Source organism: Rana temporaria, chromosome 4, assembly GCF_905171775.1.
Source record: "Rana temporaria chromosome 4, aRanTem1.1, whole genome shotgun sequence".
Classification (NCBI taxonomy): Eukaryota; Metazoa; Chordata; class Amphibia; order Anura; family Ranidae; genus Rana; species Rana temporaria.
Genome location: NC_053492.1, coordinates 41,678,702 through 41,822,880, shown reverse-complemented (window position 1 = coordinate 41,822,880; position 144,179 = coordinate 41,678,702). Strand labels below are relative to the sequence as shown.

The 144,179-nt window shown below is 45.6% G+C and overlaps 1 protein-coding gene across 2 annotated transcripts; it reads right to left on the bottom strand.

Annotated features, from left to right (window-relative positions):
- Positions 1-69,253: 69,253 nt before the first annotated feature.
- Positions 69,254-136,331, bottom strand: SCARA3 (scavenger receptor class A member 3). 2 transcript variants are annotated; one of them, XM_040348329.1, is made up of 6 exons: positions 135,830-136,331; positions 117,478-117,552; positions 115,701-115,820; positions 106,833-106,931; positions 87,512-88,555; positions 69,254-69,994 (listed from the first exon to the last, which is right to left on the bottom strand). In XM_040348329.1, exons 1-6 carry the CDS (start codon positions 135,834-135,836, stop codon positions 69,543-69,545), a joined length of 1,797 nt encoding a protein of 598 aa, XP_040204263.1. In that variant the 5' UTR covers positions 135,837-136,331; the 3' UTR covers positions 69,254-69,542. The 2 variants fall into 2 exon arrangements, with proteins under 2 accessions (XP_040204263.1, XP_040204264.1); XM_040348330.1 differs by having other exon boundaries at positions 69,346-69,994; positions 117,478-117,534.
- Between the last annotated feature and the right edge of the window lie 7,848 nt (positions 136,332-144,179).

Here is a 144,179-nt window from a genome sequence, read left to right as displayed (position 1 = left end):
ATGCAGCCTCACCAGCGCCCATCAATGCAGCCTCACAAGCGCCCATCAATGCAGCCTCACCAGTGCCCATCAAATGCAGCCTCACCAGCGCCCATCAAATGCAGCCTCACCAGCGCTCATCAATGCAGCCTACCAGCGCCCATCAAATGCAACCTCACCAGCGCCCATCAATGCAGCCTACTAGTGCCCATCAATGAATGTTTGCTTGCTTCCATTAATTTGGGCCTCTTGGGTACCAACGGATCGGCGGCTGCCTGCTGATGCTGAGACTTAGTTGCAGAGAGAAGAGGGTAGGAACACCAGTGGCCGGCGCCCCAAGGCAGCAGTGCACCCTAGGTGGCTGCCTAGTTTGCCTAGTGGTAGCACTGGCCCTGGCTCTATTACTCTCATTGACACCTATGATGGGGCACTATTCCTTTCACTAACATCAATGATGGGGCACTATTCCTCCCACTGATACCAATGATGGGGCATTGTTACCAACGCCAGGATATTTTCTACTCCTACTTGCCACAGCAACCCCCTGTAAAGTCTGAAGGATAATAACTGGCCCTTTGTCTGGAAACTTGGATGTGGCAATCAATCATAGAGCCGACAGTCTCCAGAAAGCAGAGAGGAGGACAATGAACCACTGCTGGCTGACAGGTTTCCAAGGAGTACCTTCTTCCTCAGAGCCTAGGCTGAGATTCAGTTTTAACCTCTACAGGCATGGGCTGGCTTTCAACTATTGGTCTCATTTCTTTTCTTACTTACCTTCTCCTTCAGTTGTCCACTCCATTGTGAAGATTTCCTCCAATTATAGACTAGGACTGTTGTTGCTATACTGCAGTGAGATAAATAAGGTCAAACTATGAAGGCACTTTTCCGCAGTGTGCTAGTCAGGTTAACAATACATTTCAGAATTGCTATGTTTTAGTAAACTTCCAAACATTGACTATCTTTGCGTTGGTTGTGGAGACTATAAAATGTGTTGGTTGTGTAGAACAGTCATCTCCAAACTGCAGCTCTTTGCTTGCCTTTATCTGGCCCTGGAGGCATTATTCCTGCCACTGATACCAACTATAGGGCATATTTCCTGCCACTGACACCAACAATGGGGCACATTTCCTGCCACTGACACCAACAATGGGGCACTATTTCTTCCACTGACACCAATGATGGGGCACTGTGACAGACTCATCCGGGACATCCCCGGACCCTCTTATGTCTAAAATCATCCTATGTCCACTAGGGGCGTAGGATGACTGAGGAATGATATATTGCACTACCTGAGATGGGATTATTATGTCATTATTATCCACAATATATTCCAGGATATCTGTAAAGAACTATTTACTGTTTGGTGATTCTGAACTCAACAAGTTAATTGTAAGAGTGACTCTGGCCCCTGCCTAGCACCTACAGTGTCTCTACAGCTTCAGGAAGCTGGGGAGGTCGGCCCCTCTGCCCAGCAGCAGACCAAGCCCCGTAATGTTAAAAATCACCCAGCTGAAGCACGGGCAGCCAGACAGAGAGTCAATGACCTCTGCCCGACCCCTACTTGTGTCAACTACTCCTTGCAGCCAAGATTGGAGGTCATGCGGACAGACTATTTGAGTTCACTTTGTTCGACTAACGCACGTCCAGACCAGGTGGAGGTCTGGGACCTTGTTAGTCGACTTTTGATGGGGGAGAAATGTGACAGACTCATCTGGGACATCCCCGGACCCTCTTATGTCTAAAATCATCCTGTGTCCACTAGGGGCATAGGATGACTGAGGAATGATATATTGCACTACCTGAGATGGGATTATTATGTTATTATTATCCACAATATATTCCAGGATATCTGTAAAGAACTATTTACTGTTTGTTGATTCTGAACTCAACAAGTTAATTGTAAGAGTGACTCATTCATACTGTTGGGACACATACTGTTAGATGCTAATGCCATCACCTCCAGCCATCTGTCTGTTCTCTGTGCTAATTGAGCCAGCTATTGTGTGAAGATGTCCTGTGTTTACACTTATGATAATGTTTATTGTATAGCAGGTGAGCGAGGAGACGTGATGTCTACCTATGAGTCGCCTAGTCTGGGTAAATGATTAGTTAATTAGCTCATGTTCATTTATGTTCTGGTTACCTCCTTTTTAAACTGTATATAAGCTTGTATTCTTGGTTCTATTAAACACTCCATGTTCAGCAGACATACAAGTATCGTCTCGTTGTGTGCTTGAGAGCAGCTGGAATATCTGATATTTATATCCAGACTGATAGGAAGCAGTATATAACGGAAGCACTCAAGTGGAGTCTGGGACGTTCCGTTACAGGCACTATCCCTCCCACTCACACTAACAATGGGTCACTATTACTCCCATTGACATCAATGATGGGGCACTATTCCTCCCACTGACACCAACGATGCAACACTATTCTGCAAACTGACACCAATGATGGGGCACTATTCCTCCCATTGACACCAACGATTGGGCACTATTCCTCCAACTGACACCAATGACGGGGCACTATGCCTTCCACTGACACCAACGATGGGTCACTATTACTCCCATTGACACCAATGATGGGACACGATTCCTCCCACTGACACCAATGATGGGACACTATTCCGCCCACTGACACCAACGATGGGGCACTATTCCTCCCATTGACACCATTGATGGGACACTTTTCCTCCCACGGATACCAATGATGGGGCTCTATTTCTCCCACTGATACCAATGATGGGGCTTTATTCCTCCCATTGACCACAATCTGGCCCCCTTAAAGTCTGAAGGACGGTAAATTTGCCCTTTTTTTAGAAGGTTTGAAGACCTCTGGTGTAGAATATAAAATTGGAAAATTTAACTTTGAGATTCATGTGGCGTACATCCTATCCTATCAATGAGCAGTTTCACTTACATCCAGATATTGCTGCAATACAGCAGTCTACCCAGTGGCGGCTGGTGCTCCATTTTTTTGGGGGGGCGCAAACAAAACCCCAACCAACCCCCCCCCCCCCCCCAATGTCACTCACAGACAATGTGACCTGCATTTAGACAGAGGGATAGATTGGATAGGACAGATAAAGAGATGGATAGATAGATAATCAATCTATCTATCTATCTATCTGATTATCTATCTATCTAATTATCTGTCTGATTATCTATCTATCTATCTATCTGATTATCTATCTATCTAATTATCTGTCTGATTATCTATCTATCTATCTATCTATCTGACAGATAATAAGATAAATAGATAGATAGATAGATAGATAGATAGATAGATAGATAGATAGATAGATAGATAGATAGATAGATAGATAATCAGACAGATAATAAGATAGATAGATAATCAGACAGATAATAAGATAGATAGATAGATAGTCAGACAGATAATAAGATAGATAGATAATCAGACAGATAATAAGATAGATATATAGATAGACAGATAGACAGATAATTAGATAGATAGATAGACAGATAGACAGATAATTAGATAGATAGACAGTCAGACAGATAATTAGATAGATAGATAGATATTCAATCTATCTATCTGATTATCTATCTATCTGATTATCTATTTATCTAATTATCTGTCTGATTATCTATCTAATTATATGTCTGTCTATCTATCTATCTATCTATCTATCTATCTATCTATCTATCTATCTATCTATCTATCTATATATATATCTGTCTGATTATCTATCTAATTGTCTGACTATCTATCTATCTAATTATCTGTCAGATAGATAGATAGATAGTCAGACAGATAATTAGATAGATAGATAATCAGATAGATAGATTGAATATCTATCTATCTGATTATCTGTCTGACTATCTATATATCTATCTGACAGATAATTAGATAGATAGATAGATAGATAGATAGATAGATAGATAGATAGATAGTCAGACAATTAGATAGATAGATAATTAGATAGATATATAGATAATCAGACAGAGAGATAGATAATTAGATAGATAGATAGATAGATAGATAGATAGATGGATAGATAGATAATCAGATAGATAGATAGATAGATAGATAGATAGATAGTCAGACAATTAGATAGATAGATAATTAGATAGATATATAGATAATCAGACAGAGAGATAGATAATTAGATAGATAGATAGATAGATAGATAGATAGATAGATAGATAGATAGATAGATAGATAGATAGATAGATAGATAGACAGAAAGATAGATAATCAGATAGATAGATAGATAGATAGATAGACAGAAAGATAGATAATCAGATAGATAGATAGATAGATAGTCAGATAGATAGATACATAGATAGATAGATAGATAGATAGATAGATACATAGATAGATAGATAGATAGATAGATAGATAGACAGAAAGATAGATAATCAGATAGATAGATAGATAGATAGATAGATAGATAGATAGATAGATAGATAGATAGATAGATAGATAGATAGACAGAAAGATAGATAATCAGATAGATAGATAGATAGATAGATAGATAATCAGACAGATAATTAGATAGATAGATAGATAATCAGACAGATAATTAGATAGATAATCAGACAGATAATTAGATAGATAATCAGATAGATAGATAGATAGATAGATAGATAGATAGATATAAATAGATAGATAGATAGATAATCAGACAGATAATTAGATAGATAGATAGATAGATAGAGAGAGAGAGAGGGACAGAGAGAGAGAGAGACAGAGGGACAGAGAAAGAGAGACAGACAGACACAGACAGAGAGAAGGACAGAGAGAGAGAGATAAGAGACTTGTAAAGCATGGCTGTAGGTCGCAGAGCAGGGAGCCCTCCCTCACACACACAGGAGAAAATGTAATGAAGGCTTCAGCACAGATCGGGTGAAGCATGGCCCCCCCCCTCCACTCTCCACTCTCGAACACAAGCTGACAATACATCCAGCAAGGTGCTGCTCTTTGTGGATGGAGTGGACACTGGACAGACACTGGGTTAAAAGAATAAAGGGTTTTAATAAGAATATTTTACTTACCTCCATGTCCTGGAGCCAGAGAACTGAAACTGAAAGTGACACAGCCGCCCGCCCGGGAAAAGCACTGCTAATTTCCTAGCAGTGCAGAAGGAACCAATGTGAGGGGCTGGAGAGACACAGGAACGATGTGATTGGCTGGAGTGGCGTCCTGCACATAGCCACAGAGCTTAAAAAAAACTTGCAAATGAAACGTCTTGCTGCAGCATTGGCAGGACGTTTCAATGATGCCTATGCCTTAACATCGCACTGTTCCCGGCGCCCAGAGCCCGCGCCGAACACTTAAAGGACTTTTTTTTTTCTTAAAGGGCCAAAAAAAAAAAAAATTTTTTTCATTTTTTTTTTCATTTTTTTTTTTATTTTCTTTTGTTAGTGGCTTTGGGGTGGGGGGCGGCGCCCAGGCGCCCCCTATGGACGGGCCGCCACTGAGTCTACCCCACTCTTTTCTTTTTGTAATTTAGTAATCCTGGAACATGTCTTCTAGTAATCCTAGAACATGCCTGCTGATGATCCTGGAACACACCTGCTGGTAATGTTGGAACACAATGCTGGTTATGCTAGAATATTTCTGCTGATGATGATGGAATACTCTGCTGGTCATCCTGGAAAATATTGATTGTAATCCTGAAACAAACTGCTGTTGATGCTGGAACACACCGCTGTTGATCGTGGAACACGCAGCTGGTGATTCTGGAACACAATGTTGGTGATGCTGTAACACATTTCTGGTGATCCTGGAACACACTGCCGGAGATGTTTGAACAAACTGCTGGTGTTCCTAAAACACACCACAGGATCACAATGCCGGTGATGCTGTAACACACTGCTGGTGAAGGTGCAACACACTGCTGGTGATGCAGCAACTTACTTGTAGGTGGTCATGACCTTGCAGTAATACTTTCATGACCTGTCTGTCTCTTACCTGGTCTGTGTATCAGCCTCAGGGCTTGTACTCTCACACCTGCATGGTTACGTAATCTCTCAGTGTGGCTTCACCCTAGCCTCAACAGGAACCACTATTTAACACTGTGTTCTCCAAGCCTGCCTTGCCGTGCAATATTGTGTGTTTGGTTTCCTGTTTCCTGCTTGCCGTGTGCTGTACGTTTGTCTCTGTAACTGATCTTGGCGTGTCCTCGACTATCCCTGCCTGCTTGTGACCCTGACCTTTGGCGTGTTCTCGACTATCCCTGCCTGCTTGTGAGCCTGACCTTTGGCGTGTTCTCGACTATCCCTGCCTACTTGTGAGCCTGACCTTTGGCGTGTTCTCGACTATCCCTGCCTGCTTGTGAGCCTGACCTTTGGCATGTTCTCGACTATCCCTGCCTGCTTGTGACCCTGACATTTGGCGTGTTCTCTGTTTATCCTTGTCTGCTAGTCGCCCCGACCTTTGGCTTATCCCCTTACTTTCCCTTGTTGTCCTGGGCTGCTGCTCCCTCTCTATCCTCTCTACCGTGAGTGTGAGCTGGGAGACCCTGGGAGCCGCGACCTGGAGTCACTTGCAGCGCAGTCCATCCTCACCACTAGAGGCTCTGGTGAACACCTGCTGGCTCTTAGACTCCGCGCCCTGGGGAATCTTATGCTCTAGCTCCCTGTGGTATCCGTTTGTGCTCCAGTGGACCTGCCTTCCTGTATCACCCAGAATTCCATCCGCAGCAGTCAGCCGTAGGGTCCACTACCTTAGTGGTGCACTCCTGACAACAACGGTGTGCATCTGTCACCTGGCCTCAGGTAATCCTGGAAAACCCTCCCCACTTCCTTTCACAAGCAGACAGCTCAATGTAAAAAACAATAGCATTGCTAAGAATTTATTCACAGCCACGAATCAGATTCCATTCTGGTGCAGTGTAATATCAATATCTGGTGTGCCTGGTGGGCGGAGCGGGGATTCAGGTGCAGAGATTTCACCACCAAGGTCTGCAAGTGAAGCTGTAGAAGAAACTTGTGGATGATTTAACCTATGAACACCTGTAACGGAATGACCCGGGACATCCAGAGACTTTGTGAGGATGGGGGATACTCCTGTGTCAGCGTCACTGATAACTCTTGGGTCTGAGTCCACCCTGTGCCTTTTGGGCATGGGGTGGCAAGGGAATCATAATTCATGTATTACATGAGATAGGACATCAATAATAGTTCATATTGCAGGATCTTGAAAGATTGCAAGTTGTTGGCCCAACCAGTCAATAGTGACTCATTTCTAGTGACATGCTAATTGCATCAGGGCTTGGAAGACATTCCATTGTCCTTGTGTAAAGGTGTTGTAACGAACAGGTGTTAATCCCAGGTCTGCTCCCAGAACTCTAATTATGCATACTAAATACTGCTTACGTGTGATAACACTGTCTAGAGCCTAGCCTATTGATGCTCAGAGGTGTCAAGCTGTGTGCGGAGACGGAGTGGGTGAAGGTGTTTTGTTGTTATGCTGTTGGTTAAGGAATGTTTAGTAATTAGCCTTGGTGTATGATTAGGGGGGTGGAGATCTCATTGTTGCTTTAATGCCTGGTACTGTATAAAAAGCTGAAAAGAAACCATTAAAGTATCATTACATTTGGAACAAGCACAGAGCTGTGTCTCGTCTTGATTCTGGGCAAATGAAATGGGATCGGGTCCTGTCGGTTGGAGTGTCGATAAGCTGTCGTGACTGGGATGGAAGGTCGTAAACAGTGGTGACCGTTACAACACCTATCCAAACCTACAAACAGGACTTTTTTTTTTTTTTATAATTCTTTATTTTGTATATCTTTTTTTCTCTTTTCCTCTGTTCCTTCCACAGACATGAAACAATAGGTACAGCTTTTACAATCTCTACATCATTATAACATTCATTGAGATCTTCACCTTAACATCTCATAAACTCTATTTTACAGCCTTATAACATTCCTTGTAATCTTCACCTTAGCATCTCATATACTCTATATTTCCGCCTCCTATTACATTTCTAATCTCCTCTATACTGGCCCAGGTCCCCTATCCTTGGTGAACCCGCTATTTTCGTCTGCTATCCTCAAAGGGGTGTTCTAAGCCCGAGGAAATGTTAATCGTCCACCCAGAAATCCTCCCTCCCTCCCCACCCAAAAAAAAAAAAAAAAAAAAAAAACAAGAAAAAAAAAAAAAAAGAAGAAATGCATCTGTCCCCGGTCTCTCCCCCGTCTCTCCCCCCTCCCCCCCCCCTATAAGCTCCGCTCCCTATATTCAATGAATGGAGTCCAAGTCCTCCAATAGGTCTCCTCTCGTTCCTGTATTCCCATTGTGAGGTTTTCCATCATCTGTATCTCATTTATTCTGCTAAGCCATTGCAGTTTTGTTGGGGAGGCGGTACTCTTCCATAGGATAGGTATACACGCCTTTGCGGCTGTTATCAAGTGACGGATTAGAGATTGTTTATAGTTTTCCATTGATATGGGAATGTCGAGTAACAAGAACGCCGCAGGTCTGTCTCCTAAGTTTATCCCGGTAATTTCCCGGATTGTCTCCGAGACCATCCTCCAGAATTCTCTTATCACCAGACATTCCCAGAATATGTGTACCATGGTGCCCTCCTCTTTCTGACATCTCCAGCAAATTTTTGACGTAGTGGGAAAAAAACGATTTAGTATTGTTGGTGTCCTGTACCACCTTGTCATAACTTTATATCCCCCCTCCTGGTACCTAGATGCGATTGAGGCTTTATGTATAAATGCAAAGATCTTATTTTTCTGAGTATCTGAAAACTTAACGCCCAGATCCCTTTCCCATGCCTGTATGAAGACAAGCTCTCGTGGCGCCTTTGATTCGATCAATAAGGTATACATATATGATAGCATATGTCTCGATGGTTCTTTTTTTAAACAGATTTCCTCGAATTTGGACGGAGTCCCTATTTCTGCCTCGTGGGTCTTCAGAGATCCTAAAAACGTTCTCAACTGATTACGTCTCCATATGTCTAAGTCTTCCCCATATACCAGTTCTAAATCTTCGTTCTGCATTACGTGGTTCTCTCTCATGAAATGTATCAGCCTGCAGGCTCCCTTCCGTCTCAAGTTATTGAAATAGCGGTCTTTTAACCCTGGCCCAAAGCTCGGGTTTCCTAGGATAGGTGTCATAGGGCCGATACATTTCACCAGATTCGTATTCTTACACGCCCGCCTGGTAACTCTAAGTGTAGCCTTTATCATCGGATGTTTCTTTGCGCTCTGAGGTATCTTATTCTCCCCCAACCACGCCAGACCTTCTATAGGGATACTACTGGCTTCTTGTTCCAGTTTGACCCAGGGTTTGTCAGCCTGTTGTGTGCACCAATCCACTACTCGTGCTAGATGAGAGGCATCATAGTACCCCATTGGATCTGGGAGGCCCACTCCTCCTTTATCTTTGGGTAGAGTCAGTATATTTCTCCGGACTCTGGCCGGTTTTCCAGCCCAAATGAACTTCATAAACTTTGCTCGTATGTCTCTCAGGAATCCCATCGGCAATGTTATGGGAAGGGTCTGCAAAAGATAGATTAGCCTTGGCATCGTGTTCATTTTTATTATATTTATTCTGCCAAACCATGAGAATGTTTCTTTATCCCATTTTTGTAAATCTAGCTTTATTTGTTTTATCAGGGGTATAAAGTTTAATTCAAAGATCCTGCCCAATTTCCTCGGTATCTTCATCCCTAAATATTCCACATGGGAATCTGTCCATCTGAAAGAGAAACTACCGGCCAACTGATGCCGTAATCCACTGTTCACCTCAATTCCCATTGCTTCCGATTTGTTATAGTTGACTTTAAAATTGGAAATTTTTCCATATCTTTTTATCTCTGCTAATAAGCAGGGGAGCGATGTTATCGGGGACGTTAATGTGAACAGTAGATCATCAGCATACGCTGCCACCTTATAGTCGTCTTCCCCAACCCGTATACCCCTTATATCACTGTTTGCTCTAATAGTTCTTAAAAAGGGCTCCAGGGAAAGAATAAATATAATTGGGGATAGGGGGCATCCCTGTCGGGTTCCATTATGGATAGGGAAGGGATCTGATTTTTTCTCATTAATCCTCACTCTTGCCGATGGGCAGGAGTATAGGCTTGTGATCCAGTTCCGTAAGCCCTTCCCCAAACCAATATGTGATAGCATGACTTTTAGATATCCCCATTCCACCCTGTCAAAGGCTTTTTCCGCATCAGCGGATATCAAAACTACGGACTGGTGACGTTGTTGTGCTAAATATATTGTGCTTATTATCCTTTGGGTATTCTCTCTACCTTCTCTGCCCGGGGTGAAACCCACTTGATCTGGGTGTATCAGAGCGGGGATATACGGCAACAGTCTATCTGCCAGTATCTTCGCCAGGATTTTTAAATCGACATCTAGCAAGGATATTGGCCGATAACTTGAACACTCGGCGGGATCTTTCCCATCCTTGGGAATCACCACAATCTCGGCCATTAAGGTTTCCGCTGGCATCCTCTGTCCTTCGCGGATCGAATTAAAAGCCGCAACGAACCTAGGTGCCAGTTTTTCCGCAAAAATTTTGTAATACCGCAAGGTATAACCATCAGGACCCGGCGCCTTTCCCGCTTTTAATGCTCCTAAGGCTCCCAGAAATTCTTCAACTGTAATCGGGCCATCTATCTTTTCTGCTTCTTCTGTAGGTATCTTTGGCATCTTTGAAGACAATAGATATTCCTTGGCCCTTTCCTCCCTTTCTGCAGTATTAATTCTTCCACCCTGCCTCTCCAAATTATATAGGTTTAAATAATAGACTCTAAATGCTTCAGCTATTTGCTGTGTTGAGCTCACCAGTACATTCCCCTGCGTTCTAATTTTTTCGATCTGGTTGCGGGATCTCGTATCTCTGAGTGCGTTCGCCAGTAACCTGCTGGGTTTATTCCCGAATTCGTAAAAAGTTCTTTTACACCTACTCAATTTGGCTTTTGCTTTGTCCGTTAGCATAAGATTTAATTTTTCCCGCAAGCCCGCCAGGACTTTTAAGTAAGAATTAACCTTTCATTTCTGAAGGATTTCCATTCGGTATAAAATGTTGGTAAATCTCAGCACACAGTGGATAAACACTTATCCTGTCCTCACAATGTTTATTTTCTGGAAATAAAGAACACATAAAGAGTTATTGTTCCCAAGCAGTGAATCGGAAATATACGACCCAACAGATTTTCCATGTTTGGCTCTCTTAGTGTGTGGGTGCCATGATATGTCCCGCCAGCTGACGCAGCTTCAGAAACATGCTGAAAAAAAAACTCTTCTAGTTTGCAGTCTGAACAGGAAAAAAAGAGTCTAACAATAATGGAAATGTCTTTATAGGAAAATACAAGTCACCCTAAAAAATTCAAACTGACATACAGAATTAAAAGCAGACACCAAGAGGTATTCGTACTAATGGTAGCCAAAGCTGGAGAGCTGGTATGCAAATAGCCCATTACTCTTCAGCTGAAAGTTGATATTTTACAAATAACACCAGTCATGTGCTAGACCGCGCTTGGACCATAAAACAACGAGTGTGTATAATGAATACTACCACAAATTATATAAATGAATATTAATAAAGTGCTTAGTCCATAATAGTATAATATCTATGTACAATATTCCACAAATGAAGTTGACAGTTCATAAAAGAGTGAAGATAATAACACCAAAAATCACCACTTGGCGTTCTGTATCTCCATGTGCTCATATGAATCAATCCACACTCACCAAATAGCATTGACCTTCTTGTGATTTAACAAGAGAAGTCAGCCATGCTTTATGGTCCCTCAAGACCAGATCATACCACTGTATATATGCCTGGGGTGCGTGACCTCTTCTTGTTGACAAACGAATCAGTATTCCAATAGCTCAGATGGCAGGGACCAAAAAGTTAAACAGAGAGAAGAGGGATCCTCTCATAGTGTGTAAAACTGCTGATTTATTGGTAAAAAACAATCGCAAACAGAGGCTGATGCCAAAAATCATACAGAATGATGTGTTTCCGATCTACCCAGTCTCTTAGGAAACCACCAGTTTGTGTGCATTCCACCTGGACTGCAAATGAGACACCCGTAGTTCCCTGGACACGTTTCGTCATCATGTGAAAGTTGATATTTGCATATTAAGCACACCAGCTCAGGGGCTCTTGGTAAGTTCTGCAAGACAGGACAGGAATTGTTCTTTTTAAAATGGAACTCTGGGCAAATAAATTAGATACTGTATATTCTGTCAGTTTTGTGTACCAGTTCTCAAAAGGATATCAGGGAACTGGGGAAAGTGCAGAGAGGGGCAACCAAACTGATAAGAGGCATGGAGGAGCTCAGCTATGAGGAACGATTAGAGGAACTGAATTTATTCTCTCTTGAGAAGAGGAGAATAAGGGGGGGATATGATCAACATGTACAAATATAAAAGGGGTACATATAGTGAACTTGGTGTTTAGTTATTCACTTTACGGTCAACACTGAGGACAAGGGGGCACTCTTTACGTCTAGAGGAAAAGAGATTTCATCTCCAAATACGGAAAGGTTTCTTCACAGTAAGTGCTGTAAAAATGTGGAAAAGCCTCCCTCCAGACGTGGTTCTGGGCAGCTCAGTAGATTGCTCTAAGAAAGGCCTGGATTATTTCCTAAATGTACATAATATAACTGGGTACTGTACTAACATTTATAGGTAAAGTTTATCCGAGGAAAAGAAAATGATTACTTCATGGTGGATCATGAAGGAATATTTTCCCCTGCTGTAGCAAATTGGATCATGCTCTGCTGGGGTTTTCCGCCTTCCACTGTATCAACTGTGGGTATAGAATTGGGTATATGGGATTGTATGATATTATTTATATATATATATATATATATATATATATATATATATATATATATTTTTTTAATGGTTAAACTGGATGGACTTGTGTCTTTTTTCAACCTTACTAACTATGTAACTATGTACAAGAAGCAGTATGTCTCACCTGTTTTTGATTTCCTAAATCCGCCTTGTAACATAATTTTCTTGCCCATTGATCATGCCAATAGATTGATCTCTTATTTGTCTACTTCCTGTGACAGGCCAAGCTGTTCAGCAAAAGTGGCAGGTGACAATGCTGGGAAAAACCCTATAATACTGCTGGAGGCACTTATAAGAGTACAATGGTCACTTTTATTTATTTATTTATGCAGTTATAATATCTTTTTTCAAAATCTTTCAGAATGAATTATTACTACACATTACATGCAGCCAGAGAGATCAGAGGTCAACAAATTACTTTCAAAAGTCACTTGTAAACAATTAGCTAGATTCATAAAGATTTACGACGGCGTATCAGTAGATACGCCGTCGTAAGTCCGAATCCGCGCCGTCGTATCTTTAAGCGGTATGCTCAAATTGAGATACGCTTATCTGTTGCTAAGATACGACCGGCGTAAGTCTCCTACGCCGTCGTATCTTAGCTGCATATTTACGCTGTCCGCTAGGGGCGTTTACGTCGATTTACGCCGAGAATATGCAAATGATCAAGATACGCCTATTCACGAACGTACGCACGGCCGTCGCATGTAAGATACGCCGTTTATGTAAGGCGTTTTCAGGCGTAAAGATAAACCACCATAAAGTTGGCGCAGCCAATGTTAAGTATGGACGTCGGACAGCCGTCGAATTTCACGTTGTTTACGTCGTTTGCGTAAGCCGATTCAGAATAGGGCTGGGCGTAGGTTACGTTCACGTCGAAAGCAAGGCGTATTTGCGACGTGATACTGAGCATGCGCGTGCATGCGCCATACGATTGGCGCATGCTTCCTTCTTTATACGCTTCATTGACAATATTATCTTGTATGTTTTTATAAAGGGGAAGGGTGTCTTTGTGTTTAAATAAACAGGATTACGCTATGTCGGCATCTCTTTGTGTTTTTTTGACCTTGATTAGAGCACATCATAAACTTGCCTCTTAATATGATGATGGGGATCTAAACAAAAGGAATACGTCTCTTGAGGCTTGAGATTTTCAATGCTCTGGTGAGTGTAACCCCTTTTGGGGGAAGTGTGCCTCACGTGGTGAAGATTGAGAGTTTAGTGTAAGGTGCACATGCTGACAACTATCTAGGATCACCCACTGCGATTTAGAGCTGATCTCACTTATTAATAAAAGACTTTACTGTGTAGTTGACCACAGACTGATGTAATAATTGGACTAATTTTCTTATGCTCTCATCTTTTATATGTATGTATATATATATATATATATATACCATTGTACCAGGCTGCACTTTCAGGGGGGCGGCAAATTGCTACCCGCCCGCCATCCCATTCCGTCAGCTCCGCTCTCCACTCCACTGTGGGGCTAATTGCCGCCCCACCGCTCCTCCCGTTCCGCTCTCCACTCCACTGTGGGGCTAATTACATGAATAGAGCCATAACAGGTCCTTTTTATACTCCTATACACATAAACAACCATAACAGGTCCTCTTTATACTCCTATATACATGTATATAGCCATGATAGGTCCACTTTAGTTATCATGATATAAAATAACGGATATGGGGGGATTTTGGTGGGCGTAATTTTTTGGGGGGGCAGTATTTCATTCTTGGTACCAGGCAGCACAATGTCTTGGGCCGGCACTGCCTTCTAGTGAGTGCAATACTGCTCAAATAAATGTGTTGCTAATATTGCTACACTTAGGCCCCGTACACACGAGGAGACATGTCCGATGAAAACGGTTCGTGGACCGTTTTCATCGGACATGTCTCCTGGGAGCTTTTGGTCTGATGTGTGTACACACTATCAGACCAAAATCCCCGCGGACAGAGAACACGATGACGTAGAAGACACCGACGTTCTCAAACACGGAAGTGCAATGCTTCCACGCATGCGTCGAATCAATTCAACGCATGTGCGGGATTTCGGGACGCTGGTTACACGTCATAACCAGCGGACATGTCCGATTAGGTGTACTAACCATCGGACATGTCCGACGGACATGTTTCCAGCGGACAAGTTTCCTAGCTTGCTAAGAAACTTTTGTCCGCTGGAAACCTGTCTGCTAGGCTGTACACACGGTCGGACATGTCCGCGGAAACTGGTCCGCGGACCAGTTTCAGCGGACATGTTCGACCGTGTGTACGCGTCCTTAGATTGGCGCTGCTTGCCTATTTCTTCTATTCCACAACATAACTGAGCCAGAACTTGCAGCAGACTTGCAGAATGTTTGCCAAGAAATTGATCAAAATATAGTCATGTGATGTGGATTTGCCGCAATTGTGCAACCAACTTGTGAAGCCTGGCAAGTCTAGCGATAGCTTAGCAAGTCATTTTCAAACTTGCAGCACAATTGCTTGCTATCTGGGATGGAAATTCCTCTTTAAATCCTATGACGCTGACTCGGCAGGGTTTGCTTTATTGCAGTTTGATAGAGAGGGGATTAGTGCGCTCAGCATTTGGATTAGTAAGTAGTAATTTGCAGTGTATAGTTACCAATGCTTTCAGGACCACAATTACTGTTTACAATAAATGCAGATGACTATTATTTAGAACTGTATGAAGCCACTACTTATAGGTCATACTTACAGTCAGTCCCTGTCCCTTCTTCATTGAAGGCATTTGCTTTCTCTCAGCTTTATGTGTGGTCTGACAATTACACCAAGTCTCCTCAGAGACCTGACACTGCATGTTCTCCTGCGACTCTCCATATTCTGCTCTTCATGGAAGGCTTAGCCTAAGTCAAGTTCACCGAGAGGACCCTGCATCCCCACCACAACCACACAGATATTGAAAGTATGCATTTATTTGATTTCTTCCCTTAACTCCACTTTTCTTGAGAAAAAAAAAAAGCATTTCCCTCTGGACATTGCAGGGATTTTAACAAACTTTGATGCAGATTCCTACATTTTGTTATTCTGAAGAAAATCTGTATGGGAGTGCTTTTATTATTATCAGTTAGCTGCTGCACCTGCAGGGCTTCAATGAGGAAAGTGGCCCGGGTCTGCCTCTCTGTAGATCCACTTTCCCTTTGAGAGTATCTCACCAAAAATGAAATTTGTGTTGCAGCGGATGCCCAAAATCAAATTTATATGTTAGTGTAGAACTCAGTAATCAGTAAGCCAATCACATAAGCCGGAAATTACATATGTGAGGGGCACTCTGTACACCATCTGTGTATAGAACGCCTCCAGGTTACCATATTGCATTTTACACAAAATTACAGAGCTGCAAATGGAAAAGCAAAGGTAATTTTTAATAACATCCAATTAAAACATGACTTTTGTCACAATTGTTATATGCAATATTACAATTTTTTGGTATTTACAATTTTTTTTTCCCCGTGAAAGTGAAGTTACCCTTGAAATAGAGGGCCAGATTCAGAAAGACTGGCGTATTTTTAGGCGGGTGTAGCGCATCTCATATACGCTATGCCGCCGTAACTTAGAGAGGCGAGTACCATATTCAGAAAGAATTTGCGCCCTAAATTACGGCGGTGTATCGTAAATGGGCCGGCGTAAGCCTGCCTAATTCAAATTATCAAGGCAGTGGGCGTGTTGTATTACAATGAGCCGTGACCCCATGCAAATTAGGGGCCGAACGAACGGCGCATGCGCCGTCCGTGGACGTATGCCAGTGCGCATGCTCAAAATCACGTCGGCTAGAATGCATAAAATATGTCGAACACTGCCTACGACGTAAACGTAACTTACGCACAGCCCTATTCACGTACGACTTACGTAAACTACGTAAATTTCGACGGGTGTTCCGACATCCATACGTTAACATGACTTACCCCTGCTTTATGAGGGGTTAAGTTACGCCGGTCGTACGCCTTACGTAAACAGCGTATAGTAATGCGCCGGGCGCAAGTACATTTGTGAATCAGCGTATCTTGCTCATTTGCATATTCAACGCGTAAATCAACGGAAGCGTCCCTAGCGGCCAGCGTAAATATGCACCTAAGATACGACGGCGTAGGAGACTTACGTCGGTCGTATTAAGCCAAAATTCAGGCGTAACTTGTTTTAAGAATACCGCGCATAGATACGACGGCGCATCTTTTAACTTACGCAGCGTATCAGTGGATACGCCGGCGTAAAACGTTCCTGAATCTGGCCCAGAATCTTCAAAAAAATAAATAAAGAATTGCTGAAGCATATATTAGTGTAAAGTTAAATCAAGTAAAATACAATAAAATGAAAAACACAATGAGAAATCACGCAAAGAAACAAACAAAACCAGTCCATATGGTGGTTGAAGTAATACTAATAATAAGTGTAAAGAAACGTGCAGAAAAGATTTTTTGTCCAGTGAGATAAACTTGTATTCACCGCCACCAACAGGTGAAATAGCCGCTCACCTCAGGGACTGACCATAAGGCCAAACAACGCTTAAAGATCCACAAGATGTCTCTTAGGCTCCACACTTGATGTCTTCACAGACTCAGCTGTACTGCTCAACGATCACAGTTCACGGTCCGCAAACAGCATCCCGGAAGTCACGTGACCAGTGATGCAACGCGTCGGGTGGAGCCTGTGACGTCACTTCCTGTGTCTACAGTGTGCAGAAATGCGGTGAAGAGGTGATCCGTTCCTTTTTTCTCTTTTTATCACGGATGTTAATGAATTGTAATGTAAGCAATTATTATTACATTTTTATTATATTACTGGCAATATTGCACTATGGAGTGTTTTTGTTCTTTTTGAGTGTTTGCAGACCGTGAACTGTGATCATTGAGCAGTACAGCTGAGTCTGTGAAGACATCAAGTGTGGAGCCTAACAGACATCTTGTGGATCTTTAAGTATTGTTTGGCCTTATGGTCCCTGAGGTGAGCGGCCATTTCATCTGTTGGTGGCGGTGAATGCAAGTTTATCTCACTGGACAAAATATATTTTCTGCATGTTTCTTTCATTGGACACATTATTATTATTTCAACCATGATATGAACTGATTTTGTTTGTTTCTTCACGTGTTTTTCATTTTATTGTATTTTACTCGATTTAACTTTACAATGATATATCCTTCAGCAATTTTTTTTTTAACTACTTGCTGCCCGCGCTATAGCCGAAAGATCTCGACCCCCTTACCACGTGATCAGCTGTCAGCCAATGACGGCTGATCACGTGATGTAAACAGAAGCTCGATAATCAGTATTTTTTTCCCCTCACGCCATCACTGTGAGGAAAAAAAAAGGCAATCACCGGCTTCTGTCATCGGTCCCTCACACAGAAAGCCGCAGCTGCATATTCTGTGACCATCAGTGTCAGCTGCCAGTGCCCACTGTGCCACCTACCAGTGCCACCTATCAGTAGCCACCAGTGCCAGCTACCAGTGACCAAATTGCTACCTACCAGTGCCGCCCACCAGTGCCACCCATCAATGCCCATCAGTGTCTCATAATCAGTGCCACAGATCAGTGCTGCCCATCAGTGTCACCTACCAGTGCCCATCAGTGCCCTTCAGTGCCACCTATCAGTACCCTTAAGTGTCACCCATCAGTGAAAATTGGTCTGGACAGGGGGGGGGAGGGTGCCCATGGGGGGAGGGTGCCCATTAAGCAAGTGGACAGAGCTTTATTTTGATGTTATTTAATTGCTGCTGTTTTTTTTTATTTTTATATATATTTTTTTCACTGTAGTTATTATTTAGATGCCATTTAAAGGTACCTAGCAGCGCATAAGTACATCATAAATAGAGACAATTAAATGAGTAAAATGTTAAGGTGGCCAAACACACTTTGATTTTATTATCCAATCGATGTGTAATTCGATGAAAACGATCGAATCTGGAACTAATTGAATAGCCATAATAGCCAATGATGGAAATTTCCGAGTGTGAACTTTTCTCCGTCTGCTTTACATGTTTATTTTGCTTACATGAATTTTTCTTGACTTTGCTAAAAAATGATTTCAAGGAATCTGAAAACCTCAAGCCCTTCTTCCATGCGCAGCGACTTGGAAAGTTTGTGGAGTGTGGGCGGCGGTGTTTTTCAGATTCTGTAGATCCGAGGCCTGGGCCAAGACAAATCTGCTGCTGGGATTCAGGTTGCAGTCCTGCAGGTGGGAGCACCTTTCCCAGAATGTTTTTTCCGACTCGTTTCCTCACCGCAACATCTGCCTTGTGACTCTAAAGGGTCACTCCAGCCATACAGCTCAGCGCGTAGATGAGACACACAGTCCCAACTGTTTTGCTGGTCCAAAGATTTCTTTAACCACTTCCATACCAGGCACTTACGCACCTTCCTGCCCAAGCCAATTTTCAGCTTTCAGCGCTGTCGCACTTTGAATGACAATTGCGCGGTCGTGCTACACTGTACCCAAATTTTTTTTTTATCATTTTGTTCCCACAAATAGAGCTTTCTTTTGGTGGTATTTGATCACCTCTGCAATTTTTAGTTTTTGCGCAACAACTAAAAAAATACAGAAAATTTTGAAAAAATATAGTTTTTATTTTTTTCTGTTAATTTTTTGGGTAAATAAGTACGTTTTCTACTTTGATTACGGGCACCGATGAGGTGGCACTGATGGGCACCGGTGAGGCGGCACTGTTGGACACAGATAGGCAGCACTGATGGGCACTGATAGGCAGCGCTGGTATGCGGCACTGATGGGCACTCATAGGCAGCACTGATGGGCACTCCTAGGCGGGACTTATGGGCACTCTTAGGCGGCACTGACGGGCACTCATAGGCGGCACTTATGGGTGGCACTGATGGGTACTTATGAGTGGCACAGATGGGCACTGATAGGTGGGCACTGGGCATGGATGGGCACTGTGGGGTGGCACTGATGGACACTGTGGGGTGGCACTGATGGACACTGAGGGGTGGCACTGATGGACACTGAGGGGTCCATGTTGCCAGTCAGTGCCCATCTATTCTCTTTTTTTTTTACTGCCCTTCACTGGTGGTCCAGTGTGGGCTTCCCTGGTGGTCCAGTGTGGGCATCCGAGGGAGGGCTGCACTGATAAACAATCAGCGCGAACCCCCCCTGTCAGGAGAGCCGCCGATCGTCTCTCCTCTACTCGCGTCTGTCAGATGCGAGTGAGGAAGAGCCATCAACGGTTCTTCCTGTTTACATTGTGATCAGCCGTGATTGGACACGGCTGATCACGTGGTAAAGAGCCTCCGCCGGAGGCTCTTTACTGAGATCGGAGATGCAGGGTGTCAGACTGACACCCCGCATCACCGATCGGCGCGCACCGGCACGAAATCCTGCAGGACGTCAATAGACGTCCAGTCAGGATTTCACAACCACTTCCTGGACGTCAATTGTCCATTGACCGGGCGGGAAGTGGTTAAGTGACCCACATGTTCTGGTGTTCTACCTGTCACTGCTGGATACAGCAGAACCCCTTTGAAATTTTCCACATTTTGTCATATTACAACCTAAAACGTAAATGTATTTTATGGCCCGGATTCACGTAGCACTTACGCTGACGTATCTCGAGATATGCCGCGTAAGTGCACATTTGCGCCTGACGCCTGTAAATAGGCTTCATCCGACCGATGTAAATTTCCTACGCCATCGTATCGTGGGCAAATATTTACGCTGGCCGCAAGGGCGCTCCCATTGATTTACGATTCGAATATGCAAATGAGTGAGATACGCCGATTCACGAACGTACTTGCGCCCGGCGCATTAATATACGCAGTTTACGTAAGTCGTACGTCCGGCGTAAAGTTAAGCCTCATAAAGCAGGTGTAAGTCAGCAGCATCAATGCAAATGGCTGCACCAGGGAACACAGCCGTAGTTTTTTACGTCATTTACGTAGTACGTGAATAGGGCTAGTCGTAGGTTACGTTCAAGTCATAGGCAGTGATTCGACGTAACTTAGGCAGTTGTTTCGAGGTGATTCTGAGCATGCGCACTGGGAAGCGTCCATGGGACATTTGTTATTCGTATCTTGATGGCGCTCGGCCCATCATTTACATTGGGTCATGCCTCATTAGCATGGCTCACGTCCACTGCCACTTACGACGAGTTACGCAGAGGGAACCCAGCGTAGATTAGGGAGCAAGTGCTTTGTGAATACTGTGCTCGCCGCTCTGCGTTACGTCGTCATAGCGTATATTCGATACGCTACGCCGGCATAACTATGCGCCAAGGTATGTGAATCCGGGCCTATTTCTATTTTATGTGATAGACTTAGGCCCCATACACACGAGAGGATTTATCCGCGGATACGGTCCAGCGGACCGTTTCCACGGATAAATCCTCTCGAGGATTTGCGCGGATTTTGATGCGATGGAGTGTACTCACCATCGAATCGAAATCCGCGCCGAAATCCTCTGGCGATGACGTGTCGCACCGTCGCCGCGATGATGACGCGGCGACGTGCGCGACGCAGTCATATAAGGAATTCCACGCATGCGTCGAATCATTACGACGCATGCGGGGGATCCCTTCGGACGGATGGATCCGGTGAGTCTGTACAGACCAGCGGATCAATCCGTTGGGATGGATTCCAGCGGATAGATTTGATAGCATGTCTTCAAATATTTATCTGCTGGAAATCCATCGCATGGGAGAAAAATCCGTGGAAACAGATCCGCTGGGTTGTACACACCATAGGATCTATCCGCTGAAACCCATTCGCTGGGATTTTTCAGCGGATGGATTCTATCGTGTGTATGGGGCCTAACACAAAGTGGCACATAATTGTGAAGTGGAAGGAAAATGATAAATGGTTTTCAATTTTTTTTTTACAACTAATATGTGAAAAGTGAGGCGTGCATTTGTTTTCAGCCCCCCTGAGCCAAAGACACACAGGACCCTTTTCCAATGCGGACCGCAGTCGCCTCAGAGCTTTGTGAACCGGCTCCAGTGAGAGCTGGCCACACTCTCCTGTCATATGAATTGGATGCAGTCAAACCCACATCCAATTTGCATCAATGTGAACCCAGCCTTAGGTCTGGACTTTGACTGGGCCATTCTAACACATGAATATGCTTTGATCTAAACCATTCCACTGTAGCTCTGGCTGTATGTTTAGGGTTGTTGTCCTGCTGGAAAGTGAATCTCTGCCTCAGTGTCAAGTCTTTTGCAGACTCTAACAGGTTTTCTTCTAAGATTGCCCTGTATTTGGCTCCATCCATCTTCCCATCACCTCTGACCAGCTTCACTGTCCCTGCTGAAGAAAAGCATTACCACAGCATGATGCTGCCACCACCATGTTTCACGGTGGGGATGGTGTGTTCAGGATGATGTGCAGTGTTAGTCCCGGAGCATGATGGGACTGTGACGTCATAAAAGGCCTATATAAATCTGTGCAAGCCGCGTACCCGGCATTACAGCGGGAGGAAGCGTTGTGTCAACATCAGAAGAAAAGAATAAGGCAGAAGACAGCAAAGAAGAGCGGGCTGCGCCGCCGCTAGTAATAGAGCTAAAAAGAAGATAGTGGAGGCCAGCCCCGAAGAAGGTACCGGAGAGCGAGCGGGAAAAGAACCGGGGAGCGCCGAAGCGAAGATGGAAGACCCCCCGGAGAGCGGAGAAGACCCCCGGAGCTGACTAATAAATTATTTTAAAACCCTGCGTTGTGTGTTTATTTTCTTTGACACTTTTCCTCCAGGTGAATGGGTAGGGGTATGATGTACCCCATATTCATTCACCTACGGTGGGGGGCCGGTATCTGGGGGGCCCCAGATTCCGATAAGCCCCCCGCCCGCAGACCCCGACAACCAACAGCCAGGGTTTTCGGTAAGAGGCCCTGTCCTTATCAACATGGAGACAGGGTGCTTTGGGTGGGGGGGCCGCAGGGTGCCCCCCTGCCCCAGAGCACCCAACCCCCCCATGTTGAGGGCATGCGGCCTGGTACGGCTCAGGAGGGGGGGCGCTCGCTCGTCCCCCCTCCTTTCTGACCGGCCGGGCGGCGTACTTGGATACGGGTCTGGTATGGATTGTGGGGGAACCAGACCTAAGGGCCCGGAATACCCCTGCGGGGGAACCCATCCCGGTTTTTTATTTAAAATTTGGCGTGGAGTTCCCCCTCATGATTCATACCAAATGCCGCGGCTAGAAGCCAAGTCGGATCCCCGTCGCTTCTATGACGGGCTCGCTGGAATGTGCTTTTCCTATTCCATCGAGTGTGAATTGTCGGCACCATGTCGCCGAGAATCAGCGCGATGCGGTCATGCTGGAAACACATTCTTAGTGACAGGTACTGTAGCGCCTACCCAACAGGAGCAGGGCGCTACACACCATTTAGAAAATATCTACATTACTTGCAGCCGATGACGTCATTGATGCATGCGCTCTGAACGGCCACCCGTGCTGTTATTTTATATACTTGTGCTGTGAATGGCGGCTCCCCCTGCACATGAGTGACGTCATCGGTGGTCTGGCCTGTCACACAACCGCAATTCTCGGACCTGTAAGGAAGACGGGGGGGAAGATGGACGCTGCCTCCAGTGATTACATTGCATCACTGGGAGGGCTTCATTTTGAGGTAAGTTTCACATAATGTGCTAGTATGCGATACATACTAGCACATGCCTTTACCTTGCAGGTCCAAAAACAAAACAAAAAAACAGCGGTTTACAACCGCTTTAACGTGAAAATCTGATCCTAGGTCCACTTTAATGCTTAAACTGCTGGATTTTACTTATCAGTGTCAAGGTACTGGCACTGTATACCAGCCCTGCAGAGAATGCAATGATTCTCCGAGTACCAATTATTTCACAGAATCAATATTTCACTGGAAATGAAAAATGCCAAAATATCTGTCCCTCCCTCTGAATGGCTCTGCGGAGGTTTTTCAGTTGGTGATAAGGTTTTGCTGAACATCTGGAAGGAAGATCAGCTGTAAAAGTGTCATAGTGCCACCTCTACAAGTCCTTCAGAGCAGAGCGGATCTAATAGGAAACACGTGTCTCACCCACCAGCCTGCCAGACCCGTTCCTAGCAAATTTTACCACCTCATTTAACACAAGCTTCCAGAACAGCAGCTGTGACCAGACCTAAGCCCCAGCCGCCTGCCAACACGCATCCAGGATCTGCAAAGGCCCATAGGAGAACGTTTTCTTTCCAAAGTAGATGTGTTCTTCTGAACATTCCTCCCATGAATCTCCCAGTATTATCAAATACCATTATTATTGTATCTATTTGTAGCAGGGTGTTGGGCATGTAGGCCCAGATTCACGTAGAATCGCGGCGGCGTAACGTATCGTAGATACGTTACACCGCCACAAGTTTTCATCGCAAGTGCCTGATTCTCAAAGCACTTGCATGAAAACTTATGCTGGCGGCCTCCGGCGTAAGCCCGCGTAATTCAAAGGGGCGTGTGCCATTTAAATTAGGCGCGCTCCCGCACTGGACCTTGTGCGCATGCTCCGTTTCCTAACTCCCGCCGTGCTTTGCGCGCCGTGACGTAATTTTTTTGAACGGCGACACGCGTAGCGTACTTCCGTATTCCTGGACGGCTTACACAAACGACGTTAAATTTTGAATTTCGACGCGGGAACGACGGCCATACACTACAATACACTTGCTGACTAAAGTTAGGGCACCAAAAAAAACTTTGTGACGGGAAACTTGACTACGGACGACGTAGCGAACGCGAAAAACCGTCGTGGATCGGCCGTAACTGCGAATTTGCATACCCGACGCTGGTTTACGACGCGAACTCCCCCCAGCGGTGGCCGCGGTACTGCATCCTAAGATCCGACAGTGTAAAACTATTACACCTGTCGGATCTTAGGGATATCTATGCGTAACTGATTCTATGAATCAGTCGCATAGATAGAAACAGGGATACGACGGCGTATCAGAGGAAAACGCCGTCGTATCCCTTTTGTGAATCTGGCCCGTAGTTCTCACTTTTTACCCCTAGATGCTCCCAGCTGTTTTTAGAGCTCCAGAAGATTGCCCCCCCTTCCTGACCAGGCTATTTTCTGCGTTATTTTAACTGCCAATTACGCAGTCGTGCGACGCTGTACCCAAATAAGATTGGTGTCCTTTTTTTTCCTCACAAATAGAGTTTTCTTTTGGTGGTATTTGATCATCTCTGCGTTTTTTTTTTTTATAAACTTTTTTGTTTGTTCTTTGTTGACTGACAATTAAAAAAAACATATAAACATATAAAAAAAAAACATAAAAAAATCGAATTTCTTCATCAATTTAGGCCAATATGTATTGTGCTACATATTTTTGGTAAAAAAAATCCCAATAAGCGTATATTGATTGGTTTGTGCAAAAGTTAAAAGGGCCAGATTCATAAAGACTTACGACGGGCGTATCAGTAGATACGCCGTCGTAAGTCCGAATCCGCGCCGTCGCAACTTTAAGCGTATGCTCAAACTGAGATACGCTTAAATGTTGCTAAGATACGGCCGGCGTAAGTCTCCTACGCCGTCGTATCTAAACTGCATATTTACGCTGGCCGCTAGGGGCGTGTACGCTGATTTACGCCTAGAATATGTAAATCAGCTAGATACGCCTATTCACGAACGTACGCCCGGCCGTCGCAGTAAAGGTACGCCGTTTACTTAAGGGGTTTTCAGGCGTAAAGATAAACCACCAAAAACATGGCGCAGGCAATGTTAAGTATGGACGTCGGAACCTCGTCGAATTTTTCAAATTTTACGTTGTTTGCGTAACTCGTCCGTGAATTGGGCTGGCCGTAATTTACGTTCACGTCGAAAGCATGACGATTTGCCGACGTCATTTGGAGCATGCGCACTGGAATACGTCCACGGACGGCGCATGCGCCGTTCGAACGAAACGTAATTTATGTATGGTCACAGTTAATATACATAAAACACGCCTACAGATTCAAAATTTGAATTAGGCGGGCTTACGCCGGCCCTAATACGCTACAACGCCGTAACTTCGGCGGCAAAATCTTTGACAATAACATACTCGCCTCGCCTCTCAAAGTTGCGGCGTAGCGTATAGAAGATACGCTACGCCTGCTTAGGCCCGGTACACACGAGCAAACATGTACGATGAAACCGGTCCGTCGGACCGTTTTCACCGTACATGCCTGCCAGAGGGCTTCTGTACGATGGTTGTACTAACCATTGTACAGAAGTCTGCGCGTAAACACTACGCGGGGCGTGTCCGCGTCGTCGCCGCGACGATGACGTGGCAATGACGCGGCGACGTGGGCGGGCCTGCCATTTAAAAGCTTCCACGCATGCGTCAAAGTCATTCGACGCATGCGAGGGACGGCGGGCGCTCGGACATGTACGGTAGGTCTGTACTGACGACCGTACATGTCCGAGCGGGCAGGATTCCAGCGGACGGTTTTAAAACACGTCCAGGAATATTTGTCTGCTGGGAAAAGGCCCGGCGGGCAAATGTTTGCTGGAATTCTGCCCGCTCGCGCCTACACACGACCGAACATGTATGCTGAAACTGGCCCGCGGACCAGTTTCAGCATACATGTTTGGTCGTGTGTATGGGGCCTTAAAGGTATGTAAATCTACCCCATAGCGTTTACAAACTGCGGGATATATATATATTTATTCATTTGTTTTTGTTTTTGCTAGTAATGGCGGCGATCAGCAACATATAGTGGTCCTGTGATATTGCGGCGGACAGTCGGGACACTAACTGACACTTTTGACACTCTTTGCAATTATCAGTGCTAAAATATGCACTGTCACTGTACTAATGACACTGGCTGGGAAAGGGGTTAACATTAGGAGCGATCAAAGGGTTAACTGTGTACCTGAGCAGTGCTTTACTACTGTGGGGGAGGTGCTTGTACTAGGGGAAGGCATGAATCGGTACCCCTGCTTAGCAGAGACATGTGCAATTCGTTTAGTTCCAAATTCATTTTTTTAACGAATTTCAACAAATTCGCTAATTAAAAATTAATTCAGAATTATCTTGAATTAACGAAAACCTGTTTAACAAATTTTTCTGAATATTCGTAAATTCTAAACCTCTTAAATTCATCAATTCATAATTTTGTATACCCGAAAATTCTAAAATATGAAATAATAACTAGCTAATAATAACTTAACTATTACTAACTATAAAATGATATATAAAAGTTAGTTATTATTATATGGTCAAATTTTCTTTCTTATTTTTGGATTTTCGAATTTTCGAATTTATGAATTTTACGAATTGCAACCATAACGAAAGACCCGAAGAACCCCCAAAAAAACAACAATAACAAATAAAGCGGAAACGAAAATTAATGCATTTTTCAGCAGTGCCTGTCTAGTATTCTGAACTGACAAAACAGCGATCTGCCTTGTTTACATAGTCAGATTGCCATTCTGAGACTGTACCGAGATATCGGCAGGTGCCGGCGGACATCGGTACCGCCATACCAACCAATCAACTCCCACTGTGTCTAATTACAGCAGAAGCGGGCCGCCGGCGGCTCGTGCACCCACTCCAGACCTAAAAGTGCCAGATCACGCAGGAGAGCCGCCTTGCCACCGTATGCGGTCGGCAGAGGTTAAAGTTGCATACACTTTTATAGGCTGCTTGACTTGCTCCAAGGTGGATGCAGATGTCTTAGGAAAAAGGACCGGAGTCAACCTCCACCTGAATGAGCCCTTACCCTCTAATTCTCACCCGACACATAGGCGTGTGCACAGAGGGCCAGATTCTCATACATTCGCGCTGCTCCTGGGCAGCGGAATATATGAGGGCCCAGATTCACGAAGCAGATACGACGGTGTATCTCAGATACACCATCGTATCTCGGATTTTTTCTGGTCCTATCTATGCACCTGATTCATAGAATCAGATACGCATAGATAGGGCTGAGATCCGACAGTGTCACACTGTGTTACACTGTCGGATCTTTTTTTCGATTTAAAAATGGCGCCGGGGGCGTTCCCGCTGATTTACACTGAATAATATGTAAATCAGCGAGATACGCGAAATTCACGACCGTACGCGGACCCGACGCGGTGTTCTTACGTCGTTTCCGTAGCGCGGTACCCGTCGTATACTTACCCATGCTAAAGGCAGGGGTAAGTATTGTTAAGTATGGCCGTCGTTCCCGCGTCGATTTGTATTTTTTTACGTAGTTTCCGTAAGTCGTTCTCGAATACGGAACTACGTAGTTTGCGTACGCATCGAAACCACTGACGTCCTATTGACGTCAGTGGGAGCAATGCACGCCGGGAAATTCCCCGGACGGCGCATGCGTATTTAAATCGGCGCGGGAGCGCGCCTGATTTAAATAGTACACTCCCCCAGCCGCGGAATTAGAATTCCGCCGGGGGATTTAGGATCCGCCGTCGCAAGTTTGGAGGTAAGTGGTTTGTGAATTAGCCACTTGCCTCCTAAACTTGCGGGAGCGGATCTTAATTCCTGTAGATCGAGCGGATCTATAGATCCGCTGAGCTACGTGAATCTGGCCCGAGATCTACGTTACACCGCCGCAGGTCTACAGGTTTACATCCTGATTCTCAGAACACTTACCTGTAAACTTGCGGCGGTGTAGCGTTAGATTGCTCGTCGCAAGCCCGCCCAATTCAAATGGGGCGGGCACCATTTAAATTAGGCGCGCTCCCGCGCCGAGCGTACTGCGCATGCTCCGTCGGGTAAATTACCCGACGTGCATTGCGCTAAATGACGTCGCCCCGACGTCATTTGCCTAGATGTATACGTAAATGGCGTCCAGCGCCATTCACGGACATCTTACGCAAACGACGTAATTTTTATTGAATTCGACGCGGGAACGACGGCCATCGTTAACATTGGTTGCGCCTGCTAATTAGCAGGGGCAACCTTACGCGTCGGGTACGCTACGCAAACGACGTTAATTCGCTGCGTCGACCTCGCGTATGTTCGGGAATCGCCGTACTTACCTCATTTGCATAGACGACGGGGAAAAGCGACGATGCGACACCTAGCGGCGGGAAAAAAAAATACATTTAAGATCTGACAGCGTAACAGCCTTACGCATGTCAGATCGAATGGGTACCTATGCGCAACTGATTCTGAGAATCAGTCGCATAGATACCCGGGGCCAGATGAGGTGTTACGACGGCGCTAATGGTGTTGCGCCGTCGTAACGCCTTTGAGAATCTGGCCCAGAGTGTGCCGGATGTGCCCAGGCACACCCTAATAACCCCATGCGCATTAGTAATATCGCTCTGTGTAGCAGCGGGAACATGTGAAAAATCTACCTCTTACCTGTTCTGCCATAAGAGAAGTGTCTGTTCTTCTCTTTCACTGTGACGGCAGAGAGATCAATGTGCCGGGTTCATATATATGTAGACCAGTGGTCTCCAAACTGCAGCCCGGGGGCCAGATGTGGCCCTTTGCTTGATTTTATCTGGCCCTTGGGGTGCTTTTTTATTCATTGGCACCAATGAAGGGCAGAATTCCTCCCAATAACACCAATGATAGGGCAGAATTCCTCCCAATGATAGGGCAGAATTCCTTCCAATACCACCAATGATGGGGCAGAATTTCTCCCAATGATAGGGCAGAATTCCTCCCAGTTATGGGGCAGACTTTCTCCCAATGACACCAATGATGAGGTTCAATGACACCAATGATGGGTTCCAATGACACCAATGATGGGGTCCAATGACACCAATGATAGGGGATTTTGTACTCTTGATGGCCACAGTCCGGCCCCCTTAAAGTCTGGAGGACAGTAGTCCGGCCCTTTGTTTAGAAAGTTTGGAGACCCCTGATGTAGACACACACACATGCATGTGTGTTTGAGCTTTAGGGTGCACATCCTATTGCAATAGCCTGCACACACCTATGACCCTACAGTATCTCTATGTCTACCCCAGGGCTTGACAAATCTGCTTGGAATCTAGGAGCCAGCTAAAAAAGTTTAGGAGCCAGGAACACGCCCTGTCCCACCAAGCTCGGCCGCAGAAGCGAACGCATACGTGAGTAGCGCCCGCATATGAAAGCGGTGTTCAAACCACACATGTGAGGTATCGCCACGATTGGTAGAGCGAGAGCAATAATTCTAGCTCTAGACCTCCTCTGTAACTCAAAACATACAACCTGTAGAATTTTTTAAACGTCGCCTATGGAGATTTTAAAGGGTAAAAGTTTGTCGCCATTCCACAAGCAGACGCAATTTTGAAGCGTGACATGTTGGGTATCAATTTACTCGGCGTAACATTTTCTTTCACAATGTAAAAAAAAAAATTAGGCTAACTTTACTGGTGTCTTATTTTTTTATTAAAAAAGTCTATTTTTTTCCCAAAAAAGTGCGCTTGTAAGGCCCCGTACACACGACCGAGTTTCTCGGCAGAATTCAGCCAGAAACTCGATCGGAGCCATATTCTGCCGAGAAACCTGGTCGTGTGTACACTTTTGGCCGAGGAAACCGATGAGGATCTCGTCGGGCCAAATAGAGAACATGTTCTCTATTTCCTCGTTAGTCAATGAGGAAAGTTGGCTCGCCGAGATCCTCGGCGGCTTCACAAGGAACTCAACGAGCAAAACGATGTGTTTTGCTCGTCGAGTTTCTCTGACGTGTGTACGGGGCCTAAGACCGCTTCGCAAATACGGTGTGACAGAAAGTATTGCAACGACCGCCATTTTATTCTATAGGGTGTTAGAATAAAAAATATATATAATGTTTGGAGGTTCTAATTAGAGGAAAGGAGATGGCAGTGAAAACAGACAGGGGAAGCTCCATTAGCATTGCTGGTTGTCTTGTCATACCAACGGCCACCACAAGATGGCGCCAGATCACAGAAGGAAGCATAGGCCTGCAGAAGGCCGCAAAGCCGCGGCCACAATTACCTGCTGGCGTGGCCCGACGTGATCGCGTGGCGTAAGAGGTGGGGGCGCACAGAGACACAGGGTACCCCCAGTTGTGCCACCCCAGGCTACCCTTTCATTGCCTCTGCTTCTCATCCCAATTAGTCTTATTTCTCTCTCCACCTTTTTATCCAGATTCCTTCCTTCTACCTTCTCATTCTCTCCATCACTCTCCCCTGTTTCCCTCTCTCTCCCCATCACTAAATGCTGTTTTTTAATACGTAGATGTAATATAATAGAAAACACACTCCTAGTGTAACACAAGCGCAGTCATGGACGCCCATTGACAGGAATGAGCGGGCGGTTATTGGAATTATTAACATTCCTGCAGACTTACACAATCTATACTAAGTAAGCGAGCTCTCCGCTGTTTGGCTGTAATTCATGTTGGGTACAGAAATAGAATGCGCACATCAGGAAACTATAATGTCTATGCCCTTTATGCCGTAAAAACATCACATTACTCTGGTCGTAATTCACAGGCGGCTCCTCAAGAGGAACTCTAAAGTGGAACTCCAGGCAAAAGAAGGTATGCTGGGAAATCCCTCCAACAGTCCACAGATAAAAACACATTGGTAGTAAACTAGGAAGAGACTAGAATGTCTGACAGTGTTTTTATTGCTGCATGGGCATTCCTGTTTAGGGTTGCCACCTGTCCGGGATTCACCTGGACATTCCGGATTTTGAATTATGTTCCCGGGTTTCAGACCACCACACACTATTTAGACTGAACTGTGGCTCCCCAAGTAATCAAGTACCCATAGCCGTGCGCAGGGGGTGTGTCAGGTACCCTAATTACCCCACGCAGTGCAGATTCCCCCTGCTGCCAGGGACCCCTCCTCCCATGATACATCATGGATGAAAGATGCCAATTGCCTAAGCCTCCATCCTCGGGTGAGTGAGTCTCTCCCCTCTCTCCCTCCCTTCTCTCTCCTGCCTCTGGGCGAGTGGGTACACTAAGGTAAGGGGAACTGAGATATAAGGGGTGCTCTGCAGGCTCTGATGTTGGGGGATGCTGGGAACTCTGATGTATGTTGGGGCTTTGGTGAACAGCAACCCCCTTACAGCAGAGTCCACACTGTTCCCCCTTACACCAGAGTCCACACTGTTCCCCCTTACACCAGAGTCCACACTGTTCCCCCTTACACCAGAGTCCACACTGTTCCCCCCTACAACAGAGTCCACACTGTTCCCCCTTACACCAGAGTCCATACTGTTCCCCCTTACACCAGAGTCCACACTGTTCCCCCTTACACCAGAGTCCACACTGTTCCCCCTTACACCAGAGTCCACACTGTTCCCCCCTACAATTTTTTTTGTTAGCCGTGGGCCGCTAAAGTGTTCGGGTTTGGCTTGACAAAAAGGTGGCAACCCTATTCCTGTTCTGGGAACAACTGTACCCCCCTCCCCATTATTTGTACCAGTAACACAGGGCAGGAAGTAAGGAAAAATCGTCACAAACAGAAATAAAAACTTGACAGAAATTGTAATTCTTTATTATTCTATAAAAAAATGAGTTAGCTTTTAAATATACCGTTATTCCGACCAGGCCAAAACTGTTTTATTTGTTTCTTAGTTTTTGATCCAAGGCTCTGTTAGAGAGATTTCCCCTTACTTACTGCCATTGAATCAGTGGCGGTTCGTCCATAGAGGGCGCTGGAGCGCTGCCCCCTCTGGCACTCGCCCGCCACTGAGTCTAATAACATAGATTCATGCATTGCATGAATGTATGTTATTGTTGCCAGCTGCCGCTGGTCTATTCAGAGATGGCCGGAACTTGAGCGCCGGACACCTGAATAACGGCAGCTGGTTGGCTGTGCGGAAGTGCCTATCAGAGCCAGCTGCTTTCCGTGTACAGCCCTCGGCTCGCGGATGTCTTATCCTCGGAACATACGGGGGTGCGTTCCTTGGATAAGACTGACGGCTGTCTCAGCCAATCAGGTTCCCCGATTCTGGTTATCGGTAACCTGATTGGCTGAAGCGTCACCAAGGCGGGAGAAGACATTGAGGGACGTGGAAGGAGAAAGGTAAGTGCATTTTACAGGGCACAGCGGCGACAATGGGCACAGAGGTGACAAAGGGCACAGTGGCATCAATGGGCACAGTGGTGACAAAGGGCACAGTGGCATCAATGGGCACAGTGGCATCAATGGGCACAGTGGTGACAATGGGCACAGTGGTGACAATGGGCACAGTGGCGACAATTAAAGGGCACAGTGGCAACAATGGGCACAGTGGCAACAATTAAAGGGCACAGTGGTGACAATTGGCACAGTAGCGACAATTGGCACAGTGGCGACAATTGAGGGGCACAGTGGCTGCGTTTGATGGCATGGCACAGTGGTGACAATTGATGGCACAGTGGCTGTGTTTGATGGCATGATGGCACAGTGGCTGCGTTTGATGGCATGGCACAGTGACTGCGTTTGATGGCATGACACAGTGGTGCGAATTGATGGCATAGTGACTGCATTTGATGGCATGGCGCAATGGTGATAATTGATGGCACAGTGACTGCGTTTGATGGCATGGCACAGTGGTGACAATTGATGGCACAGTGTCTGCGTTTGATGGAATGGCACAGTGGTGACAATTGATGGCACAGTGGCTGCGTTTGATGGCATGGCACAGTGGCTGCGTTTGATGGCATGGCACAGTTGTGACAATTGATGGGCACAGTGAGGCTGCAATTTTTTTCTTTTTTTTTTTTTTCGTTTGTGCCCCCCCCAAAAATTTTGAGCACCAGCTGCCATTGTATTGAATATGTTACAAGACGGGAAGGGCGAGAAAATACACTATATTACCAAAAGTATTGGGACACCTGCCTTTACACGCACATGAACTTTAATGGCATCCCAGTCTTAGTCCGTAGGGTTCAATATTGAGTTGGCCCAACCTTTGCAGCCATAACAGCTTCAACTCTTCTGGGAAGGCTGTCCACAAGGTTTAGGAGTATGTCTATATGAATACCCTTATACTATTATGCGTTTTTTTCCAGTGCTCTTCACCACAATACCAAGCATAGGTGGAGGCGGGGACACACCCCTAGTCACCTGTCCTCCATCTACCCATTAGTCTTTACATGCCTCCATTGAGGAGACTTCAAAAGTTTAGTTAGGACTGCAGATCGCAGAGAGCCTTGGCGCGGGCTCTGCAGCTTACTCATGTACTTGCAAATGCGTGCAACCAATCTCTGCTTTTAACATATACAGTTAGACAGTTGAATTTGGCTTGCTGTTTGGGTGGTATGTATGAGCCTGGTTATAAACGTTTACTATTTTACTTATACTACTGTTTGTTTAAAAACGCATCTCATTTAAAGTCCCAAAACCCCCCTTTTTTTGTATCCAATAGGGATGGAGGCGTGTGTTTTTCATACGCCTCATTTAAAGTCCCAACCCTAGTTTTCTTTGTCTATATGAATGTTTGACCATTCTTCCAGTAGCGCATTTGTGAGGTCAGACACTGATGTGGACGAGAAGGCCTGGCTCGCAGTCTCCACTCCAGTGTACATACAGCAATAAATAAAAACTGACAGGGTTTCTAGCCCTTTCCTATGCTATTAAAGAAAAATAATTTTGTTGGAGATTACCCTTCATTCCCAGTTTGGACCAGAACAAGGCTCAGGGACAAGTTCAAAGTCCACATGAATAGGTTAGGAGAACCTTTCTCAACCCTTTTACCCCCGAGAAACCCTTGACATAATCCTGATGTCTCAGGGAACTCTTGCTAGGATTAGCCCATGAGGGTCATTGGGAAAATTCCCCTTGATAGTCAGTGGGAAGAATGCCCCCCCCCCTTACAGTGGTGGTTAGAATGCCCCCCAACACTGTACCCAAACAAAATTTGTATCATTTTCGGCCCACAAATAGAGCTTTCTTTTCATGGTATTTGATCACCTCTGGGGTTTTTATTTTTTTGCTAAACAAACTAAAAGTGACCAACATTTTTGAAAACAATTTTATTTCTTTGTTTCTGTTATAAAATTTTGTTTTCTCTTTTACTGACGGGCACTGGTAAGGTGGCACTGATGGGCACTGAGTTGCCACTGATAAGGTGGCACTGATGGGCACTGATGAGGAAGCATTGATATGTAGAATTGATGGGCACTGATAGGCGGCACTGATATGCAGCACTGGTGGGCACAGATAGGTGGCACTGATATGCAGCACTGATGGGCACTGACAGGTGGCACTGATGGGCACTGACAGGTGGCATTGATGGGCACTGACTGGTGGCACTGATAGGCAGCACTTATAGGCGGCACTGATTGGCACTGACAGGTTGCATTGATTGAGACTAATAGATGGCACTGATGGGCAGCACTGATTGGGCAGGTACTGACATGTGTTAATGCTGGGCACTGATTGGCACTGTGATGGACACTGGCACTATGATGGGCACTGATTTGCACTGTGGGGGGCACTGATTGGCACTGTGGTGGCACTGATTTGCACTTTATTGGGCACTGACATGAAGTTATGGTGGGGCACTGACTGGAAGCTACTGGGCACTGATTGGCAGGTGATGGGCACATTTGATGGGGGCTGTGCTGATTATCAATGTGCTGATTATCAGCACAGACCCCCCTCTGAGGCCTTGTACACACAAGAGGATTTCCGCTGGAAATCCTCTGGCGGATTTTGATCTGATGGCTGTACACACCATCAGATCAAAATCCCCGCGAAATACATCCGCGGTGACGTGGCCGCGCCGTCGCCGCGATGATGACGCGGCGACGTGCGCGACCCTGGAAGGTAAATACTTCCACGCATGCGTCGAATCATTACGACGCATGCGAGGGATGGGATCGGACGGACTTATCCGGTGAGTCTGTACAGACGACCGGATAAGTCCGGCGGACAGGATTCCAGCGGATAGATTTCTTAGCATGCTAAGAAATTTTTATCCGCTGAAAATCCATCGGCTGGATTTTTATCCGCCTGAAAATGTCCGCTAGGCCGTACACACGACCGAATCTATCTGCTGGAACTGATCCGCGGATCAATCCCAGCGGATCGATCCAGTCGTGTGTACGGGGCTCTCCCTGTCAGCGTGAACCGAGTAATGGCGTTTACCGGCACTTCCTGGTTCACAAGTTGCTCAGCTGTGATTGGTCACAGCTGATCACATGGTAAGAAGCCTCTGTCAGAGGCTTCTTACCACAATCGGAGATGCGGCATGTCAGAGTGACACACCGCACTCGCGATCGCCGCGCTGTGCACCCCCACAGGCGCGCACTGGCATATGACGCCATATGACGCCCAGTCAGGACATCAGAACCCCTTCCTGACCGTCAATCTGCTATAGGCCGGGCAAGCCAGAGTCTCCAGACAAGATCCAAAATGTTCTCTGGTATGGCTATACCCTAGTCTTGTGTACTAAAATTGTTGTCATTGGAAGCGAGGTGCAATGTCTCTAATGGAGTCCCAAATAGCAGCTGAACCAGAGAGGGGTTGTAATCCTCTCCCATTCCATCCAAAACTAAAACAAGAGTTTTGGCTGCCCATACTCTTTAAGAATAAAATATACCTATGTGTATATAGGTTTACAGGGTAGAATGACATTAAATTAGAGGCAATGAATTTTTTTTTGTGATTATACAGTCCTATAATTTATACAAGACTATACATTAACCACTTGCTTACTGGGCACATAAACCCCCTTCGTGCCCAGGCGAAATTTCAGCTTCCGGCACTGCGTCGCTTTAACTGACAGTTGCGCGGTCGTGCGACGTGGCTCCCAAACAAAATTGACGTCCTTTTTTCCCCACAAATAGAGCTTTATTTTGGTGGTATTTGATCACCTCTGCGTTTTTTATTTTTTGCGCTATAAACAAAAAAAGAGCGACAATTAAAAATATATATTTTTTTTTTACTTGTTGCTATAATAAATATCCCAATTTTTTTTTTAAAAAAGTTATTTTTTTCTCAATTAAGGCCGATACGTATTTTTTTACGTATTTTTGTAAAAAAAAAAAAATCGCAATAAGCGACTGGTTTGCGCAAAAGTTATAGCGCCTACAAAATAGGGGACAGAATTATGATTTTTTATTATTATTTTTTTTTTTTACTAGTAATGGAGGCGATCTGCGATTTTTATTGGGACTGCGATATTGCGACGGACATATGGGACACTTTTGACACAAATTTGGGACCATTCACATTTATACAGCGATCAGTGCTATAAAAATGCACTAATTACTGTATAAATGTGAATGGCAGTGAAGGGGTTAACACTAGGGGGTGAGGAAGGGGTTAAATGTGTAGCCTGGGTGTGTTCTAACTGTGTGGGGGAGGGGGGTGACTGGGGAAGGTGACCGATGCTGTGTCCCTATGTACAAGGGACACAGCATCGGTCTCCTCTCCTCTGACAGCACGTGGAGCTCTGTGTTTACACACAGAGCTCCACGTATCTGCTGTGTTACCGACGATCGCGTGTATCCGGCGGACATCGCGGCCGCCAGGTACACGCATCGGCTCCCCAGCGATGCGCCGGGACAGTGTTTACCCGCTGTGCGCCCCCCAGAGGCGCGCGCGGGTAATGCACTTGAAATGACGTCTTTTGTCAATAGTGCCGTTCTCAAGTGGTTAAAGATAAATGGCAACTATAGATGAACGAAGGATGGGGGGGGGGGGGGGGGTTCAGACCCAAAGGAATGGACGTTCAATATGTTTGTCAGCCCTTCGAATAAAAGTAAAACAAAACAAAACAAAAAAAAAGCTGCATGTACGTATAATTGGCCAAGAAAACACAACTCAGAAGTATTGTAGCATAGAAGGAAAAAAATATATTCATTAAGTAAGTGAGTGACATTATTTTATTTATTATTTTGGCGTGGTCACAGTAACAGTGTTGTTTTGGCCCAATAAAAATGTTTCCAAGGTTAAAATTCAAGGAACGGCCAGTTCCAAAAATGGTGCCAGGAATACATTAGTGCCATTAACGTAAACAGCATTATTGATTAAACTTAAAGCACTGCTCCAAGATCCATGCAGGAAGATGCAGACCGTTTCTCCAACCCTCCCGTCATATGTGCCCGCTATGTTTTATATTCCAAAAAGTGGCCAAGTACGCCACAATTTCCTTCAACATAGCACTCAAATGCCGACTGCAGCCTCTTTCTTCCTGTTGCCCAGTGGCGGTGGGTCCATAAGAGGAGCATGGGTGCCGCCCCCTCTATCCTGCCACATCTCTATCACCATAGATAGATTCATGCATTACATGAGTGGAGGGGTATATTTTGGAAGCACCTGATTAGAGCCATAGGGGTAGATCCACATAGAATTAGATCGGCGCAGCGTATGTGAGATACGCTACGCCGCTGTAACTTACTTTTTGCTGGTTCGAATCCCCAAAGAATTTGCGCCGTAAGTTACGGCGGCGTAGTGTATCTCTGGCGGCGGAATTCAAATCGGCGATTAGGGGGCGTGTTTCATTTAAATGAAGCGCGTCCCCGCACCGAATGAACTGCGCATGCGTCGTCCCAAAATTTCCCTCCGTGCATTGCGCTAAATGACGTCGCTAGAACGTCATTTTTTTGAACATAGACGTGACTTACGTCTATCCCGATTCACGGACGACTTACGCAAAAAAAAATAAAAAATTCAAATTAAACGCGGGAACGACGGCCATACTTAACATGGCAAATCTAACTATACGCTGCAAAACACCAGCTTTAACTATACGCCGCAAAAAGCCGACTAGAGACAACTTAAAAGAATGCGACGGCCGCGCGTACGTTCGTGGATCGTCGGAAATAGCTAATTTGCATACTCGACGCGGAAAACGACGCAAACTCCACCCAGCGGACGCCGAAGTATTGCATCTTAGATCCGAAGGCGTACGAAGCCGTACGCCTGTCGGATCTAACCCAGATGCTGTCGTATCTTGGTTTGAGGATTCAAACCAAAGATATGACGTGGGTAATTTGAAAGTACGCCGGCATATCAGTAGATACGCCGGCGTACTCGCTCTGCAGATCTGGCCCATAGGCTCTAATAGGCATCCAAAAAGGTGAACAGGGGGCGCCATGCTGGGTGTCGCAGTTCACTCAGCGTTGTGTTAGAAAAGCGAATGAATATTCACCTTCCTAACAATGAACCGCCTCTCAGCCAATCAGGTATCGGGTCTGTTACTAGTCACCTGATTGGCTGAAACGACAGGCGCTGTGATTAGACACCTATCAGGCGTCCATTCATAGCAGAGGACGGGAAGAGAGGATGGGAGAAAACATCAAGGAGCGTGGAGGACACTGCCGCCGTGACCTGCTGCCCCACCGAGTCAAGGTAAGTGCCGGGCGGGCGATGCACGCTGGCAGCATTTGATGGGCACACTGGCAGCAATTGATGGGCACAGTAGCGGCAATTGATGGGCACACTGGCAGCAGTTGATGGGCACAGTGGCGGCAGTTGATGGGCACAGTAGTGGCAATTGATGGCCACACTGGCAGCAAATGATGGGCACAGTGTCAGCAATTGATGGGCACACTGGCAACAATTGATGGGCACAGTAGTGGCAATTGATGAGAATACTGACAGCAATTGATAGGCACAGTATCGGCAATTGATGGGCACAACTGATCAGACTCTTTGAAGAGATCCAAAGAGTTCCCAGAACACCCATGACTGTACCATGGTCATGGGGGTAAAACTGTTATCATAAGGGAGACAAAATCTCTCTAATGCCCCCAGATAGCATTAAAACCCAACAGGGGCTATAATCCTTCTCCACCCCTTCCAAAACTAAAATAAAAGTTTTGACTTGATAAATCCAATATGCCTGTTTGTACAAAGTAAAACAAAAGCAAAAAAAAAAGAAACTGCTTATTTGCCTTAACGTACAAGTTGGCAAAGGTGACTCAACGCCCGAGTATTGTAGTACAGGAAGAGAATAATATTTTCATTGGGCAATTGAGTGACATTATTTTCTTTATTAATATGGCGCGGTCACAATAACAATGTTGTTTTGGCATATTGTGATTTTTCCAAAGATTTTTCAAGGAACAGCCAGTTCCAAAAATGGTGCCAGGAATACATTAGTGCCATTAAAATAGAGTTTATTATTGATTATACTAAAAGCCCAACTCCGGGATTCATGCAGGAACCTGCAGCCCATTTCATTAACCGTCCAGTCTCATTTTCCCGCTAGTTTTTGTATTCCAAAAAGTGCCAAGTACCTAAAAATTGTCCTTCAAGTAGCAACCGTAGGCCAGATTCATAAAGCAGATACGACGGCGTATCTCCTGATACGCCGTCGTATCTCTGAGTCTGGCCGGTCGTATCTATGCGCCTGATTCATAGAATCAGGTTACGCATAGATCTCCCTAAGATCCGACAGGTGTAAGTGACTTACACCGTCGGATCCTAGGCTGCAATTCTAGTCCGGCCGCTAGGTGGCAATTCTATTGTGGTTGGCGTAGAATATGCAAATGAGTAGTTACGCCGATTCACGAACGTACGCTTGCCCGTCGCAGTAAATTTACGCCGTTTCCGTAAGAGATATGCGGCGTAAAGATAAAGCTGCCCCCTAGGTGGCGTAGCCAATGTTAAGTATGGCCGTCGTTCCAGCGTCAAATTTTAAAATTTAACGTCGTTTGCGTAAGTCGTCCGTGAATGGCGCTGGACGCCATTTACGTTAGCGTCGAAACCAATGACGTCCTTCCGACGTCATTTCGCGCAATGCACATCGGGAAATTTTAGGGACGGAGCATGTGCAGTACGTTCGGCGCGAGAACGAGCCTAATTTAAATGATCCACGCCCCATTTGAATTAGTCGGGCTTGCGCCGGGCGGATTTACGCTACGCCGCCGCAACTTTACAGGCAAGTGCTTTGTGAATCAAGCACTTGCCCGTAAAACTTGCGGCGGTGTAACGTAAATGTGATACGTTACGCCGCCGCAGATTTACGCGAAAATACGTGAATCTGGCCCCATGTGACAACTGTAGCCTCTTCCTCCTTATTGCCATCAGTGTTAATTTTGGCATTACATTTTGATTTAGTTTTAGTCATAGGCTTTTGACATCCCGAAGTCCCACTACAAATTGAAGGGAGAACGAAGATTTGCAGCCCAAGGACCGCGGCTATGGAACGCTCTTCCCACAAACATCCGCATGGAAGAAAACCATCGGGCCTTCAGGAAAAAACTTAAGACCCACCTCTTTTGAAGCATAAGGACGACACCGGATGGAAATAAGCGCCTTGAGGCACTTTAGTTCGCATTTGTGGCGCTATACAAGTTACTCACTCACTCACTCACTCACTTTTAGGCCTCGTACACACGACCGAGAATCTCGTCGTAAAAGAAACGTAGTTTTCCTCGACGAGTTTCTTGTCAGGCTTCTCGAGAATCTTGTGAAGCTTTCCTTGCAGACACACTGTCAAGACAAAATCTCGTACGACGGCACTATAAAGGGGAAGTTCAATTCCACTGGCGCCACTCTTGGGGCTGCTTTTGCTAATCTCGTGTTACCGTGTGTTAAGTAAAAGTTTGGTAAGAGACGATTCGTGCTTTTCAGTCTGTTACAGCGTGACGAATGTCCTATCTCCATTACGAACGCTACTTTTACCTAAGGTGCGCTCCCGTCTCATACTTTATTCTGAGCATGCGCTGGTTTCTAAGCATACACACGAATGTGTTTCTCGTCGTAAACCAGCCCGACGAGAAACACGACAAGGAAATTGAGACAGTTTTCTCGACGAAAAACATACACACGACCGTTTTTCTCTGCAAAAATGGTCGTGTGTACGAGGCCTCAGTCGTATTTTAGTCATCTCAATTGTTTTGGTTTTAGTCAAGTAAAACCTCCAGTACATAAATAAACATGGTAACTTCTCCAAAATCAGATATTATTTCGATACCCGAACCTTTTTAAACGTTAAAAGGAACACATATTGGTACTTGTACCATCAGGTTGCTCATTATAGCTTCTTTTGTAATTTTTTTATATTTATCTTTTTTTCTGTTTGCTTATATTACTTTGTAATTTCTTGGAAAATAATAAAGATTACATAAAAAATAAATGAAAAAATCTAACTTGATTAGTTAAACTGTAATACATTATTTAAGCATTTCTCTAGAGTTGCCAAACTCATTATATACTCTCCGAGTGAAAATCTAATAACATGTTATTATTTATGGTATTAAGGTTTGAACTTATACTTTAGTTCTAATAGATAAAGGAAAAGAGACCCCAAGGGATGGTGCGGGCAGGAAGCCAAAACAGGAATACCGTAAAGGAGTACAAATATTATGTAAAAAAGTATAAATTTTATTACGAAAAATAAGAAAGTGAATATTTAAAAACAATCATGGAAAAACATGATTGAAAAAATAATACAGCTACTCAATTGCCGCAATTCACAGTATACTGATAGACATAAGTCAAAAACAGATCGTGATTACAGCAACAACCCTACATGTTTCAGATAAACATAAAAGGCATACAGGGCCAGATTCCCGTAGAGCGGCGCATATTTAGATCGGCGTAGCGCATCTCTGTTACATTACGACAGTTCAATTTCGTGATGCAAGTACCGTATCCACAGAGTATTTGCGCCCAAATTTGCACCAGCGTAACGTAAATTCCGAGGCATAAGGCGGGGTAATTGAAAGTGGGTAGGAAGTGGGCGTGCTCCATTGAAATGAGCCGTGACCCCATGCAAATGAAGGGCCGGCCGTACTGCGCATGTGCGCATGATTATGCACCTCACTGGGCATGCCCAGAACTTGGCCCGGCGCAATCAGTGAGATAGGAACTAGGCCAAGCATACTTAGTGAGATACGCCCTGTGCTTAAATAGCCCCAGACAAACGCACTTCCATTGCAAAAGTACATCCATGTGTTTCCCTTCCTGAAGCAAGGTGCTTTTGTTCTGTTGTCTGTGGCTGTTTGTTGGTTAGTGTAGGAGTGTTATAGTAAAGATTTTTTGGAGTAGGAGATTGTAGTAGCTGTTTGTTTTTTCTGAGTGTTTTTTGTGTCTGTTTTTTTCTGAGTGTTTTTTGTGTCTGTTTTTTCTGTGTTTATTTTGGAGTCTGTATTAGCTGTCTGTTTGTGCTGTTTGATTTTGGTGTCTGGTTTTTGCTGTCTGATTTTTGTGTCTGTTTGTTCTGTGTCTTTTTGTGTCTGTTTGTTCTGTTTGATTTTTGTGTCTGTTTGGTGCTGAGTGTTTGGTGGAGATATGGCACCAAAGAGGAGAAAGCAAGAAGCAAATCCTTGCTAGGGCCATTACCAGACATGGCCGATATTTGCATGGCCCTGAGAGCCGGGACATCACCCCGGCCAGGAAGAGGGAGATCCTCCAGGAGATTACTGATGAGATCAATGCGGGGGGGGTGGGGGAGACGAGGACCGTCAATGGGATCGCAAAGAAGATCAATGATCTGAGGAGCCTGGTCCGTGATAAGCTGGCCAAGATTACAGCACATGCCAGGGGCACTGGAGGGGGACCACCTTGCACCATCAGGTGGACTGATGAGGAGCGTGCGGTGGCCCAGTGCTTCCACAGCCAGCAAGTGGTGGGCCTGCCTGGCTTTGACTCCAATGAGACCGTGAGGACAGGTACGTTTTTTTTTTCTATCTGGTGAGTAGCATGTGTGGGGGGGGGAAGGGAATATGTGCCAAGTGTGTGGATCCTCCAACCTGTGTATGTTTTGTGTCATCCACAGATGGTCAGGAGAGTGCTGGGCCATCAGACCAGTCTGCTCCATCCCACGGACATCAGGCTGCTGAAGAGCCCCAAGAAAGGCAGGAGTTCTCAGGGCAGGGGAGTGGCCACAACTCACCTCATGAGGAGGTTGAGGGGGAGGAGAATGAGGGGGGGAGGTTGAGCAGGATCAGATTGACATTGCCAGTGAAATACTTTGGCTTTTCGATGAGGCTCCCCCTGTGGCTGCCAGCAGTCAGGCCTCCATCAGGGGTAGCCCCTCCCACTCCTCCCCCAACAGGGCTCCCCCCCCAGGGGGCTCCCCTCCTCCCAAGCCACAAGCCTCATCTGCAGGCAGGAAAGCCACCCAGAAGACCAGGGGGGTGGCCGAGTTTCTGCCTGCAAATCTTAGGAGGGACCAGGCCCGTCAGACCCACCATCTGGGTCAAGTCACCCGGACTTTGGCCCAGATGGAGGACAGCCTGTCCGCCATTAAGGAGGCGGTGAATGATGTGAGCACGAACTCGTTGGCGTACATAACTTGCTTTTGCGAGCTGCAGACCGCCACAGCAGGCGTGGCCCTGGAGGTGAATGCCCTGACCCAGGCTGTCCAGGCCAATACCCAGGCTGTCCAGGCCAATACGGCAGCCCTCACTGTGGGCCTGAACAGAATAGCCGTGGCCTTGGAGGGCAGGCCAGCAGGTGGGCAGAGCCCAGGGGAGGCTCCTCCTTCCCCTGCTTCCCCCCCATGAGTCTCCCCTGAGGGCCCGTAGCCGGCCCAGGCGTAGCTCACGCCGCCGTTAATTTGGGGTGTGCTTTTGATTTCCTTTTTTTTTTTATTTGTACTGTGATTATGATTTGTTAAATTTTTGTGAATGATATATGAATGTGGGGGTGACATTCCTGCTGAAAAAGGGGTGTCACCCTCATTTGTGGTGGAGTAGGGATCCCCAGGACCAGGGAGAAGTGATCCCAGGTCCATGTGAATGGTGTATGAATGTACAGTGACATAATTGGAGCCTTGGCGGGGCGTTGCTGCTCCCTAGTACCGTGCAGTGTACTTCGGTCTAATCCAATTCGATGTGGATGTGGGGTGTGTGTGCTAGGGACCACAGTGGTGTGCATGCATGCATTCTCATTGTGCCATGATTAATGTGTGGGTTTACTATGCAAAGATGCCTTCTGCGAGGCGTCTCCTGGCTGCTGTTCCCCCTGTAGACCGGGTAGAGTTGGTCAGGGGGGGAATGTCTGGTTGGGGGGTCAGGTCATCACGTATGTCAATCTCCAGGCCCCTTCTCACTGCGAAGTTGTGCAGCATGCAACATGCACCGATGATCTGGCACACAAAGTTTGGGGAATACAACAGGGTACCCCCAGACTTATCCAGGCATCGGAAACGGGACTTCAGGAGGCCAAAGGTGCGTTCCACCACTGCACGGGTACGTATGTGTGCAGCATTGTATCTTTCCTCTCCTGGGGTTTGGGGGTTCCGGAATGGAGTCATGAAATGGGGTCCAAGTGCATATGCAGAGTCACCTGGAAAGGAAAAGACAGGAGGATTTTAGTCATGCATGTGCCCCTCGTGATGTCTGCATCATGGGGGGGGACAGTCATGCCTGACACCCATGTCACTCACCAACCAGCCAGCTGTCCCCATACACGTTCTGTTCAAATTCTCTTGGGATGTTGCTTTGACGGTATATGTAGCTGTCATGGCTGGACCCTGGGTGTTTGGCACGGACGTGCCATATGAGGTATTGGGCATTGGCTATCACCTGTACATTGATGGAATGCCAATGCTTCCGATTGCGGTACATGTGCTCTGTCTCACGGGGGGGCTGTAGTGTCACATGTGTGCAATCAATGGCCCCCACGGTGCGTGGGAATCTGGCAATTCTATAGAAATCTGTCATTGTCTTCATCTGCAGGTCCTCCTGGGTGGCTTTGATGATTTGGTTGGCCATGCATCTCAGGATTGCATGGACAACCTGGTGCACACATCTGCTAATGGAGGATTGGGACATCCCAGCCACCACTCCACTTGTGCGCTGAAAAGAGCCAGTGGCAAGGAAATGGAGTGTTGCTATGACCTTGACCAGTGGCTCCAGTGCATGTGAGCAGTGTGTTGGGCTGGTGATGTCATCCTGCAGGGTTGTGGTAAATTCCATGATGGCTTCAGGGGTGAATCTGAAGGTGCGATACACCTCAGAAGCAGCCATGCCAAAGACATCTAGGCGTGTGTGGTATATCCTCTCCTGTGCCCTCCTCCTCCTCCTCCTCTGTTCCCTCCTCCTTCTGCGCGCCTCTAAAGTCACTAGTATAGCTATGAGCATGGATGCCCCTGGCATGTTGGCATACAGATTGTTGTCCTGCAAGTGTGTGTGCTCAGCTCGTCCCTAACGGTGTTGCTTTAGCTGACCCGCACACGTCTGGTGCAAAGTTAAGGCAGCTTTTATAAGGTGTAACTTTCCGCCGGGAAAACAGCAGATGTGCACACGGCGTAGCCTGCGCTGCACAAGCGTACTTTTGTGGATCGCCGTATCTCCCTCATTTGCCTATTTAACTAGCAAATCAATGGTGCGTCTAGCGTATTTTGCTCTCCAAGATGCGCCGGTGTAATCGTTTTACGTCGGACGGAAAAAAATGGTTTTCAGGCGTATCTCGTTTTGAGGATACGGCGCATAGATAGGCGAGGTGCATTTTTCAATTACGCCGCGCATCTCTAGATACGCCGGCCGTAAGTGCTTTGGGAATCTGGCCCACAGTTCCTATTATGATGGGTATAATTGGCCTTCATCAGTAGATAACATATATGTCTGCCATTTTTCTTTCTTTTTTTTTCTCATTTCCCTCTTCCCTTTCCCTTTTCCCTCCTTTTTCCCCCCCTTCCCCTTCTCTTCCCTCTTCTCCACTAAACCTAATTGGTTAAGAAAAAAAATCATTGTTTATTGCCCAAAAAATATTTTGTATTTACTAATGTATATATATATATATATATATATATATATATATATATATATATATATATATATATATATATATATATATATATATATATATATTGTAGTAGTGTGGTACCCCAGGGGTGTGGTGACCCAGGATTCTCAACCAGGCAGGTTGAGGGGCTCCAGGGTATTTGCTGGTTTGAGAGGAAACGCCAAGTTTGGACAGTATGGGGATGCCCGTACATAGAGCTCAGAGAGGGACCAGTGTCGCCCCAATAAAAGAGCCCCCACTTATCGCTAAACAAGGGTTTAAAAATCTGATCCCTTACAAATTAAATAAACGGAAAGGGGGTGGTCTATCGGAAATTGAGGGAGCCCTTGGTAACCTTAATGGTATCGGACCCTCAAAGCTCAGAAATCAGCCTTGGGTGCAAAAAGGTGCCAAGAGTAGTAAACTCCACACTGATAAGGTGGCTAGTGTGGGTCCAAGGGAAATGGGAAGGCAGCGCTTTTGGAAGCGTACACGTAAAAAGGCATGGGAGTGTCTTTGCAGACCCCGAGTAAATGTAGCAGGGGGACGCGGAGAAAGTCACCGGATGGGACAAGGTTTGGCCCATGTGGGTGGTAGCTTGCATGGTCATGCCAAAGTGAGGAGGTTGTACTGGTGTGTTCCGCCCTCTGGGTAGAAACAAGGGGGGGAGATATGTAGTAGTGTGGTACCCCAGGGGTGTGGTGACCCAGGATTCTCAACCAGGCAGGTTGAGGGGCTCCAGGGTATTTGCTGGTTTGAGAGGAAACTGGCTTTTCAGTTTCCTCTGTATTTACTAAAATCCACTTTGGGACCTGGAGCCCGGGGATTTCGCAGAGATTCGGGTGGGATGAAATCCCCAGTCCTGAGTTCAGGCTTTAGAGCTGATCAGCACACTGATTGTGCAGGTGTGTGTGGGCCTGATAGCAGACTCAGGACCAGCAATCTGGGCTCCACCCTCCCGAGGAGTCCAGGCTTGGAAGGGAGAACCCAGAGAGTGCAGGTGTGCACAGAAGTAGCTAGAGAGCTGTAGAGTGCAGTTGTGCACTGTGAAACCCAGAGACCTAAATCTGAGGTTGCTGACAGGCGTCAGGAGGGCTTTATGCTGAGCAGTGGTGCTACTGCTGAAGAGAGCCAGGTGGCTTGGCATTTCCTTTTGCATGTGTGAGCCAGGAGGCTGAAGTCATTATTTTGTTTGGACTTTTATTTTTGCCTTTAATAAAAATGGGCTACCAGGCCCTTAAATATAGTTCTGGACTGGCGTGAATCGCTTAAAATCGCATATCCCACTTGAGCTATCAACCCCCAACCTTACAATATATTCTTTTTTCTATAGAAACATATCAGCCAGCTCACTCTCAACTCCTGAAGAAGGAATTGTACCCATCATAATAGGAACTGTATGCCTCTTATGTTTATCTGAAACATGTAGGGTTGTTGCTGTAATCACGATCTGTTTTTGACGTATGTCTATCAGTATACTGTGAATTTCGGCAATTGAGTAGCTGTATTATTTTTTGAATCATGTTTTTCCATGATTGTTTTTAAATATTCACTTTCTTATTTGTCATAATAAAATGTATACTTTTTTACATACATTTTGTACTCCTTTACGGTATTCCTGTTTTGGCTTCCTGCCCGCACCATCCCTTGGGGTCTCTTTTCCTTTTCCTATTATTTTGGGATGTGGCAGGAAGTTTCAGGATTAGCCGAATCTCAATCTAGTTTCTCCTTTATAATTTTTTAATTTTAGTTCTAATACATCCCAAATCTCTCTAAAAAGAGGACCTGTCACAGGCCATGCTATCACAAGGGATGTTGTTCATCCGTTGTGATAGCAATAAAGTTAGTACAAAGAAAAAAAAAATGTAGAAAATATATTTTTGTAAAAAAATAATTAATAATAAAAAAGTTAAAGCGCCCCCATCCCACCGATGCAAACTTATACATTACTCCCGCACGTGAATGTAAATGTGATCGAACCACACATGTGAGTTATTATCTCGAACGTCAAAGCGAGAGCAATAGTTCTAGCACCAGACCTCCTGTTCAACTCTAAACTGGTAACCTGTAAAGGCGTTTAAAGCATCGCCTATGGAGAATTTTAAGCACCGTAGTCAGCTGCCATTCCACGGGCAGACACATTTTTAAAGCGTGACATGTTAGGTATCTATTTACTTGAAATAACATCATCTTTCACATTATGCAAACAAATTGGGCTAACTTTAGTGTTTTTTTTTTCTAATTCATTAAAAAAAAAAATCCCAGAAACCGCTGCGCAAATACCGTGTGACATAACAAATTTCAACATCCACCATTTTATTCCCTAGGGTCTCTGCTAAATATAAATATATATATATATATATATATATATATATATATATATATATATATATATATATATATATATACATTTTTGAGGGTTCTAAGTAGTTTTCTAGCAAATAAAAGTAGATTTTTACATGTAGGAGTGAGGTTTCAGAAATGGCCCGGATGGCAAGTGGTTAAGCAGGACTGGGAGGGCAGTTGCAGGAGCATGTGGACTTGTGGAGCTGCAGTGTGACATTAACAAAGTAAGTATTAAGGGGAGCCGAGAATTCAAGCATTAAAGGAGTTGTAAAGGAAAATGTTTTTTCACCTTAATGCAATCTATGCATTAAGGTGAAAAAACATCTGATGCTGCCGCCCCCCCCCCCCCCCGAGCCTCCGTTATACTTAGCTGACCCCTCGAAAGTCCCGCGTGGTCCCGAGATCCTCTTCACCGCTCAGCTTGGACGCTGATTGGCTAGAGCGGATGGATTGAGAGCAGCCCAGCCATTGGATGGCGCTGCTGTCAATCACATCCAGTGACGCGGCGCGCCGAGGGGCAGGGCCGAGTGATACAGTGAGTGGCTACTGCCGCTCGCTGTATCACGGGAGCGCGCCCGCAATTACTCACCACCATGCGAGCTCTCGCATTACTGTGGTCAGAAATTGCGGGGAGGACCAGAGACGCCGAGGGACCCCAGAAGACGTGGTTTGGGGCCACTCTGTGCAAAACGAACTGCACAGTGGAGGTAAGTATACAATGTTTGTTATTTTAAAGGAAAACATTTTTTTCCTTTAGTAACCCTTTAACTAAGGAAAATCATTATTGGATCTGCTCTGTACTGTGTCTGTGAATTGAGCTGTCTGATGATGGCTCAGTTCACAGCCATATACAGGCGCACTGACTGCCTAAGGGGGATTTCTACCGTACAAGCACGGTATGATTGTGTGAAACGCGTTAACCCTGTCCCTGTTACATCAGTCTGGCACAGTGACAATAAAAAAATCCTTACAAGCATCTGTCTTACTACAGTGTGCAGCCATTTCTTCTGTCTATACATATGATGATATCCACGTTGAAGATCCAAGGTGGAAAAGAATTTACCTCCTCTGACTTCTGAAAATACTTTCTCAATATGTGGCAAGGGGGTGACTATCAATAAAAACAGCTTGATTTGGTTAGTGAAGGTCAACATGCAATCTACTGTAATACTTCCTGATTTCTTCATTGTCACCACAGTAGGAGATGCCCATTAAGATGCATTTTTTTTTTTTCAATCACATCTTGTTCTTGTAATTTCTTGAATTCTTGGAAAACTTTCCTCTCCTTTCCAGACTGACCTGCTTGCTACTGTCTTCTTCTCTCACATCTAAGTACACTTAAAGCAGAGTTCCTACTATGTAAAAAAAAAATTGTTTGTTGCTAAATATCGTTTTTTAAATACTATTTGTTAGATGACTCGCGTATTACGGATTGATCGTCACTCTATTGCCAATTTGCGATCAAAGGATATATTAGATTATTCTCTCCCTGGCATGTTCCATATTGCTTGTGGGCATGTGAAGCCCACAAGCACTATCTTCCAGGTTTCGATGCAGCTGAGCAACCAGCATGCACCGCCTGTTCTAGCGCATGCGCAGTATGTACGACCCGCAGTGCCGTACACCTCCGACGTTGCGATCACAATGGGCGGCGGCGTCAGAAGTGCCCGCTCCGTTGTGATGGCAACCAAGATAATCACTGGCGTCATTGCGTTAATTCCGGTTTTGGAACATCGCGATAACGAGCGGCAGGCAGTCACACTGACTCCTGGGAATTCTGGCACATAGCTCCCAGAATTCCGAGCATATCCGCGGGTGGCAGAGACCGGAAACTCCATTAGAAACTGGAATATCCAGGTAACCTTAAGGAAAAAAAAAAATTTCCATTGCAAAAAGATTATGCTGCAAGAGTGCTTATAATGCTAAGTTATAAAATTGTGTGGAACTCCGCTTTAACCTGGACTTTTCCAAGGGGGTATACACTCCATTGGGTAAACTGGCTTGGCCTGATCCAGATTGCAGCCCCCCAGTACCTCCCAGGGTAGATCTTCTATGTATGAAACCAAATTTCAGTTCTAACACCTATTGCCGAAAATCCCAAATACTGAGTATGTCCTCTGCGTTTCTTAGGAGTTTGTCACCACTCTAATTGTCTCTAGACTATACGCCTACTTTAGCCTGCTCCAACTGAGACCTATCCTCTTGCGTCATATGTATTTGCTTTGTTTCTCTGAACAATTGTTACCAAATGTGTTTTTTTATGGATTAAGATCTGCTGATGGCTTGCATTTGGCATATATTTTCCTATTTTTTTCTCTATTATGACCGTTATCCCTGTATCGTACTTTGACAAACTACAGAGAAGGGAATGCATCTCAATTTCCCTGATGAAGTCACGTGATTGTGACGCTACGCGTCGGAACAAAAGTGACGTTAGATTGCGAGCTCGCCACTCGTGGTTCTGTGCTGTGTTTGTTTACCTTTTAATTGTTTGATTTGGAGCTTCCCCCCTCCTTCTTCTATACCTACTGCTGAAAACTCCTATTGGCCTAAGGCAGGAACCTGGACTATCTCCGCAATCTACAAATTTGTTCATGCCGTTACCTTATGGTAGTTATGTAAGGGACCACCTTGCATAGAAGTGTAATTACACTGAAGAATCAGTCACCAATATTTCTTGTTTCAGGATCTGCATAAAGTGATATTTGGAGTAGCATGTTACCACTCTAGGCTACTCTTATATGGACTTTCTTTTATTAGTAATTTACTTGAAATAATATCCATGTGGTTTTGTGCATCACTGTAACATTAGTTTATATACAGCTCTCTTTTCTACCGTCACCTTTAGCACTTGCACTTTATATGTATTTAATTCTGATTATGGCCTAAGCACTGTGTGACTATTACTTAGAATTTCATATGTGTTTTTATTGTTAATTTACTTAGACACTATCTAGAGTGCAACATCACGCATTCATTTTATTCATCTCAATTTCTGACGTGCTGGTTTCACATATGATCGCACTTTAATTTTGTGCACAGTCTAATAAGGTGTCGGGAAGCAGTGAAACTTTGGACCCTAGTATCATCTGGGTAACTGGAGATGTTGTGATCACTAAATGTTAAAAGAAGTATTTTATTTAAAAAATAGTTACTTTTTATGATGCACAGTGCTCTGTTGTTCAGTTAGCATTTATATCTACTTTGGGCATTACAAAAAAATATTGAATACTAGCAATCACACCGTGCCTGTGCCCATTATGGACACTCCTTCATGAGCTTGTTATTCTAGAGCAGGGGTCCCAAAACAATCCGCGGGCCACTTCCGGCCCACTGGGACATCTTTTCCGGCCCGCAGCTTGAGTCCTCACACTCACTGCAGGGATCGGTCTCTTTAAACTTGGTCGGGTTGCAGGACTTTCGCTGCATAACCCACTCCCCCCCCCCCCCCCCCGCACTGTACAGAGCAGGTCCTGCAACCCGACACAGCCCGCCCCATCTGGCGCCGTACTGTGCTATTGGTTGCTAGGACCGCCTAGCAACCAATGAAGTACTTCATTAGAGTCCTCCTGTTGCAACGTCTTTTACACAAGGTGCCAATGTAACAGCAGGACCGGAGCTGGGAGGTGCAGCAGATCTAAACTGAAGCTGGTGATACATAGGGATTTCTGATGGGGCGGCAAACGTACTAGGGGGTTCTGAGAGGGATATAAATAAGGGGTATGGGGCTGTCATGGGAACATAAATGTGCATGAGGGGCTCTGAAAGGGACATAAATGTGTGTAAGGGGGCTCTGATCGGGACAACAAAATTACACGGGGCTCTGAGGGGGACACAAATGTACATGGGGGCTGTGATGATTGCATAAATGTGCCTGGGGGGCTGTGATGGGGACATAAAAGTACATGGGGGCTCTGAGGGGGATATAAAAGTACATAGGGGCTCTGAGGGGGAATATAAAAGTACATGGGGCCTCTGAAGGGGAACATAAAAGTACATGGGGGGCTCTGAGGGGGACAGAAATGTGTGTAAGGGGGCTGTGATGGGGACATAAATGTTCATGGGGGTCTCTGAGGGGGACAAAAGTATATGGGGGCTCTGAGGGGACGTGTGTGGGGGGCTGTGATGGGGACATAAATTTGCCTGAGGAGGTTCTGAGGGGGACACATATGTACAATGGGGGGCTGTGATGAATACATAAATGTGCATGGGGGACTCTGAGGGGACATAAATGTGTGTGAGGGGCTGTGATGGAGACATAAATTTGCAGATTTTTTTCGGCCTGCAAATTAGTATTCAATTTACAATGTGGCCCCTTAAGTGAAATGTTTGGAGACCCCTTTTCTTGAGAAATGTAGGGTTAAAGTGTACCTTTAACCTTATTTTGGATGATATAACTTAAGCCTACACATGATGTCAACCAGGAAACAGGAACATTTAGTCTGACGCATGTAATATTGTACATGGCAGTTACACCCCTGGGTAACGAAGCGTTGTGCAATAAGTCAGAAGAGAAGTATGAAGTCAATGTTTGAGGAATTCTTGGTCTGTGTGTTTTCAGATGAACATTTCATGTATGAGCGCAGAGTCTGGTAGAGGAGACACTACCTCACTATATACTGTTAACTGATTCTCTTACCAAAAAAAATAAATATCATAACGCTGCGTCATGCAAATCATTGTATATTTTGTTTTTGCATGCTCTCTGCAAGATCTGAAGATCTTTCACATGCCATTCAAAACTCTTTTTTTTAGTGTTAGATAAAGTAGAGGTTAAAGTGGAAGTAAACCCTCCTATTGTTTTCAGTCAAGGAAGCGGCCATCTTGACCTCTGTTTAATCTGCAACTGCCATGATGCTATACATGTGACCTGTTATGAAACCAGCCATTGGATGGTTTGGCAGTTTGGTTGAGAGCACAAACAAATGTGACAGCTAGCATTTCCGGCATGCCGGGAATGTTAACTGTTTTTGTAACTATCAAATTGAAGGGTTTACTTCCACTTTAATACATCTGTAAGGCCGCGTACACACGATCAGTCCATCCGATGAGAACGAAGGACCGTTCTCATCGGTTAACCGATGAAGCTGACTGATGGTCTGATGTGCCTACACACCATAGGTTAAATAACCGATCGTGTCAGAACGCGGTGACGTAAAACACAACGACGTGCTGGAAAAAACTAAGTTCAATGCTTCCAAGCATGCGTCGACTTGATTCTGAGCATGCGTGGGTTTTTAACCGATGCTTTTGCATACTAATGATCGGTTTTGACCTATTGCTTAGGCGTCCATCGGTTCAATTTTAAAGCAAGTTCTCATTTTTTTGACCGAAGGTTAACTGACCAATGGGGCCCACACACGATCGGTTTGGAACGATGAAAACGGTCCTTCAGTCAGTTTTCATCGGTTTTGACCGTTTGGGTGTACGCGGCCCAAGATATTTATACATTTTTGCCATTTCCTGTCTGCATGAGCCTCTAGGTTAATAAATGAGAGGATGTGGTTAGGGTTTTGGGATGGATTAAAGTTAGGACTAGGTTTAAGGGTTGGGTTAAGGTTGGGATTAGGTTTTTAGGTAAGCGGTACAGCCAAACTTTTTTAAAAATTGCCAACCTCCTAAATTTTACATTTTTTAAACAAAATTCCTATTGAGGTCAATAGAAATCCAATCAAGTCAACAAAAATGGTTTATTACAGAGCATCACACGAGGCAAACTTGTGCAGAATGGTTTGGGAAACTCCTGGCAGCTGATGATAGGATAGGGTCAAAAACAGCCTGAGACACTTTTACCAATTCTGCAAGTGGCAGAATTGTCGCAGTCTTTTTTTCAACTTTGGAAATCCAAACCACTAAAAGTAACACTAAAATTCTGACTCTGAGTTGGACATGCAAATCTATTCTTTTCAAACTTAACTTTAATTTCATGAAATTCTTTTCAAATTTTAAATCATCTGAAATTCTGGATCAACTCTAGTAGAGGCCAAAGTTAGGTTTAAGTGTTACATTGAACTTAGAATTAAATTAAAAATTCCGGGTTGACGTTTGGTTGAGATTTAGAGGTTAGGCTGTGGTTAAAGCTAGGGGGCCAGATTCTCAAAAGAGTTACGCCGGTGTATCTACTGATACACCGGCGTAATTCGAAATTCCCGCCGGCGTATCATTGTTTTGTATTCGTATTCACCGTCTGATCCTAAATGCAATACAACGCTGACCGCTAGGTGGCGTTTACGTTCAGGTCTCATTTGACTATGCAAATGAGCCTGATACTCCGATTCCCGAAGAATTTGCGCCGCGTCGTCGTTTACGTCGTTTCTGTAAGCGTAAGGTTACCCCTGCTATATGAGGGGTAACCTTAAGCCAGTCCGCCGTATGCCATGTTAAGTATGGCGTCGGGTCCGCGCCGTCTTTTTCCGTCGGTTACGTCATTTTACTAAGTCGTTCTTGAATACGTCAATGACGCTCACGTCGAGTCATTGACGTTTTCCGTCGTGAGCTGGAGCATGCACACTGGGCTATTTTAACGCCCGGAGCATGCGCAGTTCGATCGGCGCGGGGGCGCACTTAATTTGAATACAAGCCGCCCCCTTTGAATTACGCGGCCATACGCCGGGCCATTTACACTATGCCGCCGCAAATTACAGAGCAAGTGCTTGGAGAATACGGCACTTGCTCCAGTAAGTTGCGGTGGCGTAGTGTAAATGGCTTACACTACGCCAACGCGGGATCTTGGAGAATCTGGCCCAGGGAATGGATTTGGGTTAGGGTTTGGTTTAAGAATTGGGCTTGGGGTTAGGTTGAGATTGGGGGTTAGGGTTTTAGATTAGGGGGAGGTAGTGGTTAGATTTATAGGTTAGGTTGAGGCTGGGGTTATATTTATGGGTTAGGTTAGGGTTAGCATTAGATTTAGGAACTAGGTAAGGGTTGGGAATAGGTTTAGGAGTAAGTTCGAGATTTGAATTAGATTTTTAGGTCAGGTATAGACTGAGGTTAGGTTTGGGACTAGGTTTAGGGATTAGGCTGAAATTAGGAGTGAGTTTTATGGTATACTTTAAACCTCGAACATGCACATTCATCTTCAAAAAAGTATATGCAATAGTTGAATCATCTCATAACATACAACCGTTCCCTCATATCTGTTCCCAGGACCTGGCACAGAAAGGGAAAGGAAAAAATGGAGGCACACTGAATGTTTTATGTATTTGAGGTTTAGGCATCTGTCTCTGTGTTGTTCCTATCCCACAGTCCCACAAACATTGAAGAACAAAGTGAGAATTTGCCCTTTTCCCAAAGAATGTCTAAATTCACCACTAAAAGAGGTTGTGTAACATGTGGTCATCCTAACAATCACACGTGATTTTTTTCTCAGGACTTTGCTGGAGGCTGGGTTCTCTAACCACACAAGATTAAATAGGAGTGCCGTACAAGAGAATCTGAACAGATCAGGAGGTTGAGTGCAGAACCCAATGCCTTGTACACACGATCGGAATTTCCGATGAAAAAAGTCAGACGTATTTCTTCATCGGATATTCCGATCGTGTGTGTGCCCCATCGGAGTATTTCCTTCGGAAATTCCGACGGACTTAGAAAGAGGAAAAAATTCTGATTGTCTGTATGGAACTCCGACGGAGAAAAAAACATGCATGCTCAGAATCAAGTCGACGCATGCTCGGAAGCATTGGACTTCATTTTTCTCGGCTCGTCGTAGTGTTGTACGTCACCACGTTCTTGACGGTCGGAATTTGGTGTGACAGTGTGTATGCAAGACAGCTTAAACCGAATTCCGTCGGAAAAATCCGTTAGAGTTTATCCCGATGGAAATTACGATCGTATGTACAAGGCATAAGACTATTTCCATGAACTATATTGCAAAGGGAAACAATTTTAAGTAATTATTCAAAGAACGTTTAGTTAAAACTGATGCTTACTTGAGACGCTTGATTGATGCTTCTGTTTTTCTTCTAGGCATAGATGTAGTTCACAAGGCCACCCCACTACTTAAAGTGTCAGTCCACCCAATGAGCGGGGTCAGCCCCTTTCCTATTATACATCCTGGATACAAACACTGGGATATCCCTGCTGTATATTCTGACACTGTTGCTATTGTTGATGGAAATTTGGGTATTCCCACTCACATTTGTGTTTTCCAGCTCCTCCTGTTCCATTCTCTCTATGATATAAAATAAACAAAACACCTGGCAGACAGAGAAAAAGAGCCGCTGCTCCAGGTGTATGAGGATAACCTGAGGTGGAATGTCTCGTAGAGTGCCAGCCCTGGCCTGCCTCCATGGCCCATACATCTTGTGCTTAATCATTACCTGATTAAGCACAAGATGTTTGTGTGAAACGTGTCTACTTGACCTCATGTTGGTGTCTTTGGTGTTATAACTTTGAACAATAAAAGGCAATCGGAATTCATGGATGTGCAGCCATTTCTTTTCTTACATGGCAGACAGAGTGGGAGTGGGAAACCTAAGAGCAGGAGCGTCATTAGGGGTGGGCTGGGGAGGCTGGACCCCCGAATGGGTAGCCGAAAAGCCCCGAGTCTCGGGCATGCAGAAGTTTATTAGTAGCCCAGAGCGCCGCCAAGCAGGGACCATTCTTTTGCCGAGTGTGCCCGAAGACACAGCAGGTCCGGCCTTCTGGAACCTGCAGCGCCTATGATAGACTTCCCACTGGTCCAATCCGGGACCGTGGGACGTGTGACGTCCATCATAGGCGCTGCAAGCTCAGAAGGCAGGAATTACAATGCCGCCCGGCACGCCATGATGTCATATCCCCGCTCGGTTCATCGGCTCTCCTCCTCTGCTTCTGAGAGCTGTATCTGTATGACAGGGTCAGGCACATTGGGCGCGCCATCGCCGAACCCCACATCTCAGCTCCCTGCTCCGTTCAGTGGCTCTCCTTTCCTCCTCGGCTCCTGAGCCTCCTTGGGTCCTCTGGCTGCATCTCTACCACGGCTGAGGTAGGTCACTCAGTGTTAGTGTATGTAGGTCAGTGATCGTGTATGTAGGTCAGGTCAGTGATTGTGTATGTAGGTCAGGTCAGTGTATGTAGGTCAGGTCAGTGTATGTAGGTCAGGTCAGTGTATGTAGGTCAGGTCAGTGTATGCAGGTCAGTTCCATGTATGCAGGTCAGTTCCGTGTATGCAGGTCAGTTCCGTGTATGTAGGTCAGGTCAGTGTATGTAGGACAGGTCAGTGTATGTAGGACAGGTCAGTGTATGCAGGTCAGTGTATGTAGGTCAGGTCAGTGTATGCAGGTCAGGTCAGTGTAGTCAGGTTAGTGTAGTCAGGTCAGTGTATGCAGGTCAGGTCAGTGTAGTCAGGTCAGTGTATGCAGGTCAGGTCAGTGTATGCAGGTCAGGTCAGTGTATGCAGGTCAGGTCAGTGTAGTCAGGTCCGGTCAGTGTAGTCAGGTCCGGTCAGTGTAGTCAGGTCCGGTCAGTGTAGTCAGGTCCGGTCAGTGTGCGTGTGTGTTTACTGACACACACACTCATGTAGGTCAGGGTATGTGTGTCAGGTGGCTCACCCTGCACCACTCCACCGACCGCGCCCACACCCCCCCCTCAGTGCCTGCTAGGCTTTGGGCTGAAGCCCCTGGCTTTTTGGCACCTAGCAACGCCCCTGCCTAAGAGAACTGCCAGGTGTCTTAACTTTTCAGCATTAGGGATAAACGTGGGTTTGGTCTAGACCCATATTCAGCTAAACCTGGATAGAAATTGTCAGTGTTAAAGCGGAGTTCCACCCAAAAGTGGAACTTCCGCTTAAACCACTCCTCGCCCCCTTACATGCCACATTTGGGGGGGGGGAGTGGGGGCTTCAGGAGGAGTGGGACTTCCTGTCCCACTTCCTCCTTCCGCCCAGGGACCGCTTAGGAGATACGTCATATCGCCTACGGCGGCCCCTCCCTGTAGGCGATCACCTGGGACACGTGACAGGTCCCAGGTGATTGCCTGTCCAATCAGGTAGGGCAGCGCCGCTCGCGTATGCGCAGTGAGTGCCCGGCCGTGAGGCTGTCACGGCTGGATGCCCACAGCTAGGATGGAGGTGCCGGCGGAGAGGGGGAAGAGGAGCGGAGCTCTGGGCGGCGCATCACTGGACAGTGGAACAGGTAAGCGTATGTTTATTAAAAGCCAGCAGCTATGCTTTTTGTAGCTGCTGACTTTTAATAAACATAAAAAAGGCTGGAACTCTCCTTTAATATTATAGACCTAATAGGGCAATGGTTCTTCCCTTTTTAGCATCTACTAAATAAAAAATATCAGTTTTGGGCGGATGGACCCTTTAAAGATACTTCTTTGAATCTCATTTCTATATGGGAGTTTAAGGCATTTGTCATAAATAGAACATAAATGACAGCTAATTGATTTATTTTGACATAATGTCAATACAAATGTGTGGTTAATTGCCAGAGCATGAAATTACGAATTGAATTAACAACGCTTCAAATGCCATAACAGCATTAGGTAACAGGTCTACCGAATGTCACGGCAGATGACTGCCAACTTTAAAAAAAAATTCCGTTGACTTCTCATCCTCCATGTCTTCTCATTGACCCATGATGCCATCCCTTCAGTTTGGTGGCCAAAAGGACTTCCTTTAAGGATTTTCAATGAACATCTAAACTGTATTTTGTGAATCGTTGCATTTTCAACAGAGATATATGTAACTACTAATCTGAATATCTCCGTTGTAAGAATTCCACAAATAGACACCATCAGTTATTTTCTTAAATTTTTTATTTAGAGCAAACGTACATTTATTTTACGTGAATAATTCTGATATCCCATACACTTATAAATCAGACTGTACCCTGCAACAATTAGAGAAGCAATCTTTGTGCAATCCAGTTGCACAGTTATTATAAAAATACAAATATGAAAAATTTTAATTAAACAGTCAATCCACCCAAACATAATATTTTAAATTTAAAAGAAGACTGGTAGAGTGACTAAGTAGCTTTTTATATACTGTATGTCTCAGAGACTTTAGTGATCTGATCTCCCAATGATGGTACTGTAACGGTCAGGGGTTACCACCGTTTACGATATTCCATTCCACCAACCACGACAGCTTATCCGACACTCCACAATCCAGCAGACAGGACCCATTCCATTCCCCAGAAGGACGAGACACACAGCTCTGTTCTCTGGTTCCAAACAGAATGAATGCTTTAATGGTAACTCAGCCTTGTTATATACAGTAAGAAAGCATGCTGCAGTAATCACAGGGACAATGAAACACTCCACCCAAAACATCACACAATGGGTGCTTAACGAGTCCCCCTCAATCCGCATCTTAGACAGACATTTTGGCACCATATCTAGAGGAGTTAATTACTACAGCTGACAAGTCACATTCCACATCTATTATCAATAGTATTTTCACACAAAACAGTGTCTTTAGCATACACAATGAAAGATCTTAGGAGCAGACGTAATTAGCACAATGGACAACAGAATGCAATCACAGCAAGCCCCATCACTACAGCCAGGTGGACTTAATTAGCATCTCAACAGTCTATGTTGCACATTGAATGAATCACTGTCCTATTGACCTGTTGGGGTCAGAATAAACCGCCTGTAATATTCCAAGATATCCTGTAATACATGAATTATCATTTCTGTCCCATCTCATGTAATCCGAGATGTCAGTTCTCAGTCATCCTATGCCCCTAAGGGATATAGGATGACCCTAGACCCAAGAGTCATTGGTGAAGCTGGCACAGGAGTACCCCACATCCTTCAAACGTCTCTGGGTATCACGGGCCATTCCGTTACAGGTACCTTGCTCTGTTCCAACACATCTTGTAGTTCTCAGTGTTCCAACTGTGAGAATGAGACCCCTGCCTGATGGACTCAGCACAGGACATACCTGGGATCACAAATACTGACCAAGATCTCATTTACAGCAATTATCTCATTATCATTTCTGCTCCCCCAAGCCAACTGTCTTACCAGTTCACCACCACCTTACCCCAGTCAACTGGCTATTCACCTAGAACCAATGCCATTGGGTAAACTGTCCTCCTCCTCTGCTAATAGTTCAGTTCTAGGTGTATGGAGACAGAATGGGTTACTCCAAAGCCTTGTACACACGATAAGTCCATCCGATGAGAACAGACTGAAGGACCGTTTCATCGGTTCACCGATGAAGCCGACTGATGGTCTGATGTGCCTACACACCATAGGTTAAAGAAGCGTTCGGTTCAGAACGCGGACACCTAAACCACGTACGCCGTCACTATAAAGGGGAAGGCCAAAGCCTTTGTTGCCACCCTTGCCTCTGCTTTTGCTGATTCCGTGTTCCCGCGTGTTAGTGAAAGTTTGGTTAGAGCCGATTCGTGCTTTTCAGTCCGTTACAGATGAATGTGCTATCTCCATTACGAACGCAAGTTTTTTCAAGAACTAGCGCTCCCGTCCCCTCATTTAGTCTGAGCATGCGTGGACTTATAACCGATGGTCGTGCGTACTAACGTTCGGTTTTGACCTATCGGTCAGGCGTCCATCGGTTCAAATTTAAAGCAAGTTCTGCATTTTTCGACCGAAGGATAACGGACCGATGGGGCCCACACACGGTTGGTTTGGACTGATGAAACGTACCTTCAGTCCGTTTCCATTGGTTTTGACCGACCGTGTGTACGCGGTCGGTGCAATAACGAAAATGCTCAGACATTGCAAGGACTCTAGAGGATGTCCCTAACAGCCCTGCAACCCAATACCACGGCACATGTTAGCTATTCAGAAATTCACCATGGAACGTGTCAAAACAGATGAACAGATTGTTTAAATGTCCTCAAAATGTTTTATGGCAAGGATAAAATTAACAAAAATCCCCCCCAAATAAGTCAGAGGAATAAAAGGGAAAGTGCAAATTAAGCTGGGAGTGTAACTCAACTGTTATGAACCCCGATGGGACCCCATTCCTCACATATCCTTATTATCTCTATTAGCTACAATATACACAAACTTACTACACTAAATGACAAAGTCTCTTCTAATGCTGCATACACACAGTCAGAATTTCTGACAACAAATGTTCGATGTGAGCTTGTTGTCGGAAAATCCGACCGTATGTATGCTCCATCGGACATTTGCTGTCGGAATTTCTGACAACAAATGTTTGAGAGACCCGGTTCTCAATTTTTCCGACAACAAAAGTTCTTGTTGGAAATTCCGACCGTGTGTACACAATTTAACGCACAAAAACCCTACACGTGCTCCGAATCAATTCGACGTTGTAGTGTTGTACGTCGGAATTTCCGACAACATTTGTGTGACCGTGTGTATGCAAGACAAGTTTGAGTGAACATCCGTCGGGGTTGTGAAGGAGACATGGACATCTCAAGTATAAGCTTGGTGTAGGATGTATTAATACATCAGTCAGTGATTTTGTTGTTCGCCACAGTACTATTCCTTAAAGCGGAACTAGACCTTCCTATCCTTTTCAGCCAAGGAAATTAGCCTCTGTTTGATCTGCAACTGCCATAATGCTGCACATATGATCAGTTATGACACTAGCCATTTGATGGTTTGACAGTTTGGTTTAGAGCACAAACAAATGTGACAGTTAGTATTCCCAGTATTCCTGGGAATGTAACCTTTTTTTAGAAACCGTTGAATTGATTGGATTTAGTTCTGCTTTGAAGTGTGATTATTCAGACTGAGAAATTCCCTTGTACTGCAGCTTACTAATTATTAGATGTGATGGCTGCATTCATTTTCTTTTTCTGGCTTTCTTTCCTTTATTTTCAACTGGTGATCCAGCCATTAAGCCTGCTGTTTTTCAACAGAACAAGCTGTCCTCCAAATGTATCCGTTAAAGTGATATAAAAAACATAAAAAAAATAAGTCCCCTAATTAGTAAATAGAGTTTTAATCTCAGTATAAATACAGCTGTTCTCTGAAGCCCTCAGAGGTTTGTTAAAGAACCTTAGTGAACAAATAGAATCATGAATGCCAAGGAACACACCAGACAGGTCAGGGAGAAAGTTGTAAAGTAGTTTAAAGCAGGGTTAGGTTATAAAAAAATATCACAAGCTTTGAACATCTCACGGATCACTGTTCAAGCCATCATCCAAAAATGAAAAGAGTATGGCACAACTGCAAACCTACCAAGACATGGCCGTCTACCTAAACTGACAGGTGGGGCAATAATTAGAGAAGCAGCCAAGATGTCCATGGTAACTCTGGAGGAGCTGCAGAGATCTACAGCTCAGGTGGGAAAATCTGTCCACAGGACTTCTATTTGTGCACTCCACAAATCTGGCCTTTATGGAAGAGTGGCAAGAAGAAAAACATTGAAAGAAAGACATAATATGTCCTGGTTGCAGTTTGCAAGAAGGCATGTGGGGGACACAGCAAACATGTGGAAGAAGCTTCTCTGGTCAGAAAAGACCAAAATTGGCCTAAAAACAAAATGCTATGTGTGGAGGAAAACTCCCACTGAACATCACCCTGAACACACCATCCACACCGTGAAACATGGTGGTAGCAGCTTCATGTTGTGGGGATGCTTTTCTTCAGCAGGGACAGGGAAGCTGGTCAAAGTTGATGGGAAGATGGATGAAGCCAAATACAGGGCAATCTTAGAAGAAAACCTGTTAGTGTCTGCAAAAGACTTGAGACTGGGGCGGAGGTTCACCTTCCAGAAGGACAACGACCCTAAACATAAAGCCAGAGCTACAATGAAATGGTTTAGATCAAAGCATATTCATGTGTTAGAATGGCCCTGTCAAAGTCCAGATCTAAATCCAATTGAGAATCTGTGGCAAGACTTGAAAATTGCTCTTCACAGACGCTCTCCATCCAATCTGACAGAGCTTGAAATATTTTGCAAAGAAGAATGGGCAAAAATGTCACTCTCTAGATGTGCCAAGCTGGTAGAGAAATGCACGCCACACTTTTCACATATTTATTTGTAAAACAGTTTGAAAAACATTTATCATTTCCTTTCCACTTCACAATTACAGTGGGGATCGAAAGTTTGGGCACCCCAGGTAAAAATGTGTATTAATGTGCATAACGAAGCCAAGGAAAGATGGACAAATCTCCAAAAGGCATCAAATTACAGATTAGACATCCTTATAATATGTCAAAAATCATTTTCACTTTCAAAATGACAGAAAACAAAAAAATGGCATCTGCAAAAGTTTGGGTACCCTGCAGAATTTATAGCATGCACTGCCCCCTTTGCAAAGCTGAGACCTGCCAGTGTCATGGGTTGTTCTCAATCATCGTCTGGGAAGACCAGGTGATGTCAATCTCAAAGGTTTTAAATGCCCAAACTCATCTGACCTTGCCCCAACAATCAGCACCATGGGTTCTTCTAAGCAGTTGTCTAGAAAACTGAAAATAGTTGACGCTCACAAAGCTGGAGAAGGCTATAAGAAGACAGCAAAGCGTTTTCAGATGTCAATATCCTCTGTTCGGAATGTAATTAAGAAATGGCAGTCATCAGGAACAGTGGAAGTTAAAGCAAGATCTGGAAGACCAAGAAAAATATCAGACAGAACAGCTCGCAGGATTGTGAGAAAAGCAATTCAAAACCCACGTTTGACTGCACGATCCCTCCAGAAAGATCTGGCAGACACTGGAGTTGTGGTACACTATTCCACTATAAAGAGATACTTGTACAAATATGGTCTTCATGGAAGAGTCATCAGAAGAAAACCTCTTCTACGTCCTCACCACAAAAATCAGCGTTTGAACTTGCAAATGAACATATAGACAAGCCTGATGCATTTTGGAAACAAGTTCTGTGGATCGATGAGGTTAAAATAGTATTTTTTGGCCTGAATGAGCAAAGGTACGTTTGGAGAAGAAAGGGCACAGAATTTAATGAAAAGAACCTCTGTCCAACTGTTAAGCATGGGGGTGGATCAATCATGCTTTGGGGTTGTATTGCAGCCAGTGGCACAGGGAACATTTCACGAGTAGAAAGAAAAATGGATTCAATAAAATTTCAGTAAATTTTGGATGGTAACTTGATGCCATCTGTGAAAAAGCTGAAGTTAAAGAGAGGATGGCTTCTACAAATGGATAATGATCCTAAACACACCTCAAAATCCACGGGGGATTACATCAAGAGGCGTAAACTGAAGGTTTTGCCACGGCCTTCACAATCTCCTGACCTCAACATAATTGAAAATCTATGGATAGACCTTAAAAGAGCAGTGCGTAACAGACAGCCCAGAAATCTCAAAGAACTGGAAGACTTTTGTAAGGAAGAATGGGCAAAGATACCTCAAACAAGAATTGAAAGACTGGCTGGCTACAAAAAGCGTTTACAAGCTGTGATACTTGCCAAAGGGGGCAGTACAAGATATTAACTCTGCAGGGTGCCCAAACTTTTGCAGACACCATTGTTTTGTTTTCTGTAATTTTGAAAGTGTAAATGATGGAAATAAAATCTAACTTTTTTTGACATATTTTAAGAATGTCTAATCTGTAATTTGATGCCTTTTGGAGATTTTTCCATCTTTCCTTGGCTTCGTTATGCACATTAATACAAATTTTTACCTGGGGTGCCCAAACTTTCTATCCCCACTGTATGTGCCACTTTGTGTTGGTCTATCACATAAAATCCCAATAAAATACATTTATGTTTTTGGTTGTAACATGACAAAATGTGGAAAATTTCAAGGCACGGTATTACTCAGTTTAGTGGACCCAGCAGGAAGAATGTGGAGTGTGGCAAGCTGTAAATTCAGGACTAACAGTTGCAACAGAATTTATTTAAACCAACTACACTGGTTCCAGATCTCTCTGATCACAACAAAATGTAAAGCGATTGTAAATGCTGACATCTACCCAGTGAAGTGACTGGCCTCAGGTGATACACAGCGATAAAACAAATCCTCCTTCATAAGTTGTACCTGCTTATCTGCAGTCTTCTCTTGCAAAGAGCAGCATTTATGAATCTTGTCTGGGATGTCAGAAAAAAAGAGTATGGAGAGATGAAATTACACTCTGAGAGCTGATTGGAGGGAAAGGACACACCCCCTTCACACAGCACACAGGAACAGAACTGAGGCTGTCAATCAGCTGGAGATCCCTCCGCTTTCTCTTGTTGTCAGGAAAAGTTAGAAGTGACTGATAGAAGAGGAACGAAGCAGCAGGCAGAAATGACACTTAGTGCTCTGGAGTGAGACAAGTACACAGTATAGAGGGATATGCTTCGTTCATATTTCATGTCTGAGGTTTACAACCACTTTAAGGAGCACTTGACCAGCAAGTAGCTAACATGACAACTTTTTTTTTTTTTTCCTGAAGCTTTGCTCAACTGTCAATGAACATGCTACAACATTTAACTGTCACTCCTAATGCATTCATAACTTTACTGAAAAATAATTAATGACATTTTTACCTAAATAGAACACATAATTTAAAATATGTCAATTACGGAAGGAGGTGACTGTGCATTCAACAAAACCTCTATAAAGAATTCTGTTAACTTAAAGTGGAGCACCACCCTAAAGGGGAAACTCCCCTTGCCTGCCTCCTCCTCCCCTCTGCTGCCACAATTGGCACCTTTTGGGGGGGGGGGAGCGGTTACATGGTTTTAACAGGTTCCCGCTCCCACTTCTGGCTCAGTTTGCCACGGCAAAGTGAGCCGAAAGTTTGGCCCCCCTCCTTTCCCCCTGCAGCCCGGCCCATTCACAGACCACAGCGTGATTTGCACATGTGCAGTAGGAAACTGGCTGTGAGGCTGTAAGGCTTCACAGACAGTTTCCCTTAGCCAAGATGGCGGTGCCAGCAGCCAATAGCCGATTCAAGAATCTGTTCGGGTGAGAACACTGCTGGATGCCTGAAAAGGTAAGTGCCCTAATAGTAAAAGTAAGCAGCTACAGTATTTATAATGACTTTATTTTTGTTCTATCTATTTATTATTCTCTATGGAGATGGTTCACATCTCCACTTCAAACCGCCTGAAGCCAGAAGCTCTAAAATGCTTGAACCTCAAACAAGTTCTGTGACTTTTTCTTAGGCAGATTTGGGCGTTTTTCTGCTTTTTACATTGGTGACCTTTTGACCTGTACAAAATCGTGGCAACAACGCGGTAAAAAACGCTGCAAAAATCACAGCAAAATTGCAGTAAATGTTTGCGACTTTCTGCCTGAAAACGCTATGCTCAGGTGTGAATGGGGCCTTAGGGAGGTGTTTCTAACTGTGGGGGGAGCGGACTGACAGTGAGTAGAGAGAGATCGCTGTTCCTGATCGCTGATCTACTCCCCTGACAGAACGGGGATCTGTCTGTTTACATTTACGCAGCCCCATTCTGTCTCTCTCAGGAGCGATCGCGGGTAGCCGACGTACATCGCGGCTGCCGGCCACGTGAATCGACTACAGCATTGCGCCGCAGACGCACGCGTGCACCTCCAGTGGTGCGCACGCACCCCATATACTTTCTAAAGTGGCCGATGTACATCTGCAGCAGTTTGCGCAGCCATGCCGACCTGCCGCCGTATACCGACAGCGGCTGGTCGGCAAGAGGTTAATAAGGCTGGGTTCACACTTATGCCAATTGGATGCGAGTTTCCATGCATCCAAATCGCATGACAGGAGAGTGTGAGCGGCTCGCAATGGAGCCGGTTCACACATCTCCAGGGTGGCCACGGAGCTTTGGTAAAGAAAGCAGCTTCTCAAAGAAATGAACATGAAAAAAATAAAACTGTCATGAGAGGAACACATGATCTCCTTGCTCATTCCAGATGGTGTGAATTTTTGGGAGGCAAGCATGACAAACAGGCATCTGCCATTTTCTAAAGAAGGCCATCAGTAGTATACTTATTATTTATTTTTATCGTGACAGATTCCCTTTGAATGCGATCTTCCCACCACCCATTTCTGCGTGACATTAGTACATTGCTTTCACCCACAGAGGTTTATCTTCTATGCATAAAAATAGTTTGTCCAAACAATACATAACCAAGGAATACTAGTATAAAAGGTATAAATGATCAGCAATATAAACAGGCATCTATGAACTGTTACAAAAAAAGAGCAGTGTTATTATTTTCTAAGCCCAGGTGTCTTGCCCTATGCTACCCCATGAAATTCCTGACGCCCAAAGACAGTCTGCGAAAATGAATAATTAGAATGGACAATGGCCCGGATTCACAAAGCACTTACGCCGACGTATCTACAGATACGCCGTGTAAGTGTAAATATGCGCCGTTGTATCTGTGCGCCGTGCCCACAGAACTAGATACGCCTGAAAATAGGCTTCATCCGACCGACGTAACTTTCCTACGGCAGCGTATCTTGGGCGCATATTTACGCTGGCCGCAAGTGGTGCTTCCATTGATTTCCTATTCACATATGCTAATGAGGGAGATACGTCGATTCACGAACGTAAATGCGCCCGGCGCATAATATACGCGGTTTACGTAAGTCGTACGCCCGGCGTAAAGTTATTCCCCATATATGAGGCGCAACTCATGCAAACGTATGGACCAGGGAACACAGCCGTCGTATTTTGCGTCGTTTACGTAGTACGTGAATAGGGCTGGGCGTAGGTTACGTTCACGTCGTAGGCAGTGATCCGTCGTATCTTAGGGAGTAGTTTCGACGTTTTTGAGCATGCGCACTGGGTTGCGTGCACGGGACGGCGTATGTGCCATTCGTTTTAAGTACTTCTATGACGCTTGGCCCATCATTTGCATGGGGTCACGCCTCATTAGCATGGCTCACGCCAACTTCCACTTACGAGGACTTACGCCGAGGGAACCCAGTGCAGATTTGGCAGCACTGGCTTTGTGAATCCAGTGCTTGCCTCTCTGCGCTACGTCGGCGTAGCGCATATTAGACACGCTACGCCGGCATAAATAGGCGCCGATGTATGTGAATCCCAGCCAATGTCTTTTCAAAAGAATTCCTCCAATCTACCAACTCTTTCCATTATCAGGTACGATCCACTATATTAACAAATTAATTTGGACCTGCCTCCAAATGAGTTGAGGGAATTCCACCAAAGGGTACTGTTAATACTACAGCATACAAAGACATTTTTGACAATTGCGCCATGCCAACCTTGTGGTAACAGTTTGAAAAAGGCACTGATCTCTTCCTACCTCTGTGTGCAAAACCAGTTCCATAAAGACGTGATTTGGTGTCATGGAACCCAAGGAGCCTACACAGAGCCCTGACCTAAACCCTACTGAACACCATTGGGATGAATTGAAATGCTGATTGTGAGCCAGATCTTCTTGTCCTACAACACTACCTGACCTCACAAATACTCTTTAAGCTATTAAGGAACACATTCCCTATGTAGAGGAACCTGAGAAGCCTGCATAGAGCCTTGACCTCAACCCTATCTAACACCTTTGGGATAAATTGGAATGCCGATTGTGAGCCAGATCTGCTTGTCCTACATCAGTGAACCTTACGAATGCTCTTTTAGCCATATAAATACTAATTTCCCCAGACACATTCCAAAATGTTGTGGAAAGGTTTCCAAGAAGAGTGGACAGCTGCAAACGGGGCAACATGGTTTTGGAATTTGATGCCCAACAAGCTCATGTACATTTAATAGGTGTCCACAAATCTTTTTAGTGTAAAATATAATCTGGAAAATGCCTTTTAACAATCCAAGCAAGTGTACAAAGTAAACCAAAATAGGTGGAAATGCAAAAACCGCCAATAAGACTCAGATAAAATAAAATTAAATGTTTATAAATGACTTCTATTTCATTAAAATGTTGACGATATTGTGCTTACTGTATGGAAAAGGTGACTTAATGAAGAACATGATGGTATATGATTTACATAATTACAGTTTCTGGAAGATCTAAAATTCCCGACCAGCAATTTATGTCCATTTGTTACTCTGTACGATTATTTCATTGTTTACAGATGGCCAATGACCTTAATTTCCAGTCCGCTTGGTTGTACATTAAAAAGCCTTATTTAGCCAATAAGAAATCTGCTTCCAGTTTTACATTCAATTTGAGATGACAGATTGTCCTTTTTGTCCCGCAGGTCCTGGCAATCCACGAGGTCCTGGAAGGCCAGCTTCTCCTTTAGATCCCTTTGGTCCTGGAAATCCTATTCCAGTGTGTCCTGGAAGTCCCGGTACTCCAGGGAGACCTGAAGGTCCTTTGTCACCTGGAAGACCTTCAGGTCCAGGGGACCCAGCATCACCTTTTGTTCCCTTTTGTCCTTTTGGACCTGGTGGGCCCATACTGCCCTTTTCCCCTTTAACACCAGAACTGCCTTTAATTCCAATAGAACCTTTTTCTCCAACAGGTCCAGGATCGCCTGCTAAACCCCTCGGTCCTTGAGGTCCTGGAATACCTAGTTCGCCTGTGTCACCTTTGTCTCCCTTCAGACCTATAGGTCCTTTTGTACCTAGTTCGCCTTTAAATCCTCTTGGACCTGGTGGACCCGGTAAACCTGTTAAAAAGAGGATACAATTTGTTAGATAAATGTAATTTCTAACGTGTGTTAGTCTTTTCTTATGAGCAGACACCAACTTGTTGCCCTTTGAAGACACCAACATGGGATTTTACAGACCTAATATATGAGCACATGTTCCCTTTAACATTTACTGCATGTATTAAAGGTATAAAATAGAAGGTAAGGGAGGTTTTTGGACTTCAAATATACCCCTAGCATCACTTATGTATCATTAAACAGAACATAAATTATTAAGACACAAAAGTCACTCCACCAGTGTATGTGTAAAATGTGTACTCCATTCCACACTTACTTTTCTGTTTAACGTATGTATAAAAGGTGGAGATAAAACTGGCTCCTCCAACCTTTCTGATAAACAGCCAAAAATACAAAGACCATCATCCACTTACGTTTTACCAAAATTGGCCACTTTTCAAGAGTTCCTCTGGATACTCTCCATTGCCTCCAGTTCTGAGCCATAGTTGAGGCAAAGGATCTATGAGAGGTAGAGGCACCGGTTGGCTTCTGAAAGAAAAGCAGCTGAAAGGTTCCTATGTTCAGATTTAGCCCTTAGTCAAAGCTCAGACCTGAAAGTATACTTTAAGTATTCTGTGGTGGAACTCGAAATAAGACCAGTCTTGGTAAAACTTAAAAAGTAGTTGAAGGGCCTTACTTTTATTTTTAAACTACCCATTTTATGCATTAAGATAAAAAGCCTTCTGTGTGTAGCAGGTCCCCTTAGCCCCCCTAATACTTACCTGAGCCTGATCTTTCTCTAGCGATGTGCATGAGTGCCTCTGCCGTCCCGGATTCTCCTGCCTGATTGGCTGAGACACAGCAGCCACGGTGCCATTGGCTCCCGCTGCTATCATTCAAAGTCAGTTAACCAATCAGGGGAGAGAGGGGCGTGGCCAAACCACAGCTCTGTGTCTGACACACAGAGCTGCAGCTCGGCTCAGGTGCCCCCATAGCAAGCTGATTGCTATGGGGGCACTCACAGGAGGGAGGGGCCAAGAGAGCCGCTGAGGGACCCGAGAAAAGGAGGATCCCGGCTGTTCTATGCAAAGCGATTGCACAGAGCAGGTAAGTATAACATGTTTATTATTTCTAAAGATAACAAAAAGGAGACTTTACAATCACTTTAAATAATGGTGTCAGCTTTCCCATTGTTGGTGCCCTCCTAATAAGGTTGCTAGGCAAATTTAGTATTTGGCTCCTGCTACTAGAGGAGCAGTAATTGTTTGGTCTGGTCTGTTCAGGGCTTTACAGGCTGCAAATTTGAATGCTCCACCCTGCCTCTAAAAGAAGTTTCTAGAGCTTAGGAGGGAGAATTCAAACGACCATCCTGAATATTGAGCAGGGCCTAGCCAATCCCTGGGGGTGTCTTGGATGCTGTTAAATAGTCTGGAGCTCTGATAAGGTTGTCTTTTTACCTCCTGATGGTATGGATCAGTGAGCCGAAAAGAGGGGGCTACATGCCTTTGAAACTGGATGATGGGTTACTTTACAAGAGGCTGAACTTATGCACCCATCTTGTTCCAGGATTCTGTGAGTAGAACCTCCTTCCTAGTTGTACCTGTGCTAAGGCTACTTCATGGTCCCCAGCCGTTAACATATCTAACTGTACCTGTGTTAACCCTACTTCATGGTCCCCAGTAATGAACCTATATAGCTGTACCTGTGCTAAAGGCACTTCATGGTCCCGGCCATGAACATATCTAGCTATACCTGTGCTAAGGCTACTTCATGGTCCCCAGGTTTGAACATATCTAACTGTACCTGTGCTAAAGATAGTTCATATTCCCCAGCCATCAACATAGCTTACTGTACCTGTGCTAACACTACTTCATGGTCCCCAGCCATTAACCCCCCTGGCGGTATTCCCGAGTCTGACTCGGGGTGAGATTTTTGGGCTACGATCGGTAACCCCGAGTCAGACTTAGGCTCGCCTCGCTGAATCCACAGGCATGGTTTACTTACCTTGTCCCTGGATCCAGCGATGCCACCGCTCTGTGTGATCGAGCGGGACCTCGCTCGATTCACACAGTGCCTCTGTGTGCCGCCGATCTCTGTTCCCTGCGACGTAACGATGCACGGGAGCGGAGAACGGCGCCAAATTCAAAAAGGTAAACAAACACAATACATACAGTATAGATTATAGATTACAGTACTGTATGTACAAAATACACACCCCCTTGTCCCTAGTGGTCTGCCCAGTGCCCTACATGTACTTTTATATAATAAAAACTGTTCTTTCTGCCTGCAAACTGTAGATTGTCCATAGCAACCAAAAGTGTCCCTTTATGTCAAAAATGGTTTTAGAGCAGCTAGAAAACAGCGATAATAAATTATAATAACTTGCAGAATTGTGCGATAGCGATTTGTGGGGAAATTCGTCATAAAAAAATAAAAGTAATAACAGCGAGAATTCTGCAACTGAGCAAATTTCAGTGATTTTGAGTTGATTACATTATTGAATAATTTTTATTATAATTATATTATTACTTGTTATAATTATTTATTATATTATAATTTATAATTTTGTTTTAAAAAAAAATTCATACCCGGGATGCCTACTAGACTCTTGTTTGGACATATTTAAATGAGTTATTCCTAAGAATTACAGGCCTACAGTATAAAATGCCAAATTTCCTTGCAAATAATGGTACCGCTTTCAGCATCTTTTTTCTGAAATAATCATACCGCTAGGGAGGTTAACCGATATATCTGTATCTATGCTAAAGCTACTTCATGGTCCCCAGCCATGAACTTTTAGAGCTTTACCTATGCTAAAGCTAGTTCATGGTCCCCATCCGTGAACCTATGGACTGTCCCAGTCTAGCTATACCTGTTCTGCAAAACTATATTATGGTTTCCACCTGTGAGTGAAAGACTGTGTTGCTTCTGTTACTGAGACTGAAGTGTCCCCTTCAGAACTGTGCTACAAGAGTTTTGGCGTATCTCACATCATTCCTAATCCCTTCCCAAGTTTCTACAAGCAATAAAATAAAAAAAAGACAAATCTCTAGACTGTTCAATGAGCTGTAGTGAAATTTGTTTTTAGGTTTAGATACATGTTACATTTCGGAACTGACACACCTGTTCTATTTTTTGCACAGCATTTACTTCAGGTGTAATTGATGCCATCAATTTCCCATAAAAATTCCCCGTAACATGTAACTGAATGTGTTTTATCCATCACGTTATCTGCCGCGTGGAAATAATTCTTATTCTCTGCTTTCCGTCAGCCTTTGTGTGATGTCAGACTTGGCCGCAGTTCATCCCACCGGCGGTGGAACAGAATGAAGAGTGACTTATACAACTTGTGAAGTCCATTTCTGAGTCACTCAGAGGGGTTTATTGCTGTGTGGCTCAACTGCTCTGTTTTCTTTAGAAACTTCCCAGCTCCTTGTTATTCACTCTTTTCGATGTACAAAGCTAAAGTCTGGTTCCCGCATGTAGTAAAGTAGGAAAGTTTTGCAAAACATCATAAAGATGTCTATTTTTATAAGCCATTATGTTCAACTCAATAAGATAAACATAGAAGAAAGGGAAAAAAAGCCATGCCGGAAGTTGGAAAAGAAATTGAACATCCAAAAACAAACAAGAAAAAAAATATATAGTTATAAAAAAATAAAGATTAAAGCCTGTCTCGTTGGCTTTTATCCAGAGGTGCCTCCAACCCCCACCACCCAGCCAATGCTACTGAGAACCTGTGTGTGGGAATTGATTGGGAGGCTTCATTACTCCCTATGTGGCTTTTACCTTCAAGTGATTTTTTAAAATCAAATTTGAGTTTATTTAACCACTTGAGAGCCACGCTGTAGACGAAAGATGTCTACAGCGTGGCTCTCAACTGCTGGGTGGACGTCCCTGGACGTCTTCCTGTTTACATTCCCCCCCCGCACGCCACCGGAGGGCGTGCGGCGGGGAAAAGCTGTGCCCGCCGTGTCACGTGGTTCCGATGCGCATGCCTGGCGGGCCGATATGTCCGCCACATATTCGCGATCTGCAGTTACAGAGGCAGGACATGGAGCTCTGTGTGTAAACACAGAGCTCCACGTCCTATCAGGGAGAGAGGAGACCGATGCTGTGTACCTTAGGGACACAGATCGGTCACCTCCCCCAGTCAGTCCCTTCCCCCCACAGTAAGAATCACTCCCAGGGAACACAGTTAACCCCTTGATCGCAACCTAGTGTTAACCCCTTCCCTGCCAGTCACATTTTTACAGTTATCAGTGCATCTTTATAGCACTGTTCACTGTATAAATGTGAATGGTCCCAAAATAGTGTCAAAAGTGTCTGATGTGTCCGCCGCAATATCGAAGGCCTGACAAAAATCGCAGATCACCGCCATTACTAGTAAAAAAAATAGTAATAATAAAAATGTCATAAATCTATCCCCTATTTTGTAGGCGTTATAACTTTTGCACAAACCAATCAATATACTGTACGCTTATTGCGGTTTTTTTACCAAAAATATGTAGAACAATATGTATCGGCCTAAACTGAGAAAAAAACATATATTTTTTTTAAAAAAATGGGATATTATAGCAAAAAGTAAAAAAACATATTTTTTTTTAATTTTCTGTCTTTTTTTGTTTATAGCGCAAAAAATAAAAACAGCAGAGGTGATCAAATACCACCAAAAGAAAGCTCTATTTGTGGGAAAAAAATTATAAAAATATCATTTGGGTACAGTGTTGTATGACCACGCAAATGTCATTCAAAGTGCGTCAGCGCTGAAAGCTGAAAATTGGTCTGGGCAGGAAGGGAGTTTAAGTGCCCAGTAAGGAAGTGGTTAAAGCAAAACTATACTCACCTCCAGAGCTGCAGTGCCCTGAAGCTCTCCTACCTGATATTATTGGCCGGTCCGAGACGATGTCACTCCCGCGCATGTACAGGAGTTCATTCATCTTGGCAAGTGCCAAAATTGTACATGCGCATGTCTCTTTGCATTAAGAAACATGTCTGTTAACATTAACATCTGTTAACATTTATTTTAATTACAGTTCCACTTTAACCCCTTATAAACTCCTAGTTTACGCTAATCAGCCCTAATTAAGTCCTAATTAAGTCCTTCATCCCCAAAGCTATAATTAAGTTAATATGTAAACTCACTTTTTTTTGTTTTCTTCAATTTGTTTATAAATTGACAATGTTATCTTAAAAAAGAGCAACAATTAAAAATTAAATAAAAAAAATCTGCTATTTAATTTGTATAAAACAGGGGTATTGAATTAAAATTCAAGGAGGTCCAGTCACTATTTTTTTTTCTTCCGGTCGAGGTCCAAATCTCAAGTCTCACATCAGGTGTGCCCATCAGCGTGCCCTTTAGATTAGGTTGGCCCATCAGAGTTCCCCTTTACATCAATTGTCCTCATCAGAGTTCCCCTTTACATCATGTGTCCTCATCACAGTGCCACGTTACAACAGGCATATCCGTCAGCGCGCCCCCTTACACCAGATGTGCCCATCAGAGTGTCCCTTAACATAAAATATGCCCATCAGTGTGATCCTTAACATAAAATAAGGGGCATGCTGATGGGCACATTTTATGTTAAGCGGCACTCTGATGGGAACATTTTATGTTAATGGGTACAACAAAATGTGCCCCTTAACATAAAATGTGCGACTCCAGCGTGCCCCTTAACAGAAAGTGTGCCCCTGTAAATATCACACCCCATATACCTTGAGGGCAGAAGCTGGCAAAGGGAGCAAGCTTCAGGGTTTGGGAGCTGTGAGATACCATATCCCACTGCCGGCAGTAAGGGAGAGTCAGGAGGACCCACAAGATAGTGAGCAGTTGGAGGCGGGGTGTGCATGTGACATCATGCCTCAACTTGCGGCCCGGCAGGGAATAGGAGGCATGTGTGGGAATTAATTGGGAGATAATTTTTGTTAAGGAGTACTCTGATGGACACAACAAAATGTGCCCTTCAATGTGCCCCTTAACATAAAATGTGCCCATCAGTGTGCCCCTTAACAGAAATGTTTTCCCTCTAAATATCACGCTCCACATACCTTGAGGGCAGAAGCTGGCAAAGGTAGCAAGCTGCAGGGGTTGGAAAGCTGTGAGATACCATATCTTGCGGCCAGTGAGAGCCGGGACCCACAAGATAGTAAGCAGAAGGGAGCGGGGCACGCATGTGACGTCATTGGTTGCTGGGCAGCCAGTGGTCCCAGCAACCAAATACTGCTGAGTGGCAGCGATGTGGCACCACACTGGCAGGTCCGGACAGGAGTGTGTTCAAACCCGGGGGACACCATTTATTGACGCTGGTATATAATTTTACAATGCTTTGCAGCAAAATTATGTGTGTAATACAATCACATTTTAAAAGGAGACAGAGAGAAGATCCTCAGACATGGATGGATCAAGATGTTGGGCCTTGTGACACAAAGGGGGAGAGCCTGGATCTAACACCAAGATGGGAACCAAGCTGGCAGCTCTAAACAAACCATGTCTCATAGTCCTCCATTCCATCAAGCGTGGAAATGTAAAAATGACTCTGGTCCATAGGGGGTGTACAGGTGTGAGAGACTACATAAACATTTCCTCCATGATGTTGTATTATATTGCGGTGTGCGTGACAAGGGGTCATGTGTTCAGGTTGCAGAATGAGATTTTTATGTTCCATGCTGGAGGTTACAGTGCGCGGTATTGCTTTACATCTGTGCTATGTTTGTGGAATTCTTTACAGACATTCCGAATACATTCTTAAAAGTGGAATAATAAAATACACGCTGATAGTTTATATAGCATACATGTTACATCACCCCGTTAAACGCACATATTTGCAATCTGGCCGTTAATAGCTAAAATACCGGAAAGGCTAAAGTTCAGCTTAAATTGAACCTGTCAAGTGCTTTGAAAGTCAAAACATTTTTGCTCGGTTATTAAGTTGGATCGAGTAGGAAATCGTTACACCTCTGCCAAGTCATTTTGTTGTTGTTGTTTGTGTCTCACTGGGGAGATTGTTCTTCACTTCTGTTTCTAGACTCAATAGGAACTCCTGAAACAATCTTAAAGCCCTCCTCCACTAATTTACACTGCATGGGGTAATTGCTTGTTATGTCCAGGAGGGCCCAGAAAGGGAATAAATACTAACCTATTCCTGGTGCCAGCAATGTCCCTCCATATGACCGGTCCCCCACTGCAACCAACGCTGGTCAAAACCAAATCTCAAGTTAACAGAGCATAGAGTCTCAGGATGAAGATATTATGGACTTTAGGTTTGAACTTGCCCAACCTTGTAAGACCAATAGAAGAAGTACTCAAAAGCTACTAGAAAGCATTATATAATAATGATGATAATATTATTCCCCAGAAATGGCACAGTGGTGACAATTGATGGGCACAGTGGCGACAATTGATGGGCACAGTGGCGACAATTGATGGGCACAGTGGCGACAATTGATGGGCACAGTGGCTGCGTTTGATGGCATGGCACAGTGGTGACAATTGATGGGCACAGTGGCGATAAATGATGGCACAGTGGCTGCGTTTGATGGCATAGCACAGTGGCTGCATTTAATGGCATGGCACAGTGGTGACAATTGATGGGAACAGTGGCTGCATTTGATGTGCACAGTGGCTGCATTTGATGGGCACAGTGGCTGCATTTGATGGGCACAGTAGCTGCGTTTGATGGGCACAGTAGCTGCATTTGATGGGCACAGTGGCTGCGTTTGATGGGTACAGTAGCTGCGTTTGATGGGCACAGTAGCTGCGTTTGATGGGCACAGTAGCTGCGTTTGATGGGCACAGTGAGGCTGCAATTGTTTGTTTTTTTTTCATTTGTTTGCGCCCCCCCAACAATTTTGAGCACCAGATGCCACTATATAGGGGTTGCTTTGTAGTACACAGAAGATAGTTGGTAAAGCCAATTACATTATTGGAGAGTTCAGTGCTTAGGATGTTACAAGGACACTGGAATACTGGTAAAATCAACAGCTTTTCTGTAGTTGTCTTGGACAGAATGTATTTAGACTGAAAAAGAAAACGAATGCAGCCACATCTAGAATATATATGGTATATTACATTTTTTGTCCTTGGGTTTAGGTATAAAAAAAATAGACCCAAGATATCATTGTAGTTTCCTTTTAAGGTGAGGTGTTTCGAAAGCTGTAGAAGATTTTGGCTTGTTTACGGAGTATTGACATCTGCTTTATGTTGTGGAGAAAACAAGATGATCATTTTCACCTCTAACCTTACAACTCTTAACAGGTCCCATGAAAGTTCGGATTTTTATTATATCTACAGGGTGTTTAAATAACATCATCCTCCTAAACTTTAAAATCAAAGTTCACAAACTCCTTGAAAGTTGCACATAAAACAACGTAATCTTCTAATCTGTGTAAAATTATCTTCCACGAGGCTGTTTTACAGGAGCCTATACTGTCAAACCGAATTTTGTAGAAAAAACATTTCAATATATCTTACAAATTCAAAATCAGTTTTCACTATGTGTAGCATCATGCCTTATTGCTTACAGTTTTCATAAATTAATTATTGTTTGAAAATCAAAGTTTTCGAACCTGAAGATCCTGTTAATAACAGAACTTCCTGTTTTAGGGCTCATTTACACATGTGGTATGGGGAAAATGGGGGTGATAAAAAATTACCCCCTAACATGGTTCATCACTGGGAATTTTTTGTTTTATAAAATGCAACAGGTACAAATACTTTAGCTGCTGACTTTTAATATTAGTACATATGGATGAGCCAAACACCACCCCGGTACGGTTCGCACCAGAACATGCAAACCCTATTAAAGTCTATGGAACACGAACATGAACAATCAAAAGTGCTAATTTTAAAGGCTTATATGCATGGTATTGACATAAAAAGTGCATTGGGACTCGGATACTGCCCCAAGGGACATGTATCAATGCAAAAAAAAGTTTTTAAAACAACAGTTTTTCAGGAAATTTTAATAATGCTTAAAGTGAAACAATAAAAATGAAATATTTCTTTAAATATTTGGCCTGGGGGGGGGGGGGGGTCTTAGTCTGCCTGTAAAGTAGCGCATCTGTGCAATGTATAGAACAGTGCCGCAGCAAAATGAATTTTCTAAAGGAAAAGATTTAACTTAAACTTGCTCACGGCTGTAATGTACTCCCAGCAATATAGATGTAAAAATCTGCCAAAATGTAAAAAAAAAACGGGGTGGGGGTCCCCCCCAAAATTCCGTTTGACTCGAACATCGAGACCATCCCTATTAGGACACTTACCCGTCCAGGGATCCAGCGCTGTCCTCACTAGAGCTAGTCTTCGGGTCCCTGGTGCCTTTAGTGTGGGAAGTCTGCTGTGACAGCGTCACAGCCTTCTTCCTACTGCGCATGTGCGGGCCGCACTGCACTTTGTGAATGGTCCTGCAGCCTTCTGAGACATGTGATGTGTTCGTGAAAGCTGGGGGTAAAGGGGGGGTTCCATGGGAGTGGGTACTTGTCAAAACCAGATAGCAGACTCCCCCCCCACCCCAAAATGATATGCCAAATGTTGTAGGGGGTGGAGGAGGATTTTCCTTGGGATGCCTTGGTTCGTGGTGTGGTGGACAGCACCACCACCAAACGCAACCCATTTAAATGTATTCGTTTACCCATGGAACTACCATTAAAAAACCCCCACATGGCTTTAAAAAAAAAGGAGGCATTTATGAGGTGGAAGTTTCAGTCCCTGAATGTCTTGTGATCCTCGGCAGGTTGTTTTTCAGAGCGCAACACAGGCGGTGTAATGGCCTAAAAATAAATAAATAAAGGCCAGCAGCTACACATACTGCAGCTGCTGGCTTTTAATAAATGGACACTTACCTGTCCTGGAGTCCCTCGATGTCGGCACCGCAGCTGTCGGGTGCTGCCGCCACCATTGCGGGTACGGGAACCTGGCAGTGTAGCCTTTCAGCTTCACGCAAGGCCCTGCTCCTCTCTCCTATTGCCCTGGCAGCCAGGAGAGGAGGAGGGAGCTCTGCGGTGACGTCACGGGCCGCGGCCCAGACTCCTGGAAGTAGGAAAGTAACTGTAAAAGACAGGTATCCTGTCCCCCCCTTCCCCCCGAAAGGTGCCAATTGTGGCACCGGAGTGGGGGAGAAATCTGATGAGCGGAAGTTCCACTTTAGGGTGTAACTCTGCTTTAAGTGCCTTGAAAAAAGTATTAATACCCCTTTAAATTTTCCCCGTTTCGTTTTTTTGGGGGGATTTTATGTGATAGACCAACACAAATTGGCACATAATTGTGAACTGAAAGAAAAATGATAAATAGTTTTCAATTATTTTTCCAAATAAATATGTGAAAAGTGTGGCGTGAATTTGTATTCAGCTCCCATTACTATGATACACCTAATATCTAGTGGAACCAATTGCCAACCTATACACTAGTAGCTTTTCAAACCAACGCTCGTACGAATTCTAATGTGAAAACTCTTTCCACATCCGACGACTAAACAATAAATGGACTTTCCTAAACGAAAACCACATACACTGTTACTACCGTAATTCATTCATTAAAAAAAATTCCACCCTGCTCCTTCTAATTTTCCATCACTTTGGTGGAAAACGAAAATTGATTTGACTACACTAATGGTTATAAAATCAAACAATTGTTCTTACATCTAAAAATGTCAAATGAAACTCTACTAGTGTATAGTTAACATTAGGCTGACAACACTAAGGCCCCGTACACACGACCGGATCGATCCGCTGAAACTGGTCCGCCGGACCAGTTTCAGCGGATCGTGTGTAGGCCCGAGCGGACAATCTGGTCGTGTGTAGGCCCGAGCGGACAATTGTCCCGCGGATCGGACAGTTTCCAGCGGTCCGACCGACCGCCATTCCTTGCATGCGTCGTACTGATTCGACGCATGCGTGTAAGCATTGAACTTCCAGGGCCGCGCACGTCACCGCGTCATCGTCGCGGCGACGGCGCGGATTTCTGTCTGATGGTGTGTACAACCATCAGACAGAAATCTCCGGGCGGACATGTCCGCTGAAAACGGTCCGGTGGACCGTTTTCAGCGGATTATCCGCCCGTGTGTACGGGGCCTTAAGCCTCGTACACACGACCAAGAAACTCGACAGAATCCATCAAGAAACTTGGTGGCAGAGCTTTTTTGCCGAGGAAAACAGTCGTGTGTACGTTTTTCATCGAGGAAACTGTCAAGGAACTCGACGAGAAAAAAAAAGAACAAATTCTCTTTTTCCTCGTCAGGAGTCTCAATTTCCTTGTCGTGTTTCTCGTCGGGCTGGTTTTCGACGATAAACTCGAGCGTGTGTATACTAAGAAACCCGCGCATGCTCAGAATAAAGTATGAGACGGGAGTAAAAGTAGCGTTTGTAATGGAGATAACACATTTGTCACGCTGTAACAGACTGAAAAGTGCAAATCGTCTCCGACCAAACTTTTACTTAACACGCAGTAACATGAGATTAGCAAAAGCAGCCCCAAGGGTTGTGCCAGTGGAATCGAACTTCCCCTGCCGTTGTATGTGTTGTACGTCACCGTGTTTGAGAACGAGGAGATTTGGTCTTGACAGTGTGTACGCAAAGCAAGCTTGTCGAGTTCCTTGGCAAGCCTAACAAGGAACTCGTCGAGAAAAACGATGTGTCTCGCCCGACGAGTTTCTCGGTCGTATGTACGAGGCCTTAGCCACTGCCTCTCTGCCGCACATGCTCCTCAGTTGGCCTATTTCATAGACTTGATAGGCAGCCTGATGGGTAATATGAAAAACAGATGTTGGATTTACATAAAATTTAAACACCAAGTGTGCTGCCAAAACTGCTAAACTGACAGTAAGACTGTAATTCAAATTGCAGCAATTTGATTATATAATATAAAAATCATTGGATGAATCATACTGGCTCACTAGTATCAGGGCTAGTCATCCAAAAGCTGGCCAGGACACAGGGGAAGATTTGGGGTAATTTACACCTCATAGAGCCAGAAAAGGTGAAGGGAGGAAAACTGGACCTACAACAGTAGACTTCCTAAATTGGGTAGCAAAAACATACTTTTATTGTCACGGTCTTTGGAGTGCCTTCTATTAAGGCTGAGATGTTTTATTTGTCTCACAGAACTCAAGCACTTCAATATCGGGCACTTTCCCCCCTTCCTGCCCAGGGCAATTTTCAGCTTTCAGCACGGTCACATTTTGAATGACAATTGCGATGCCACACTGTACCCAAACTATGGGGCAGATCCTCAAAGAAATTTCAAATTTTGTGCGTCGTATCTTTGTTTTGGTATCCACAAAACAAGATACGACGGCATCTGTGTTAGATCCGACAGGCGTACGTCTTTGTACGCTGTCGGATCTTAGATGCAATTTTTTGGCGTCCGCTAGGTGGCGTTCCCGTCGTAATCCGCGGTGAGTATGCAAATTAGCTATTTCCGATGATCCACGAACGTACGACCGGCCGTCGCATTTTTTTACGTGGTTTCCGTTCGGCTTTTTCCGGCGCATAGTTAAAGCTGCTATATGGTGGCGTACTCAATGTTAAGTATGGCTGTCGTTCCAGCGTCTAATTTTGAAAATTTTACGTTGTTTGCGTAAGTCGTCCGTGAATGGGACTGGACGCCATTTACGTTCATGTTGAAAACAATGACGTCCTTGCGACGTCATTTGGAGCAATGCACCCTGGGAGTTTTGACGGACGGGGCATGCGCAGTTCGTTCGGTTTGGGGACTCGCTTCATTTAAATGAAACACGCCCCCTACCCGCCCAATTTTAATTCCCCGCCCTTACGCCGCGAGAGATACACTACGCCGCCGTAACTTACGGCGCAAATTCGTTGAGGATTCAAACCAAAGCCAAGTAAGTTACAGCGGCGTAGCGTATCGTACATCTGCGCCGGGCGCAGCGTATGTATGTGGATCTGCCCCTATATTTTTATAATTTTCTTCCCACAAATAGAGCTTTCTTTTGGTGTTATTTGATCACCATTGTTTTTTTTTGATAAACAAACTTAAAAATACCTACATTTTTGAAAATGTTTCTGTTATAAAATGTTGTTTTATCCTTCACTGACGGGCACTGATGAGGCAGCACTGATGGGCACTGATGAGGAGGCCCTAATATGTAGAATTGATGGCCACTGATATGCAGCACTGATGGGTACTGATAGGTGGCACTGATAGGCACTAATATGCAGCACTGATGGGCAATAATAGGCGGCACTGATAGGGGACACTGATGGGTAGCACTGATGGGCACCAATAGATGGCACTGATGGGCAGCACTGACGAGGAGGTACTGACAGTCATTATGGATGGGCACCGATTGGCATCTGTGAAGGGCACTGACAGGCGTTACTGATGGGCATTGATTGGCACTTTGATGGGCACTGATTGTCATTTTGGTGGGCATCGATTGGGATTTTGGTGGGCACTGATTGACAGTGTGGTGCTGCACTTATAATCGCAGATTGGCTCTCCCTGTTAGAACGATTACCGGAACTTCCTGGTTACCGCTGTGATCAGCTGTGATTGGTCACAGCTGATCACATGGTAAAGAGCCTATGTCATAGGCTCTTTACCATGATCGGAGATACAGTGTGTCAGAGTGACACACCGCACCACTGATCGCACTACTCGCCACTCTGCATACACATAAGTGGCTTATCCTGCAGGACTTCATATGACGCTCATATAGGATAACGAAGCCACATTGCGGACGTCAATCTGCAATGGGGTAGGCGGGAAGTGATTACAGTGGTTGTAAAGGCTCAAGTTTTGTTACCTTCATGCATTCTATGTATGAAGGTAAAAACCTTCTGTGTGCAGCAGCACCCCCAGCTCCCCTAAAATTTACCTGAGCCCCTTCTTGATCCAGCGTTGTGCACGGAAGCCTGATCTCTTCCAGGTTCCTCCCTCTTCATTGGCTGAGACAGCAGCGGTAGCCATTAGCTCCCACTCATTTCAATCACAGCGAGTAAGCCAATGAGGAGAGAATGGGGTCAGGGCCAAGCCCTGTTCCTTTGAGACATCATCAGCCAGGAATAAGCTGGGTAGGTGACTCTACCCCTTAGCTATTTAAGAACTGTCAGGCGGCAGATCAGGCAGACAGCGGGAGCTTTTCGATGAGACCAGAGGTTTTTTCTTTTTTCAGGTCCGGCGGTGTGGCGAGTGTCTTGATTGATGATGGAACTACACCAGGGGAAATTTTTATATAATAAAGGAATAGTCAAAAACTTGTGTTGTGTCTTTACCTATTTTTTACACATGTTGGATGAATGAGTGAAGGTACAATGTACTCTATACTCATTCACATGGGGGGAGGCCAGATTCTGATAAGCCCTCCACCCGCAGAACCCCACAACCACCGGCCAGGGTTGTGGGGAAGAGGCCCTTGTCCCCATCAAGGTGTCTGCCCCAAAGCACTTCCCCCCATGCTTGTCCACTTGCTTGTCCCCTCTCTCCTGACCTGTAACACTGCATGCTTGGATAAGGGTCTGGTATAGATTTTTTTTGGGGGGGTGCATGAAGTTTTTTTTTTGTTTTAATTTTGGCATGGGGTTTCTCTTAAAATCCATACCAGACCTGAAAGCCCTAGTACGCATTTTTTTTTTTTTTTTTCAGAGCTTACTTCATAATTTTTTTGCAATATTTACTGGCACAATTTTCATTTTTCGTTAAATACAGCATAATCCTTTTTTGTGAAGTTGGACATTTTTTTACCTTATGCAATAATTTATGCAAATTAGTCAGGTGACAGTGTTTTTGTATGCAGTAATTGACCTCATTATGTACAAAACTAATCATTTAAATCGATTAATTCTTCTCTCTAAAGGCAATCTGATGCTTCATTCTTTTCTCTGGGGAGCCATACAATATACAGGACTGCACACTATTTACATATTTACTGTACTTTATACTGTACCTCCGAATATGTTCCTGTATTTCTATTGTAATGTTGATTATACCCTGACATAATAAAGTTTTCTATTGCATGGCAGTATCCACCATTGGGACGCAAGCAGGGTTAGAATCATGCATATGGATCACGTTTACTATTATTTCCAAAGGAAAATCTGAATTAAATGCTAATTTCCTGGAATGCAACCGTAACATAAATTACACAACTCCCATATAATCTTTTTGGTTATGGTAAGGTGAGTCAAAAGGAACCAGAAAGCCCTCAGCTAAAGTACTGTGAAATACAGCAGGGCCTTTGTAAAACTGAAATGTTATTTCATTAACCACTTAACCCCCGGACCATATTGCTGGTCAAAGACCAGAGCAATTTTTACGATTCGGCACTGCGTCACTTTAACTGACAATTTCGCGGTCGTGCGACGTGGCTCCCAAACAAAATTGGCGACCTTTTTTTCCCACAAATAGAGCTTTGTTGGTGGTATTTTATCACCTCTGCGGTTTTTAGTTTTTGCGCTATAAACAAAAATAGAGCGACAATTTTGAAAAAAATGAATATTTTTTACTTTTTGCTATAATAAATATCCCCCAAAAATATATAAAAACACATTTTTTTCCTCGGTTTAGGCCGATACATATTCTTCTACATATTTTTCGTAAAAAAAATCGCAATAAACGTTTATTTATTGGTTTGTGAAAAAGTTATAGCGTTTACAAAATAGGGGGTAGTTTTATGGCATTTTTATTAATATTTTTTTTTTACTAGGAATGGCGGCGATCAGCGATTTTTTTTCGGTACTGCGACATTATGGCGGACACTTTGGACACTTTTTTGGGACCATTGGCTTTTTTATAGCGATCAGTGCTATACAAATGCATTGGATTACTATAAAAATGCCACTGGCAGGAAAGGGGTTAACACTAGGGGGCGGAGAAGGGGTTAAGTATGTTCCCTGGGTGTGTTCTAACCGTAGGGGGGGTGGCCTCACTAGGGGAAATGACTGATCGCTGTTAATACATTGTATGAACAGACGGTCAGGCATTTCTCCCCTGACAGGACCTAGTGGCCGCTTAAAGAGCCAACGTTATTGTACGGGCTCTCGAGCAGGGGAGCCGACCTGCCGCCGTAGAACTGTGGCGGCTGGTCGGCAAGTAGTTAATTACAGTTCTTAGATCTTAGGAGCCCAGTTATTATTAGTCAAGGCAGCAGCATTTTGTTTTTGTTCTTTGAAAAAGAGATCAATGCATGGTAGAGGACAAGGAAGAACAAATGGAAACTCAACACTTGTATATTAAAACAACTACAGTTGAAACACATAAAGGGATTATGATAAGCAGGCAGCAGCTCCTTACACATCCCCGCCTGGGATGTGTCTCCAGACCTTTGTCTACGTGCCATGACCCAACACAATTAAACACAGCAACAAGAGGGAGGGGGAGGATGGGGGAGAGGGGATGTAGCATTACATTACATTCTGTAATTTTATCCCCAAATCTCGTAGCCCCACGCTTTGGGAATACCACCATCTTGTATATGCTTTTATCAGCTAAAAGTACATTGTTTGTGAAATAAAAGTATATATTTAACCCAGCCGGGCCAATAGGTTTAGGTAGCCGGAAACGACTCCACAAGCCCAGCCACAGATACCGCTTTCACCCGGTTCTGATGAACTGGCGACCACATACACAAATGTCTGGAGGTGGCATCTTCTCCAGGTGGTGGGAGACGGCAAATAGCCCTCCGAGTCTCCCATTCTCTGCTGGGCCATAGTCTGTGGGTAGGAGGCCAGCCCACATCCCCTTCCAAAACACACAGTGACAGTTCTGTCACAGCATGGAACCGAGTTGAACCAAGAGGATTGGGTAGAGACAAATAGGTAGATTCACAAAGAGTTATGTTTAAGTGTATTCTCTAACAGAGATACACTTAACCTTGCGCCGTCCTATCTTAGATTGCAATGTTTTGGCTGACCGCTAGGTGGCGCTTCCATTGCGGCCGGCCTAGATTATGTAAATGAGCTTGTACGCCGATTCCCGAACGAACGCGAGCCCGCCGCAGTCGATTAACGTTGTTTCTGTACGCGATAGGCCGCCTAAAGTTATTCCACCTATGAGGTGGAATAACAATGTTAAGTATGACCGCCGTTCCCGCCGCGAGGTTCGAATTTTTTACGTCGTTTGCGCAAGTCGTCCGCGAATCGGGATTTACGTCGTTTACGTCCGCAACAAAATCAATAGGCCCGTACGGCCTACTTAGCCGCAATGCGCACTGGGAAATGTAGTGGCCCGGCGTATGCGCAGTGACAAAAAACGTCAAAAAACGTGAGGTCAAGCCTCATTTCCATACAACACGCCCCCCTCCAAGTCATTTGAATTAGGCATGCTTACGCCCGCTCGTTTTAGGCTACGCCGCCGAAAATTACCAGGTAAGTGGTTTGAGAATCACTACTAGCCTAAATAATTTACGGTGGTGTAGCCTAAAAACACTAGGCTAGGCCGTCCTAATTTTAGGCCAAGGTACGTGAATCTACCTAATAGTTCTGCAGTGCACAGCCCTGGATTTCAGTCTAGCAAAGGCAATGCATTAACAGCTCAAACAGGGCAACATATTTTCTTTTCACCCTGACATACATATAAAGTCTTACCTCGCATAGTGGGGATTTCCTGGAGAACTTCCCCATGTCTGGTGTCCACCAATTTCATTTCCTCCATGATCATCGACAGATTCCGTACATCAAAATCTAGCCGAACATTCATCAAGCTGAACTTCTCTCTGAGCATATCTGAGGTGTCCTGCACCATACTGACTGACTTATTAAGACTGTATAATTCCTCAGCGTGAGAATTAAACCCATGGGTACAAGAAAGTCGCACATCATCAAGATATTTCAACATACTGTGCACGTGGTTATCAGTTGCATTGATATTAGTGAATATGGTGTCAATTTCCGTTTCATGAGACAGCATCCGACCCTCTAAGCTCTCAAAGCGCTCAACTGTCCGATTTTGGGTGTACTTTGAATGGTACTGGAGGTCCGCCATGTTTTCCTCATGATCATCAACAAAAGCTGTGATGTTGTCCAACTGTAGCTGAAGACCCATTACTTGTAGGACTAGATCATGCATGACTTCCGTGTTAAGGGTGATGCGTTGTGCGGTTGCAGCAATACTACTCTGAATGCTCCTCACCAAGTCAATGGTTTTGACCGATGTCGATTTAAAACCACCAAAAACTTTGCTATAGTTTTGCCAGTCAGATACAATTTTTTGCAACGTTAATGTCTCCTCGTCAGTTTTCCTCTGGATGACTTGTATCCAATCTGATGTTTGACCCAAAGTAAAATTGATCTGTTGTATGGCAGCAGTAATGTCATACCTCTCCTGAACCAAGTCCTTCACGGAGGTCTCCAAGTCCGTTGCTGTGGTCTGCCACCCTTTAACCTGGGACAGGAAAACTCCTAAAGTCTGATTGATCCGGCGCAGGGAGAAGTTGCTTCTCTCGATCTGGTTATCTAGCATGTCATTGGCTGACAGAAGAATCTGATGGTTTTCAGATGATTGGACCAATTGCACCTCCTGGGCCAAAAGCATCTTCTGCATCTCTTCTAGTTCCCCATGAAGCTTCCTGATCTCCTGAACCAAGTAAGTAGAGTCATGGCAATGTGAGCAATTCCCAACAGATTTCATGTCTAATGACCAAGAAAAATTGGTTGTTGAAATGGGATGACATAAATAAAGTAATTAAATTCACATTTCAGTAATGATCTCTAATGGCATAAATACGAATACCATTTAACATTCCATTCAGCTGAGAATAGGGGAAATTTATCATAGGCACTTCCATAATTAATATTAAAGTACATTTGATTCCACTGGCAAATTTTCTTTAAAAATGACGTGTTAAATTTAGGACAGGGCACCCAGGGACAACCGACCTAAAGGCAGAACCAAACCCACCAATTTAACTAGTTTACCAAAATTAAAGGGGTTGTAAAGGTTTGTTTTTTTATTTTCTAAATAGGTTTCTTTAACCACCTATGGCCCCGTACACACGATAGAATCCATCCGCAGATAAATCCCAGCGAATGGGTTTCAGCGGATAGATCCTATGGTGTGTACACTCCAGCGGATCTGTTTCCGCGGATATTTATCCCCTGGGATGGATTCCAGCAGATCGAATATTCGCTGACATGCTAAACAAATCCATCTGCTGGAGTCCATCCCAACGGATGGATCCGCTGGTCTGTATAGACTCACCGGATCCATCCGTCCGAAGGGATCCCCCGCATGCGTCGTAATGAATCGACGCATGCGTGGAATTCCTTATATGACAGCGTCGCACACGTCGCCGCGTCATAATCGCGGCGACGTCGCGACACGTCATCGCCAGAGGATTTCGGCGCGGATTTCAATGCGATGGTGAGTACACTCCATCGCAGAGAAATCCGCTGAAATCCTCAAGAGGATTTATCCGCGGAAACGGTCCGCTGGACCGTATTCGCGGATAAATCCTCTCGTGTGTATGGGGCCTAAGACTCGGACCATTTTGCTGGGCCACTTTTTGCGATTCGGCACTGCGTCGCTTTAACTGACAATTGCGCGGTCGTGTGACGTGGCTCCCAAACAAAATTGGCGTCCTTTTTTTTCCACAAATAGAGCTTTCTTTTGGTGGTATTTGATCACCTCTGCGGTTTGATTTTTTTGCGCTATAAACAAAAATAGAGCGACAATTTTGAAAAAAAAATCAATATTTTTTACTTTTTGCTATAATAAATATCCCCAAAAAATATTAAAAAAATATATATATTTTTTCAGTTTAGGCCGATATGTATTCTTCTACATATTTTTCTAAAAAAAAAATGTGTTTATTGATTGGTTTGCGCAAAAGTTATATAGGTAGATTCACGTAGAAAGGCTTATCTTTAGGACGGCCTAGCCTAGCCTGTTTAGGCTACACCGCCGTAAATTAGTTAGGCTAGTAGTGATTTTCAAACCACCTACCTGCTAATCTACGGCGGCGTAGCCTCAAATGAGCGGTCGTAAGGGCGCCTAATTCAAATGACTTGGAGGGGGGGCGTGTTGTATGGAATTGAGGCTTGACCTCACGTTTTTTGACACTGCGCATGCGCCGGGCGACTACATTTTCCAGTGCGCATTGCGGCTAAGTACACCGTACGGGCCTATTGATTTCGACGTGGACGTAAACGATATAAATCCCGATTCGCGAACGACTTACGCAAACGACGTTAACATTTCTAATTTTGTGGCGGGAACGGCGGCCATACTTAACATTGGCTAGGCCACTAGAGCATAGCTCTAACTTTAGGCGGCCTATCCCTTACGGAAACGACGTAATTCATTGGCGTAGGCCTGGCGTACGTTCGTGAATCGGCGTATCCCCTCATTTACATAATCTACGCCGACCGCAATGGAAGCGCCATCTAGTGGCCATCAGAAACATTGCAAGCTTAGATAGAACGGCGCAAGCCGGCCTATCTTAGCTTTGTTTAAGCGTATCTCTGTTTGAGCATACGCTTAAACAAACGCCGGTGTAGATTCAGAGTTAGGTCGGCTTATCTACTGATAAGCCGGCCTAACTCTTTGTGAATCTACCTAACAGGGTCTACAAAATAGGGGATAGTTTTATGGCATTTTTATTAATAGTTTTTTTTTTTACTAGTAATGGCGGCGATCTGCAATTTTTATCGGTACTGCGACCTTATGGCGGACACATTGGACACTTTTGACACATTTTTGGGACCATTGGCATTTTTACAGCGATCAGTGCTATAAAAATTCATTGATTACTGTAAAAATATCACTGGCAGGGATGGGGTTAACACTAGGGGGCGATCAAGGGGTTAATTACGTTCCCTCATTGTGTTCTAACTGAATGGGGGGGTGGGACTGACTTGGGGAAATGACAGATCGCTGTTCATACATTGTATGAACATACGATCAGTAATTTTTCCCCCTGAAAGAATCGGGAGCTGTGTGTTTACACACGCAGCTCCCGGTTCACGCTCTGTGACGAGCGATCGCGGGTGCCCGGCAGTGATCGCGCCCGCCGGGCACTCGTATCAGCAACAGGGGCGAGCATGGGGGCGCGCGAGGGCGCCTCCGGCAGTGCGTGCACGCGCCCCTAGTGGCCGCAGAGTAACATCACGTAATATAATGTGATTTTGCGCAGCTGAGCCGACCTGCCGCAGTAAAACTGCGGTGGGCGGTCAGCAAGCAGTTAAGCTAGTGCATTGTTGGTTCACTAACTGAATTGTCTGTCACTTCCTGTTCCTCCTCAGTAAGCTTGCCATCATCCAAACCGTTCTGGCTGGGGGTTAGTCAGCGTGCTCGCCCCCTCCCTTGGGACTACATCCCTGCGGGGAGAAGCTGTGATGTAGTCCCAAGGGAGGAGCAAGCACGCTGACTAACCCCCAGCCAGAATGGCTCGGATGATGGGGGCAAGCTTACTGAGGAGAAACAGGAAGTGAGAAATTCAGACAAAGAAAAAACAAATTAGAAGGGAAATCGAAGGAAAAGGTAAGTGAACCAACAATGCACTAGTTTAAAGGAACCTATTTAGAAAATACAAAACAAACCTTTACAACCCCTTTAACCACTTGAGCCCCGCGCTATTGACAAAAGACGTCAACAGCGCGGTTCTCAGGTGCCAAATGGACGTCTTTGGACGTCATTTGGAATGCATTACCCACGCGATCGTCGGGAACACAGCCGGTAACAGCAGGGACGTGGAGCTCTGTGTGTAAACACAGAGCTCCACGTGCTGTCAGAGGAGAGGAGACCGATCTGTGTCCCTTCTTGTACATAGGGACACAGCATCGGTCACCTCCCCCAGTCACCCCCCTCCCCCCACACAGTAAGAACACACCCAGGCTACACACTTAACCCCTTCCTCACCCCCTAGTGTTAACCCCTTCCCTGCCAGTCACATTTATACAGTAATTAGTGCATATTTATAGCACTGATCGCTGTATAAATGTGAATGGTCCCAAATTTGTGTCGAAAGTGTCCGATACGTCCGTCGCAATATTGCAGTCCCAATAAAAATCACAGATCGCCGCCATTTCTGTTCCCCATTTTGTAGGCGCTATAACTTTTGCACAAACCAGTCGCTTATTGCGATTTTATTTATTTTTTTTACAAAAATACGTCGAAAAATACGTATCGGCCTTAACTGAGAAAAAAAATTGTTTTTTTAAAAAAAAATTGGGATATTTATTATAGCAACAAGTAAAAAAAATATATATATTTTTTAAATTGTCGCTCTTTTTTTGTTTATAGCGCAAAAAATAAAAACCGCAGAGGTGATCAAATACCACCAAAAGAAAGCTCTATTTGTGGGGTAAAAAGGGCGTCAATTTTGTTTGGGGGCCACGTCGCACGACTGCGCAAAGGTCAGTTAAAGCGACGCAGTGCCGGAAGCTGAAATTTCGCCTGGGAACGAAGGGGGTTTATGTGCCCAGTAAGCAAGTGGTTAAGCTCAAGTTAGAAATGTTCAATCAGATTTAGCAAAACCGTAACCAAACCCACCACTGTTTTCTTCTGCAGTGTTTTAATATAAATTCTGCCTATAAGCACATGTGTATTGTATACTAGATTTGTGGCATGCTTCTGGTGATACCAGTGCAAGTGTGCTTATACCAGCTCTCAATCGATCTTTCAAGTCCTCAAATGGCTGACATCATTGCTGGTCACATGTTCAGCACAATGGTCACTACAAGTCCAAATAGAGGCTAATAGCCGGATTCAGGTAGAGCGGCGCTTCTTTGTACCGGCGTAGCGCAGGTCATTTACGATACGCCGCAGCAAGTTAGAGAGGCAAGTGCTGTATTCACAAAGCACTTGCGTCCTAAGTTACGGCGGCGTAGCGTAAATGTCCCGGCGTAAGCGCGCCTAATTCAAATTGGGAAGAGGTGGGCGTGTTTTATTTTTAATAAGGCATGACCCCACGTAATTGACGTTTTGATCGTACGGCGCATGCGCCGTCCGTGGATGTATCCCAGTGCGCATGCGTCGGATAGAATGCCTAAGATAAGTCGAACACTGCCTACGATGTGAATGTAACTTACGCACAACCCTATTCGCGTACGACTTACGCGAACGACGTAAAAAGATACCCTTTTTCCGACGTCCATACCTTGCATGAGCTGCGCCACCCATTGAGCAGATTTATCTTTACGCCGGCGTATTGTCTTGCGTAAACGGCGTAACTAATTGCGACGGGCGTGCGTACGTTCGTGAATCGGCGTATCTTGCTCATTTGCATATTCAACGCGGAAAACAACGGAAGCGCCACCTAGCGGCCAGCGTAAATATGCACCCTAAGATACGACGGCGTAGGAGACTTACGCCGCTCGTATCTTAGCCTAATTTAAGCGTACCTGGTTTCCAGAATACGCTTAAATTTACGACGGTGCAGATTCAGAGTTACGACAGCGTATCTACTGATACGCCGGCGTAAACCTCTCTGAACCTGGCTATAAGATGGTGCTGCTCTCTACAGATAGGAGGATAGAAAAGTTTATTTTCACTTTAACCACTTTAGCTTTTTTCAGGTTTTATCCCCTTTCTGACCATGCCATTTTCTGCGATACTGCACTGCGCTGTTTTAACTGACAATTGCGCGGTCATGCAACACTTTACCCCCCAAAAAATCTGCGCTTTTTATTTTTTGCGCTATAAACAAAAAAAGACTGAGAATTTTAAAAACAAAACTATATTTTTTACTTTCCGCTCTAAATCACACCCAATAAATTTAATAAAAAAAAAATGTCTTCATCAATTTAGGCCAATATGTATTCTGCCACATGTTTTTGGTCAAAAAAATCCCAGTAAGCGTATATTGATTGGTTTGCGCAAAAGTCATAGCGTCTACAAACTATGAGGTAGATTTATGGACTTTTTATTTTTTGTATTGTTTTTACTAGTAATGGCAGCGATTAGGGATTGTTAGTGGGACTGCGAAATTGCAGCGGACAAATCTGACACTAAGTGACACATTTTTTAGGCACCAGTGACATCAGTGCTAAAAAAAAATGCACGGTTACTGAATAAATGACACTGGCCGGAAAGGGATTAACATCAGGGGCGATCAAAGGGTTAAAGGGTCACTAAAGGAATTTTTTTTTTTTGCTGAAATGACTGTTTATTGGGTATAGAGACATAAAAGTTAACTGATTCCTTTTAAAAATGATTAAAAATTGAATTTATTCTATCATATAATGTGCCTCTAGTTTCACTTTCAGTTTTAAAGGTACATACATGAAGTTCCGGGTGAGAGGTGAGTCGGGAAGACTCACAGAACAAAAACAAACAAATCCAGGGCAGCGTTTTGTTTTTAAAATGAATCTGATTGGTTCTGAGGAGTTTTAGACACACAGTAATGACAGCTTAGACCACCGTGAAAATCTCCCAGTATGATGGTTATAAGGAAACGGGCAACCAGGAAGTGTGGAGATCACAGCAGAATTACAGCTACTTCAAAGCAAAAACGAACAATGAGGACATGAAACCAGTACTGCAGTAAGGTAAAGAAAGCTATTTAGCTAAAAAAAAAAAATTCCTTTAGTGACCCTTTAACTGTGTTCCCTGGGAGTGTTTTCTAACTGTGTGGGGGATGGTTTAACTGAAGAAAGACAGAGATCTGTGTTCCTGCTTAGCATTAACGCAAGTTCTCTGTCTTTCTTACTAGCAGAATGACAATCTGCCTTGTTTCTACTAACGATCGCCAGGTTCAAGGTCTGCCCATCCACAGTAAATGTAGGTGGGGCGGTCCTTAACCACTTAAGCCCCGGACCAATATGCTGCCTAAAGACCCAAGGTGTTTTTACAGTTCGGGACTGCGTCGCTTTAACAGACAATTGCGCGGTCGTGCGACGTGGCTCCCAAACAAAATTGGCGTCCTTTTTTCCCCACAAATAGAGCTTTCTTTTGGTGGTATTTGATCACCTCTGCGGTTTTTATTTTTTGCGCTATAAACAAAAATAGAGCGACAATTTTGAAAAAAATGCAATATTTTTTACTTTTTGCTATAATAAATATCCCCCAAAAACATATATAAAAAATTTTTTTTCCTCAGTTTAGGCCGATACGTATTCTTCTACCTATTTTTGGTAAAAAAAATCGCAATATGCGTTTATCGATTGGTTTGCGCAAAATTTATAGCGTTTACAAAATAGGGTATAGTTTTATTGCATTTTTATTATTTTTTTTTTTTTTACTACTAATGGCGGTGATCAGCGATTTTTTTCATGACTGCGACATTATGGCGGACACTTCGGACAATTTTGACACATTTTTGGGACCATTGTAATTTTCACAGCAAAAAATGCATTTAAATAGCATTCTTTATTGTGAAAATTACAGTTGCAGTTTGGGAGTTAACCACAGGTGGCGCTGCAGGATTTAGTGTACACTTAGTGTGTGTTTACAACTGTAGGGGGGTGTGGCTGTAGGAATGACATCATCGATCGAGTCTCCCCTATAAAGGGGATCACTCGATCGATGCAGCGCCATAGTGAAGCACGGGGAAGCCGTGTTTACATACGGCTCTCCCCGTGCTTCAGCTCCGGGGAGCGATCGCGACGGAGCGGCTATAAACAAATAGCCGCGCCGTCGTCCCGGATCGCTCCCCGAGGGAACCCGACCGCCGCGTGTAGCGGGGGGGGGGGGTCCCGATCGGACCCCCGACCCAAGTCTAGGCAGGCACGTACAGGTACGTTGATGTCCCTGTCCGTGCCATTCTGCCGACGTATATCTACATGAGGCGGTCGGGAAGTGGTTAAACTATCTTTTCAGGCATATTTTTTTTTTTTAGTTTTGGATGAAGCGGGAGAGTTTTACAACACCTGTAGCATCTCTTCTGTTATCTGAGGCTTCATTAAAGAGATGTCCCCCACTTTCTGTCCCAGTAGTAGCGGCTTCACTTAGTAGTGTAAGGGAAGACTTGCTGTCTCTATCCCTATTGCAGATTCTCCTCACTTCCTGACAGGTGGAACAATTGTCACGTGACAGGAAGTGATGGGAGTTCCAGATAACAGTAAAAAAACAACATGGGTTCTATACCTTCCCTATTCTATCCAAAAATTAAAACATAAAAATGTTTATTTGTTTATTATAAGTATGAAAGAGCTAGAAACTCTGTCAACATTTTGTTGCTTTTGGTGTCCCCATTTGGGAAATTTCTTCTCACTTTCTATCATTTCAGCATGTTTCAGCACAGAAAGCAACAGTAAATCTCCAAATAAGGAGCACAGACAGCAAGACGTCTTTTTCTTCAGATTACCTCTCTCTGGTTGGAACAGAGAGGTGGTAGGAGAGTGGGGAGTCAATCTGTTATGTTTGAGCTTAAGCTACTGTGCTTTGTAAACAAAAATTATGGATACACTGGTGAACATGAAAAAGAGCTTTGAGCTCATTACCTGTAAACAAAGAAACAATAAAATAAATTTTTAGCCCTAAATACTAATAATAATAAAAAAAAATTACAAAAAGGAAAAACCCTAAAAAGGTCTAATGCCGCGTACACACGTTCGTGAATTTTAAACGAGAAAACCGTGGATTTTTTCTGACGGAATGTTGGCTCAAACTTGTCTTGCATACACACGGTCACACAAATCTTGTCGGAAATTCCGACCGTCAAGAACGCTGTGACGTACAACACGTACGACGAGCCAAAATCAATGAAGTTCAATAGGCAGTTCGGCTCTTCTGCTTGATTCTGAGCATGCATGTTTTTTTGCGCGTTGGAATTGCATTCAGACAAGCGGATTTTCCGATAGGAACCTTTTCCGTCGGAAACATAGAAAACCTGTAGCTGCTGACTTTTAATAATAACACGTACCTGTCCTAGGCGCCTGTGATGATGGGCCCCTGAAGGCAATCGCTCGGTCCTGGCGACTCCATCCTGACTTACGGCTTCACTGTCCGTTTCCTACTGCGCATGCGCGACTCACACGACGCTTTGTGAATGGGCAGCTGCCTCCTGGGATACACGCAGTTCCCAGAAGGCAGCGCGCCCCATTCACCAGAAGACACCGTGACGGAGGATGAAGAAGAAGAGGACCGCGGTGGAGGAAGAGGCAGAAGAGCTACTTCCGCATAGCAACAGCCCTTTCTGGTGAGTATATATATATATATTTTAAATTTTTTATTTTGGGGGGGGGGGGAATAATAATCTGGGTGGAACTCCACTTTAAAAGGAAGGATATCTTATTTAATATTGCTATAACAAGCAAAATGACCATGCATAACTTGTATTTTCTTGCAAGTGTATGATGGCAGACAGTAAGCATCCCATAAACATTATATTGTATATTCCCATCAAAGAAAATTTAGTTTTTTTGTTAAGTTACAATGGGGGGAGTTCGCGTCGTAAACCAGCGTCGGGTATGCAAATTAGGAGTTACGGCGATCCACGATGGTTTTTCGCGTTCGCTACGTCGCTGCTAGTCTAGTTTCCGGTCGCAAATTTAGTCGTCGTTTTGGGTGTACGTATGTGCTGTATAAAGTAGGGTTGTCCCGATACCACTTTTTTAGGACCGAGTACAAGTACCGATACTTTTTTCATGTAGTCGCCGATACCGAATACCGATACTTTTTTTAAATGTCATGTGACAGTTTTCAAACCACAATACAGACTAAGGATATTTTCTTTAGAATTATGAAGAACTCTAACTCAAGACATTATAAAAGAATAAAAATGAGTAAAAATGAATAAAAATGTTTTATTTGCTTGTCACGCAGTAGTAAAAAACTCAAAGAATTTTCATAGAACATGTTGATAAATACAAAAAAAGTATTCTATTTAGGTATCGGGAGCATTTGCGCGAGTACGAGTACTCCCGCAAATACTCGGTATCGGTCCCGATACCGATACTAGTATCGGTATCTGGACAACCCTAGTATAAAGTATGGCCGTCGTTCCCGCGTCGAAATTAAAAAATTCACGTCGTTTGCGTAAGACGTCCGGGAATACGGAAGTACGCTACGCACGTCGCCGTTCGAAAAAATGACGTCATTTCGCGCAAAGCACGGCGGGAATTTCGAAACGGAGCATGCGCAGTAGGTCCGGCGCGGGAGCGTGCCTAATTTAAATGGCACACGCCCCCTTAAATTACGCAGGCTTACGCCGGAGGCCGCCAGCGTAGGTTTTCATTGCAAGTGCTTTGTGAATCAGGCACTTGCGATGAAAACTTGCGGCGGTGTAACGTATCTACGATACGTTACACCGCCGCACTTCTACATGAATCTGGCCCAATGGGCTTATTTTACCCCTAGAAATTTAGGGCCAGATTCACAAAAGAGATACGACGGCGTATCTCCTGATACGCCGTCGTATCTCTGTGATCCGCCCGTCCTAACTATGCGGCTGATTCATAGAATCAGTTACGGATAGATAGCCCTAAGATCCGACAGCTGTAATTGACTTACACCGTCGGATCTTAGGATGCAATTCTAGGCCGGCCGCTAGGTGGCGAGGCCATTGCGGTCGGCGTAGAATATGCAAATGACTAGTTACGGCGATTCCCGAATGTCCGCGCTGCCCGTCGATCTAACTTTACGTTGTTTCCGTCGAGATACGCTGCGTAAAATTAGGGCTGAGCCCTAGGTGTTCTAAGCCATGTTAAGTATGGCCGTCGTTCCCACGTCGAAATAAAAAAAATCACGTTGTTTGCGTAAGTCGTCCGTGAATGGCGCTGGACGCCATTTACGTTAACGTCTAAACAAATGACGTCCGTGCGACGTCATTTAGCGCAATGCACATCGGGTAATTTACCCGACGGAGCATGCACAGTACGTTCGGCGCGGGAACGCGCCTAATTTAAATGGTGCCCGCCCCATTTGAATTGGGCGGGCTTGCGCCGAGCGCATTTACATTACACCGCCGCAAGTTTACAGGTAAGTGCTTTGTGAATCAGGCACTTACGCTGCAAACTTGCGGCGGTGTAACGTAAATGGATTGCGTTACGCCGTCGCTGCGTAGCGGAAATGTATGTGGATCTGGCCCTAAGAGCTTGTCTTTTGTCTTCCTTTCAATGTTAGGGTTATACAGCCTCCTCTTTAATTCTCAAACAATTTATTTTACTGTCCACTTTCAATTACTGATGTTTATTGAAACAAACTACATTATAGTGTTACAAAGCACAACACGGGACCTTTTAATTAGCTAATTAACATCATTATTTCCAGCTGAATGTTCTCTGTTTATCCTCAGTCGGACTCTTGTGGTCGTCTTGCGCTGTCTGAGTCCATTTATATCTCCCAGATGACGCCATGTACAAACAGGATGTGGGATATTCCTGGTCGGAGAGCCCGGTGCTAACAGAACAACGAGACCTCAGTCTGGACATGTTTGTGTTCCAAGGCCGTGTTTAAAGGCGACCTATCACATGCTCATGATTTTATTTTTTACTGTGGATCTGTGTATGTGATCAAGTTAAAGGGAATCCTTCATGTTGTGTTAATTGCTATTATACCTAAAATAAATTATATAGATTGCATAAGACATCTTTGAATGCTGTAACTTTCTTGGATTCTTGGAGGAATATATATATATATATATATATATATATATATATATATATATATATATATATATAATATGTTTTATGAAATGGATGAAGATATATATATAAGTTATATAGAATAATCACCCACTATGATGTGCAGATGGACATTTCTATATAGATTATGGGCTGGATTCACGTAGATGCACAGCATCTTTCTGCCGGCGTAGCGCATCTCATATGCGCTACGCCGACGTAACATAGAGAGGCAGGAACAGTATTCACAAAGCACTTGCTCCCTTTGTTGCGCCGGCGTAACGTAAATTGGCCGGCGTAAGCCCGCCTAATTCAAAGTAGGAAGGTAGTGGGCGTGATCTATTAAAATGAACCGTGACCCCATGCAAATGATGGTCCGAACGAACGGCGCATGCGCTGTACCGTGGACGCATCCCAGTGCGCATGCTCAGAATCACGTCTAAAATACTCCATAAGATACATCGAATCACTGCCTACGACGTGACGTAAGCTACGCCCACCCCTATTCACGTAGTCCTACGTAAACGACGTAAAATTCGATGGCTGTTCCGTCGTCCATACCCTAACATGACTTACACCTGCTTTATGAGGCTTAACTTTACGCCGAGCGTACGTAAACGGCGTAGATTACTGCGACGGGCTCAAGTACGTTCATGAATCGGCGTAAAACAATGGAAGCGCCGCCTGGCGGCCAGCGTAAATATGCGCCCAAGATACGACGGCGTAGGAGACTTACGTCGGTCGCATGGAGCCAAAATTCAGGCGTATCTAGCTTTAAGAATCAGGCGCATAGATACGACGGCGCATCCGTGCACTTATGCGGCGTATATAAAGATACGTCGGCGTAAGTGCTTTCTGAATCCGGGCCTATATATATATATTTATGAAATGGATGAAGATCTCTCTCTCTCTCTCTCTCTCTCTCTCTCTCTCTCTCTCTCTCTATATATCTTCATCCATTTTATTATATATATATATATATATATAAATATATATATATATATATATATATATATATATATATATATATATATATATATATATATATATAAGTTATACAGAATTTTCACCCACTGTGATGTGCAGATGGACATTTCTATATATATATATATATATATATATGAAATGGATGAAGCGGGACATTTCTACATAGAGGAACCCCTGTGAATGGACAAGTAGTCTGACAATGGAGGGGACACTAGCTTAATAGGTTAGCTAGGATAGCTAAATGCCAAAAACCACAACCTTTTTTCTTTTAGTTTTGGTTGCAGTTGGGACTTAAGCCTCACCCACAATTCTGGTATTGATTCACAGGCCTGTTAAACTTGCTAGTTGGGTTTAATAAGGGCCATGTCGCAACCGCGTGCACGTGATTTTGGCACAGAAGTGCAGCACAGGGTTAAATCAGGCGCTGAGGAGGCGTCCCACTTCCTGTCCCACTTCCTGCTTCTGCCTACTGCCGCTTTAAGAGTTCCCTTCACTGAAACTGGCCAAGCCCAACCCCTGAAAAACAACCCCACACCATAATCCCCCTCCACAAAATGGTTTGGACCAGTGCACATAACAAGGCCCATAAAGACATGGATGAGCGAGTTTGGGTTGGAGGAACTTGACTGGTCTGCACAGTCTTGAGTCCTGACCTCAACCCAATCAGGCCCGTCGCAACAGGACAGGCAAACCAAGCAATTTCTTGGGGCCCCGAGCTAGGAAGGGGCCCCCAAGCTGGCTCGTCTGTCTGCCTGCTGCTACGGAGAGCCGCACAGCTGAATCCTGGAGTTCAGTGCCGAAGCGTGCAGTTGCACTGAACTCCAGGATTCAGCTGTGCGGCTCTCCGTGCGAGAGGAGGGGGGGTTCGTGCGCGGGGGGGGGGGGGGGCGTTTCGCGTTTTGCCGCCACCGCAAAGTGGCGCGGTCACCCGGGACATCTGCCGCCCGGGGTCCCGCAGTGTCATTTGGCTACAGTGCAGCCGTCCCTCTCTCCACTGACTGCAATACACAGTCACACTTCGGCTCCTCCACCCCTGTACACAGCCAGGAGGAGGAGCCAAGGAGAGACACGAGTGACTGAGAGAGCCGTGCTGCACACAGTAACCAGGAGGTAAGGGGGGGGGGGGGGGCAGATACGAGGTGAACGAATGAAGTGATGGGAGAGGAGAGGGTGGTATGGGGATATGTGCTGGGGAGTGATTTGAGAGGGAAGATGATATGTGCTAGTGGGGGGTCCGATTCCCCCCCCCCTAGCACATATCATCTTCCCTCTCAAATCACTCCCCAGCACATATCCCCATACCACCCTCTCCTCCCAAATTAAAAGATGTTCTGTCCCCCTGTACTCATCCCACCCTGTGCTCATCCCACCCTCTGCTCATCCCACCATGTACTGATCCCACCCTGTGCTCATCCCACCCTGTGCTCATCCCACCCTGTACTCATCCCACCCTGTACTCATCCCACCCTGTACTCATCCCACCCTGTCCCCCTGTGCCTGTGCTCATCCCACCCTGTGCTCATCCCACCCTGTGCTCATCCCACCCTTGTGCTCATCCCACCCTGTGCTCATCCCAACCTGTCCCCCTGTGCTCATCCCACCCTGTCCTCACCCCACCCTGTGCCCCTGTGCTCACCCCACCCTGTCCCCCTGTCCTCACCCCACCCTGTCCCCCTGTCCTCACCCCACCCTGTCCCCATGTGCTCATCCCACCCTGTCCCCCTGTGCTCATCCCACCCTGTCCCCCTGTGCTCATCTCACCCTGTCCTCATCCCACCCTGTCCCTCATCCTCATCCCATGAAAATGACAGGACGAGTCTTAAAGCGGAGCTCCACCCTAAAGTGGAACTCACGCTGATCGGAACCCGCCCCCCCCTCCGGTGTCACATTTGACACCTTTCAGGGGGGAGGGGGGTGCAGATACCTGTCTAAAGACAGGTATTTGCACCCACTTCCGGCCACACGTCTCGGGCAAAAGACGGGTTTTTCCCCACTTCCCGTCTGTCCCCCGTTGTGTGCTGGGAACACTCGGCTCCCAGCACACAGCGTGTGAGCCAATCGGCGGGCGCAGCGCGACTCGCGCATGCGCCGTAGGGAACCGGGTAGTGAAGCCGGAGCGCTTCACTTCCTGGTTCCCTCACTGAGGATGGCGGGGGGAGCAGCAGAGAGACGAGCGATCGCTCATCCTCTGCTGCGGACGGCGCTGGACTCCAGGACAGGTAAGTGTCCTAATATTAAAAGTCAGCAGCTGCAGTATTTGTAGCTGCTGGCTTTTAATATTTTTTTTTAATGGCACATCCGCTTTAAAAAGGAAGGGGTGCGCGAGTTTCACCAGGCCTAGGGCAGCACAAAACCTAAATACACCCCTGGGCCCGCCGCACACGAGTCTGTCCCGGCCTTCGGTAAGATCGCCGCCGCCATGTAGCAGCCGCTACCATTGGTCTGTATCCATGCGCCACTTGTGTCCTGCCTGGCTCCCTCTCCCCTCCTCCTCCCTCCCTCACAGTCCGGAGCCGCCAGGAGGAGGCCGCCCACCAGTTCCTGTAGGCTTTGTGTGCGTGCAGGGGGGGGGGGGGGTTGGGGGGTTTCTATGTCCATTTTGCTTGGGGCCCCCAAATTCCTTCAAACGGCCCTGAACCCAATAGAACATCTTTGGGATAAATTAGAGTGGAGACTGTGAGACAGGCCTTCTTGTCCACATCAGTACCTGACCTCACAAATGTGCTTCTGGAAGAATGGTCAAATATCCCCATAGACACTCCTAAACCTTGTGGACAGCCTCCCAGAAGAGTTGAAGCTGTTATAGATGCAAAGGGTGGGCTAACTCAATACTGAACACTATGGACTAAGACTGGGATGTCATTAAAGTTCATGTGCGTGTAAAGGCAGGTGTCCCAATAGTTTTGGTAACATAGTGTAGGTTTCAATGACCACCGGTCATGAAGGGGTTAAAGGTGAGTGAGCGTGGGTCTTCGTTAAGGGTTAAACGCCTTACTCTGCTCTGCAGGGAACGCGTGCAGCTGCGCGCAGAGGAAATCATTTTTTTTTTTCATAATTAATGGTCAATATTTGACAGCTATTAGGTCACCCCCTCCTGAGGATTGCACCACAGGGCCAAGCTGAGACTCAACGCAATAAACATGTTTATGATGGGAGGGAGGTGTGATTTTCCAGAGAAGGGAGAACATTTTCCTGTCATATGGACCAGATCCCATTCATTGTTAAAGGGAAAGGACAGCTTATACCACCAAGTATTCAGGCCATAAAAATACCAAAGTTACCACCTTATCCAGTACGTTACCCATCATCTCCCATCTATGGACCAGACCAGAGCAATTTTTACATTTCTAATATGGACATTTCTAATGTGTTTATTCAGCATGTCATGACTTAAAGCCCAAATCCAGGCACTGCAGGGGTTAATTGTTCATTTTGTCCAGGGGACAGGAGAAACACTTTTACTTACCTGACCCGCCGGGCCCCCAGCGGATGGCGCTCCCCCACACTCTGGCGATGACCTATCCCTCTGAGTCAACACGTCCAATGAAGAGCAAAAACCCTATGGACACAGCATTGTTTTCTATATCAAGAGACCCCCAAGTGTCTCCCTTATGGGGAATGTAGACTTATAGGTAGATTCACGTAGGGGCGCCTAAAATTAAGGTCGGCGTAGCCTAGCGTGTTTACACTACGCCGCCTTAAGTAAGGGGGGAAAGTACATGATTCAGAAAGCACTTACCTCCTTACTTAGGGCGGCGTAGTGTAAACACGGCGGGCGTAAGGGCGCCTAATTCAAATAGGTTGGGGGGGGGCGTGTTTAATGCTAATGAGGCTTGACCTCACGTTTTTTGAAGTTTTTTCTAACTGCGCATGCGCCGGGCTCCTACATTTCCCAGGAAGCATTGCGGCTAGGTACGCCGTACGGGTCTATTGATTTCGACGTGGACGTATATGGCGTAACTCCCGATTCGCGGACGACTTACGCAAACGACGTAAAAAATTTGAACCTCGCGGCGGGAACGGCGGCCATACTTTAACATTGTTATTCCACCTCATAGGTGGAATAACTTTAGGCCGCCTAAGGCCTTACGCAAACGACGTAATTCGACTGCGGCGACCTGGCGTACGTTCGGGAATCGGCGTAAAAGATAATTTACATAATCTACGCCGGCCGCAATGGAAGCGCCATCTAGCGGCCAGCAGAAAAATTGTAAGCTAAGATCGAACGGCGCAAGCGTCCTATCTTAGCTTTGTTTAAGCGTATCTCTGTTTGAGCATACACTTAAACAAACGCCGGCGTAGATTCTGAGTTAGGTCGACTTATCTACTGATAAGTCGGCCTAACTCTACCTGAATCTACCTATTATTATCTATTAATATCGTGTTTCCCCAAAAATAAGCCCGGGTCTTATATTCATTTTGGCAACAAAAGAGATGTGAGCTGTCAGCAGGCAGCTCACATCTCTGGGCCAGATCCTCAAAGAAGTTACGCTGGCGTATCTATTGATACGCCGCATAACTTCTATTTTGCTCCGGCGTATCTTTGTTTTGGATCCACAAAACAAGATACACCTGAAGCTGTGCTAGATCCGACTGGCGTACATCTTAGTACGCCGTCGGATCTAAGGTGCATTTTTACGCTGGCCGCCAGGTGGCGTTTCTACCGATTTCCCCGTCGAGTATGCAAATTGGCTAGATACGCGAATCCACAAACGTACGTCCGGCCGGTGCATTTTTTCACGTTGTTTCCGTAAGGCTTTTTTAGTTACCCCTGCTATATGAGGCGTATCCTATGTTAAGTATGGCCGACGTTCCTGCGTCGAAATTTAAATTTTTTACGTTGTTTGCGTAAGTCGTTCGCGAATAGGGCTTTGCGTAGAATGACGTTCACGTCGTAAACATTGGCTTGTTGCGGGTTAATTTCGAGCATGCGCACTGGGATACCCCCACGGACGGCGCATGCGCCGTTAAAAAAAAACGTCATTTACGTTGGGTCAAGACGTATTTACATAAAACACGCCCCCATCACATCCATTTGAATTGCGCGCCCTTACGCCGCCAAAGTTACACTACGCCGACATAACTTACGGCGCATATTCTTTGAGCATAAGGAAAATACGCTGAAAGTTACGGCGGCATAGTGTATCAGAGATACGCTACGCCGGAAGCAACAATGCGCCAGGCTACGTGGATCTGGCCCTCTGTCTCCTTAATCTCTGTCATTACACTATACATCCAGACTATATGCCCACTTCTCCTTTGACCTCAGGAAATATCATGACATTAAACAGCACTTTCCTTGGGCTCCATCCCACCGCTTTTCTTAAGGCCCGTACACTTGCGGTCGGCAAGAGCAGAACGGGGGAATGCCTTTGTAAACAAGGCATTCCCCTATTCTACCTAGTGACACTGTCACTGATGACCGTTCTCCGTGGCCGGGAATGGTCATCAGTGACGTGTCACGTGTAGCCACGCCCCCTAACAGTAAGAATCACTTCCTAGGGAACACTTAACCCCTGCAGCGCCACCTAGTGGTTAACCCCTTCACTGCCAGTGTAATTTTTACAGTAAACAGTGCATTTTTATAGCACTGGTCGCTGTAAAAATGACAATGGTCCCGAAATGGTGTCAAAAGTGTCCGATGTGTCCGCCATAATGTCGCAGTTACAATAAAAATCGCTGATTCCCACCATAACTAGTAAAAAAATATATATATATTAATAAAAATGCCATAAAACAGTCCCCTATTTTGTAGACGATATGGGCCAGATTCACAGCGGACTTACGACGGCGTATCTCCGCGTACGCCGTTGTAAGTCCGAATGTGAGCCGTCGTATCTATGCGCCTGATTCAGTTACGCATAGATTTTTCCAAGATACGAGCGGCGTAAGTCTCCTACGCCGTCGTATCTTGGGTGCAATATTTACGCTGGCCGCAAGGGGCGCATCCGTAGATTTACGCGTCAAATATGTAAATTAGGTAGATACGCCGATTCACGAACGTACTTGCGGCCGCTACGCCGTTTACGTAAGGCTTACGTTACCCCTGCTATATGAGGCGTAGGTAATGCAAAGTATGGACGTCGGCAAGCGTATCTTTTTACGTCGTTTACGTAAGTCGTACGTGAATGGGGCTGTGCGTAGGTTACGTTCACGTCACAGACAATGGGCCTGGCGTATCTTATGGAGTAAATTCGACGTGATACTGAGCATGTGCGCGCATGTGACATTCGTTAGGCGCGTCAGTTACGTGGGGTCACGATTGATTTACATACAACACACCCACCTCTTCCAAATTTGAATTACGTGGTGCCCATCTGTTTGACCCAAAGATGCCAATTCGTCACCCAAACTGCCTAAAAGCAAACATCATGTCTGTACGATTGCACAAACTCTCTGCTCAGACGTTAATATTTACCAAGTTCCTGGAGGTTAACTTGCACCGAAACAATCTTCTTCTCATAACTGGACTTTGCCGAGCTGAAGTCATCGTAGAGGGAATTGACTTTCCGGAAAACTGCAGGGAAATCATAAACATTCCAAAGTCACATTAAAGGAATTATATGAAAAAGATGTTCTTATGAGACTTTGTAATTCTTTTCTGCAAAAACACCGACAAGGATGGCACCCTTAGTACCCGTCTTATTTTCAGCAGCCAGATTAAGAGGGTCTCTTTGGATATAAGAATTTATTCTCCTATTAATGGTTTAATAAAACAGGATAATTACAGTGGAACCTTGGTTTACATATAACGCGGATAACGAGCATTTTGAATAATGAGCTAATCTGACTCGGTTTGTGAGTGTTGTCTCGCAAAACTAGCAGAATTCAAGCTAATGGGGCATGCAGTACTCCATTTGGCCAGAGGTGTGGGGGGCGCCTGAGCCAAGCGGAGCCAATCTGAGCCGTTCGGAAATACTCAGAAACACTCAGGCCCGGATTCACAGACACTGGCGCATATTTATGCCGCCGTAGCGTATCTCCTTTACGCTACGCCGAAGCAGCGCAGAGAGGCAAGCACTGAAGTGAATTCACAAAGCACTAACTCCCAAATCTGCGCTGGGTTTCTCAGGCGTAAGTCGGCGTAAGTGGAAGTGGGTGTGAGCCATGCTAATGAGGCGTGACCCCATGCAAATGATGGGCCGAGCGCCAGATAGATACCTATCGCTAACTGCGCATGCGCCGTCCCGTGGGCGCATCTCAGTGCGCATGCTCACAATCACGTCGGAACAACTGCCTAAGATACGCCGGATCACTGCCTACGGCGTGAACGTAACCTACGCCCAGCCCTATTCACGTACAACGTAAACTACGTAAAATACGCTGGCTTGTGTTCCCTGGTGCAGCCCTTTGCATGGATGCTGCTGAGTTACACCTCTTTTATGGCGCATAACTTTACGCTGTACGTACAACTTACGCGTACCAGTCGTAGCCTGCGTCGGGCGCAAGTACGATCGTGAATTGGCGTATCTCCCTCATTTGCACATTTGAATAGAAATCAATGGGAGCGCCACATGCGTCCAGCGTAAATATGCGCCCACTCTACGCCGGCGTAGGCAAGTTAGGTCGGTGGAATGAAGCCTGTTTTTAGGCGTATCTTAGTTGCCATGGCGCACAGATACGACGGCGCATATTTGCACTTACGCGGCGTATCTCGAGATACGCCGGCGCAAGTGCTTTGTGAATCCGGGCCTCAGTTTCTAATCCTTTCCAAGGTTTTCCAAGTTCAGCTGAGCTGTCCCTGAGCCTTTCTGAGTATTTGCAAGGCTCTCTGGCACCCCCACTTCGGCCACATGCGGTATTGCATGCCTTAGAAGTCAAAGCGGAACGAATTATCTTCGTTTCCATTAACTTCTATGGGGAAACTTGCTTTGATATGCGAGTGCTTTGGATTACAAGCATTCTCCTGGAATGGATTACTGTATGCTCATAATCCAAGGTTCCACTGTACATTGTTTTGAACTGGTAATTTCACACTGCAGTGAGTGTCAAAGGAAGGTGAATTAGAAGTATAAAAGAGCCCTGGCAGACACGGAAATTGATGCGAATGGCTTTTTTCTGTGGTGTATACTACAATTGTGTTGTAGTGCAGATAAGTATGCATAGGGATAAACTCAGAATGAACAAGGTGCTCACTCCAGGGTTACCAACGAATCGCGTTTAAGGATAACTATAGTGTTGCACACTCTTTTCCATTAGGTTACTTCCCGTCCCGCTAACCTCCAAAGTTTCAAACTCACCTGTCCCCGTTTCTGTGAGATTTGCGCTCTGTAGCCCGCAGGGAGACGCACAGCTCCCACTGCAAACTCTCTAGCCAGTCACTTGCTGATTCGGACTTTTGCTGTCGGAATTTCCACCAACAAAAGATTGAGAGCTGGTTCTTAAATTTTCTGACGTAAAATCCCATCGTCTGTAGAAATTCCTGACGCGCGAAATTCCGACGCATCCTCGGAAACAATTTGACGCATGCTCGGAAGCATTGAACTTTATTTTCTCGGCTTGTCGTAGTGTTGTACGTCACCGCGTTCTTGACGGTCGAAAGTTCAGTGAACTTTTGTGTGACCGTGAGTATGCAAGCCAAGCTTGAGCGGAATTCTGTCGGAAAAAACACCCATGGCTGCGCTGCTTTCAACCTATCCACTGTAGCCAATCAACGGCCAGGCTCAACAGCGAAGAGGGTGTCAGGGGCAATCGCGGGAATTTTGAGGGGGTCAGGTAAGTATAACAGGGGGGCTGGGGCCGCCGGTATTGTCCGATGTTTTTTCACCTTAATGCATAGACTGCATTAAGGTGAAAAAAACATTTACCTTTACAACCCCTTTAACCACTTCCATACCAGGCACTTACGCACCTTCCTGCCCAAGCAAATTTTCAGCTTTCAGCGCTGTCACACTTTGAATGACAATTGCGTGGTCATGCTACACTGTACCCAAATGACATTTTTATCATTTTGTTCCCACAAATAGAGCTTTCTTTTGCTGGTAAATGATCGATTTTTATTTTTTTCGCAACAACTAAAAAAAGACAGAATTTTAAAAAAAAAAATACGTTTTTATTTGTTTCTGTTAATTTTTTTTGTAAATAAGTAAGTTTTCTTCTTCAATTATGGGCACTGATATGGCGGCACTGATGGGCACCAATGAGGTGGCACTGATGGGCACTGATGAGGTGGCACTGATGGGCACCGATAGGCTGCACTGATAGGCGGCAATGGTATGCTGCACTGATGGGCATTCATAGGCGGCACTGATGGGCACTCATAGGCAGCACTGATGGGTACTCATAGGCGGCACTGGGCACTCTTTGGCGGCACTGATGGGCACTCATGGGTGGCACTTATGGGTGGCACTGATGGGTACTTATAGGTGGCACAGATGGGCACTGATAGGTGGGCACTGGACATAGATGGGCACTAAAAGGTGGCACTGATGGACACTGGGTGGCACTGATGGACACTGAGGGGTGGCACTGATGGCATTGCTGGGCATCATTCCAGCCAGTGCCCATGTTGCAAGTCAGTGCCCATTTGTGGGCACTGATTGGCATCGATTGTGTTTTTTTTTTGTATTGGTGTTTTTTTTTTTCTCTATTGAGCACCGTGGGGGCACTCCCTGGTGGTCCAGTGTTGGCATCCGAGGGGGGCTGCGCTAATAAACAATCAGAGCAAACCCCCCTGTCAGGAGAGCCGCCGATCGGCTCTCCTCTACTCGTGTCTGTCAGACGCGAGTGAGGAAGAGCCGATCGACGGCTCTCCCTGTTTACATCGTGATCAGCCGTGGTTGGACACGGCTGATAACGTGGCAAAGAGCCTCCGCCGGAGGCTCTTTACCGAGATCGGAGATGCAGGGTATCAGACATCACCCACGGGTGCGCGCCGGCGGGAAATCCTGCAGGACGTCAATAGACGTCCAGTCAGGATTTCACAACCACTTCCCGGACGTCAATTGTCCATTGACCGGGCGGGAAGTGGTTAAAGTTCATGTGTATAAAGACAGGTGTCCCAGTACTTTTGCTAATATAGTGTAGAGAGTAGACTATACTGGCAGAAAAAAAAATACTTGTAAAACAATTGCTCTTGGAAGCAGTGGGCTCTCTGTAGAGGTCAAACAAGCCCCGGGCTGATTCAGAGCTAGAACTCCCCAATCAGCAAAGCTCATGCCTCCATACTTATCGGGCAGCTCTAGCACTGGTTTAGCAGGGGGTGTCGGGACCTCTACAGAGAGACCACTGCTTTCACAAGGAGAGCAAAGGTCCTTCTCTGCAGTATTCTCAGGCTGCCGCTACCTATTAAAGGGGTGTTCCACTCATCTTTAATGTTTATTAAAAGTCAGCAGCTACAAAAAGTGTAGCTGCTGGCTTTTAATAAACATACACTCACCTGCTCCACGTTCCAGCGACGCGCCGGCCGGGGCTCCGCTCCTCTCCTCTCCCCCCCCTCTCCGGCCGGCGTCTTCATTCTAAGTGTGGGCACCTGGCCGTGACAGCTTTCGGCTTCACGGCCGGGCACCCACTGCGCATGCGCGAGTGGCGCTGCGCCATCCGATTGGACAGGCGAGGGGCTGCCAAAAGGCAATTAGATTATTCGCCTTTGCAGCCCCTCGGCGGAAGGAGGAAGTGGGACAGGAGACAGGAAGTCCCACTCCTCCTGAAGCCCCCCCCCCCCAAAAAAATTACATGCCAAATGTGGCATGTAAGGGGGCGAGGAGTGGATTAAGCGTAAGTTCCACTTTTGGGTGGAATTCCGCTTTAAACTTTTTGTTTTAATGCACTTAGAAATGTATTTATCTGATTTTAGTACATTTTAGGAAATATGCTGGTTATTATAAAGATAAAACAAAATCCAGTCAGGAAGAGTCAGACATGGTGTATTGCTCTCCAGAGCACAGCGGATGACCCTTCCCCCCACATTCCTCCAGTAATCGTGTCCTAATGGTTTATATGAACGTTCATCGCCAGATCACTTTCATTACATGCGCTGTTATGAATAGCGGGGATGAAAACACGGATTACTTGAGGGTCATACAGTCAGTCTGTTTACTTCTCACATGAAACATTGTGTTTTCCTTCAGTAAATCAGACACAGATGAAGCAACTTCCCCTCAAGTCACTTTTGGTCAAATCTATTTACACCGAAATAGAGATTTCAACATTTTTAAAGAACACCCCCACCCATTTTTTATGTGCTGTCTTCAATTTGACTGTGGTGGGGGACATTAGAGTGTAAGCTCCTCTGGTACAGAGACTGATGTGACTCCCTTGGGTTCTCTTTACAGCACTGCACAATAGACCAGAGCCACCTAAATGTATAACGATAGCGTGTGACTGTGGTGGGACGTTAGAGCTGTGGCGGTTCGTCCATAGAGGGCGCTGGAGCGCCGCCCCCTCTGGCTCTCACTGCCACTGGGGTAGATTCAGGTACGACTTGCCCATTTCTTACGGAGGCGCAGTGTACCGTTTTAACACTGCGCCTCCGTAAATTACCTGCGCTACGCTTGATTCACAAAGCATTTGCTCCGTAATTTGCGGCGGCGTTTCGTAAAAGGGGCCGGCGTAAGCACGCGTAATTTAAATGATCCCGTAGGGGGCGTGGATCATTTAAATTAGGCGCGTTCCCGCGCCGAACGTACTGTGCATGCTCCGGCGGGAAAATTTCCCGACGTCCATTGCGGTAAATGACGTCGCAAGGATGTCATTGGCTTTGACGTGAATGTAAATGACGTCCAGCGGCATTCACGAACGAGTTACGCAAACGACGCAAATTTTTAAAATCGCGACGCGGGAACGACGTCCATACTTACCATTGGCTGCGCCTCCTAATAGCATGGGCAAGCCTTACGGCAAAAACGACGTACGCAAACGACGTAAAAAACGAGCGCCGGCCGTGCGTACGTTTGTGAATCGGCGTTAGTATGCAATTTGCATACTCTACGCTGACAACTACGGGTGCGCCACCTAGCGGCCAGCGTCAGAATGCACCCTAAGATACGACGGCATAAGAGCCTTATGCCAGTGGTATCTTAGGCTACAGTCGGCGTATCGAGCTTTCTGAATACAGAAAGTAGATACGCCGGCGCTACTTAGCAATTACGCTGCGTATCTATGGATACGCAGGCGTAATTGCTTGCTGAATCTACCCCACTGAGTCTAATAACATAGATTCATGCATTGCACAAATCTATGTTATTATCGCCGCTGCTGCTGTTCTATTCAGATGGTCGGCGCTCATGTCCGGCCATCTGAATAACGGCAGCTGGTTGGCTGTACGGAAGTGCCTATCAGAGCCAACGGCTCTGATAGGCTTTTCCGAGTACAGCCCTCGGGTCCCGGAAGCTTATACAAGGAACGCACTAGGGATGCGCTCCTTGTGTAAGACTGACAGGCGTCTCAGCCAATCAGGTTGGCCGGTTCTGGCTACCGGTAACCTGATTGGCTGAGACGCCTGTCAGTCATCGAGGGCGGTAGAAGACATCGAGGGACGTGGATGGCTGACTCCAGTAAAGGTAAGTGCCGGGCGGGGGGGGGGGGGGGGACTTTACAGGGCACAGCGGCGACATCAATGGGCACAGTGGCGACAATAGGCACAGTGGCGACAATGGGCACAGTGGGGACAATTAAAGGGCACAGCGGCGACAATTAAAAGGCACAGCGCCGTCAATTAAAGGGCACAGCGGTGACAATTAAAGGGAACAGTGGTGACAATTGATGGCACAGTGGCTGCGTTTGATGGCATGGCACAGTGGCTGCGTTTAATGGCATGGCACAGTGGTGCGAATTGATGGCACAGTGGCTGCGTTTGATGGCATGGCACAGTGGTGACAATTGATGGCACAGTGGCTGCGTTTGATGGCATGGCACAGTGGTGACAATTGATGGCACAGTAGCTGCGTTTGATGGCATGGCACAGTGGCTGCGTTTAATGGCATGGCACAGTGGTGCGAATTGATGGCACAGTGGCTGCGTTTGATGGCATGGCACAGTGGCTGCGTTTAATGGTATGGCACAGTGGTGCGAATTGATGGCACAGTGGCTGTGTTTGATGGCATGGCACATTGGTGACAATTGATGGTACAGTGGCTGCGTTTGATGGCATGGCACAGTGGTGACAATTGATGGCACAGTGGCTGTGTTTGATGGCATGGCACAGTGGTGACAATTGATGGCACAGTGGCTGCATTTGATGGGCACAGTGGCTGCGTTTGATGGCATGGCACAGTGGTGACAATTGATGGCACAGTGGCTGTGTTTGATGGCATGGCACAGTGGTGACAATTGATGGCACAGTAGCTGCGTTTGATGGCATGGCACAGTGGCTGCATTTGATGGCATGGCACAGTGGCTGCGTTTAATGGCATGGCACAGTGGTGCGAATTGATGGCACAGTGGCTGTGTTTGATGGCATGGCACAGTGGTGACAATTGATGGCACAGTGGCTGCGTTTGATGGCATGGCACAGTGGTGACAATTGATGGCACAGTGGCTGTGTTTGATGGCATGGCACAGTGGTGACAATTGATGGCACAGTGGCTGTGTTTGATGGCATGGCACAGTGGTGACAATTGATGGCACAGTGGCTGCATTTGATGGGCACAGTGAGGCTGCAATTTTTTTTCCCGTTTGCGCCCCCCCAAAAATTTTGAGCACCAGCCGCCACTGCATTAGAGCGTTAGCTCCTCTGATGCAGACTGATGTATATGGTTCAGTGTTCTTTGTACAGCCCCGCTGAATCTGTCGAGGCTACATAAATGTGTAGCGCCCTGTTCCTGTTGCGTAGGCGCTATTTGTAAATTTAGTTATCTGACCTGTAGTTTAGCTCAGAATTTCATGCCAAATTATGGGTCTCTGTTCCAGCTCGGCTGGGTTGCACATCTTCCACCTGACTGTGGGTGTCGCTGTCACCAGGGGTCAAGGTTGAAATTGCAATGGGCTGGGTGTATTGGGTGCCTCTTGCCCAGAAGCAGCTCAGTGGCATGGTCCCCGCTGCTGTGCATTCTGGGGAGGGGTACTTAAGGGGCAGACACCGTTCTGGTGTGGTCTTCCGATCCCAACCTGATGGCCCTCCTGGCCTCAGGGATGTATTAGTCCATGGAGTGCAGGTGAGCAGCGTGTGGACAATCCGGGACCATTGAGACTTGGTGTGCTTTTAACCGCTTGCCGACCGCCCTCCGTAGTTTTACCACAGCAGGTCGGCTCGGCTGCGCAAAATCATGTAATATTACGTGATTTAGCATTTCAGCCACTAGGGGCGCACCCCCTGCTGCCTACACACGTGCCCGGCGAGCGCGATCACCGCTGGGCACCTGCGATCGCTCGTTACAGAGCGAGAACCGGGAGCTGTGTGTGTAAACACACAGCTCCCGGTCCTGTCAGGGGGAGAAATGACTGATCGTCTGTTCATACAATGTATGAACAGCGATCTGTTATTTCCCCTAGTCAGTCCCACCCCCCCACTTCAGTTAGAACACACCCAGGGAACACAATTAACCCTTTCCTCGCCTCCTAGTGTTAACCCCTTCCCTGCCAGTGACATTTTTACAGCATTTTTATAGCACTGATCGCTATAAAAATGACAATGGTCCCAAAAATGTATCATGAGTGTCCAAAGTGTCCCCCATAAGGTCACAGTACCAATAAAAATCGCAGATCGCCGCCATTACTAGTAAAAAAAAAAATATTAATAAAAATGCCATAAAACAGTCCCCTATTTTGTAGACGCTATAACTTTTGCGCAAACCAATCAATAAACGTTTATTGTGATTTTTTTGTACGAAAAATAAGTAGAAGAATACGTATCGGCCTAAACTGAGGAAACTTTTATATATATTTTTATATATTTTATATATTTTTATATATAGCGGCGCTATAATGAAGGTATTTGGCACATTTATATTATAGAAACACACACATTGTACATTATATACTACTGTAATTGAGTGGATTATATGATTTTACAAGCATTTTTACTTGGTTCACACTGGGGATTCCTGACAGGCAGGGAGGGGGAGAGAAGACAGTACATCGTAAGACCTACCCCGAAAATAAGCCCTACTTTGTCTTTTGTTGCCAAAATTAATATAAGACCCGGGTTTATTTTCGGGGGAAACACGGTAGTTACATAGCTAGTCTGGTCGAAAAAAGACAAAAGTTCAACCAATAGAAGAGAAAAAAATATATATATACAATCCTATACCCACAGGTGATCCAGAGGAAGGCAAACAAACCCAATAAAGCATGATCCAAATACACAAATATGTATTGAGTTTCAAGTGGTGACTTGACTTCTCCTTACCTAGGGATGCCAGCACAATCACAGCAATTATGAGAATGACCACAAAGCAATAGAGGACTTTCACTGAGATCTGCAGGGACAGGTTCCTCTGACATCTTGCACAGCTGGTCCTGGTCCTGCCTTAGAAGCACAATAGTAATCATTATTGTTCATTCCTGAATAACACAGGTCACAGTAATGCCTACATGTAGGATTGCCACCTTTTCTTCAAGTCAAACCCGAACACTTTAGCGGCGCTCAGCAATTTTTTTTTTAATAGTATAACCTAAACCCATACATATATTTTGCTATTAAATAACATTTCTAATCATATGAAGTTAATAACAAGAGTCCCCCTTTACATCAGAGTCCACAGAGTCCCCCTTTACATCTGGATCCACAGAGTCCCCCTTTACATCTGGATCCACAGAGTCCCCCTTTACATCTGGATCCACAGAGTCCCCCTTTACATCTGGATCCACAGAGTCCCCCTTTACATCTGGATCCACAGAGTCCCACTTTACATCTGGATCCACAGAGTCCCACTTTACATCTGGGTCCACAGAGTCCCACTTTACATCTGGATCCACAGAGTCCCACTTTACACCAGAGTCCACAGAGTCCCACTTTACATCAGAGTCCCACTTTACATCTGGATCCACAGAGTTCCACTTTTACATCTGAACTCACAGATTTCCCTTACACTGTAAGGCCCCATACACACGAGAGGATTTATCCGCGGATACGGTCCAGCGGACCGTATCCGCGGATAAATCCTCTCGAATATTTGCGCGGATTTCCATCCGATGGAGTGTACTCACCATCGAATCGAATTCCGCGCCAAAATCCTCTGGCGATGACGTGTCGCGCCGTCGCCGCGTCATCATCGCGGCGACGGCGCGACACGTCATCGCCAGAGGATTTTGCGCAACGCATTATATGACGCAGTCATATAAGGAATTCCACGCATGCGTCGAATCATTACGACGCATGCGGGGGATCCCCTCGGACGGATCGATCCGGTGAGTCTGTACAGACCAGCGGATCGATCCGTGGGATCCGATTCCAGCGGATAGATTTGTTGGCATGTCAACAAATTTTTATCTGCTGGAATTCGGAAATATCCGGGGATAAAGATCCGCTGGAATGTACACACCATAGAATCTATCCGCTGAAACCGATCCGCTGAGATTTTTCAGCGGATGGATTCTATCGTGTGTATGGGGCCTAAGGGGGGGGGGGGGGGTCTGCAGACTCTGATATAAGGGAGAACTCTGGGGACTCTAACATAAGGTATGCTCTGGGAACCCTGATTTGAGGGGGAACACTGAGAACTCTGATGTACGGAGAGGACACTGATGTAAGGGGGAACACTGTGGCCTCTAAAGTAAAGGGAAACTGGGATGTAAGAGGTGCTCTGAGAACCCGGATTTTCCTTATTGTCCTAACTCAGAGGCAGAAGAGAGAAGGGGTGGGGGGAAGAGGTGCATATTGAGCCCTCTCTCCTCTCCTGTCTGTGTGTTTTGGGGTGGGGCGGGAATTGTTAATGTTGGCTTCAGGCACTGTGAAAGAGCAACAGACACTCTCAGCTTAGACAACTGCAGCCAGCAAGCCTGTTAAAAAACATAGTCCAGTCTAAATAATGTGTCCGGGTTTCAGGCAGTCAGCATGATTCCAAACCCGAACTGTCCGGGTGAATCCTGGACAGGTGGCAACCCTATTTACATGTAGAGTTCAGAGAGAACCCCCCCAACGTAAAAGGACATAAGATTTTGGTCAGGGTGGGGGATATTCTTACCATTTTGCCTGAATGTAGAACTGGTCATGTCGTCGTCGTCTTGTATCAGCTGCTCGTCTGAAAGACAAAATAAGTCTGCCTTGTTTTATAGCATGTACGTGGTTCTGTATAGACCTCTAATATACAATCTAACACCAAGAATCATTTCATGTGCGGTCTGGCTTTAGAATTTAAATATCCATTCAAACGACCGACGTAACTTGCCTACGCCGTCGTTTCGTGGGCGCATATTTACGCTGGGCGCATTTGCCGCTCCTATTGATTTTCTATGCACATATGCAAATGAGGGAGATATGCCGATTCACAAACGTAATTGCGCCCGGCGCATCATATACGCGGTTTCCGTAAGTCGTACGTCCCGCGTAAAGTTATTCCCCATATATGAGGCGCAACCCATGCAAAGGTATGGACCAGGGAACACAGCCGTCGTATTTTAGGTCGTTTACGTAGTACGTGAATAGGGCTGGGCGTAGGTTACGTTCACGTCGTAGGCAGTGATCCGTCGTATCTTAGGGAGTAGTTCAGATGTGATTCTGAGCATGCGCACTGGGATATGTCCACTGGACATTACCCCTTCCCCCATTCATCCAGAAATATCATCTATGTGTGCCCACTGCAGTAGCCAATGGGAGAGGAGGGAAGCCAGCTATGCTGTGGGAGGGGACACCGGGCAGCAGGGGGAATCTGCACTGCAGGGAGTGATTAGGGTGTGCCTGGGCACATCTGGCACACCCTATGCACACGCCTGTGCCTGGCAGTACTAGCTCCCGCTGTCCTCTCTGACACCTCTCTGTGTCTTCTGTCCAGATCCTTCATGCGTTCTTGAAGGGATCCTTTCTGCACCCAAGTCCCAGGACCAAGGTCACCCCCCAAGACTGGGCAGCGCCCTTAAAGGCCCTGACAGCCTAGCACTCCATCCTCAGTTCTTCCACCTGACAATTCCTCCTGGGCTATTTAAGGAGGCCTGCTCCCTGCCAATCCAAGTTGGGGAAATGTAGTTACTAGTTAGTAGGGGGTGACCGTGTCCTCTATTTCATTCCGGGACATTGTATTTTGTATTGTATTTTCCCAGATTGAAGGTGCCCGGGACCCAGGACAGACATGTCAATTGCGGGACAGTCCCAGGCAATCCTGGACACGTGGGCACCCTAGCTATGGACTATACAGGGAGTGAAGAGAAATCTCCACAACATGGCCCAGAAACCAAAAAAAAACTCTAATTCCCTGTACACACGATCGGTTCGTCTGACGAAAATGGACTGATGGATTTCTTCATCAGATATCCGATGAAGCTGACTTTCATCAGTTTTGCCTACACACCATCGGTTAAAAATCCGATCGTGTCCAACGCAGTGATGTAAAACACAACGACGTGCTGAGAAAAATGAAGTTCAATGCTTACGAGTATGCGTCGACTTGATTCTGAGCATGCATGGATTTTTGACCGATGGATTTCCACACAGACGATCGTTTTTTTTCTATCGGTTTTTTAACCATAAGAAAAATTTAAAACAGGTTCTATTTTTTTTCACCGATGGGAAAGAAAAATTATGGGGCCCACACACGATCGGTTCGTCCGATGAAAACGGTCCATCGTTCCGTTTTCATCAGACGAACCGATCATGTGTACAGGGCTTCAGAGTTTCTAGCCATTTCCTGCTAAAGCTATAAAAAAAAGAAAGCACCTTAAAAAGCACCTGCTAAAGCCACAAAAAATATGCTGAAAGTGGAAAACACTTTAAGAGTCATGATGTTTTTCTTTGCTGTTCCAAGTCTTTTGCAGACTAAAGTCTTATGAAGAAGTTCTGTTTGTGAGAATTGAAGGCCGATATCCAAGTCAATATTATTTTTCACTTGTCGACATCATTTCACTGGCATAAGGCTTAAAGCATAAATTTAGACTTTCCGCCAGGAAAAACAATATGACATCATCGGAGCGCTGTGTATTTTCCAAATGTGACACTGGGGAAAGTATAACTCCGACAATGATTCGATAATCCAATGATTTTATTCTATATGAGAAGAGTAGATACTGACTACAGTGGGTGGTAAAGAAATCCGTAAATCCATAGGAATCTTTCTTCAAGTGTTATAAGTATAGTATGGTGGGTTTGTACTTATTCTTTCCATTTATTATACTTAGGGCTACTAATATATATATTCATGTAATTATGAAATATTACATTTGAATATCCAGCCAGCGGTTAGAAATTTAGGTTTCTTTTGGGCCTGCGTCTACGACATACAAATGAATGGATTTGATTGACAGCACCGGGAGTCAATGGCTGTGCTGCTATCAATCTATCTAATCAACGCTGAGACTCCGTGGAGAAAAGGACGCCGGGGACGCGCAGAGCAGGTGAACTGGCTCAGGTAAGTAAACAGGGGGGCTGGGGGCCCGTGATTGCCAGGTGCTTTTTTACCTTAATACATAGGATGCATTAAGGTGAAAAAACACAAACCTTTACAACCCCTTTAAATATTGAAAAGTGTACAATTTTATGTGCTCTACCATCATTGAAATAAACTTTTGATAAATCAGTAAAATTCATATGAAAATTCATTTCCAAATTCCCATAGACTAGGGATCAGCAACCTGTAGATCACGATCTTCCAGTGGATCGCATACGGGTGACTGGTAGATCGCAGTCTGGGCTTGCTGACCCACCATTCCAGGGCATTATACAGAGTGCAATGCAAAGGGACGACTTGTAAAGTTGGAGCTGTAGTAGGGAGCAAGGGCCACATAAGCCAATGCCGCCTCTGAGTGATACCAACTGCCCTCCACCTCTTATCCCAGCTAGTGGTCTCCAGAGTGGTGCCATCAGCAGGAAAGAAGAGTGAAAAGGGATCTGAGTGTGTTTGACAGGTGGTGAGGAGATATTATGTTGTCTCCTCACCACCTGATTTAAACCCATGATTGCCGTGCAATTCACATGATTGCAACATGGTAGAACGGCAATTAGAGGTTTAAATCGGGTGTGAGGAGGCGACACTGGGCGACACTATGCCTGGTGATCTTTGACTTCTCTGATGTTGTTCATGTAGCTCTCCATCTCTTTAAGGTTGCCTACCCATGCCATAGACTTTTTGTCTTGTATTTAACAAAATGACTGTAAGATATGATGGTCCCATACTGCCTTTCTGCAGGAAAGTTGACCAAAGGAGAGCAGATGACTCTGTGTGAATGGTGGACTGTAAGCCATCTGCCTGTTTTTAAACCATTGCCAATTTTCTCTCCCAATTGGGGGAATGGATGGAGTTGATGTCTGTTTTGCTTAGGGTTTGGTTCCAATTCTTCCACATAAAAGACCATAACTAACTAACCAAACTGTTTGGAATGATCAGAGCATGTTAGTTGTATACTGCTCTATGCATATATACAGATCCCAAAGCCTATAGTCCAAGTCGGGAGCAAGGGAGAGAGCGTGGCTAAGTTCCTACATGCAGAGAGGCCATGGAGAACCAATGTAGCCACCTACTAACGGGAAGTCAGATCGTAGCAGCAAAAAAAAAAATTGGAGATTTGGAGGTGGCTGAGAGCAATACGAGGGACTTCATTCAGATAAGAATATATAATTGAATAGATTTGTTTATTAAACCAGATTTTAGGGTTGCTTTAACAGCCTTGCATTGCACATAATGACGTCAAGGCCTTGCCCACAGACAGAAGCTTTAGGCAGAGGAGGAAACACCCGGAGCCAGCCGGAGCAAGGAGTCAGGTAAGTAATAATGCCTGTTCAATACCTCCTAGACCTAGACCAACTGAAAACAAGAGTTTGTTTTTTTTCCACAAGCAGAAGTGGTATAAAGGATTAGAGACAGAAAAATCAGGACAAAATAAGGAGATTTGTAAAGCCCAACTCCAGAACATCAGAAAATTTGCAGTGGGGCTAAAAGCACTTTTACTTAACCAATCCTCTCCTCCCCTGGCAGATGGTGGTCCTCCATGCTCTTGTGGTGGACTGTCCCTCTGCATCATCACATCCAATGCACGGCTACAAATCCTGAATAGGTCTTGATGATGTCAGAACCTTAGGCCACTGGAGACCTTAGGCGACTGGTCTAGCAGTACGGGGGAGCTGAGGATCGGGTAAGTAAATCTTCTTTTCCGTGGTCTCTAGACCCAAAGGAGCAGTTAACTTCTTCAGTGCAGGTGCAGTCCCACTGCAAGGAAAACGTTCAGTTTTCAGAGTTGGGCTTTAATATTACACACACTTCACTTTCTCAGATACTGATGTCACTATTTCATGCTGTGTAGACCCAGCCTATCCATAAATAGTTTCCTAATTTCTGTTTTTATTACATAATTCGGAGATATTTGCCAGTAGTATCACAAAGCCCCATGCTACTCTCCCCAGACTTGCCAATAAGAACCTCCAGGTGTTTGGTAATGTCCGTCTAATTCTTCTTCCAGCTCCCGTCATTGCGGCTTCCAGATAACAGCACCGAGGGAATTCTGTTTTGTGTCTCCTTTCATGTTTAGTATTAAGTGCTTCTTCAAGAGTCTTTGCAAACAACACCATGTCGGAGCAACTTGTGGAAAAGATTATTTCGTTGGATGCCTTCCTTGGTTAATAGGAAGTTTTAAAGCTTAAAGTGGTTCTAAAGGCTAAACATTTTCTACCTAACTGCATTCCTTGCATTAAAGTAAAAAATGAGCATCAGGAGACATTTCCCAGTGCTGTCAATCAAAGTCAGTGATGAGAGAGCTGGGGCGGGGCAGAGTCCCGATGTCTGTGTCAATGGATGTAGTAGCTGACACCAATGTTGGGGGTTATTATTGCATCCACTGACACCAATCCTGGGGTTATTATTGCATCCACTGACAGCAATGCTGGGAGTTGTTATTGTGTCCACTGACACCAATGTTGGGGGTTATTATTGTGTAGCGCCCCCTTACTTTCAGTATGGGCACTACGCTAAAGTTAGTGGGGAATGGGGGAGTTATTTTGCTCCCATTCACAATTTTCGAAATTATGGGCTGCTGTCATTCCTGAACGGTCCTGTGGGTCAGTCTGCGCTCCAGGGGTGTTGGTTTCACCCCTGGGCGACAGGTTGCACTAGAGGGGTTCTGGCAGAGCCGCTTTTCCCCAGCAGCCAATTAGAGGAGTTTTCCCTCGTGGAGCATGCTGGGGAGGAGTATATCTGTGGCAGACGTCATTTTTCAGTGTGCTTTGCGGGTTCCTGGTTCCAGGTGCGGCACCCACCTTCAGGGTGTGCGCATCCAACGGACCCCGGTGATGGCCTACCAGGCCAGGGAAGCATTCTAAGCGGAGTTCCATGTTCCTGAGAGGGGCCCCAGTGACTCACTGGGTCCCCAGTTTTATTGAAAGGATCCCAGGCTGGGTGCCGTTCGATTGGGGGGTCGGCTTGAGGAGAACCCGGAGGCAGGTTGTCCAACAGGGCTTGAACGAACCATCGGGGATCTGGTGACCGGAATGTTGGCAGGTACACTATTGCTGTCATCTGGTGACCTATGCTTAATCTACTGGGAGGATTCGCTCAGTATCAATTTGTCCATTTAGCTTAAATAAGTATATGGCCTGTGGCAGAGGCCTAGAGCCAGGTCTGTGGCAGAGACCTGTTCCTCCCAGCAACAAAAAGTGACACTTCGGCTGCCAGGCATGTGGCAGAAGTCTGTCCGGGGGCACTTCACCCACTCTGGCTAGAGTGGCGACGAATGGTGACTACAATCATTGTGCTACTGAGAGCAGGATTGCTCTTTCTATATGGGGGCCTGATACCGCAAAGTTCTCTATCGCTTCATCAACCTTTTCCTTCCTACTGCATGTTGATGTTGGCTATGTTGGGCCTAAAATAAAGCATTTGAAAACCTTCCTCCATGTACTGGACATTCGCTCACTACTTTATTCATCAGCTACACCCCTAGACAACTCTGAAGTAACTTAATATGCCGATCCCAACAACAAACCAGCGGTTCCTTCGGGGGTAGCGCTACAATTGCATCCACTGACACCAACACTGGGGGGTATTATTGCATCAACTGACTCCAATACTGGAAGTTATTGTTGTGTCCACCGACACCAACGCTGAGGGTTATTATTATGTCCACTGATACCAGTGCTGGAAGTTATTATTGTATTCACTGACACCAATTCTGGAGGCTATTATTGCGTCCACTGAAACCAATTCTGGAGGCTATTATTGCGTCTACTGACACCAATTCTGGAGGCTATTATTGCGTCCACTAAAACCAATAATGGAGGTTATTATTGCATCCACTAAAACAAATTCTGGAGGTTATTATTACATCCACTGACACAAATTCTGGAGGTTAATATTGTATCCACGGACATAAATGTTGGAGGTTTTGTACTCCAACTTCTTCAGTGGGCTTTGTGATACACTGCAAAAATGCAGCAGAACCAAAGTTGTTGGGTGTTGAGGTGTGAAAATGCGCGGCTATTGTTCAGTCCTCTGTAGATGTCGGGGCCCGCACTTGTGGCCAGGGCAGCTGATAAGCCAGTACAACTGGCCCTGTTGTACCGGGTCTGGCATTATCAGCTCAGCAGGGGGGTCCCACAGCTTTACAGACAGTTCAGTGGAGAAAAAGGGGGTTTCTAAATTACACCCCCTGCTCAGCCTTAGGGGGTGTATTACTACAATGGGGCCCCTCTTTGATGAAGTGATGATGGAGCAGTCGAGGGACTTTTTGTTAAATTTCGAGCACATGCGTATTCCGTGCCTGCTTCGCATGTTGCTGGCTGCTCTGCTCAAGTCCCGGGCAGCCTGCCGTTGCAACTGCCCATTGCCTTCATTGGCGGAGTGATCTTGCTCTGCTTAGTAGCCGAGATCGAGAGGCTTATGGGCTTAGGTGAGGTGGGCAGGCTGTGGCAGCAGGTAACTGACAGGGAGCAGAAGGAGCCAAAATAACATTATGGTAGCAAAACACAGACTTTAAGTTAGTGACAAAGAAATGTAAGTGCAATTTCAGCTGTTTAAAAAACAGACCTTCAATCCCAAAATGGAATATTTCTCCTTACAGCCCCCCATGCTCTGCAATAATAATTATATTTTTTTGCTTGTTTATATTTAAAAAAAAATATTTTCAAGTGACCCTGCCCCATCATCATTCTTACCTAGGTGAGAATGACGTATACCTGCTCCTGCTGCCTCCTTGATTATGTATGTCACATATCCCAGGAGTCTGCGTAAGCAGGGAACTTAAAGGTAAACATGGTGGCACAGGGTTGCAGCACCTGAACAGCAGATTGCAGCAGGACAATGCTGTATCTTCTGGGCAGGTGTGTATTGAGGACAATGCTGTATCTTCTGGGCAGGTGCGTATTGAGGACAATGCTGTATCTTCTGGGCAGGTGCGTATTGAGGACAATGCTGTATCTTCTGGGTGGGTGAGTATTGAGGACAATTCTGTATCTTCTGGGCAGGTGCATATTGAGGACAATGCTGTATCTTCTGGGCAGGTGAGTATTGAGGACAATGCTGTATCTTCTGGACGGGTGAGTATTGAGGACTATGTTGTATCTTCTGGGTGGGTGAGTATTGAGGACAATGCTGTATCTTCTGGGCAGATGAGTATTGAGGACAATGCTGCATCTTCTGGGCAGGTGAGTATTGAAAACAATGCTGTATCTTCTGGGCAGGTGAGTGTTGAGGACAATGCTGTATCTTCTGGGCAGGTGCATATTGAGGACAATGCTGTATCTTCTGGATGGGTGAGTATTGAGGACTATGCTGTATCTTCTGGGCAGGTGAGTATTGAGGACAATGCTGTATCTTCTGGGCAGGTGAGTATTGAGGGAAATGCTGTATCTTCTGGAAGGGTGAGTATTGAGGACAATGCTGTATCTTCTGGGCAGGTGAGTATTGAGGACAATGCTGTATCTTCTGGGCAGGTGAGTATTGAGGACAACGCTGTATCTTCTGGAAGGGTGAGTATTGAGGACAATGCTGTATCTTCTGGGCAGGTGAGTATTGAGGACAATGCTGTATCTTCTGGGCGAGTGAGTATTGAGGAATGCTGTATCTTCTGGGCAAGTGAGTATTGAGGACAATGCTGCATAACAAGTAAAACATTCTGGGGAATAGGGGAAAAGGGGAGAGTGTATAGTCATTTTCACATTGGGGGGGGGGGGGCATATTTAAATAACGAGGGTTTAAAAGAAAAATCCCATGCAAAGGCTCCTGGTGACCAATATGAACAGAGCTCCAGCCACTTTGTGCACACTGGCAGGACCAACAAAAACTCTAATAAAGGACCATCAGCAATGACCTCTATTATTGATGACGTAGCTTCACTTCACTTTACTCAGGATAATAAGGCTATCCTAATGGTGTACTTGGCAAGTGCCCTGTACCATTAATATGGTTCATTACATGGCAATTATGATGAACGATTACTGTAATTAAAGTACATTTATAGCCCAGTTAGCCTGTCTCTTCATTTGTAATTGCACCCTTAAGGTTCATTCACACCATTGGGTAAGGTGGGAGATAGTCTGTGACTCCCTAAACAGTTTTGGGCAATGATATTATGATAAACCCATAAAGTGGGGTTATTTGCTCATAGTAGGGTGACCACATTTCCAAACTGCTATTCAGGGACACCCCCCTCCTTCACAAAAAATTCAAATTTTAAAGGCTTATATGCAAGTAGTTGGCCATAATAGGGGTATGGTGGTCCGGGTACTGCCTTGGGAGGGGGGGGGGGGGACAGAATGTATCAATGCAAAACAAAATTTACAATTTTTCAGGAGCAGTGATTCTAATTATGCTTAAAGTGCAACAATAAAAATGAACAATTCCTCTAAATATAGCGCCTGGGGGGTCCCCTTAGTCTGCTTATAAAGTGGTGCATGTGTACCATGTATAGAACATGCTGCAGCAAAAATGACATATCGAAAGAAACAAAAAACACTAGTCAAATCACATTTAAATTGACTCACGGTTGCTATTGAAAAATCAAAAGCAAAAAATCCCTAGTGCCCCCCCACCCCAAAGAACCTTGTAACCATCCTACCCTGGCTGGTGGTTGTGGTGGCATGCAGGTAGGGGGGTTGTCAGAATCTGGAACCCCCAAAGGGTCTGGAATGGTCTAGGGGAGGGGGAACCCACGCTGTTTTTTATTTTTTTTTCTATTGCCAATTTTTTTTTATATTCAGCTGTCAGCGGGGAAGCCCATTGACAGCTGATGACTCATCAGTTGTTAAAGTGGTGGTTCACCCTTATTGACAACTTTCCATCATAAAATGAGGCATAGTAGCGCGAGCTACAGTATGCCTGTATTTATTTTTTTAGTCCGGTACTCACAGTGCAATCCTAGCGAGACGATTCCGACTCCCCGCGGGGAATGGGCGTTCCTATCCAGAGGGAGCATGATTGACGGCCGGCTATGGCACGTCACGCTCCCCGAAGATAGCCGGAGTAGGTCTCGGCTCTTCACGGCGCCTGCGCAGGCGCCATGAATCGCCAAGTCCTATTTCGGCTATTTCCGGAGAAGCGTGACGCGCCATAGCCAGCGGTCAATCATGCTGCCTCTGGATAGGAACGCCCAGGAGTCGGAATCGTCTCGCTAGGATTGCACAGTGAGTACCGGACTAAAAAAATAAATGCAGGCATACTGTAGCTCACGCTACTATGCCTCATTGTATGCTAGAGGAAAAAAAAAAAATATTTTTTATTAATAGGGTGAACCCCCGCTTTAAGGATGCCGGCTTCCCAGCCCCGCTCCTCAACAAGCAGCTTTTACTGCTCCCTGGCTGGGCGCAGTGCATTGCAGGGCATTTGGTGGGGCGAACACCCTGGACTAGGAAACAGACAGTTTCCATTGTCGGCTCATCGGGTGGCTGTGTCCGTTTCATTCCGGGACACTGTATTGTCCTGGAATGAAGGTGCCCGGGACCCGGGACAGAACTGCAAAATGCGGGACTGTCCCGGGCAATCCGGGACACGTGGTCACCCTAGCTCATAGAGAGTTTGACTTGAAATCTACAGTATAGTAGGGAGATCAGATAGAGGCAGAGGTACAGATTTTAGGCAAGACACATGAGGCCAAATGTTCTTTAACCATTTGCCAAACGGCCAATTCTGAAGCCTCGTACACACGACAGAGGAACTCGATGGGCGAAACACATAGTTTTCCTCGTCGAGTTCCTTGTTAGGCTGGCGAGAAACTCGACAAGGCAAGTTTCTCCATTCCCGTCGAGGAAATAGAGAACTTGCTCTCTTTTTGGCTCTTCGAGTTTGTCAACAGTTTCCTCGACGAAAATGTACACACGACCGTTTTCCTCGGCAAAAAAATATCTCCCAGCAAGTTTCTTGCTGTTTTTTGCCGAGAAACTCGGTTGTGTCTTTTTTGCTAGAAAATTACTTAGAACCCCCAAACATTATATATATATATATATATATATATATATATATATTAATTAGCAGAGGCCTTAGAGAATAAAATAGAGGTCATAGCAATTTTTTATGTCACACGTTTTTTGTGCAGTGATTTTTGGGGGAAAATATACTTTAATAAGTTTGTAACGCCCTGCTCCCAAAGAGTGGACGCTATGTGTTAAAATTGTGGTTATCTGAGCAGTAGTTGGCTCAGAAGGATTATGTCTAAATTGTGGCTCTGTCTCAGTTCAGTTGGTTGCATGATTTTCCTTCTGACGGCGGGTGTCGCTGTTGCCGCTGGTCAGGGTTGGAAAGGTAGCAGGCTGGATGCATTGGGTACCTCTTTCCCGTAGACAGCTCAGAGGGCGTGGTGAACCCGCTGTGCATTCTGGGAGTGGGTACTTAAGAGGCAGACACCATTTTGAGGGTTCGTCTTTCGATCCTCACCTGAGTGCCCTCTAGGTCTCGTTGGCCTGAGGCCTCGTAACTGAGATTTAGGCCCAGAAGTTACTGGGGCCTACTGATCCAGGGATGATCCTGTGTCGCCTTGCCTGATGGAAGGGACCGAGCAATTGAGGACTCAATTTGAGGATGTATCCGGATCAAAGTTTGCCTCGCAGTGCTACTGGAACGGCTGAAAGATCCTGGCACTGAGAGCTGTGTACTTTTCCTTCAGAAGCTAACCAAGTGAGGGGTTGCACAAGTCTGTGGCAGGGACTATCGAACAAATCCTAAATTCACAAAGTCTGTGGCAGAGACTAATGAACACATTTTACTACCAAGTCTGTGGCAGATACTTTCTTTGATCGAGCTTCACACCGGCCGCTAGGACAGTGAGAGTGGGCCTATCCGGTGGTTGCAGAGTCCAGCGTGAAGACAGTTGTTCCTCTGGACCTAGGAGAATATCCGTGATCTGCAGGTAAGATACCCGAGTCCTTCCCCATCCCTCTATCCCTCTGTTGGAAAGTTTGGCTGTCCAGAAGACTGCAGTATTCAAGGGAACATCTGCCCAGACTATGCACACTAAAGTATCTACATCTTGTACATACAGCATAGCTCCCAACTGTCCCTGATTTTGAGGGACTGTCCCTGATTTGGAGCAATGTCCCTCTGTCCTTCTTTCCCCCTCATTTTGGTCTGATCTATACAGTTGTATATAAAATGCACTTTTCATCCTTCTAAAAGTGTTTCCCAGTGCTAAACCTTTCATCCAAATTTGAAATTGCTGCATTTGTAAAGTTTACAAGCCAATATAAAGGAATAGTAGTATCCCTTGTGGATCTAATTAACCTTTTTTTTGGTTAATTCTCCTTTAAGGGGGTGTGACAGGGGGCGTGTCCTAAGCCTACATACGTTTGCTAGTAGGTGTCCCTCATTCCCATCTCAAAATGTTGGGAGGTATGCATACAGTATGCAGTAACACCTTTTAAAACAAGCCTAATGTACCTCTGTTGGTATAGGCATTGTGGAGAAATAAATCATCAAATTCCCAAATGAGGCACTGAAATCTCAGCTTTTCCTATGAGAGCAGATATTGGCAGCCTGCCAGCCTCCTGAATTATTACAACCCCCAAGGCATACCATACATATGAGATATCCAATCTGACTGTTAGATTGACTCATAGGAGACCATAGTTTCATGCCTATGGCCACTTATACCAGGATGCATATTGTAATTTACAGGATGTGTGCACCCAAAACTGATATTTCAGTGTTTTGGTAGATGCTGGAGAGTTAAACCACCTGCATATCTACTAACTTTATGGGAAGCGATAAAGGACATCTTTTAGCACAATCTATTCACACAAAGCATGCCCCTATCAGTTTCCTCAAATACACAGACCAAGAATTAAAATGCCAAAATTGATTAGTTAAACCCACAAGTCCTTTTTTTGCCAAATCGTTTTCCTTTATATTGGGTAATAAAAACCGGGTCAATAATATAGAGGTTGGATTAAAGGTTTAGTGTTGTATAGCACTTTTGCTATTTAATCATTTCATTTTATTAGAGCTCTATATAGCAGCAGGGACAACTGAGGATGAGACAGAGACAAAGGGATTTGGCTATAAAAGAGGGACAGTTAGGACATGTGCATTTGACAGTTCCTTCTATATCTTCAAGACTCTATTGGTGAAATTTCTGCTTTGAGTTCCTGGGTCTATACCATTATGAAGGGCTCCCACTATCCCTATGCTGAGTTCCTGGGTCTACATACTCATTGGGCCAAATTCCCAAAAACGTAGCCTAACTTAAATTTCAGCAGTTAAGTTACACTGACTTAAAATTTCTACCTAAGTGCCCGATCCACAAAGCACTTACCTAGAAATTACACGCCGTGTAACTTAAGTGCCTCCGTCGCAAGGCGGTCCTCCTCTCCGGGGGGCGATTACTATTTAAATGAGGCGCGCTCCCGCGCCGGCCGTACTGCGCATGCGTGTGACGTAATTTTCCCGACGTGCAGCGTGCAAACGTAATTTACGCCGGGCTTTGTGGATTGCGACGGGACAATAAAGTTGCGACGGGTGAAAAAAAAAATACGCGCCGAAAAAAAAAAAAAAGAAAAATTGACAGCGTCGCTCGGCATGCATTCCTGAGGGAGAACTCCATGCCAATTTTCAAAGAAAAAACCGGCATGGGTTCCCCCCCCAGGAGCATACCAGGCCCTTAGGTCTGGTATGGGTTGTAAGGAGACCCCCCCTATGCCGAAAATTCGACGTAGGGGGTCCCCCTACAATCCATACCAGACCCGTATCCAAAGCACGCTACCCGGCCGGTCAGGAAAGGGAGTGGGGACAAGCGAGCGCCCCCCCCCTCCTGAGCCGTGCCCGGCCGCATGCCCTCAACATGGGGGGGTTGGGTGCTCTGGGGCAGGGGGGCGCACTGCGGGCCCCCCCACCCCAGAGCACCCTGTCCCCATGTTGATGAGGACAGGACCTCTTCCCGACAACCCTTGCCGTTGGTTGTCGGGGTCTGCGGGCGGGGGCTTATCGGAATCTGGGAGTCCCCTCAAATAAGGGGGCCCCCAGATACCGGCCCCCCACCCTAAGTGAATGGATATGGGGTACATCGTACCCCTACCCATTCACCTGGAGGCAAAGTGATAGTTATTAAACACACAACACAAGGGTTTTTAAAATCATTTATTAGTCTGCTCCGGAGGCCCCCCCTGTCTTCTTTAGCTCTAATACCAGGGGGGGCTTCTTCTTCCGCTCTCCGGGGGTCTTCTCCGCTCTCCGGGGGGGGCTTCTTCTTCCGCTCTCCGGGGGTCTTCTCCGCTCTCCGGGGGGGGGCTTCTTCTTCCACTCTCCGGGGGGGGGTCTTCTCCGCTCTCCGGGGGTCTTCTTCTATCTTCGCCGCTCTCCGCTGTTGACTCGGCGCACCCCGGTTCTTCTGCAGCTGTCCGGTGCCTTCTTCTTCAGCGCTGGCTGCCTGCTATCTTCGTGTGTTAGCTCAATTACTAGCAGGCAGCCAGCGCGGTCTTCTGTGACGTCATGTTCTTCTTCTCCCTTCTTCCGATGTTGACACGTCGCCTCTTCTCACTGCAATGATGGAAGCGCGCCTTGCATCCCATTTATATAGGCATCACCGTCCCATCTTGCTCCGGTAGGTACCCACGTGGTGGGTGCACGTGGGTAGGCACCCACCACGTGGGTACCTACCGGAGCATGATGGGACGGTGATGCCTATATAAATGGGATGCAAGGCGCGCTTCCATCATTGCAGTGAGAAGAGGCGACGTGTCAACATCGGAAGAAGGGAGAAGAAGAACATGACATCACAGAAGACCGTGCTGGCTGCCTGCTAGTAATTGAGCTAACACACGAAGATAGCAGGCAGCCAGCGCTGAAGAAGAAGGCACCGGACAGCTGCAGAAGAACCGGGGTGCGCCGAGTCAACAGCAGAGAGCGGCGAAGATAGAAGAAGACCCCCGGAGAGCGGAGAAGACCCCCCCCCGGAGAGTGGAAGAAGAAGCCCCCCCGGAGAGCGGAGAAGACCCCCGGAGAGCGGAAGAAGAAGCCCTCCCTGGTATTAGAGCTAAAGAAGACAGGGGGGGCCTCCGGAGCAGACTAATAAATGATTTTAAAAACCCTTGTGTTGTGAGTTTAATAACTATCACTTTGCCTCCAGGTGAATGGGTAGGGGTACGATGTACCCCATATCCATTCACTTAGGGTGGGGGGCCGGTATCTGGGGGCCCCCTTATTTGAGGGGACTCCCAGATTCCGATAAGCCCCCGCCCGCAGACCCCGACAACCAACGGCAAGGGTTGTCGGGAAGAGGTCCTGTCCTCATCAACATGGGGACAGGGTGCTCTGGGGTGGGGGGGCCCGCAGTGCGCCCCCCTGCCCCAGAGCACCCAACCCCCCCATGTTGAGGGCATGCGGCCTGGCACGGCTCAGGAGGGGGGGGCGCTCGCTCATCCCCACTCCCTTTCCTGACCGGCCGGGTAGCGTGCTTTGGATACGGGTCTGGTATGGATTGTAGGGGGACCCCCTACGTCGAATTTTCGGCGTAGGGGGGGTCTCCTTACAACCCATACCAGACCTAAGGGCCTGGTATGCTCCTGGGGGGGGGAACCCATGCCGGTTTTGATTTTACAAATTGCCGTGGAGTTCTCCCTCGGGAATGCATACCAAATGCCGTCGCTTGAATGGGCTTTTACATGGTGTGACTAACTTTCCACATTGTAAAACCAGCCCTAGTTTTGCGCAAGCAAATCGGAACTTACGCAGAAATCACAATGCTGAAATGCTTTGTGGATCTGCTTAAGTCCTCATTTGCATACTCAAAGCGGCATTTCAATGAGAAATGCCCCCAGCGGCGGATGCGGTACTGCATCCTAAGATCTGACCGTGTAAGTGTCTTACACATGTCAGATCTTCTGCCTAACTTTGGAAAAAGCCTTTTGAGGATCGTTTCCAAAGTTAGGCACAGAGATAAGCAGGCTGAACAGCAGTTCCGCCTACCTATCTCTTTTGAGAATTTGGCCCATTGTGCCTATTTTGAAGGACTACCACTATCCCTACTTTGAGATCCCAGGTCAACACATATGCTTTGCAAATTATATAGGGCTCCCCATCTCTAAGCTGAGTTCAAAGGTCTACACACTTAATTTGCCCCTTATGAAGGGCTCCCCATGACCCCATCCCTATGCTAGTTCTCTGGTCTACACATATGCTTTGGCCATTATGAAGGGCTGCCACCATCCCTACACTGAGTTCCCAGGTCCATGCATATGCTTTGTCCATTATGAAGGGTCCCTCATCCCTATGCTGAGTTTCCCAGTCTACACAAGTCCTTTTCCCCTTATGAAGGGCTCCCACCAACCCTATGCTGAGTTCCCTGGTCTACATGTGTGCTTTACCTATTGTGAAGAAATCCCAATCCCTACGCTGAGTTCAGGGTTCTGCACCCTGTTTTGTCCATTATAAAGGGCTCCGACCATGCCTACGATGAGTTACCATGTCCACACATATGCTTTGCCCACTATAAGGGGCTCCCAACCATCCCTATGCTGAGTTCCCTGTTCTTCACACATGCTTTGTCCATTAGGAAGGGTCCCTCATCCCTAAGCTGTGTTTCCCAGTCTACACAAGTTCTTTTTTTCTCTTATGAACGGCTCCCACCAACCCTATGCTGAGTTCCCTGGTCTACACGTGTGCTTTAACTATTGTGAAGAAATCCCAATCCCTACGCTGAGTTCAGGGTTCTGCACCCTGTTTTGTCCATTATAAAGGGCTCCGACCATGCCTATGATGAGTTACCATGTCCACACATATGTATTGCCCATTATGAGGGACTCCCATCATCCCTATGTTAAGTTCCCGGGTCTACACACATGTTTTTTAATTTATGAGGGGCTCCCACCATCCCTACGCTAAGTTCCCAGGTCTACACATGGGCTTTGCTCATTATGAGAGGCTCCCACCATCCCTTTGTTGAGTTCCCTGGTCTACACACATGTTTTGCCCATTATAAAGGACTCCTACCATCCATAAGCTGAGTTCCTGGGTCTACACATATGCTTTGCCCATTATGAAGGGATCCCAATCCCTACGCTGAGTTCATGGTTCTCCGCACATGTTTTGCACATTATGAAGGGCCCCCACCATCCCTATGCTGAGTTCCCAGGTCCACACAGGTGTATTGCCATTATGAGGAACTCCCATCATCCCTGTTAAGTTCCCTGGTCTACACACGTGCTGTTCCCATTATGAGGGGCTCCCACCATCCCTACGCTGAGTTCCCTGGTCTACACAAGTTTTTTGCCCATTTTTAAAGACTTCCACCACCGTTACATTAAGTTCCCGGGTCTACACATGTGCTTTGCCCATTATGAAGGGATCACAATCTTTACGTTGAGTTCATGGTTTTACACACATTTTGCCCATTATGAAGGGCTCCCAACATCCCTATGCTTCCTAGCTCCAGACAGATGCATTGCCCATTATGAGGGACTCCCACCATCTGTGCTGACATTATTTATTATATACTATGGAGAATGTATAAGTTGGTGGAACACGGAAAAGTGTGCGGAAACAGCCAAACCTCTCAGATGGAGTTTGGAACAATGGCAAAGAAAACTCACTGGGGTAGATTCAGGTAGCAATTACGCCTGCGTATCCATAGATACGCAGCGTAATTGCTAAGTAGCGCCGGCGTATCGACTTTCTGTATTCAGAAAGCTCAATACGCCGACTGTAGCCTAAGATATGACTGGCATAAGGCTCTTATGCCGTCGTATCTTAGGCTGCATTCTGACGCTGGCCGCTAGGTGGCGTTCCCGTAGTGGTCAGCGTAGAGTATGCAAATTGCATACTCACGCCGATTCACAAACGTACGCGCGCCCGGCGTTCGAGTTTTACGTCGTTTGCGTACGGCGCTTCTGTCGTAAGGCTGCTCCTGCTATTAGGAGGCGCAGCCAGGGCCGGCCCTACCATGGGACCCGATGGTACCATTGTACCAGGCAGCACTTTCAGGGGGACAGCAAATTTCCTGCCCGCACGCCATCCCATTCCGCCAGCTCCACTCTCCACTCCACTGTGGGGCTAATTGCCGCCCGACCGCTCCTCCCGTTCCGGTCTCCGCTCCACTGTGGGGTTAATTGCACGAATAGAGCCATACCAGGTCCTTTTTATACTCCTATATACATGTATAGAGCCATGATAGGTCCACTTTAGTTATCATGATATAAAATAATGGATGTGGGGGCATTTTGGTGAACGTAATTTTTTTTGGGGGGGGGGCAGCATTTCATTCTTGGTACCAGGCAGCACAATGTCTTGGGCCGGCACTGGGCGCAGCCAATGCTAAGTATGGACGTCGTTCCCGCGTCGCGTTTTTCGAAATTTGCGTCAGTGGATCGTGAATGGCGCTGGACGCCATTTACATTCCCGTCTAAGCAAATGACGTCCTTGCGACGTCATTTACCGCAATGCACGTCGGGAAAGTTTCCCGACGGAGCATGCGCACTACGTTCGGCGCGGGAACGCGCCTAATTTAAATGATCCACGCACCCTACGGGATCATTTGAATCACGCGCGCTTACGCCGGCCTTTTTTACGAAACGCCTTCGCAAATTACGGAGCAAATGCTTCGTGAATGAAGCGTAGCGCAAGTAATTTACGGAGGCGTAGCGTAAAAACCAAACGCTGCGCCGCCGCAACAGTGCGCGCCCCTACCTGAATCTACCCCACTGTTGGAGCATCCAAGACATGGAATAAGACAGGGGCTGGTTAAGTCTACCAGGCATCGGCTAGGACTAAAATATAACTTTTGGGAGGAGTGATCCTTTAAACTATATCTTGTTTTTCAATCATCATTGAGATGCTCTATACAGAAGTTAGCTGAGGTCTTGTGGCACTCCTGGCATACTGAATGCACATAATAAAATTGATCGTTTTTCTTTTTGGCATATCTTGACCTCAGTTTCTCCGGTACAGTAACAGCTGTGGAATTCCAAGCAAGATGCCAGTGTCTTACCTTTCATTGTTCTCTTGTGGCTGCAAACAGTTGAATCCAATGGATATTCCTCTCTCCTGAACTCTCTTCCAGTGCAACTGGACACTTTAATCTCCGTCAAAAAGGGAAATCGCTAATGGGATTAAAGCAGGTGACTTCTCCTTCTTAAATTTTTGGGGTCATTATGACCTTCAGGGATGCAGAAGCCTTCCAGTTGTCACAGATGTCATGCATGCCTTCGAAATAATTTGCGACTGTGCTTAAGGCGATTCTTCCCCAGCCAGATAACATCCTCTTCAGCGAATCATCTATTGAGATACTGCTTGTTACAGCCGCTCGGAGGGATGCAAGCTCATCCCAAAAAGACGTTCTCCTTTGGTCTGCCGCCCAGACAAACTTCCTTGAAGGACACAAATGCGGAGTGTTTGAAAGCTTCTAAGTGCGAAGACTGACTGCTTCAGGCTCAGCCTGCGAAAAGATTTGGACTTTTTCCACTGCAGGCAAGCAGAAATATGACACAGTTAAGTGTACGCTGTACAGAGGGATCCTAGCCCCCACCCATTCCATAAAAAAAGGAAAAAAATAATGTCAAACAAATGTCGAAGCCAAGAGGCGGCTGAAAATTTGATTATAGAGGCTAGGCAAGTTTAACTAGCGAAATTCGATCAGTTCAGGAGGCAGTGGAAAGGGCAGCGATGTTGGGCAAACATTAGTAACCAATCAGATGATAATCTGTGGAAGGAAGAGCAATGAAAGGTTATTTTTAACCTTTCTAACCTTCTTGCACTGGCATGTGGCTCTTTCTAGGACTGACCAATCTTTGTTCCTAAATTTATTCCTAATTATAAATTATTTTGGACTGTAGGATAGGGTGACCAGACATCCCCGATTTCAGACTGGCTCCGGGGACAGTGTCCTCAATCCGGGGGCTGTCCCCGGAAATCGGATTTGTCCACGGATTTGAGTGGCATGGGGGAGGACATCTGGTACTCTCACCCTGGGTGCAACATTTAGGGGGGGGCATAAAATCATTACTGTGCCCCCCAAGTGTGCTGTGTTGCTCCCCCGCCCAGGGACTCCTATGGTCTAAAATTAATAAATGCAAGTGTCCTGAATCCTGAAAAGGAATAGGCAAATCAACTACCGGTAATAAATCACCCAGTTGATTTGCCTATTCCTTTTCAGGATTCAGGACACTTGCATTTATTAATTACTAGCTGAATACCCGGCGTTGCCCGGTCTTCCTATCTTAACCTTTTGGGGAGGAAAATCATAGTAATATAAATATACCCATCTTTTATATAAGGGTGTAGGTAAGGGTTAATTTAACTGTCATATATTTTTATTTGGCATATAAGTAATATGTGTACCAGGTATTATTGAAATATCTCCAGGCGTACAGAAGTTATGTGGGAACATACATTTCCCATTGATTTGCATGGGACTTTAAACAAAAACCCCGACCCTCACAAATGGGGGTAGTTAAGGGATAAATTAACTATCCTATAGTTTAAGTGGACATATAAGTAACATGTGACCAAGTGTTATCGAAATATCTACAGCCGTTTGGAAGTTATGAAGTAACATGTATTTCCCATAGAGTTGAATGGGACTTTAAAGAAAAACCCCGACCATGGCAAATGGGGGTGGGTAAGGCTTAAACCACCTATCCTATGTTTGTTGCTGACATATAAGTAACATGTGTGCCAAGTTTCATGTTAATATCTTTAGCCGTTTGGACGTGATGCTGGAACATACATACACACACACACACACACACGTTGAGTTTTATATATATAGATTTGGTTACGCACTCATTTGTTTATTTATTCACGTTTGTCAAGCCCTTTATTCAGGCTTTTTTGTATCTAGGTGCTGCACCTTCATTTATCTTTCAATATACTTATGTAATTAATACCATTCAGCTTTTTCTTTTATGTGTTTTTTTGCACCATTGTTCAGCACGTTGTTTATTAGTGGTTAGCGCGGATTGTCCTTGTTATACACTCCTATGGTCCAGCCTGTTCCTCATGATCCCTCTGGTGCGGGTGACCTGTGTGTGTGTGAGAATGGTGGGGGGAGGGGCGGTTATTGGAGAAGCTCTTGGCAGGGGATACTGCGGAGCTTCTGGGTGTTGGGAACTGCATGGAGAGGTGTGAGCAAAATTAACCGATCTACACTGTTCATGTAGGGGGGGGGGAGTAGTGCAGGAATCAGGTAGGTCAGTGTAGTGGTCAATAAAGAACTCAGGTAGGTCAGTGTAGTGGTCATTGTAGGAACCAGGCAGGTTAGTGTAGTGGATAGTGTAGGAATCGGGTAGGAATCATATAGGTCAGTGTAGTGGTCAGGTAGGTCAGTGTAGTGGTCAGGTAGGTCAGTGTAGTGGTCAGTGTAGGAATCAGGTAGGTCGGTATAGTGGTCAGTGTAGGAATCAGGTAGGTGGGTGTAGGAATCAGGTTGGTCAGTGTAGGAATCGGGTAGGTTAGTGCAGTGGTCAGTGTAGGAATCAGGTAGGTCAGTGTAGGAATCAGGTTGGTCAGTGTAGGAATGAGGTAGGCCAGTGTAGTGGTCAGTGTAGGAATGAGGTAGATCAGTGTAGTGATCAGTGTAGGAATCAGGTAGGTCAGTGTAGTGATCAGTGTAGGAATCGGGTAGGTCAGTGTAGTGGTCAGTGTAGGAATCGGGTAGGTCAGTGTAGTAGTCAGTGTAGGAATCATGTAGGTCAGTGTAGGAATCAGGTTGGTCAGTGTAAGAATGAGGTAGGTCAGTGTAGTGATCAGTGTAGGAATGAGGTAGGTCAGTGTAGTGGTCATTGTAGGAATCAGGTAGGTTAGTGCAGTGGTCAGGTAGGTTAGTGTGGGAATCAAGTTGGTCAGCACTACTGTTCTAGTGGAAGGGACTCAGGTAGTGTTAAAAACTGGTGTGGGGGGGGGGGGGGAATTTCTTGCCACTGACTGCATATATAATTTGAGGAATATATGCGTATAAAAGAGTTTACAATTTGCCAATAAAAAAAAATATGTCCCGGATTTCATTTTTAAAATCTGGTAATCTTACTGTAGGACATTAAACAATCACTTTTTAACTCAGTAATTTTGAAGGGTCCATGATCCAAAATATTGAAGCCCCTGAACTGGCATGACAGCCAAGCAGCACGCAATTCTAGAATGAGAAGTCGTCAGTGGAAGCTTCCCCCAGGAAAGGTTCCCTCAAAGACTCATTTACATCAGACGCAGTGGAAAGCGATACAAATGCATATGCAAGAAAAGCGTATATTAATGAGCCTAGTTTAAAAAAACGTGCAACATGCTGCATTTGTTGAAATTACAACCTTTATTTTCTTGTACATACACTATTATCAAAAGTATTGGTACACCTTTTGAATGTGCTCTTCAGATAAAAAACCACACCATTTACAAGATAATAACAAAGAAATATCACAAAGAAATCTTCACGGCCAAAAAAAATCATTTCTCCAACATCGTCGCAAATGTCCTTAACCGCCCCCGAGAACTCTTCAAGCTGGTCACTCAGACTATGAATCCTGCTTGTTTAGAGGCCCCCAATTCTGATTCACAAGAATTTTTCAACAAATTTTTCGGATTATTTCATTAATAAAATTGAAAAAATCAGTGAAAGTATTTATTCAGCAAAATGGAACCCTCACAACCCCCCCCCCCCCAAATCACAAACCTAATACCCACATAAATCCGCCGCAATCACCAAAATTCACTCTAAAACCCATTTCCATCGATGCCACTAAAAACATCATCGGGACTCTGCGTAATAGCACAGCACCCAATGATATCATCCCCACTAAACTGCTGAAAGAAAGTGCCGATATACTGGCACCAGCTATCACGCAGCTTATTAACCAATCATTCAAGGAGGGCATGGTGCCCACCTTGCTAAAACAAGGTACAATAAAACCAATTCTAAAAAAAAATAACCTCGACCCCAAAGACCCAAACAACCGGAGGCCCATAACAGCTCTAAATGTCTTCTCCAAGGTAATGGAGAAAGTAGTTGAACAACAGCTGCAACTGCATTTAGACACCCATAAATTACTCGATCCGTTTCAATCAGGCTTCCGTCCGGGTCACGGAACAGAAACGGCGCTGCTCAAAATATGGGATGACGCTCTAGAGCAGGGGTGTCAAACTGGTGGCCCTCCAGCTGTTGCAAAACTACAAGTCCCATGAGGCATTGCAAGGCTAACAGTTACAAGCATGACTCTCACAGGCAGAGGCATGATGGGACTTGTAGTTTCGGAACAGCTGGAGGGCCGCCAGTTTGACACCCCTGCTCTAGAGGCTGCAGACGAAGGAGAATCTTGTCTCCTGATACTGCTGGACCTAAGCGCGGCTTTTGACACTGTAGACCATGGACTACTACTGGCTAGGCTAGCTGAAGTATCCGGAGTCGCTGAAGGTTTTACCCTGGTTCTCCTCCTTCTTGGAAAACCGATCACAAATAGTGAAACTGGGGTCTTTCACTTCTGAAAAACGTACGGTGTCATGCGGAGTCCCTCAGGGATCTCCCTTGTCGCCCGTATTGTTTAATATCTATCTTCGCCCTCTCTTTGAAATCATCAGTAACCAGAAGTTACTTTACCATTCCTATGCAGACGACACACAACTGTATTTTCGCATCTGCAACAAAAAGGTTCATTCTCTTGGACTAGAGAAATGCCTCACTCTAATAGATAACTGGATGACAAACAGTTATCTTAAACTCAATGGTTCGAAAACAGAACTTCTCCTGTTTCACGCTAACCGGAAAAATCACCCCGCGTCAACATGGACTCCCCCACCCATTCTGGGTAAAACTATCACCCCTAGCACCAAAGTCAAAAGTGGGAATCAATCTCTCCTTCGCTGAGATCCCTTCATTGGTTGCCAGTAAAAGACAGAATCACTTTCAAGGCACTCTGCCTAATGCATAAGTGTATTCAAGGAAACGCCCCCCAATATCTATGCGAAAAAATAAAAGCCCATAACCCCAATCGCATTCTGCGATCCACCAATCAAAACCTCCTCCAGATACCCAAGGCCAGATACAAGTCCAAAGGAGATCGAAGATTTGCAGTCCAGGGACCTCGCCTGTGGAATGCACTACCAACCACCATCCGACTGGAGTTGGACCACTTGGCCTTCAGGAGAAAGATTAAAACCCATCTCTTCTGAAGTCAAGGGGTTCCTTACCCATGAAATGGATACAGCGCCCAGAGGCGATTCAGTTCGCATGTGTTGCGCTTTACAAGTCTCTCACTCACCTGCCTTTAAACGCACATGAACTTTAATGGCATCCCAGTCTTAGTCCATAGGGTTCAAAATTGAGTTGGCCCACCCTTTGCAGCTATAACAACTTCAACTCTTCTGGAAAGGCTATCCACATGGTTTAGGAATGTGTCTATGGGAATGTTTGAACATTCTTCCAGAATCACATGTAGCATGGCTCCCCCGAATTCCTAGGGGTGAATGATGCGTATTGCATTTGGTAGAAGTAAAGGAATGTCCGCAACAGGTGCTCTTTGCTGTGCTCTTTATTACCCAGCTGGGTAAAAACAATAAACTTGTGGTGAGGAAAGTAAAGTTGAAGGAAGAAAGGAGAATAGCAAATTCAGGCGTAGTAATAAGGAAACAGTCTTGCTCCCAAGCGTAACACTTTTCTGCACCACTCCTGTTTGAGTGGGGATAGCGTACCCGGACAGGCCTCTCTCACTGACCTGGCAGCCGGAGTATCACTCAAACATTTGTAGGATAAAGTCTCTGCCACAGACCCTCCTTAGTGAACTTGAATTTGTAGGAAAAAGTCTCTGCCACAGACCCTCCTTGGTGAATGTCAGGGAGACACCTCTGCCACAGGCCCTCTCTGATTTGTGGTAATGGAGGCAATCCTCCTTCGGTAAAATACGCCTGGATCTCCTTCAACTTGTCGCCCAGGTACCGACTGACAGGTGATTAATCCTTCAGTGTCCGGCTACCTTAATCCCCGGAGGTTTGTCGAGGCCCTTTTGGACCGCCAGCCTCTCAATGGGGCTCCTCAGACGGACTCCCCACCGAACAGCAGTACAGCTTGGGATCCTCAAAGGTGGGAACCCAGTCGATCACTGGGTCCCCGTCATGGTTCAGATGCTCCAGGCCATTGTGGCCCCGGAACCAGGAACACCACGTGGCACGCACGCCCGGCCAGGTAGGCCAAAACGCCGGGGCGCCGTGATGTGGTCACGCTAAAGGTGGGTGCCACAGTCGAAGAAGAAGACCCAGAACCAATGGCATCTGCCCCATAAATACCCCTCCCTAGCATGCACAGCGAGGCTAAACCCTCCTTATTGGCTGCTGGGAAAGAGCACCCAAACCTTGACTTCACTGCTGCCACCTGCAGCACCGGGGTTGGAAGAACACCCCAGCACAGCAGAATAAGCCCACAGCACAGCCAAGCTAAGACAGAGACCCTGTTTAACACATAACAATCTGGATCAGAGTTTAACTACACTCTGATCTCCCTCTAAATTTAACTAGCACCGGTACTGTAAAGTAACCAGGCGCTACACACATTTGGAAGGTTAGGCACTGATGTTGGACTAGAAGGCCTGGCTCGCAGTCTCCACTCTGATTCATCCCAAAGGTGTATTTTTCACTTCAGGTCATTGCCTGTAGAAAACTGACAAAGCTGCTAGTTTCCTCTTGAAAAGTAACATTGTCAGTCGTCTCTCCCAATTTCTCTAGTATGGATGACAATGTGCTTCCAATTTTGTGCATTTGTTATTATCATGGAGGATGCGCTGGCAAAGCCTACTGGTCTACAGCACTTACAGCACCTTAGTCTCATTTAGTCCTTGTAAATGGCGGATAGCTCTAGTGACAACACCCCACAACCTTGTCTGCAGGGAGGAGTTAGGAGGAAAGAGGAGTGGATTTGTGATCACCTGGCCACTAGGAAAAAAAGACATAAAGGTATTAAATCGTCAATAAAGACAATGCTCCTTGGGTATGGGTGTCCTGCTATGCACGTGTAGCGATGACCCCGCAGGGGTTGCTATGTGTTACAGCATCCACACATTTCCTCCTGCTGCCAGACATCCATTTAGACACACTTCTTATGCCGCGTACACACCATCACTTTATGTGATGAAAAAAAAAGACATTTTGAAAAACGACACATAAAATTGAAGCATGCTTCAATTTTTTTTTGTCGTTTTTCACAAGACATAAAACAACGTTTTCCCCCACACACAGTCATTTACAGTGACGTTTTTAAAAACGTTGTTTTTTTTTCATCACATAAAGTGATGGTGTGTATGCGGCATAAGTCAATGAAAAGTCTCTTATTTGTTTTTGTTGTTTTTATTAGGGGATTGAACTTGGTTGGGGAAAGGGACATGGGATGCCCATAGGATAAATTAGTACTTTGAAGAATATAGTAACTGTGTCACACTTCTCAGAAGAACAAGATTGCCTAAACTTGACAGTCTTTTACCTCAGAACACTTCTTCCTCAGCACATTCCTGGACAGACTTTTACCTCAGAACACTTCTTCCTCCAGCACACTACTTTACTGTCCCAGTCTAGTATTCTTGTCATGCCATCAGAACATGACTAGGCCTCACTCTGAATAAGTCCCAGTTGAATTACTTGATGACCCTTTGTAGGCCAGGGCCTGCAGTACCCCTTTATGGCAGCAACTGTTTACTTGAGAAGAATAAAAGGTGATGTACTACTGATCCAGATCATGGCTGCATCTATTTCACACAAACTCCACAGTCTCTCCCTCTGGCTCTACATCCAGCTCACCAGGCATGTCACTTCCAGACCTCTCCACTGTGCTTTTACTCACCGACACCTGCCCTGAATCCTTCCTGGACGACTTTACTGTGGTAGGTGTGCGGACCAACTGTTTCCTCCAACTCTTGTTCCAGTACACCTCTCCATGACCGTGTAAGAAGAGGCTCCCTCCCAGCTCTCGAGCTCCCCTGCCTGAGGTACATCCCCCCCCCTCAGAAAGGAGGTTTCCTCAGGCACGACAGTCTAACACTCCATCATTAAGTTCACCCAGCCAACACCTCCTCCCCCAGCAGGCTGACCATGGGTATATGTAGGAGGCCTGCCCCCAGCCAATCCTAGTTGGGGATTGGTCAGAGCTCCTCACATGTACCCCATGTCACTCCAGCTCTCTGCCTTTACCCTTTTCCAGAACATTCTCCCTAGAAACAGGGGAGGCGCCCAAGAGCTAAAGTACATGTCAGTCACCTACTGTTATACTAAACCATTCCCCTGCCCCCAAAAAACAAACAGGCCTAGCTCACAGCCTAGGCCTACTTAAATTTACCTGCACTGGCAGCTTACACAAAAACCCTTACACTTAGCGC

What these genes read in the sequence shown, in the direction of transcription:
- SCARA3 (XM_040348329.1), bottom strand. An exon ending in TTCTACATTCAGGCAAAATG is followed by an intron (nt 115,821 to 117,477) that starts GTAAGAATATCC and finishes TGTGCTTCTAAG; the next exon opens with GCAGGACCAGGACCAGCTGT. An exon ending in GATTGTGCTGGCATCCCTAG is followed by an intron (nt 106,932 to 115,700) that starts GTAAGGAGAAGT and finishes ATTTCCCTGCAG; the next exon opens with TTTTCCGGAAAGTCAATTCC.